Source organism: Aquarana catesbeiana, linkage group LG07 (assembly GCF_042186555.1).
Source record: "Aquarana catesbeiana isolate 2022-GZ linkage group LG07, ASM4218655v1, whole genome shotgun sequence".
Lineage (NCBI taxonomy): Eukaryota > Metazoa > Chordata > Amphibia > Anura > Ranidae > Aquarana > Aquarana catesbeiana.
The window spans coordinates 219,631,115-219,775,293 of record NC_133330.1 but is presented as its reverse complement, the minus strand read 5'-3'; the positions used below and the strand labels follow the sequence as shown (position 1 = coordinate 219,775,293).

General features: G+C 42.5%; 1 protein-coding gene across 1 annotated transcript; it reads right to left on the bottom strand.

Moving 5' to 3' along the window:
* Positions 1 to 35,840: 35,840 nt before the first annotated feature.
* LOC141103452 (uncharacterized) lies at positions 35,841 to 88,745 on the bottom strand. Its single transcript, XM_073593066.1, has 15 exons — positions 88,592 to 88,745; positions 85,946 to 86,001; positions 82,816 to 82,878; positions 75,722 to 75,778; positions 73,024 to 73,059; positions 69,126 to 69,191; positions 64,380 to 64,427; positions 62,196 to 62,222; positions 57,116 to 57,163; positions 52,800 to 52,835; positions 48,932 to 48,964; positions 43,988 to 44,035; positions 42,520 to 42,567; positions 38,890 to 38,913; positions 35,841 to 36,023 (listed from the first exon to the last, which is right to left on the bottom strand). The coding sequence occupies exons 1-14, from the start codon at positions 88,641 to 88,643 to the stop codon at positions 38,890 to 38,892; spliced, it is 642 nt and encodes a 213-aa protein (XP_073449167.1). The 5' UTR covers positions 88,644 to 88,745; the 3' UTR covers positions 35,841 to 36,023.
* Positions 88,746 to 144,179: the final 55,434 nt, after the last annotated feature.

Below are 144,179 nucleotides of genomic sequence, written 5' to 3'. Positions count from 1 at the left end.
GGTAACACTGTGGACCCATGCCCAAAAATTAAACTATATGAAAATAAAAATAATAGAATATTTCAAATATATGAAAAATAGAATATTTCAAATATGTATATATAAAAGAGAAGAGAAAAGGAGAATTCTGGGGTGTTATTTCTGGATATTTCCCATATTGTGAGCCCATCCTTTCATGTTGTAGTGTGTATTAAAGGGAGGTATTTTAAAATCTGTATTATACTATTCATGCGTGTACAATTTGTGCATATATATGTACTAATTAAGTGAGTGTGGAGGGTACCTCTATTTAAAAGGTGTACAGGACCTGTTAGGCACTTTTCATGTTTGTACCCTGCTTTTGGTACATATTCTGCTCATTTATAGGGAGAGAAAAAAAGATGGTTTGGTACCAACGTGTTTCTAAGATCAAGTGTGTAGGTGCTATATGTCTCCCAAGTTGCTACTAGTAATTGGTTAGGAAGCAATTGAGGTCAAGGTCTATATTCATACCCATAGGCTGTAGGGTATCCAATAGGAATATCCACTTGGTTTCGTTTTGTGAAACCTTAGTTTTTTTATTATCGCCTCTCCAGTGGCCCTTGATTTTGTCTATTGCGTAAAATGTCATATGCGCCGGGTCCCTAATGTGATAATCTCTGAAATGCCTAGAGACGCTATGCTTGTTAAACCCTTTCTTGATGTTTTTAATATGTTCTCTGACCCTGACATGTAGCTCTCTCGTTGTTCTTCCTACATACTGCTTCCGACATGGGCACTCTAACACATAGGTAACGTGAGTACTGTGGCAGGTGATGAGTTCTCGAATGTTGAACTCTTTTCCGTTGATAGTTGATCTGAATTTTGTTGTTTTCTTGTTGTTTTTTTTACTAGTTCTGCAAGGTAGACAATTGCCACATTTAAAAAACCCTTTTAGGCCTTTTCCTATTTTTATCTCCCTAGGTGGATCTATTGCATTATGTACCAATTTATTCCTCAGGGTTGGTGCTTTTTTGTAAATGAAGACAGGTTTCTTGGGCAGTATAGAGTTGAGGACCCTATCAGATTGTAAAATGGGCCAATGTTTTTTAATTATAGTTTCCGCATGTTTGTATTGTCTATTATACCCCGTTAGGAAGGCTACTTCTATTTTATCATTTTTTGTTCTTCTTTGTTGTGTTCCTGTTTCATCTAACATTTTATTTCTGTCCATTTTCCCGACTGTATGTTTCAGTGCCACCAGGTCCTTTCTTTTGTATCCCTTTTCCACAAACTTGTTTATTAAAGTGTCTGTTTCTCGTAATCGTGTTTGCTGGAGCAATTCCTATATAATCGCATGAACTGACCCTTGGGTATGTTTCCTAGCCATCGGGGGTGGTGACAGCTACTGGTTGGGATGTACCAGTTTCTATCCGTGGTTTTGAAATACGTTCTTGTTTTCAGCTGTCCATTATCTTTGTATATTTGTAGATCCAGATAATCCACTGCTTCTTTATTCCAATTTCCTGAAAAGGTGAGTCCATATGCATTGCCACTGATCTCGTCAAAGAAATTCTGTAGTTCCTCTGTCGTGCCCCCCCATACAATGACGATGTCGTCAATGTACCTCCTATATAATTTCAGATTTCTTCTTTCAGTACTATAAATCTGTTCCTCCTCCCATTTGTTGAGTAGTAGATTAGCTACACTGGGGGCATACTTAGCCCCCATGGCTACTCCTTTTATCTGGGAGTAGAAGTCGCCTTTATGCCAAAAGTAGTTATGGCTCATGGCCAATTTTAACCCCTCCAATATATAATTAATTTGTGTTATCCTTAAATCCGTTAGTGTGTGTAAAGCCCATTCCACACCACTCAGACCATCCTTCTGTACGATGTTGGTGTACAGGGAATTAATATCGACAGTTACTAGTATGTCGTTATCATTTATTTCAAAGTTGTTTAGTTCCCCAATTAGCTGTTTACTGTCTCTCAGGAACGATTTACCTTTTTTAACTAGGGGTTGTAAGTAGCCATCCAGATATGCTCCCAACCGGGAGAACAGTGAATCAATGCCACTGATTATCGGTCTGCCCGGGGGGTTCTTTTGGTCTTTGTGGATCTTGGGTACGTAGTATATAATTGGAGTTTTTGCTGTTTCAGGGGTTAGATATTTGGCTTCCTTTTTTGTTAGGATCCCCAATTCTTCTCCTTTTTTGACATAGGTCTTCAATTTTTTCTTATATTCTGTTCTTGGGTTACCCCTCAGTTTCTTATATGTGTTGGGTATCTCCAGCAACTTCTTCATTTCTGATTCATAGTCTTTTTTATTTAAAATAACCAGGCCCCCTCCCTTATCGGCTGGTCGGATGACTATGTTTTTCTTCCCCTCTATTTCTTTAATAGTATTCCATATGTTTGTTTTTATCTTTTTCGGTTTTAGTTTCCTAAGATCTTGTTCGACCATTTTTTTAAAAGTCATCAGGCTCTCATTTTGTTGAACGTTCGGGTTGAAGGTTGAATTGTTTCTTAGTCCTGACTGTTGGAATAGAGGGGGGTCATCATCTGTTCGGACGTTACTATTGTTGTTTCCTTTCATTAAATAAAATTTTTTTATGTTAAGTTTTCTTACGAATTTTTGGAGGTCTATATATACTTCGAAGGGGTCGAGATTTTTATCAGGGGCGTATTTTAGGCCTAGGTCCAACACCCTCAATTCTTCCTCATTAAAATTGGCTTCACTTAGGTTAAAAATTCCTGTACCTAATATTCTCTTCTTCTTTTTCTTCTTGATTCCTCCTCTCTTACCGCGTGCTCTTCTCCTCTTTCCCATCTCTGTGGTCTGTATATGTGATCTGTTCTCTCTTCCCGTTGGGTTTCTTCTTGTATTCTGTTCCTCGGGTCCATGTATGTGTTCCTGGTGGTCCTCATATTCCAGCTCCGTTGGGGGTCTCCATTGTTCCGGTTCCTGGTAGGGAACCTGAAGGGTTGTCCTCCCCTTTGTCTGCCGTGGATACCCCTGTAAGGGGACCGTCTGTCTCTGAAGGCTGGAGGTCTCCCTCTGTATTCCCTGGGAAAAAAACTCCGTCTATGTGATGGTTCTTCATAGGGGGTGTGGTGTTGCTCATTCCTCAGAGGGGAGTACCTATTGCTGTATCTTGGTGTCCTCAATATACTTGAGGTATTGTGCCATTGTTGTGGTCTATTTTCCTCTCTAGCTTGATCTCTGTAGTACCTGCGATCTGGGCTATATCCCTCTCTTCTGGTTCTTAAACTTGATAACTCTTCCGGTCTTATTCGTGGTGTCCTAATTTCTGTAGGTCTTGTTTCTTGCCATGTTGTTGTATCTTCTGTTACTGAACTTTCCCTGGATTCATCTATCATGGAGGTGTTGTGGATATCCTCTATGTAATTCTCATCTATTTGCCATTTATATACCTGCTGGTTTTTGTAGTCCAGCACGTCTCTTCTGAACTTTTTTTGTTTCTTCTGCTGTATTTCTTTGTCGTATTTTGCCATAGTTTCTTGTAGCTTATTTTCTTTTTCTTTGTATTCTCTGGATTGATGGAGGATTGGTATCGATTCTTTAATGATAGCGAAAACGCATTGCTTGGAATAATAGTAACGCGAAGACGACATAAATTAAAGAACATAGAAACAGAAATCTTACAAATAAGAGACCAACTCACACCCTTCTTGGAATCCAGAGAATACAAAGAAAAAGAAAATAAGCTACAAGAAACTATGGCAAAATACGACAAAGAAATACAGCAGAAGAAACAAAAAAAGTTCAGAAGAGACGTGCTGGACTACAAAAACCAGCAGGTATATAAATGGCAAATAGATGAGAATTACATAGAGGATATCCACAACACCTCCATGATAGATGAATCCAGGGAAAGTTCAGTAACAGAAGATACAACAACATGGCAAGAAACAAGACCTACAGAAATTAGGACACCACGAATAAGACCGGAAGAGTTATCAAGTTTAAGAACCAGAAGAGAGGGATATAGCCCGGATCGCAGGTACTACAGAGATCAAGCTAGAGAGGAAAATAGACCACAACAATGGCACAATACCTCAAGTATATTGAGGACACCAAGATACAGCAATAGGTACTCCCCTCTGAGGAATGAGCAACACCACACCCCCTATGAAGAACCATCACATAGACGGAGTTTTTTTCCCAGGGAATACAGAGGGAGACCTCCAGCCTTCAGAGACAGACGGTCCCCTTACAGGGGTATCCACGGCAGACAAAGGGGAGGACAACCCTTCAGGTTCCCTACCAGGAACCGGAACAATGGAGACCCCCAACGGAGCTGGAATATGAGGACCACCAGGAACACATACATGGACCCGAGGAACAGAATACAAGAAGAAACCCAACGGGAAGAGAGAACAGATCACATATACAGACCACAGAGATGGGAAAGAGGAGAAGAGCACGCGGTAAGAGAGGAGGAATCAAGAAGAAAAAGAAGAAGAGAATATTAGGTACAGGAATTTTTAACCTAAGTGAAGCCAATTTTAATGAGGAAGAATTGAGGGTGTTGGACCTAGGCCTAAAATACGCCCCTGATAAAAATCTCGACCCCTTCGAAGTATATATAGACCTCCAAAAATTCGTAAGAAAACTTAACATAAAAAAATTTTATTTAATGAAAGGAAACAACAATAGTAACGTCCGAACAGATGATGACCCCCCTCTATTCCAACATTCAGGACTAAGAAACAATTCAACCTTCAACCCGAACGTTCAACAAAATGAGAGCCTGATGACTTTTAAAAAAATGGTCGAACAAGATCTTAGGAAACTAAAACCGAAAAAGATAAAAACAAACATATGGAATACTATTAAAGAAATAGAGGGGAAGAAAAACATAGTCATCCGACCAGCCGATAAGGGAGGGGGCCTGGTTATTTTAAATAAAAAAGACTATGAATCAGAAATGAAGAAGTTGCTGGAGATACCCAACACATATAAGAAACTGAGGGGTAACCCAAGAACAGAATATAAGAAAAAATTGAAGACCTATGTCAAAAAAGGAGAAGAATTGGGGATCCTAACAAAAAAGGAAGCCAAATATCTAACCCCTGAAACAGCAAAAACTCCAATTTTATATACTACGTACCCAAGATCCACAAAGACCAAAAGAACCCCCCGGGCAGACCGATAATCAGTGGCATTGATTCACTGTTCTCCCGGTTGGGAGCATATCTGGATGGCTACTTACAACCCCTAGTTAAAAAAGGTAAATCGTTCCTGAGAGACAGTAAACAGCTAATTGGGGAACTAAACAACTTTGAAATAAATGATAACGACATACTAGTAACCGTCGATATTAATTCCCTGTACACCAACATCGTACAGAAGGATGGTCTGAGTGGTGTGGAATGGGCTTTACACACACTAACGGATTTAAGGATAACACAAATTAATTATATATTGGAGGGGTTAAAATTGGCCATGAGCCATAACTACTTTTGGCATAAAGGCGACTTCTACTCCCAGATAAAAGGAGTAGCCATGGGGGCTAAGTATGCCCCCAGTGTAGCTAATCTACTACTCAACAAATGGGAGGAGGAACAGATTTATAGTACTGAAAGAAGAAATCTGAAATTATATAGGAGGTACATTGACGACATCGTCATTGTATGGGGGGGCACGACAGAGGAACTACAGAATTTCTTTGACGAGATCAGTGGCAATGCATATGGACTCACCTTTTCAGGAAATTGGAATAAAGAAGCAGTGGATTATCTGGATCTACAAATATACAAAGATAATGGACAGCTGAAAACAAGAACGTATTTCAAAACCACGGATAGAAACGGGTACATCCCAACCAGTAGCTGTCACCACCCCCGATGGCTAGGAAACATACCCAAGGGTCAGTTCATGCGATTATATAGGAATTGCTCCAGCAAACACGATTACGAGAAGCAAACGGACACTTTAATAAACAAGTTTGTGGAAAAGGGATACAAAAGAAAGGACCTGGTGGCACTGAAACATACAGTCGGGAAAATGGACAGAAATAAAATGTTAGATGAAACAGGAACACAACAAAGAAGAACAAAAAATGATAAAATAGAAGTAGCCTTCCTAACGGGGTATAATAGACAATACAAACATGCGGAAACTATAATTAAAAAACATTGGCCCATTTTACAATCTGATAGGGTCCTCAACTCTATACTGCCCAAGAAACCTGTCTTCATTTACAAAAAAGCACCAACCCTGAGGAATAAATTGGTACATAATGCGATAGATCCACCTAGGGAGATAAAAATAGGAAAAGGCCTAAAAGGGTTTTTTAAATGTGGCAATTGTCTACCTTGCAGAACTAGTAAAAAAACCAACAAGAAAACAACAAAATTCAGATCAACTATCAACGGAAAAGAGTTCAACATTCGAGAACTCATCACCTGCCACAGTACTCACGTTACCTATGTGTTAGAGTGCCCATGTCGGAAGCAGTATGTAGGAAGAACAACGAGAGAGCTACATGTCAGGGTCAGAGAACATATTAAAAACATCAAGAAAGGGTTTAACAAGCATAGCGTCTCTAGGCATTTCAGAGATTATCACAATAGGGACCCGGCGCATATGACATTTTACGCAATAGACAAAATCAAGGGCCACTGGAGAGGCGATAATAAAAAAACTAAGGTTTCACAAAACGAAACCAAGTGGATATTCCTATTGGATACCCTACAGCCTATGGGTATGAATATAGACCTTGACCTCAATTGCTTCCTAACCAATTACTAGTAGCAACTTGGGAGACATATAGCACCTACACACTTGATCTTAGAAACACGTTGGTACCAAACCATCTTTTTTTCTCTCCCTATAAATGAGCAGAATATGTACCAAAAGCAGGGTACAAACATGAAAAGTGCCTAACAGGTCCTGTACACCTTTTAAATAGAGGTACCCTCCACACTCACTTAATTAGTACATATATATATGCACAAATTGTACACGCATGAATAGTATAATACAGATTTTAAAATACCTCCCTTTAATACACACTACAACATGAAAGGATGGGCTCACAATATGGGAAATATCCAGAAATAACACCCCAGAATTCTCCTTTTCTCTTCTCTTTTATATATACATATTTGAAATATTCCATTTTTCATATATTTGAAATATTCTATTATTTTTATTTTCATATAGTTTAATTTTTGGGCATGGGTCCACAGTGTTACCCAGAAAGAAACGTTTTAAAAAAGATACCTAATATATCTCCCCCACGTGCGCACTATAGAAGCAATACTCTCAGATAGTATTAAATGAGGATATATAATATATAAATATGGACAATCCACAAGCTCCCATAAAAACATGTCCTCCCTCTTTCCAGATACATAAAAAAATGTCACACAAAATACACATGAATTTTAACATCAAGCATTTTTATTTAATATAATTTATGTTTTTATAATAAATTTATTTTTTTATCTTATTCTTATTTTAGTAATGACATGTATGTGTTTTATATTGCAGGGGCTCATATACCGTTTTCTATGTATTCCTTATGGGTTTTAAATCATTTATTTTAAGGCTGAATTTAGCATAAATATTTTGAATTTTAGCGTCACATAAAGCAAATTGACTAATGTGCAAAGCTTTTTACAGTGTGCGGTAGACCTAACACTATATACTTGCATTTTAAGCAGAAACTGACACTAATAGAAAGAAAAACCTCCTATGGTCTCCTTTGTCCAAAAAAACACAGGCAAAATGGCCGCCGGACTTTGCAGGATAGGTATACAGAGACAGTGGATATGGGCTACTGTCTACAAAAATCCCAGGCAAAATGGCCACAAATCGCTCCTTAGAAACACTGTTACTTTCACAGGAAGTTGGACTTCGGTCTGCAAAATATAAACAAAATGGCCGCGGACGTACTTCCGGTCCGCGGAGCACAGGCAAAATGGATGCCAATTGAAAATTCAACAAGGGGACACCGCACACTATATAAGGGTGGGAAGACACAGCACAGGTCACGCTCCCGTAGACGTCCTAACGATGAAACGCGTAGGGCGTGGCCTAATCTGTGCTTCCCAAACATCATCTACTGTACCAGCGCTGAAGGATAATTGTGACGTTTTTTACTACCTCGCTTGAATTTCATTGTAAAATTGTGAGTACCTTTCTATTTTGTTTAATAAAACTCTCAAAAAAACAATTTTACGCTATGGGCACTCCCTCTCTCTTTACATATGACACACCACGATCCTGAGCCCGCCAGCGAATGCCGTACAGTGGCGCAAAACTGTAACTGCCTGATACCCCCGCAGGGGTGAAGTGATCTGGTGAGTGGCTGCACTTTCAGAGCAAGGATATAAAAATTGAAGGGTTATTACCACAACATCACAAGAAACTGCACAAGATATATGTTAAGAATCTGACAACAAGTGTATCAAACATAAGGACTTCCTTTGAATTTCACCAGCACGTTTGCACTTTACTAGGAGGGCTCCTGATATTGTTTATTTCCTTCACCAGGAGCAGATCTCCCATACCTCTTCTCTCCCTCCCCCCTGCCACTCCCCTCCCCCTCCCCCTCCCCTTGCACTGTATGTTTTTTGGAACACCTACCAGCAATACCATATATAGGATATGATATCTTAATTTTTTATATGTATCACTTATGATTGTACAATATTTACCAATATTTTAGTATATTATTAATCTGACACATGCACGGTACACCTAGGAATCTACATTTTAATTTGCACCTAGTAACCTATATATAGGTAGGGAATTATTCAATTAAAAGGAACAGCGCCAAACCCTTCTATCATTTTCAATTAATATACACACATACATACATATACGTATATATATATATATATATATATATATGTACGTACATACACACACACACACACACACACACACACACATATATATACACATACATAGTATGTGTATATATGTGTATATATATATATATGTGTATATATAAAGTATTGACTCAGGGGCTGAATACATATGCACGCCACACTTTTCAGTGGAAGGAAATTTGAAATAAAATACATTTACATTTTTGGTTAAAACGTGACAAAATGTGGAAATTTCAAGGGGTATGAATACTTTTTCAAGGTACTGTAATGTCGGTGATAGTAACCACATTCATTCCAGCATAGGCAGTGAAGATAAAAAGGGTATGAAGCAATCTGAGAGGCATGACTTTGATGAGTGGGGAATCCAAAAGAAGAAATGGGAAACATTGGGATGTAGAGGAAGTAGTTGGAATTACCTGCAGAATTTGATTGTTAGCCCAACATTTATCATATAGGAGGAAAGATCAGTCTAAATCCAAAGACAGGAAGTGGGTAGTTCAGGCATCCCAGATCCTTCCTTTTTTCTTCCTTTTTTTTTTTGATACATTTCTCTGTGGGGGAGCTTATCAGAGTTTCTTAGCGCAACACATTTTTCATTATTATTAATATGGATTCTTTATCAATATAAAGTGTATAAATTGAATCAAGGAAAAAAATTCATCAATATTAAAAACTTTTACGAAGAATGTGTTAAACATTCATAAATAATCCAGTAAAGTCCATCAGAAAAAAGAGGAAGAGAAGTGCTCTTGTGCAAAAAGTTCATGTATACTTGTGTATCAACAAAAATCCATATTTCAGTGTGGATAGCAAAATCTTCACACCCAGAAGTGCAGACCTAACTCTCAAGCCACTTACTAGCTACTCTGACCCCAAGATGGGGGTCTGGGCTTCACTTTATCCCAATATCCCCATGGGCTGGATGGATATCAGGAGCCAAGGTTCCAGGATGGGTTACCATACAACTAGGATGTTCAGCAGTGGGCTCAGCAAAAGGGATAGACAAAGGAGGAACTTCTAGTGTAGTACCATAATTAAAAATCCAGATTTTTATGAAGAAGGTTAAAACTACTTACAAGAAGGCAGGATTAAAATCGCCTATAAAGCAATCAATCACATGCAGACACCCTAGCGGGTGTGATAAAGTCAACACTGTAACTCCTCCTGACTAGTTTCATCCAAAAGAATATCAAGGGATAAAGGAGTAATCCAATGTATTAACTCCTTGAAGAGCACGTAAATCATAGATCTCTGAGATTCTAGCTGACCACTACTACTGGAATGAATGTGGTGATTTCCAACTCAGTAAAAAATACTAGTTTACCCCACGGCGTGGATAAAGACAAATATGGAGACATGATCTTGCTAGAATATTTTATATTACCCCACTTTTTTTAGGGAATGTTTAATAATGTGATTAGAGATATGACATCTATAATTTTGGTTGAAATCAGAAAATACTGGCAATGTTAATGTGATTCAAAACCCTTTTTTTTTTTTTAATAATCATAAACGTTATACTTGCTCTGTGCAATGGTTTTTTAGAGCAGCCCTGATCCTCCTCTTCTGGGTTCTCCTGGCTCCTCCCTCTTTGGCGGTTGCCCACCTTAGAAAGCCGCTTCCTTTGGGGCACGTGTGCATGCACAATCTTGAGCCCCATTGCCTTCATCTATAGGCTCATCATAGGATTTGATGGTTTTTACCTTGGTGCAGAGGATGCATTAAAATAGGAAAAAAAAGTAAGGCTTTAGATCTACCTTAAGTGGAGCAGTCATATAGACTTTAAGACTAACCCATAAAGGCACATAAGATGTGGCTTTGAGGAGGGTGCATTATGCAATTTGGTCTGCATGGTAATAACTCAGTAAGTGAGGACCACTTTTTTAAGTATTGATTTATACAACCCAAATTCCAAAAAAGTTGGGATGCTGTGTAAAATCTACATAACAGAAAACATTGATTTGCAAATCTTATAAACCCATATAGAGGAAATAGACACGCTATCAAATGTTTAAACTGAGAAAATTGTACCATTTTAGGAAATTTCTAAGATTTATGGCAGCAACACATTTTAAAAGTTGACAGTGCCATATTTACCATGGTGTGGCATCCCCTCTTCTAACAACACTCTGTAAATGACTCTGTAAATGTCTGGGACCCGAGGAGACCAGTTGTTGGAGTTTTGGCAAAGGAATGTTATCCCACAGTTGCCTTATATAGGACTCTTAACTGCTCAATAGTCCTGGTTTGTTTTTGTTGTATTTTTTGCTTCAAGATGCGCCAAATGTTTTTAATTAGTTAAAGGTCTGCACTGCAGGCAGGCCAGTTAAGTACCTAAGTACCTTCTACTATGAAGCCATGCTGTTGTCATATATGCAGTTTAGCATTGTCCTCCTGAAATATGCAAGGCCTTCCCTGAAAAAAATGACGTCTGGATGGGAGCATATGCTGCTCTAAAACCTGGATATATCTTTTAGCATTGATGGTGCCCTTGCAGTAGTGCAAGCTGCCCTATCTGTATGCACTAATGCACCCCATACCATCAGAGATGCAGGCTTTTAAACTGAGTGCTTCTAACATGCTGGAAGGTCCCTCTCATCTTTAGTCTGGAGGATGAGGTGCCCAGGGTTGCCATAATATATGAAATTTTGATTTGTCTGACCACAAAACAGTTTTCCACTTTGCAACAGACAATGAGCTTTGGCCCACAGAAGATGGCCGTATTTTTGGATCATGTTCAGATGTGGTTACTTCTTTGCACGGTAGAGCTTTACATTGCATTTTTGGATGGCACAGCGAAAAATGTACAGAGACTGATTTTTGGAAATACTCCTCCACCCATGCAGTGATGTCCATCACCGAATCTTGCCTGTTTTTAATGCAGTGCTGACCTGAGGGCCTGAAGATCATGGACTTCCATGGATTCTCTTCCATGGATTCTCTGAATCTTTTGATATTTATATACTTTAGATGATAAATTTAAGTGTTTTGCAATCTCATTTTATATTGAGAAACATTATTCTGAAATTGACCATTTCTAGATACAGCTTTTAATAGATTGGTGAACCTCTGCCCATCTTTACTTCTGAGACACTGACTCTCTCTAAGGGTCCTTTCACACGAGCGTTCGGTATGTCTGTTTTTCCTCCATCCTGTGGCGGATGAAAAAACGGACATGCATGTATGTCTATGGGCTAGCAGACATTATTAGATGATCATCCACTGACATCCGCCTCCGTTAAAGTGATTGTAAACCCACTCCACAAAAACGACCTGCAAGACAAAGGCTTAATGAGCTAGTATGCATAGCATACTAGCTCATTATAAAATACCTTAGATCGAAGTCCCCACAGCGGTACCCGTACACTGGCCCGGCCGGCGACATCGCTCCCAGCGCTGTGATTGGCCTGAGCCGCGATGACGTCACTCCCGCACATGTACACGGGAGCTGCCGGTAACGGCACATCAGCTGAAGCAACAGTACAAATGAGCCCTTGCTTCAGTGCGCATATGCCGATGACGTTGGCACATGCTGATACAGGGGATATCTCCTAAACCGTGCAGGTTTTTAGATAACCAGCGTAGCTACAGGTAAGCCTTATTATAGGTTTACCTGTAGTAAAAAGTGGATTGTAAGGGTTTACAACCACTTTAAGTTCTGTTTTTTGAGACGGAAGAAAACTCTATTTTTCTTCCGTTTTAAAAAATAAAACAATAAAAAAAAGGGACTGAACTTCAAACCTAGCTGGTTGCTAAGGAGGGGGCCAGGAAGCCAGATGCCGCATCCTTAACAACTGATGAGTCATCAGCGGTCAGCAGGATTCCCCACTGACAGCTAAATGCGTAAAAAAAAAAAACTGCATGGGATCCCCCCCCCCCAGGTCCATACCAAGCCCTTCAGGTCTAGTATGGATTTGGAGGGGAATCTGCACGCCCCCCTGCCCTAAAGTTGATGGGGACAAGGGCCTCTCCCCGACAACCGCTGTGGTTGTCAGGGTCTGCGGGTGTAGGGCTTATCAAAATCTGGAAGACACCTTTAAAAAGAGGGTGATCAGTTAAGTCCCTTTTTTTTATTGTTTTATTTTTTAAATGGATGTCAGCGGACATGAAAACGGATGTAAAAGTTGTCATCTGTATCTGTTTTTAAAAAGTTTTTTTTACAAAAAAAAAGGGACTGACCTGAACTAAAAAAATTGAATGCTCGTGTGAAAGGACCATTAGATGCTCTTTTTATACCCAATCATGTTACTGACCTGTTGCCAATTAACTTAATTAGCTGCAAAATATTCTTCCAGCTATTCCTTGTTAGTACCACTAAGGCTCCTTTCAGACAGAGTGGATCTGCCTGCTCAGCGGGGGATCTCTATAGGGCGGTCGGATGGAAACGGACTGTATGTTTGTTTCCATATGATTTGTTATCCAATCCGCCCGATGGATAGCAAACGTATACCCATCCGCCTTCTTTAGCGGACCAGATCTGATGCCGGCGGGTGTCGGCACCAGGTGTCTGCTGACATCCGTCGCCCCATAAAGATCAATGGGTGGTACGATCAGGTCCGCCTGAAAAATGGAGAGACGCACCTGATCAGTCCACTGGTATGAAACCCCCAAACATATATATATATCTAGCAGAGACCCTAGAGTATGTCACACAGTATTTGTGCAGCGGTCTTTCAAACGCAATTTTTTTGGGGAAAAGACACTTTCATGTTTTAAAAAAAAAACAAATAGTAAAGTTAGCCCAATTATTTTGCATAATGTGAAAGAGGATGTTATGCCAAGTAAATAGATACCTAACATTTAATGCTTTCAAATTGCGCACGCTTGTGGGATGGCGACAAACTACAGTACCTAAAAATCTCCATTGGCGACGCGTTAAAAAAATGTAAAGGTTACCAGGTTAGAGTTACAGAGGAGGTCTTTTTCTAGAATTATTGCTCTCACTCTGACAATTGTGGTGATACCTGTGTGATTTGAACTCCGTTTACATATGCGGGCGCAAGTTATGCATGCGTTTTCTTTGCTGTGCGGGGACGTGGGCGCTTTAACCACTTCAATACCGGGCACTTCCTGCCCAGGGCCATTTTCAGCTTTCAGTGCTGTCGCACTTTGACAATTGCACGGTCATTCGCTCCTTTTAGGATAACACCCGAGCGGCTTTTAGCCACATCGGTTGTTATCATTAAAGAGTCGACTGGGTTTATGCCTGCAACCTTCAAGCCGAGACCTCCAATGTAGCTGAATTAAAACAATTCTTCAACGAAGAGTGGGACATGTGAAAAACTCATTGCCAGCTTTTGCAAATGCTTGATTGCAGTTGTTGCCGTCAAGGGTGGCACAACTGGTTATTGCTTTTAGGGGCAGGTACTTTATCCCATATGGCCAGGCAGGTTTTGACAGCTTTTTTTCCCCTTAAAAGAAATCATCATTTTAAAAACTGCATTTTGTATTTATTTGGGTTATCTTTGTGTAATATTAAAAATTGTTTGATCTGCATCATTTAAGGGTGGCAAATAAAAAAAAAAAACAGGAAGGGGGCAAAGAGTTTTTTTGTTTCGTAAAATCCGTATGATGCGAGAGTGGATATAAACTGGGAGTACTCCAAAGTAGTACAACAACTTGGGCAGATAGGGAATTATGATTGAAATGCCCTGACCAAGAGATCAGATAGCATTCCCAGTCTGTTAACCACTTGTTCAGATTTCCAATGACATGGGGGTAATTAGTGAAAAAGATATACTAAAGCGCTGATATGAATATTCAAATAAAATTAAATAATAAAAGATAACCAAATGATAAAGCTGCAACCATTACAAAGGTGTTCTGACATCGTAAATGAGTGATCTGTGTTACAAACAATAGTGCGCTACAATCAACCTTCTATTAAAGCACAAAAATGATCTTCAAATAATACGTTCCAACCAATATTCTTAATAGTAGTGACAGGGGACTATTATCCCTCTACATGCTCAGTGCAATTATATTACAATTATGCAAATGCAATAAATGTGATGCAAAAAAAAATGATAAATAAATAAAGATGCATCATTGCACAATGATGCATCTATCTATCTTTCATGTGACTACACATACTAATGAGGAAACCGAGAGGAGCAGCAAGAGAATACCGCTGAATACTCTTAATGAACTGAAAGTTTGGCAGGAGTGGCTGTTGAGAGAAAATATTGGTGAACCATTGTACTTTTTATTTTGTCATCCCCTGAACTGGCTAATCAATCTTTCATCATTTGTAAATGTCCTTGTGCATTTTGGGGTGAAGCAGTCCCCCTTATCGGTGTTATGAAGACAATTATGTTTAATTTTTGCATCACATTTATTTGCATAATTTAATATAATTGCACTGAGCACGTAGAGGGATAATTGTCCCCTGTCACTACTATTAAGAATATTGGTTGGAACATATTATTTGAAGGTCATTTTTGTGCTTTAATAGAAGGTTGATTGTAGCGCACTATTGTTTGTAACACATGGGGGGGTAATTAGACTGATATAAATTGCTGTATGTTTTTGTGAGTGAGATCTCTCAGGTGGTCAGAAACACATTGGCAATCATAGGATTGTTGGAGGGTGCAGGCCAAGTTGGTGAGTGGGGAAATATCTAGGGCTTTAGACATCTATTTATGTGGAGATCTGAGATAGCTGCAAAGCTACATAATCAAACCATTTAGGAAGGGAGACCGTGGGATTAGTGATGACCATAACTTTGTCACCAATTTTGCAATGAATCTTGCAACAACTGTATATATATATCTGGGTGTTGTGCAACTAGCACCCTAAGTGACTCTATAGCTAATACAAATAGCAAGGATCAAAGGGGGTGACCCTGGCAGATGCCATTAAGCAGTAGTGTACCTGCGGGCAGGGGCAACCATCTCCAGGTACAGCCATGCTGTGATTTAAGACTGCAATTTTAGCCAGGCACATATTGCTGCTTTACTTGAGGCTCTGCAGGACGACCCCAGCCAGCCCTGGCAAACCTTGGATATAGAGTCTGCACTGAACAAAAGAAAGCTCTTCTCTAAGCTCCTTCCCACCTATGATCTGTCATATGACACAGCTGAGAGGAAGCATAGGAGGACTTCCTTCAAATTGTTGGGTGCTGCTGTGTGTGAGGTCTAGTAAGTGCTTTAATGACTAGAGGGGTTTTGCTGGGAAAAGAGCAATTTCTGGAAGAGGGGTTTGATGGTGGTGGAATTTTGCTAAAGGCATGTAAATTGCGTTGGCACTGGATCCTGTGTATAGCACAGGCGATTGCATCTGTGATCTTACTGGTGGGGTGCTTTACGGGTCAAAGGTCATAGCATGCCATGGCAGAGCCCAATCACAGAAGATACTACTGGGTATGTTATCCAGAAGAAGGTGAATAATAGGTGTTATGAGTCCACCTGTTTCCTGCCTCCAGGCGATTTGTGGGGCTAATTGTGAGGGGAGAGGTTCCCCTTTGTGCCTGGGAGTAGGAGATCCTGACTGGTTAGAGAGCTCTATGGGCATCCTTGTGCATGTCCTGTTCTGTTGCTAAATGGGTAATGATTCCTCTTATTGTCTGGTCCCAGTGCTTAGATGTGGATGACTGTAACAGGCACAGCTCAGCAAAGCCACTGCACAGGTACAGCCCACTCGCCTATGCTATTGATGCTGATGAATGAATGACCTCTTTTTCACAGGGGAGATAATTCTTAGCTCAACTAGTTTTTTTTTTTTATTTTGTTTCCTCTATTATTTCAATCATCTCCTCACTGTCATTCAATGCCACAAATGGCAGATCATGGGCCGCTAATTCTAATTACCACCAGCTAACCCACAGTTGCAAATGTCTGTTAAGTGAGTTCCACATGCAGGATCCAGTGCCAGTGTAGTTTATATGCCTTCCATGTACTTCAATCAGCATGAAACCCTAAGGCATGGCTCTTTTCTCAGCAAACCCCCTGCTTCTTCTCACACTCCCATTTCTCTGCCTGAGTTGTATCCCATTATGCCGGCCATGGACACGGCAGACACAGAAGGGAATTCAAACGAGATTAAGGCAGCATTAGAGGAAATTGGAGGCTTTTTCTTCCCTAGATTGCCACATTGTTGAAGACTTGCTAATGTGGAAAAGCTAACTGCTGCCATACACAAAATGCTTGGCATTGTGTAGATTCTTCTCCATTTTTCCATGCCTCTTTGGGTACAAAGAGACTTGTAAAACCCCCAAACATTCCCTGTTCGTGAACAGACAATCTCTGTCAATTAGATCACTCCAGAAAGATTTTTCTCTCCTCCCAAAATCTTGGCAGAATTCTATCCAGTGGAAAAAGAGTTTACTAAACAGTAGTCTATTCCTGTAGTTGATCCTGCTGTCTCAGCCTTAAACATCTTACTGCACCTGAAGATGTCCTTTCTTTCAAAGATTCTGCAGATAGAAAGTCTGAGACTCTCCTAAAATCTCTTTATTTCAGCAGGCCCAGCCCTGCAACCAGCTATTGCTACAATTTACAGCGGTATGTCAAACTACAGTTAAATGGATAGGGCAATTAATAACCAACATGATCTGTTTTTCCAGGATTTTGCTTTAACCACTAAAGAACCAGCTGCCACAGTTGTAATGCGTCAGGTTGGCTCCTCTGCGCGAATCGCCGTTGTATGTCGGCTCGTGTAGTTGCGGGTGCGTGCCGCTGTCGGCGTGCTCTCGCGCACGCTGTGGGAGCATGCCTGCCGGCGACCCACGATCGCCTAGTACAGAGGCAGAATGGGGATCTGCCTTTGTAAACAAGGCGGATCCCCATTCTGACAGATGACATGACAGGTCTACTGTTCCCAGTCATCGGGAACAGTAATCTCTGTCATGTACCAGGCAGCCCACCCCCCCTAAAGTTAGAACACACCTAGGGAACACAGTTAACCCCTTGATCACCCCTAGTGTTAACCCCTTCCCTGCCAGTTTAACTTTTACATTGATCATTCCTTTTTTATAGCACCGATCAATGTAATAATATCCCTGGTCCCCAAAAAATTTAATTTGGGGCAGATTTGTCCGCTGCAATGTTGCAGTCCCGCTAAAAATCACAGATCACTGCCATTACCAGTAAAAACAATAGAAAAAAATAAGTCACTAAATCTATCCCATAGTTTGTAGATGCGATAACTTTTGCACAAACCAATCCAATTTTTTTTTTTTTTTTTCACCAAGAATATGTAGAAGAATATATATCAGCCTAAACTGATGAATAAATTAGTTTTTTATATATATTTTTTTTCGTATTCAAAGTTTTTTATTGAAAAGCAGACATGAATTACAACAGGCAATATTTATATGACATGTAGTAGTAAGAATTATACAGGTTTCTGTTCTACGACATGTGTATTACAGTAGGTAACAAATACATATCAGAAATAAAATGTCCAGAGGATATTCCTCGCAGAGATATCTTTGGCCGTAACATATCTGTTTCTATTAATAACTAGAGGGGTATTGGAAAAATAACAAAAAAAAAAAATTTAAAGTTTTATTTGTTTGCTCGAGATGAGCATCTGCGAGTATATGCATATTCAAAATCTGGCAGTTGTTTCGTAAGTTGTAGAAAACATTACCAGTGATGTATCCGGAGGAGAAATATAAAGAAGAAAATGTAGAGTGAGAATAGTGACAGAGATAGGATAGTTAGAGGGAGATTAGGAATAAGGAGTGGAAGAGGGAGGGGTGGCCGGGGGGGCCGCACAGACCAAAGAAGCATCATTAAGTCTGTCTAATGTTGTTGTGACCTATCTATGGTTCAAGGAGTTGTTTGTCGAAGTCCGGGGGTAGGAAGTGTTCGGCCCAGGAGCTCCAGATTTTAAGATGTTGGGGGATTTTATCGAGGATTGTTGCTTCTATTTTACTGTGGATCATGGCTTGTGTGACCCTATTGGTGACTTCGGCTAGGGCGAGTTTTGGGGTTTTCCAGGCCCTGGCAATCGTTTGTTTGGCTGCCGTCATGAGCTGAAGGAGAAGACGGGTCTGGGATCTGGTGAGATCCGAGGGGATAAGATTCAGCAATGCAAGAGCCGGATCAGGGTCAATTGGATGTTGAAATAAGGTGGAAGCCATACGGAATATTGCAGCCCAAAATTCCTGTACTATTGGGCATGTCCACCATATGTGTACATGGGTACCCCTTTCGTTACAGCCACGGAAACAGGTATCAGGATAGCTTGGAAGAAATCTGGAGATCCTGGCCGGGACCAAGTACCATCTCATGAGTACTTTGTAGTTCGCTTCTTGAGCTATTATGTTGTGGGATGATATTTTCGTATTGGACCAGATATCAGACCAGTCCTCTGGATTAAGATCTAATGAGAGGTCTGTGGACCACTTTACAGCGTAAGAGGGAAGGTTGGTTGGGGGAGAGGTCAGGTAAGTATATAGGAGGGAAATCAGTCCCGGAGCATGAGGGTCAGAGTTGCAGATTCCTTCAAAAACAGACAGATCATCTAGTGAGGTATGTGTGCCTATAGTTGTACGAATAAAGTGGGTTATCTGTAAATATCTAAATATTTCTGTAGGGGGAATGTCAGCATTGTTTTGTAGCGAGGTAAATGTCTTAATGGTAGATCCAGTGGTAAGATCGCACACACGATATAGTCCCGCCCTAAGCCAGATTTGAAACGATCTTGGATTGGTTTGGGCCGGATAAAATTTTGGGTGGTCTAGGAACGAGAGTAACGGGGAGTGAGCGGATTGTAATTTAAATGGACCTCGGAGTTTGTCCCACAATTTAAGAGAGTGTCCTGTAATGGGGTTACTGACTGGGCCTCGCGTTGAAGGGGGCAGCCATAATATGTTAAACACTTTAAGGGGGTGAAGGTCAATGGCTTCCAAACTAACCCAGAGTGGAGTTTCACTTTTTGCATGATATAGAGTTATCTGGGCTAGCTGAGCTGCATGATAGTATCTCAAAAAGTTAGGTAGACCCAACCCTCCCTTGAGTTTACTACGAAGTAGTATAGCTTTAGCTACTCTAGGTCTAGTAGAGCCCCAGATATATTTGGACACTTTTGTCTGAATGATGCGGTGGTAGTATGAGGGAATAGGAATCGGGAGGACTCTATATAAATAAAGTAGTTTTGGTAGCATAGACATTTTTACAGCCGCAATCCGGCCTAACCATGAGATACATAGTGGGCGCCAAGATTCTAGTAAACTGGTTATGTGTTTTAACATAGGGAGGTAGTTGGCTCGGAACAGGTGGTTTGGGTCGCTAGCTAGCTTGATACCAAGGTAGGCAATTGTGGTCGTTGACCAGGTGAAAGGGAAGAGTTCTCGTAAATGTTCTAATTCTGAATGCGGTAGGGACACGTTGAGGGCCTTAGATTTAGATTGATTGACTTCCAATCCAGATATTAGCGCAAATTTATCTAGAAGGTGAATTAGATTCGGAAGTGTGGTTCGTGGGGATGTGACAAATAATAGTGCATCGTCGGCAAATAGGCATAATTTATGTGATGTAGAGGCTACCTCTAAGCCTTTAATATTTGGGTTTGCTCTAAGGAGAGCTGCTAGTGGTTCGATCGCTAATGCGAACACTAGAGGGGAGAGGGGGCACCCTTGTCTTGTGCCTCGTTGTATTTGAAAGTAGTCCGAACGGTATCCTGAATATTTAACATATGCTCGTGGTTGGTTGTAAAGGGAGTCTACCCATTGTAAAAAGTTAGGGCCAAATCCCCATCTTTGTAGTATATAGTGGAGGTAAGGCCAAGAAACAGTGTCGAATGCCTTACGAATGTCAAGAGAGAGGAGATGCATAGGGATTTGGCGTGTTCGAGCTAGGTGTTGGAGCAGGATGACACGACGGATATTATCACTGGCCTGACGTTTTGGAATGAAGCCTACTTGGTCTTTGTGTATAAGGCCACCTATAATTGGGTTGAGGCGTAATGCCATAATTTTGGCTAGAATCTTTATGTCTAGATTAAGTAGGGATATAGGCCTATAATTTGACCACAGAGAATTGTCTGAGTTAGGCTTAGGTATCATAGAGATAATGGCTGTCAACGTGTCCCGACCAAAGGAGTGTTGTTTAAGGAGAGCGTTAAAAGTGTTAGTGAGAAGGGGGGCTAGAATGGGAGCAAATTTTTTAAAATATGAAGCAGAAAGACCGTCGGGGCCCGGTCTTTTGTGTGGTTTAAGAGACTTTATAGCAATAAGAACTTCTTCGGACGTGATGGGACATTCCATAGACTCTTTATTGGCCTCCGACAACTTCGGGAATGTAATGTTTTGAAACAATACCTCAGCTTGTGTCGCCGAGAAGGTACGTGTTGGGGTGTATAGTTCAGCTAGCTTTCTGCGGAATTCAGAAAGCACCTTCACTGGATTGCTCGTGAAGTTATCTTTGGCCAATTTGAGCCTGATGGGATTGTGTATTCTTTCCGGTTGACGTAGTCTCAATGCGAGGAAAGTATCTGGCTTGTTGGCTTTATTATAGATTGTGTGGTTGGATCTGCGAATGGCTTTGTCTGCTGATTCTGCCAAGAGCAGGTCCAACTCTGTTTTCGTCCTTTCTAACAGAATTCTGTGAGGTTCAGTTGGAGTGGATTGGAATTGGAGGAAGAGGCGGTGAAAATCCGCCTCCAATTGCTGAATTCTAAGTTTTTTATCTCTTTTGAGGTGAGTAGATACAGATATGCAGGTCCCTCTAATTACGGGTTTGTGTGCCTCCCATAATAGGACTGGTGAGATATCAGGAGTGGAATTATGTTTTATGTATTCTTTAAGAGCCAGTTCTATATCGAAACAGTATGATTGGTTAGTTAAGTATGCCTCATTTATACACCATGTACGGTCTCTAGACTGAGGGATCAGGGCAGAGACAGTTGTGATCACTGCACAGTGGTCTGACCAAGTAATTGGAATAATGCTTGAGTGGAGTAGGGTTGGTGAGGATGCAACAGGTATAAAAATATGATCGATCCTTGAAAAGGATTTGTGTGGGTATGAATAAAAAGTAAAGTTTTTCTTGGCTGGGTTACATTCTCTCCATGTGTCTAATAAAGAGGCTTGCTGGAATATTTTGCGAAATAATATAGAAGGGGAATATTGTTCAGGGGTATAAGGAGATTTGTCAAGGTGTGGATGTAGCACTTGATTGGAATCACCGTATATAAAAAGGGAGCCCTTGCAATGTGTTCGTATTACTTGTAGGAGATGTTTGAAGAAGGGATTAGGATTGTTATTGGGGGCATAGTAAGAGACTATAGTGGACATCACGTCTTGTAAATGACCAACTAAAATAATATAGCGACCTTCAGGGTCTTTAATTTCTTTTGTTAGGGTGAATGGGAGGGTGCGGTGAAATGCAATGAGGACGCCACGTTGTTTAGTGGCAGCCGAGGCGGAGAACACTTGGGGATATTTAGAACTGAAGTATTTAGGGGTTGCCTGGATTGTAAAGTGTGTTTCCTGTAGGGCTACTACGCTGGCTTTCAGGTGTGCGAAGGTGCGAAAGGCCTTAACCCTTTTATTTGGGGAGTTGAGTCCCTTAACATTAAGGGAGAGTATGTTCAGAGGGGCCATTGATGTGGGTAGGGAAAAATACTAAGGGTAGATGTCTGAGGATCATGCGGCCCACCCGACCTAGTAGAGAATGGGGAAGGGAATGGAAAAAAAAGGTGTGAGGAAAAGAAAAAGGAGAGGAGAGAGGATAGAGCATGTTTTTTGTAAAGAAAGTAAGGAAGTGTAATAACACTTGGTGCGTTGGACATGTTAGCCCAACAGGTAGATGCCCATACTTCCAGACCAGCCAGCTGGCGAGGGAGCATGTGCATCCTATAGGGGGGTGCAGTGACAATTCCCCGCCGCAGGTCGGGAAAAGTTAAGGAACTGTAGTGCTCAAACAATACAAACAGTATACACTAAGACCGTGTTATTGTATTTAGTTGTGAGGTATCGGCAATAACCCCACTTTGGTGAGAAAGGTTTCAGTGCCAAACAAGTGGTACATCTGAATTCAGAATCACCAGAGGGGATGAGGGGATCTAAAAGTAATTGAAATCAACTTAACTATGCCTATATAAGTTGTATAGTTAGCATCTTTGAAACCTTAGGTTAAACAAGCAAGATTAAACCAAACAAAGCAAAAAGAAAATAAAAAAGAAAACAGAATATTCAGAACATTTACACCCTATAGTGGGAATAGGGGGATCATATATGTTGAGTCCCATAACAGTGAGAAATCTTACCAGGACACAAACGTCTGAGTCTCGGTGGTGTAAAATAATAAAAAGAATAGAAAAAATAAAAAGAAAAAAATATATAAAAGAAAAGAGAAAAAAAAAAGAAAAATTTTTTTCACAACTATCTCAGTTCATTGAGACATCAACCGTGAAACCAGGAGTTCTCCTGAAGTGTTGAATAAGAGTAATGGATGTTAGGTTCTTCAGCGAGACGTGTGTGCTTTAGGATCAAAAAGGCTTGCTTGACGAGACGGTGTTCCTTTTCGGATCGAGGAAGGACCAGCTTGGTTCCGTTTAGGAGTGGCGGTGTAAGGGTAGGGTGCAGAGCGGGCTGGAGTACGTGGTAGTGCAGTTTCGGATTGATGAACAGAGGGCGACAGGTGTAGTGATTCAAGAAGACGCTGCAGTGCTTCTGGGGATGTGGAGGAGTGTTGCTGCCCCTGGTACGTGAACTGAAGAGAAAAGGGGAAACGCCAGGTATACTTTATCTGATGCTGTATCAGGATTTGTAATTGCGGCTTCATGGCTCGCCGTTTAGCAATGGTAAGGGGTGCCAGGTCAGAAAAAAGTTGGTAGTTGTGGTCTTGGAACTGGAGAGCGTCTTTATTCCGGGCTGCTGCGAGTAGTTGTTCTTTAGTGCGGAAAAAGTGCAGCTTAATTATTATGTCCCGTGGAGGGCCGTCTTGTTGGCGACGGGTAAGCGCCCTGTGAATTCTGTCAAATTCTAGGCGTTCAATGGGTATGGAAGGACAAAGTTCCTGGAAAAGGGCTGTAGTGAAGGATTGTATATCCTCAACCACTTCTGGGATACCCCGGAGGCGTAAATTTGACCTGCGAGATCTGTTCTCGGCGTCCTCTAAACGTGAGAGCAATGTAGCATTTTCCTCACGGAGGGCTGCCTGTTCCTGAGCATGTTCTTGTATAGTGAGTTCTATATCATCTACTCTGGTTTCCAGGTCTGCTGTGCGCTGGCCTAGTTCTCGTATCTCCCGTGACAGTCTATTTGTTATTTGGTCAGATGTGGCTTTCAGAGCCTTGTTTAACATCTTCTCCATGTGTTTTAGAAAATCAGGCTGTGACATACCTTGTTGTGCAGGGATAGGAGAACCGCTGTATATAGAGTCTGCAGCATCATCCTCCTCACTGTCTGCCTGCTCCGTTCTGGCTGGAGATGCAGTTTGCTGTTTGGAGAGAGCTTTCGCCGCCATCTTGGATGAGGCGCGGGCTAAGGCCTCCTTGATCGGTTTGGTCTTTTGTTTACCCTTGTGACCCGTCAAAACCATCCCGGTTGTGGCTCGGGTGACGCTGGGGGTGATCGCCGGTATTCGGATGCGGTTAGGCGGTCTAAGGACGTTATACGGTCCCGATTCTGCGGCGGGAAGTGCGGAGCTCTAAGAGGTAACGTCCTCCATGTTGAGCCTCGCGCATGCGCCCCCCTTTATATATATTTTTTAATTGGTTTTGTATTATAGCAAAGAGTAAAAAAAAAATTTTTTTTTTTTCAAAATTGTCGCTCTGTTTGTTTATAGCGCAAAAAATAAAAACCGCAGAGGTGATCAAATACCACCAAAAGAAAGCTCTATTTCTGGGAGAAAAAAGGACGTCAATTTTAATTGGGTACATCATCGCACGACCGTGCAATTGTCAGTTAAAGCGACGCAGTGCCATATCGCAAAAAAATGGCCTGGTCATTAAGGGGGAAAATTCTTCCGGTCCTTAAGTAGTTAAGAGAACACTTGCACCCTAAATATGGGTGTAATGTGTAACATGATCTCAAACGTGAAGTTAGCCTTTAATTTCCTTTCACATGCATAGAATCTTGTGGCTAAAAGCCTGGACAGCTGAAGCTGGGCCTTGCAGGCATGGTGGATCTAGTACTAGGGGGATCAGGAACAAGTGGGCTAAACTCCCTCCGTTCAGGCGACCATCTTCTGCCCACAAACTCACTTATGGGGCTACAAACCAGATCTGGCTCTCAGGGAACATCTGGTTTCTTACCAACTCCTTTGTGCCCAAATTCATCTCCAAAGAAATTCTCGGCTTCTTTTTTCACTGTGCTGGAACAGCTGGCAGAAATCCATCAGGATCTTGAAGAGATTACCATAAATGGTTTAGGTCTCCGTCCCCAGTGGGTCAAACCTATGATTTTCCCTACCTCCCTTTCTGAGATGAAAAGTGTCTGAAGAGGATACCCAGATCTCTTATATATCTCCATCTCAATGGTCCACGATGATCCTTCTTGTAGAGCTGGTCCATAAAAACCTAAAACTGTGCCACCAGAACCTTGGGGGCCTAAGGTACCAGGATTGGGATCTTGGAATACAAATGCACACCACACTTTTCAGATATTTTATTTGTAGAAATTTTTGAAAGCCATTTATCATTTTCCTTCCACTTCACCATTGTGTGCCACTTTGTGTTGATCTATCACATAAAACCCCAATAAAACATATTTATGAAGACACATCCATTCAATACCAAAGGCCAAGTAACATCCTGTCAAAATGTCAGGTTGGTTTCACTGGACCCACTCAGCTGCATTAGAGGTAAGACTCAATAGGATGACTCGCCACGTTCCTTAAGAGGGTGTGTAGGAAGCTGTAGTCCCACCCCAGCTTCCTATGCCACAGCAAACGTCAACACAATGATGTCAACAATCATGGCATCTCCATGAAACTCTTCCTCTTAATGGGGAACCCAATGGCACAACAACAGCAATGTATACAAAACAGTAATACACAATAATAATAGAATGGGTCCTCTTCCCAAAATTGAGACAAAAATTGCAAGTTATATAACATACAGTATATAATAGAAAAAGTTTGTATATTTGCATCATATGTAATATATAATGTACCAAAATATGACATTATGCAATGTTTATAATGTTAAAAGTCTTAATCTCTATTATAACTGTCACATGAGAGGGAAGAAGGAGAAAAGAGGAACTCCTAGAAATTGCAATTTCAAAAGTATACTATCCATGCATAGAGCTACCCCCGTAGGGGCCTCTGTAAATTCATCAGTTCAGTGTAGGGGGAACCAGGCACCCAGCGACAATCCATTAGGCTCCATGCACACTATAAGATAAAAAAAATTGAAAAAAGTGGAAGATTCCCCATGGGGCTTTTTAGCAGCAAATATGAGTAAAAAATCACTAATTTTATTATCAGAAAACAGTTAGACATTGATCAAATACAAAAGTTAAAATATGAGCTCTGGTATATACAATGCGAGACAGTTTGAATTGGGAAAGAAAAAACGGTAATGCCCTATGGTATTATTTGAAAATGATTATCAATGGGTGTTTACCCACAGTATTTGATTATACCATCCGATGTTAAGAAAAGCCCCAATGCATTTCGACCTTAAAAGTTTTGGTCTTCTTCATGGGTTCTTACATTTCTATAAATACATCAAAAAGGCACATTCCAATATTTCATGACATGTAAACATGTTTCATTGTACATTATCATGTGTTCAACTTGACAACCACAGTATATTTACCCTTTCCACCAAATGGGCTCGCTTATCCAGAGACTTCTTTTTATTTAAAATAAGAGACAGAAGATTCCCCCCAGGATGATCCCCGGTCCCGCTAACATATATAGTATATATATCCACAAAGTAGGTCTCTGGAGTCCATTAAGGCCTTTGAGAGTCTCAAGGCTGTCTTTGTTTCTGCTCCTGTGTTGGTACATCCTGATCCTACGTTACCTTTTATCCTTGAGGTTGATGCTTCTGAGACTGGAGTTGGCGCCCTTCTGTCTCAACGTCCTACCTCTGAGAGCACACTGCACCCTTGTGGCTACTTTTCCAAGAAATTGTCACCTGCGGAGTGCAATTACGACATTGGTAACAGAGAGCTGTTAGCGATCATTTTAGCCCTGAAAGAATGGAGACATCTCCTCGAAGGTGCCATTGTGCCAGTTCTCATTCTTACTGACCATAAGAATCTCACATTCTTGTCTGAGTCTAAAAGCCTCTCTCCCAGAAGGGTGTGATGGGCTCTTTTCTTGTCTAGTTTCAATTACATTGTCTCATTCTTACCCGGTAATAAGAATGTAAGGGCTGACGCTTTGTCACGACAATTTTCCTCCACTTCCAAGATGGTGTCGGTTCCAGTTCCTGTGATTTCTTCTGATCGTATTCTGGCTATGGTTCGCACCAGTCTGACTTCTCCTTTGGGTGACAAAATTCCATGCTGCTCCTAAGAAACCTTGTGACCGCTGCTTTGTCCCAGAGAGTCTCCGTACTGCCATGCACCAGACTTACCATTCTCCCAAGGCTGCTGTCCACCCTGGGAAGAATCAACTCTTTTGGGCCATTTCCCAACAATTCTGGTGGCCTAGTCTACGTGCTGATGTAACCGCCTTTGTAGCTGCCTGTTCCGTGTGTGCTCAGAGTAAGACTCCACGACACCTTCCAGTGGACCTCCTACAACCCATACCCAATGGAGAGATGCCCTGGACCCACCTGTCTATGGATTTCATTGTGGAGTTACTCAACTCCCAGGGCAACACAGTTATCCTCATGGTGGTTGACCGGTTCTTGAAAATGTCCCATTGTATTCCACTTAAGAAGTTGCCCACTTCTAAGGAACTGGCTTCCATTTTTGCTCAGGAGAGTTTTCGCTTACATGGGCTACCCAAGAGGATTATCTCGGACAGGGGTAGTCGGTTTGTGTCCGGTTTTGGCGAGCCTTTTGTGCATAGTTGGGAATTCAGCTTGCTTTCTCCTCCTGGATATCACCCGCAGTCTAATGGGGCCGCAGAACGAGCCAACCAGTCCTTGGAGCAATTCCTACTTTGCTATATTTCTGACCATCATAACTAGTCAGACCTCCTTACCATGGGCGGAGTTTGCTCACAATAGTGTCTTGAATTCTGCTACCCGCTTGTTCCCATTTATGGCGAACTATGGTGTACAACCTTCCATGTTGCCTGACTCATTTGTTCCGCAGAGTATTCCTGCATTAAAGGAGCATCTACGTGGTATTCGTTCCACTTGGGCACAAGTCCAGGAGGCTTTGCAATATGCTAATGAAAGGTACAGACTCCATGCTGACCGCAAATGCCTGTCTGTGCCTTCCGACCAGGTTGGGGACAGGGTTACAACCTCTGGCTTTGTGCTCCCTCTCTGAAATTCGCACCTCAGTTTATTGGGCCTTTCCGTATTCTTCGCAGGATTAACCCAGTGGCTTACGCATTAGACCTTCCTTCTGATATGTATATCTCAAATGTATTTCATGTCTCCTTATTAAAACATTTGGTCTGCAACTGCTTTACCACCTCAGTGCCTCGTCCTCACACTGTATAGGTTGAGAACCATGAGGAGTATGAAGTACAGTCCATTGTTGACTCCCGTAGGTTCCGTGGGTGCATACAGTACCTGGTGCATTGTAAAGGGTACGGTCCGGAGGAACGATCTTGGGTCTCATCCTCCGGACGTGCATGCCCCTGTCCTCCTCCATGATTTCCATAGATGTTTTCCCCTCAAGCCTGGTGGTCCTCCGAGGGGGAGGGGTCATTGTGGAGGGGTACTGTCAGGGCTGGGCTCAGCCCTTCCTTCTCTAAGCTGGCCGCTCAGCTGTCGACTAATTGCCAGCTCCTATCTCTCCACAGTGACTCACCTGTTGATGATATCCTGCTCGTCAGTCCTGCCTACTTAAGCCATCCAGCCCAGATGATCTCCGCCCTCGCCCTGGTCCCATATCTAGAGACGCTCTCCTGTGTTCCTGTTAAAGACTTGCTTGGCTGACATTCCTTCTGGCTCCAGATCCTGTTTGCTGTTCTACTACGCTCATCTCTGACTCCCTGACGTTTTGGCTTGTCTGACTCTCTCTCTCTCTCTCTCTCTCTCTCTCTCTATATATATATATATATATATATATATATATATATACATGCATTTTATACCTTTCTGTCCAGCAGGTGGCACTGCAGTGTAATAATGTGTATTTTATGGTAATGTATTTAGAGGAAGTACCTTCGTTCCTAAGTGTGTGTAGTTGTATTCTCCTATTTCCTGTTAAATGATAAAGACATTCTTTGATATCCTCCATGAAAGTAAAGGTATACTCTGCATACAACAAGCTTCCAGCACAGGATTCAATAACCTGCTAATAATCTGAAGTCTGAAGATGCATGAATTGTGGCCAACCTGAGGCTTACTGTGCACTATTGTTCAGTGACATATCCTTTGTCTAATGCTTGTACATTGACACTTGATATGGAAAAGACTGCTGACCACTGCAATTAAACCCACAAACAGCGCAATATATAATGTTGTTTTAAATGTTGCTACAACTGTCCAGCACATAGTCCCTCCTTCATTGGCAGTTCATACGTGTATAAATTTGATGTCCTTTATAAATATTCACTCTCAGTATGATGGCTTAACCAGATTTTGGAAACAGCAAACTGGGGTCCAAAGACTGAGTTCAAAAGTTCTGGGATTAATTTGTGAAATTCAAATCTACATAGAGAATATGGGGTAGATTTACTAAAGACAAATAAGCTGTTCACTGTGCAAGTGAGGTTGCACTTTGCAAGGGGATTTATCCCAGATCTTAGAATGAGATGAAGCTCTGCTGGCTTCTATCATCCAGTCATGCTGCAGCTCTCGAGGACCAGCCAGGCAAGATAAGAAATATGCCTAAGAAGACTTCCGTATCCCCAGTGAAGATGCGTCTACACGACCTGTCAGATACAATGTTTCTGCAGGCGCACCACTGTTCTGGGGACTTCCTGGCTGCATAAACTCAGTAGATACTCCCAGTCAAAGGGTTTCCCGACCCGGCTCTTCCATGCTCTGACCAGGAAAAGCAGACAAAATCCCCTGTATCCCTGTAAATGGGTCATAATCAGTGGGTAGAAGGCTAGCCCATCTTCTCCTCCATCATATGCCCATTTTGCTGCAGCAATATAACAGACTGCACTTAAAGATTTCACATTTGAACACTTTGAGATTATAAGTGCCTGTGCACACCTGAGCATAGTGTTGCTTGAAGCTTTTAGCTTCAATAAGTACATGGGCTTCTTATGAACTACTAATGGATTCTATAAAATTTTGATTATTGATTTAAGTGTATCGCCCTGCTCCTGAAGAGCAGACGCTATTTTTTTTTTTTTCAAGTTTAAGTTAATTGAAGCTACAGTTCGGCTCAGTTTATTATTACCCAAATTTACTGGTTTCTGTACCAGTTTGGCTGGACTGTGCAAATTTCCAACCGACCATGGGTGGTGCTGTTACCATTGGTGGATGTTGTAAATACAGTCTGGTTGGACATATTGAATACTCTTTGCTCAGAGACAGTTCGGTGGGAGTGGTTCATCCGCTGTGCATTCTGGGTAGGGGTATTTAAGGGGCAGACACTATTGTTTTGGGGTCGACGGACCTTGGGGTCGACGGACCCGAGGCTCAGCTACTAGAAGAAGGCTACTAGAAGAAGGCCCAAAGTTTTAGTGGTCTATTGGTCCATTGGATGGTCTCTTTGTTGTCTGGCCTGCGGAAAGAAGAAAGGGATTGTAGTAACCAGGGGAGGACTCTTCAGGAGAGGACCAAGCATAAGGCTGGAGATCTGAGATCAATCACAGCAATCTGTTTATTCAGGATTGTCAGGTCTGTGGCAGAGACCATATCGAACACAATAATCTGTTCACTCAAGATTGTTAGGTCTGTGGCAGAGACCGTATTCGAGCATTGCATCGGTTGGTGAGAGAGACCTATCCGATGGTTGCTAAATCCAGCTGTGGAAGTGCTGCTCGCTGAACATAGAAATGACCTTTAACCGAAATATTTAAGGTACCTGAATCCCTTTCACCCTTTACCCTGCTATTGCATATGTTTTTTTTCTTCAATAAAACTTGCAAAAAGGACTAAGTGTTTGAGCCAGTGTTTTCAATGGAATATCTATTTTGGGACCCCCTACAACGAACACTGTGAAGATGGTAACGCTAAGCCCAAATTTATCCAGCAGCTCCTTCGGGGGTTAAGTGCTACATAAGTTACATTTGTGTACAACTATATTGGATAAGAACATGTGGGAGATTGGAGGTTATATATTATTATATTGATATGAACTTTATTTATTTTTTTTTTCATGTAAATTCAATAAGTTATCACTTTTATGGTTGTGTGGTTAATTGATTATGAGTTTTGATGTTTTCGGGGGTTTCACATTGGAGTGAATTGAGCGGCTCTTTCAGGGCACTTTGCAGGCGCTATTTTTAGCACTTTAGCGCCTGCAAAGCGCCTCAGTGTGACAGTAGCCTTATAGTGTTTTAGGGTTTTTTATTTGCAGCTGTGAGACTGTTGCCAGACTGTCTGGGGTGAGTATTCCCTGACTAATTAAGACTTGTCTAGGTGCCTAGCTGTTAGCTTACTGGTTAATAATTAGTTAGCTGTTAATTGGATTGCTGTTTGAAGTTTGCACTGTCATGTTTTTACTGGTTTTACATTTTACCTTTATCTATGCTAATATCCCCAAGAGGGGAATGTCCTCCTGGGGGGTATAAGTTTTAATAAAAAATTATTCCTTTGGTTATTACCTCAACATCCTGTCTGTGTATGATGCATGGGGTAAAGGGCTGCTATTATCTATCGGTCTGCTGGAAGGGTTTTGAGGGCCGTAGGCACTGTTTGGTGGATGCACCCGGGGGGGTGCCAGGTGGTCCGTCACAGAATCCCCATGTCTCTATTTAAAAAGCATATTTATTAAGAACTATTTATAAGCCCTAAAAGGAATGTTCTGTGTTTTAATATTTTCATAAAAATGTTTAAATGTTTGTCAGGTAAATACAAAATTTGGTGTTTAAAATATTTTAGATTTGCCTATGTCGTGGGTCCCCCGTCGTGCAGCAGCCTGCTATGGCTTTTAAAGGAGCCAACATACCAGTATGGCGATTTGCGGGAATGAGCCGACCTGCCACTGTAAAATGGCGGCCGGTCGGCAAGTGGTTAAAGATGTTAAGCTCTAGGCCAGGGGTATTGAATTAAAATTCACGGAGGTCCGATTAGTAATTTTCTTCAAGCAAAGGTCCGAATCGCATTTTTGTGAGATGACTCAGATTCTTTACATCACAGCCCAGATGTGCAAGCATGACAATCCATTGCTGGGAAAAGGTCCTGGCACCTTTTTAAAAATGCAGCCGCATGTAAACTGCATGGTGCGTTTTTACCATGCAATTTCCATGTGTGGGAAACAACACCTTGTATTTCAGTATGTTTAAGAGTCAATGGTACCATTGCCCCTTTCACATCCGCCCCCCCCTCCACAGCACTTTCTACCTTTACATCACCCCCTTCCCCCATATACACACAGCACTACCCCCTTCATATATCATCCCCACAGCACTGCCCCTTTCGCTTCCCCCCGCACAGCACTGTTCCCCTTTACATCACCACCCCACGCATATCACCCCCTCCCGCCATATACACACACACAGCACTGTCCCCTTCACATATCACCCCCAAAACACTGCCCCTTTCACATTACCTGCCCCCCCCACACACACACACATAAAGCACTGTCTCCCTTCACATGTTGCCCCGATAGCACTGCCCCCTTCATATATCACCCCCAAAGCACTGCCCCTTCACATCCCCCCACAGTATTGCTCCCCTTTACATGCCCCCACCCACACACAAAGCATTGCCCCCCTGTACCTCCGCTCCCCATCCTTTACAGTTCCATCTTTCCTCCCTTTACTCTCCTACCTTTGACAGAGCGGAGAGCAGGAGGCAGGACAATCCTAAACTGAAGGTGGAGGCACAGCAGCACTGGATGGGGCGCCCAAGCTGCCGGGTTAACTTTTCATATTAGCAAGCTGGTGATTGGCTGCTAGGAGCGCCTCCTTCCTAGCAGCCAATCACCTTCTGGTTAACGTGAAAAGTTAATTCAGATGTTGGTCCCGCCCCCAAGCCAGAATTGTCCCACCTCGTGCGGTTTGCTCTTCTAATGACAGCAGCAGAGGCTGGGGACAAAAGCGGCAGCTAAATGGTGTGATCGTGGCAGTCCAGATAGAGCAGTAGCTCGGACGCGGGCCGCCATTTAGTGATGCCCACTCTAGGCTTTTTTTTTGTGTTTCCCAGGCTAACCCTAACTGCATTACTCAACCTGTGGTTTAAAGTGTTTAATAAGCTCAAATTATTAACACACAGCGAAATGAGTCAGCTAAATGATGAATTCCTTTTCCTTCCATCTTCTCTGTCTGCTCTGTACAGCACTGTGTGGTCTTTAAATGAGAGACAGTCTGGCAGCAGCTTCTGATGTGCCCTCTGTTTAGAAATTCCACAACGCTTTATGTCATGGCTACATTCTATATTAATTACTAGAAAACGCTTATTAAACATGTAAAGTTAAAATATATAAACATCCAAAAAACCCTAATAACAAGCTATATGCAGCACAGTGATAATGCCACAGCTACTTTTACATAGTAATATCTGAGTTTGCAGAGGCATTTGGGGCACACAAAGTGGATTTATATTCTTCGTGGCTGTTTTGGGGATATGTTTACTTGACAGTTTTTGTGCATGGAGTTCACTTAAATAGTAAGTCCACCTTTTACAGAAAATCTCCAAGGTGACCCTACACTGGACCCCCTCCCCATACCCCTGGTTCCGCTGTACCAGACTGCTGCGATTTCCCCTCCCCGCTGTCAGACATAGAAAAGCCACTTCACCGGTCTGGGGTTTTGAAATCCTGGTGGCTTTCTCTCCTCTTGTTGCAGTGCTGACAGCATGGGCTAGACAGCTTCTGATTGGGCAGTGGCGTCCATGTGACAGTGCTGGCCAATTAGGCAGTACGGACTGCAGGGATTCTAAGCGATACGGACACGTGGTAGAGCCGCAGGGGTTTCAAATCCTCGGCTTTTCCTTGTCTGACAGCAGAGGATCGCATCAGTCTGGTGCAGCGTGACCGGGGGGAGGTTTAGGGGCAATTATTGGGGTCCAGTGTAAGGTCACCTTACAGATTTTCTGTAAAAGTGAATTTACACTTTAAAGATCACTTTTACTAGAAAGAAATTTAAAAAAAGAAAATATCACTTTTATACTTTTTTTCAATTTTTAACGGCTTTCCGACCAGCCGCCACAGTTCTACTTTGGCAACATGGCTCGGCTGCGCGAAACGCCGTGATGTTACGTCGCTTCTATTTGTGGCCACTAGGGGTGCGTGCCCGCCCCCGGAGCTGATGTGAGTGCCCGGCTCCCGTGACACGGCGAGAACCGGGATCTCTGTGTGTAAACACAGAGATCCCGGTTCTCTGAGGGGAGAGGAGACTGATCGTGTGTTCATACAAAGTATGAACACCGATCTATCTCCTCCCTTAGCTAGTCCTATCCCCCTTTTCAGTTAGAACACACACTAGGGAACACAGTTAACCCCTTAATCACCCCCTAGTGTTAACCCCTCCACTACCAGTGACATTTTTACAGTAATCAATGCATTTTTATAGCACTGATCGCTGTATAAATGCCAATGGTCCCAAAAATGTGTCAAAATTGTCCGATGCGTCCGCCATAATGTCGCAGTCACGATAAAAATCGCAAGTCGCCACCATTACTAGTAAAAAAAAATAAATAATAATAAAAATGCTATAAATCTATCCCCTATTTTGTAGACGCAATAACTTTTGCGCAAACCAATCAATATACACTTATTGAGATTTTTATTACCAAAAATATGTAGAAGAATACATATCGGCCTAAACTGAGAAAAAATTTGCTTTTTAAAAAAAAAAAAATGAGGATATTTATTATAGCAAAAAGTACAAAATAGTGTTTTTTTTTTCAAAATTGTCGCTCTTTTTTTGTTTATAGCGCAAAAGATAAAAACCGCAGAGGTGATCAATTACCACCAAAAGAAAGCTCTATTTGTGGGAAGAAAAAGGACGTCAATTTTGTTTGGGTACAGCGTCGCACGGCCGCGCAATTGTCAGTTAAAGCGACGCAGTGTCATATAACAAAAAATGCTCTGGTCATTCAGCAGCCAAATCTTCCGGGGCTGAAGTGATTAATGAAAGTAGTTGCATAGCTAAGATGTTTACCTGGGCTGTTTTATACCATATGCTGGAGACTCCTCTGTAACTTTCTAGTTGTTAATTGTAATTTAATGCCCTGACACAATACTTGGCAAGGATAATGGAGAATTTACAGGTGACATTTTCATGTAATAAGACATGTGGCTCTAAGTGGTTTATTTGTCAATGCTTTCACCCAAGAATCACGTGTGTTTCTAATACAATCCAATGTAAAAAGTGTATAAACTTTGGGTGAAAGTTGTCTGATAGCATATAGCAATTCTTCCCTGATGAATCGGCTTAGTCCGCGAAACTAGTTGGACTGTCACCTATGTTTTTAATTTACTATTGATTGATATTTTCTGTTGTGTTATGTATCAATAAACTTTTGTACTATTTTATACGATTGTTCATACATTTGAATTTATCCTCATAGTACTGTACTAAGATAGTCCATTTGCCCCCTATTCTTTTTGGTGAGACCTAACTGGGGACCAGACTTCCAACCCCTTTATTTCTAAAAAAAATGTGGATGATGGTGCAACCCTTTCTTGATCTTGTTAATTCATTAATATCAATTGTAGAGGCTATCCATAATTTTCCGTCTGATAGCATTGATGAATAGACCCCTAACTATAATATGTATAACTAATGCAGTAATAAATATAATATTACTAATAGGTCTGTGTTAATACTGGCTAACGTATGTTCTTTTACCCGAGATGTTCACATCACAAATGAAGAAAACTATGAGAAGAAATTAGTAACACATAGATTGATATGCAATGAATTTATTAATCAATTATTTGAAAAGCAGTAGAGACAACTTTCTAATATTAATTTAGAGAGACTTGATTTAGGAAAAAAAGGCAAATGAACAGAGAGAATTGATTGGATTTTCGGATTTGATTGCATCCATGTGAAGGATCTTCTTTCCATGTCACAAAGAGTGGAGCTCCTGTAAAAGAATAATGTGATATCAGTATTGTACATATTAAATCATATTTTATTATAAGTCTTTTATTTGGGGTATGTTCTTCAAATGTTAGAGGAGTTGTGATAAACTAAATACAATAATCAGATTTGTAATTGGGGGTCATTTATACCAGGTGCTAATGGGGGGACATACAGGAGTCCTGGCAGAGTTGGAAGTAGTTTCTATTGACTTTTAAGGCTGGGTTCACATTAGAGCGCTGTGCGACATTGCATTTAATTCACACCGCACTGCTATGTAAATCACATGCGATGTCTGTGCGATGCAAATTCAGCCATACAGATTGTATGGCTGAATTTGCATGGCATTCAGACCAAAGTCGTGCAGGACCCTTTTTTTGGTCTGCACCAGAATCGGATCGCATGGGTGTACACATCCATGCGATTTGATTCACATCCGAATTGACAGTTCGCACTGCGATATGCGAACCTATCTGGGGGTGTCAACTTCGGGGGTGTTAACTTCGTATTGACACTCCCAGCGGTTCGCATATGGCAGTGTGAACTGCCTGCAAGTCGGGAGCGATGTGGGAACCCACAGTGAATTCGCAGGGCTTCCCGCATCACACCAATGTGAACTGAGCCTTAATCACAGCCAAATAGTACAAAGTGTTGAATTATGCACTTAGTGAAGCAAACACGGGATTGGCAGAGTGTTTGTCATCCCACTGCACCTCACACACTGCTGGCTGCCTAATGTATGACTCACTTCTCTCCATAGGGTGCAATGATTTGCAATATCATCCCCCATAGCCTGGATACATACTAGTCTATACTCTAATACTGCAGAATTAATAGTGGGTAGGTAAGGCCCCTCTGCCAGCTTGTGATTGGTTGTTATCAGCCAGAAGCGGGGAGCAGGAGCACAAAACCTCCAGCTGTCATTTGAGCATCAGCAGAGTGGCCATTGTTTGGTACAGGGAGAGAAGAGTCAGGTACATGTGGGCTACACTGCATATGGGTAGATAACATTAGAGCTTGTCTATACAGACATTCAATTTTTTTGCTTTTGATCTGAATTTATGATTTATAAAACAAGTAAATTCTAAAATTTAAAAGATTATAAATGTCATTTAGTTATGAAAAAAAGGGTCTGAGACAAACATTGTTTTACTGGACCACAGCCATTCAGCTTTTAAATTTTTATTTTCTAGCTGGATAAAAAAAAAAAGAAAGATAGAAGCTGACTTGTTGCTATGGGCAAGGGCATCAGCTGAGATAGAACTTGTCTCAGACACTGTTTATCAATTCTCTCTCGCTGTCTTAGTTGCTCATTACTATTTCAAGAAAATCCAGGTACAAGCCCAGACCTTCCTTGAGTAATACATTTAATTCTATACACTAAAAGCTGGTGTTCTCGGGTGTTTGTTTTCTTCTGACAAATGTTGTAGCAGTTTGGGAGGATTTGGATTTTCAAGTGGGTTATAAGGAGCAGTGCTTACTTGGTTTAGTGAATTTAGCATATCCTTTAATATATAATCTGAACTGCTATTTTTCCCTTCTAAAAGTCAATTATGGATGCATTCAGAAGCTTCATAAAAGCAAGCTAATGGGAGGTATGAGGCAGGCCAGAAGAAACTTAAGTCTGGCCTCAAATGTAGACCATTTTTCCTGAATATTTTTGAAAGCGAACTTCATTTGAAGGATGGTGAAACTTAGAAACTTGGGGCCCTTGGTAGGTGCCCAGGTTGCACCCCTTACCACCAGCACTAATTTTCGTGATGCCTGATTTTATTCCTAAGTATGGAATAGACAACAAGATATTTGTAGAAATGTTATTAGGCCTCAAAAACTTTTCTTTGCTTACAGGTTGCACTTATTCTCTATTCTATCCAGATGGTTTTGATTTACTATAATGTGGAGGTCAACATCAAAAAATTCCTCAAAAAGGCAACTCTATTCTAACACATACTAAGGGCACCAACAGAGTAAGACTGGCCATAGATTATGCAATTTTCGATCTGCAACAATTGCTCCATTCCCCCATCAACACAGACTATATGCCTCCTGCAGAACTATTGTGTTCACAATGTATTGTGAAAACAATGATTATTGCTAGCGGCTATAGCCACTGGCAATAATCGTATGCTAAAGAATTTGTCATGCTGGTTGTAACTAAAGTTGATCAATGGATTGACTTGGCTACCTTCAGCCTGCCCATACATGGATCGAATCTTGACAGGTCCCTGCTGAACTGACTGAGATTCGATCTGTATAAAGCCAGCTTTAGTGTTTTGAGCCATAAGGTTCTAGCAAAGAATCTAAGGCTGGATTCACACTTATGCATTTTTAGTGCTTTTTGAATTTTGCAGATTTGTACTACAGTCCATGTACCATGGTTTCCTATGGAACACGTTCTGTAATGCAAATCTGCAAAATGCAAAAAGCACTAAAAAAGCATATATGTGAATCCAGCCTAATGGTCTGTATAAAATCTGTTGAAAAAAGTATTTGTGGCATTTTTGATGTGCTGATCTCCTCTACTTGTTAAACTACCTGTGTTAAAAGGCACAGATAGTGAACTCCGTTGCCCAGGCATTTATTGAAAAAACTTCATATTTGATGAACTGTTCACATATGTGTTTTTATTTCAATACTACTTTTAAATAGAATACTTGGATTTCTGTTCAATTCACTGTCCATCCAAATTTATGGCCATGGCATTGTAAAAAAAACATTTGTTTGATTTACTTAGTTATAAAATAGTAAAAACAGTCAATTATAAAAATACATTCATGTATCTTCAAGCAGTTAATAATTAAGTAAAATATTATTTGGATTTAAAAAACGAGGATCAATGGATATATTTCGCATCTCCAGATGGCACTTACCTAAGATTGGCTTTGCTCAGGCTTCTGGTTGAGGAAAAGAAAGCAAATCTATATTTAACTGCAGACAAAAAAATTGCAACCCAGCACTCTAAAAGTGCTAAAAACACTAAAAGCAGTGAAATGTCTAATATATAAATGTTGCAGCCAAATCTTCCACTGCCTGAGGATACCCGTGGTACATCCCAAAAAGACTAATGCGCGAAACACACATGAAGTGACAGGGAATAATAAATCAAACAGTGAGTTATTGAACATTGAAGAAACCATAGAACATCAATACTGATTATCATGTGTTGTGTCCAATTGTAACAATCTCAGTGAAGTCTGGATGGAACTTGACAGATCTGCTATAAATGTTCAAACGTGAAAAGACCAAGGTCACAGCTTGCGGATCATCCATATACTGTTTATTAGCAGAGAGTTTGCTTCAAAGATCCACTAGAGGAACATCTCACCGCACAAAAAGCACTCCATTCAGTAGTATAACCATAATTATATAAGATGTCTATCACCGTGCAGCAACTCAAACTTGCAGTAAATTAGAATCCCACATTTCTCCACACAAACAAACTTTTGATCAATTGCAAAAAACTTATGGTGCAGCGCTCCACAAGTATAAATCAGAAAAAAAAAAAACATATAAATAAATTAGTGTTAATAATAAGCAGTGAATAATGCATAAACTGCAAATAATTGTACCTGAATAAATTATAAATGCATCAATAACAAATAATTGTGCTCAATTAAAACAATGAGTGTACTGTATTGAATGTAAATAAAGCTCTATATTACAATGCTGTGTTAGAATTTTGTAGTCCTTTTTTGCAAATCACACCAAGAAAATGTGTGCAACATATATCAGTGCCACAATATACATCAATCAAAATGGTATGCTTATCACAGTCTCTTCTTGACCACAATTGTCACCTTGTTATCCTCCAAATATGTGCAAAGTTTGACACTTATCGTACCCTCTCTGGTAGACAGCTTCCCAGATTCTGAGGAAGTCCCTGTACATAACGCGTAAAGCAGGGTGCTGATTGTGAGGTCATTCCATGAGTGGGCATACTTATCCGAACAACCCGTCAGGAGGACAGGAGTGTTGTATATGTGAATGAGCCCCCTGAGGATGCCAGCTGCTTGGTATACATGCCTAGTCTGAGACTGCTACACTGTAAGCGCAATTGGATTTGTACAATAAATAGCATTTAAACAGAGAGCATTAAATCTTCCCTTTTTTTTATATGCTTCTATCGAGCATTGAGGAGATGGTGACATCGCAGAAGAGGATATTTGACCGGAAAGTTGTTTGCATTCCTTAACAAGGCAGCTCCATTGCTGGAGTGTGATGCTGTTCTGATCAGGCTTTTTTTGACCTCCTGTAGTTTAAGAGATCTACCAGATAGGGTAATCGTCTAACTTTGCACATATTTAGTGAAGGTGGAGGATAACAAGGGGGCTGTTATGGTCGAGAATAGACTGTGATATACATATTGTTCTGATTGATGTACAGTTGTGATTGATGAACATTATGGTTCTTTTTCTTGTGTGAAATATATAATACATACGTTTGCTTGGTGTGATATTCAACAAAGGACTAGAAATCCTAACACAACATTGTATATAGAGCTTTATTTACTTTGTATACACTCATTGATTTTCTTGAGTCTAACCATAAGGCTATGTGCACATCTAGTGTTTTGTAAACGCGCGTTTCTGAACACATTTTCTTGTTTTTGTGTGTTTTCACATGTTTTAGCGCTACACGCATAGAGCAGCCCATTAATTTTAATGGGCTGCCCTACATGCGATAAACACAGGCACTTTGATGTGTTTGTCACACATTTAAAGGCATACAAAATGAATGCCTGCTTGCCATGTCTGGGTTTCCATTAACAATGAATGGCACCACATATGGGACACACGCATTCTATGAACATGCATGTTCACTGAAAGCGTAGGTGTGAATGTAGCCTAAGTTATTTATTGAAACAAAGTATCCATTTATAACCCCAAAGCCAAAAAAGTTGGGATGCTGTGTAAAATCTACATAAAAACAGAATGCAATGATTTGCAAATTTTATAAACCCATAATAAACATTTATAAAGTGTTGTTAAAAGAAGAGGGGATGCTACACCATGGTAAACAGGGCCCTGTCCAAACTTTGTTAAGACGTGTTGCTGCCATCAATTTCAAAATTACCTTTTTTTTTTTTTTTTTTTTTTTTTTTTAATAAAGGCACATTTTCTCAGTTTAAACATTTGATATGTTTTCTATTTTCTACTGTGAATAAAATATGGGTTTATGAGATATGAAAAACATTGCATTGTGTTTTTATATAGATATTACAGTGTCCCAACTTGGAAATGTGGTTGTACATAAAATATGGAGACAGCTGCCTGGAAGCCAGCACCACGTCCCCAGCCCTTGGTGTGATCCTAGCTGTCATCTCCCATTGCACAGCACTCATGTACAGGCAGTTGGGAGGGGGCAGCACCGCTGAGAAGCAAGGAAGCTGCCTGTTGGCACATCTCCCTCTAGTGGCCATGGATCTCTAACACAAGCTCTCTGCCACTATATATGGAATGATCTGCAAGCTCTGAATCCGATCTTTTCATGTGTTTTCATGAAGAGATCTGTCAGGTTCCATCCAGATGTTGCTGCGACTGTTGCAAGTGAGCACAAGCAAAACACATTATAATCAGATGGTGTTCAGATTGCTGTTTCATGATTTCTTCATTGTTTGATAATTCACTGTTTAATTGAATATTCCCCATCACTGCATGTGTGTTTTGCACCTTAGTCTCTTTTTGTTTCGTGTTCTATATTTAACATACCAAAGACTTTAGTATTTTTTTTTTTTTACAGAGAACATAGCCTACCAGTCCAGACCCTCTGTTTGAAACATATCTGCAATGTATCAGGCCACCTAAGAAACCTAGTTCTTTTACTATATAATATGTGTCCGGGGAGGTGAGTGTTCCATTGGTTCTCTATCTGATTTCAACCCTGGATCTGCACTGTTTCTCCTTCTGTGCCACACTACTTCAAACCATTACACTACCCCTGATCCTGATTCTGATTCTGAAGCCGTTACTGGCCATTCTCTTTTTTTTTTTTTTTTTTTGCATGCCCTCCCCCAACAATGGTGTACTATACAATCTCTTCACAAAAATCTACATGTCTGACTATATGGTGCTTCCAAGAGAAAATGACATGGAAATTAATAAAACAATGGCAAAATCTGGCCTGCCTTAGGTAAAAAGCCATAAAAGTGAAGTGACTGCAGAAAGCAAATGGTATAAATTCCTAACTGACAGTACAAGATGAATAAATTCACCACCATGCAGATTCTTTATTTCGTTTGTATCATTATCATGAAACCTATGGCATCAAAGGCTGATAGGATATTTAGTAGCTCTATTTTGAAATATAACTAATGTTTCCTAAACTCCTGAAAGAATATTTAGTAAATAAATAAAGGAAACACTGTACTGTAGACTACTACTACTACTACAACAAAACAGTTTCAAGTATTTTATGCTTTTTCAAGATCTTACTGGTATTCATACCCACAAAAGAAAAATGCATATTTATTCAAATTAAACACAAAAAAATGTACTTCTTACCTTTGGACAAACGAAACTTTGCAATGCATCCTTAACCATATCATTTTTCTGTGAAAAATAAATATGCTATTAGGAAATATATATTATACATACATACTGTACATACATACACAAATAGATATACATATATTATATACACAAACAGTATATACTGCATTTGACAGACACCATAAAATCCAAGTTTACAAGAAGAATGTTAGCTATAGAGGCATGTCATCTGCATAAAATCTTCTTTATTTACCTTAAATCCATCCAGGTAGAGGCAACAATGAACAAACGTTGATGAGTTATGACTAAGGCCCACCCTAGCTGAAACACGTCAATGTTTGTGCATTGTTTCCCATATCTGGGTGGATTTAAAATAAATAAAGAAGATTTAATACAGATGACATGTCTTGTTGCCGACCTTCTTCTGGAAGATTGTTTGACAGTGCATGTGGCTGTGGTCTGAGCACAGTCAATTTCACAAGTTTGCAAGGCAATAGGGTGGCAGCATTACACATTAATTTTACAAATAAAGTCCAAGTCCAGATTTTATTGTTGTCTGTGACTCACTCCCCATCCCACTGTCAATGATTTCACCAGACAGGAAGTGAGGGAAAATCTACAACAGTGATACAGACAGCAATACAAAGCTTACAGGGGTACTTTCTTTCCCATACTCTACAAAAAAAACATTTTTTTGTTTTTGCTTGTGTTGCCATTGAAGATTGAATCACTGCCAGCAGAACACAAAGCAAGGGGGAAGCTTCTTCAACCCTTTCTAGTCGGCTGGAGCTGGCCCTTCAAAAGTTTGTAACACCGGTGGTGTTAGTAGTTTAGAGTGATAACTGGTAACTACAACAAACCGATCTGGGCAAAAAAAGGTGAAGCCATCACCTAATTTAACATAGAAATCTTCCCCCTATGGAAGTTTCAGTGCTGGGTGGGTAAACACAATGACTCTGAATGAGTGGCTTGTGTATAATATAGGTAGCTTGCTTATTTTTCAGCATTTTCTGGTATCAGGCAATGCATGGGAAGTGCTTGTCAATTTCTGCAGGCTGATTTTAGGAAACCTAGAGCTGGCTATACACTCGTAGAAGCTCATTTGAATTATTTTTCTTTTTTAGAGCGATCGTTTGATTTTCTAATCCTTAGTGGGGTCAAATTGATGTATATTGTCAACTGCAGTGATGAGAAAATTCAAAGAAACAGAATGGAAATTTTTTTTCACACAAACAATTTTGAAACCATGTTTGTGGATTTCGTTCAGTAAAGTCCATTTGTTCCAAAACCGAATGTTAAAAGCAAATTACATTTCAAACTACTTTAGAGCGACATTTGTCAAGCCATCAAATGTACTGGGATTTTCTGTCCAGATTTTTATACAAATTTTCATTCAAAAATCTTCTAGGTGTAGCTAGCTTTAGTTAAAAGCAGGAAAAAGAAAGATGCTATATAATATAATATTTTAGTAACAACGTACCATAATTTCGGCATTAATGAATGATACCGCTATACCAGCAATGTCACTCTGAAAAAAAACACATTTTTTTCACAATACTATTTGTAAATTCAAATTGCATTGTTTACATTTTTACATTACAGTATATTCCTCAAAAATGTTTTTTGCTTTTTTTTCCAAAGTTAAACCATCCCTCTCAGATATATATTACTAAGGTTTGCATGCCTGAGGACTTTGTGGGGAGAACTAATAAGTGGTCACATACAGCTATAAAAAATATAGAGATGAAAACTTTTTTCTTTTATGAAATTATGTGAATACAATTGTTTGTCTTCTGTTTTAGACAAATTTACCTTCTGATGAATACTTTAACAGTCTTTGAAAATAAAAGTTGTGATAAGCTGAGGCGGAGCTGACTTTTAATAATGAGGCACTTGTAGGCACAGGATCTGGAAAAATTGTATGGCCTGATTACTGAGCACCATTGGTGGATCCATATAGGGGCGGCTGGACCAAGCCTCCAGGCTCCTAAGAGTCCAATAACGACTCCATTGTTCGCAACTGTCTGTTAAATTGCGGAAAGTCAGTAAAAGCTGAAATCAAGGAAAACAAAAATGTATCCTTGCAGTGAACCTACCCTCTGCACTGCAAGGGTTAAATGCTTGTTTAGTCTAATTGTGCATGCATTATGTGTAATACTTACCTTATTCCTGGCTCAGTCAGGCTTCCTCCATCTATGCAGCTGCCTCCTCTGTGTACAATGCAGGGTTTATAGCTCTGCACTGTAAATGATGATGCTGAGGGACTGCTGGCAGCCCGCAGCTTTGAGTAGAAGAGAACGGTTCTGGAGCCTACCAGACTGAGGGATAGGGTAAGTAATTCACCCTTTCCTTGCGCCCCTAGACTAAACGAGTATTTAACCCTTCAGTGTGGGGACCCATACTGCAGGGGTAGATTTTGTCTTAGGGCCAATTCATACTAGGAACCGCGAATGAATGCACTGCATGTTCCTGTGCGATTCACATGGAGTTCACTGCAGTGCAATTTCAGCCCATTCATTTTGAATGGCTGACTCGTTATGCAATGAAAATAGTTTGTTTGGGTCAGCTTAACCCAAATGAACCATTAAAAGCAAAAATTAACCTGGATTTCCACTGGTAGTTCTTTTTTGTTCAGCCTGAAAAATAACTAACAGACTGTTATCCACGCCATACAGAGAAGATGGATGAATCTCCCACTGTGCCTATTGTGCCTGTTGTATTTTGACAATCTTTATCTACATGAGTATCTATGACCACAATTTATAAAGGAGGGGAAGGCTGCTGACTGATCTCTGCTTAAAATCCCTCATCCACCTAGGTGACTTTTTTTATTTCCTCTTATGGTGTACTGCTGGAGCTCAGTGTTTTTAGCCCCCCATTGGTTTTCTGCATTGATTCACAAAATGCCACAGGTCCTGAGTAAGGTGATCTATGAACAATTTACATAAAAACAAGTCCTTACCTTTTCTGTGGTACTGTAAGACACATCAGCTCTGTTTTGTGATTGCTATATATTTTTAAATTTTCATTTATATCTTAATAATTTTTTGTTCCCTATCACGTGATCACATGCCGGCTAGATAGATTTAATTGATAAAATAAGTTTTCCACCTGCAGTTTTCATTCATTGATATTGTATTCATCTGATATAATTACTGTATTAAAATTAAAATAGATTAAATTGTAAAAAAATATATATTTTTAAAAAATGTTTGTACATTGTCACCCTATGATAAAAAAACAGAACAGGTTTTTTATTATAACAGCATACCAAACACATGCATTATAAGACCCTAGAATCTAAATATAACATATTAAGTAGGCAAAAAATTCATATAGTTATTGTCAAGTTAACCAATGTATGTTAATGTTGCTAAATTTGGGCTGGGCATCTAGGTATAATTGACCCCTGGTCTTGGAAAGGTTAAAGTGAAGCTGTGGGGATTTGGAGCGCAAATTATAGTGCATGCAATTCTTCTTTAAGTTATTTAGTAGCTAGGAAGAACTAAATCTGTAACTACTATTATTGACTGTTTATGTTAAGAATACTATAACCACATAACTCCGAAGGACTAAACAGACAAATTATGAGACAGAATTGTTAGTTTCATAGTTTAAATCGAAACAACCCCCCCCGCTGTTTGAAAGTAGTACTGCATTTAATGTATATAAATCATGCCCATGACACTTCTTAAAGAAAACCCATCACAAGACCTAAATTTTAGCAGACCCTCTAGATCAGAGGGCTTCAACCCTTAGGCAGCTAACCAGTGCTGGTCCATGGCCTGCTGGGTGCCAGGCTGTATGGTGAGAGGTGGGCAGCAGGCGAGCAAACAAGCACAACCTATACTTCCACCCTCCAACCAACAGAGGGAGCTAGCTCCTCTTTTCCCTGCACCACTTTCTGTCTGGAAAAGTCATTTGCAGTGACCACAGTCGCCATCATAACACCGGGCACAGTCCCCGCCTACTGCACCTAGACCACCGCAGCTTAACAGATGCTCCCGCTCAGACTGCAAGAGTTCACATCATGTGTAATTATTCTCTGTCCAAGATTAACCCCCCCCCCCCCAGGTGACAAGCTGCACCCTCAATGATATTAGCTCACTAATTTATATTTCACTAATGATCTCTATGCTCCTATAAACTCATTACTGAATATAGAAACATTCACTGTAGGAATTAGCAAATACCTTATGTGTACTTAAGCTCCGTACAATATAAGCACTTTTCACTAATATAAAGAGACATATAGTCACTATTATAGGAATTGTGCCAGTTTCAGGGACACAGGAGTGGCATAGGAAAAGGGAGAGTGATCTTCATTCATGATAAGATTTTTACAGGAAACGTATGCTGGGAAGTGTTGGATTGAGCTGTGTGTTTTAATCTTGAGTGCTCTCTCTGTTGTGGATAGTTTTCCACCTTCCTCAGCTGCCCTCTTTGCCCTATAAAAATACTCTGTACTTTCAAGTATGTAACCCTTTCCCTTTCCTCCCATAATTCATTGCTTAATGCCTGAATGGCAAATCAGCAGGGGCTAGCACTGTCAAATAGAGGCACCAGGAAGGTCCTTAGCCCAGGTAAGTTCAAACACAGGCTGGCACTCATGGGTGCTAGGGTGTTAGGTGTACATTAGTTAGTTTGTCTGCTGCTAAATGGCTCTGTTCCAAGTATAGTATGGCAAAGGGAAGCTGTAATTAGGTGTTAGCTCCCCTTTTAGAGAAATACCTCCTTTTGTGCTGTAATGGGCAGGGTTAGTACCCATATAAATGCCAGTAAACGGAGCCCTAGTTGGACGGGGTATGGGAGTGAGATACCCCAGAGCTACTAAGATGTGGTTTCCTGCAGAATTTATCTAAAGGACCTTTGCAGGGCTGAAGTCCCAGGCAAGTTAGAAAAGACCACAGGAGACCTGGTTAGAATCCTTTTATGCGAGCAGTGGTGGAAGCCTGGGAATGAGTGTGCCATCTGGGAGCGTGCCCAGCTGAGCTATAGAAAGGACAAGGAGAGAGAGACGAAGGGATGGAAAAGAATGCTGTGGACTTAGTATACATAGGGAAGTGGTCCCAAATATGTGGTGCTCCCAAGGAGAGGAATGGAGGTGTAGCTGAAGATGGCATAAAGATATGTGCTTGTGTTCTGCCGTAAATGTTCACATCAAAGAATTCTCATAGTACGTCAAATGTGATGTCAGATGTCATGGAAATCTTCGTAAAGTTACAGTAAAGTGTGGAAAGTGCATTTTTTGTGAGGACATTCCTTTATTCTCAAATAGTAAAGCATCAGTCTAGGGATGTCATGAGTGGGCCTATGGCCAGGTGTATGACGCAATATGGTGGAAGGTGGTCCAACCCAACAGGTGGGTAGCTGTCCTATCCAAGAAAAAGCGGGGAGGGGACATGTACAGTTTGGTGCAAATACCTGCCCAATCATAGTTCCCCCTTACACACTTAGCTTACACAGGAGTTTTTACTTAGGGCCCTCCCAGGTGAATAAGGTGGTGGCAGGAAAAAGTAAGTAATTACAACAAAAGGGATGGAAGATGAAAGACACAATTACAATGTCAACTTCACCTCCGATCGGGTTGATGCACTAGACACAAATAGGCTGTTCACTTTGCAAAGGAAATTGCACTTCCAAGGGAATTTTCCCCAAAAATGCAGTATAATTTTACTTGCAAAGAATACCCTATCATATGCAAGGAAATTTTAAAAAAAGAGCAATTTTGCTTGCACATGATTGGATGAAGGAGGACAGTCGACTATAGTGAACAGTTTAGTTGCCTTTAGTTAATCCACCCCTAACTATTGACCCAGATGTTTGTCTTTTTCTTGGCTATAAGGGCCATATCATGTGCTGGTGATAATGTGCTAGTGACAGGATCACTAAATAGCCACTTCCTTTTTTCTATGGGGTCGTTCCATCACTGGCTGGACCAGTGAAAAGTCTATTTCATTAGGGACCATTAGTTAGGGCCCCTCCAGTGCTTACTGGAGTGCTGTGCTATGGAGGGGGTGAGAGTGTCTGGCTCCAACCCTCAGCAGTGTGTTTAGAGGCTGAGCCAGGTGCTGATCAGGCATCTGGGTGGATCCCAATAATATGGTCAGGATGCTTCCAGAGCCTGGAGCAGCTCTGTAATGTCAGCAGACAGTGGGCTTTAGCCTACTGTCTGCTGAATCTGGGTCACAGGAGAACAAATGTAAGCGCACTCCTGAGACCCTTTGAAAGCTTTGGCCATACTTTCTAAAAAAAAAGACATTTTCTGAAGACAGCTTCATAATACAATCTCATGAAAAGAATAACTATATATAATATACCAAAATGTACTTAATGTACTAAAAACATACATTTCACAATTGTGGAGTAAAATAAAATGTTTCAAATTTTATTAATAACTTGTTTAGATATAAATAAATCTTACCGGCAACGTTTTAGGCAAACACGTTTTAAAAATCTTGAAAAAATAACAAATACTTTATTTAGTAGAAATCATTTTTTATATCTAATCACTATAGGGGATATACAGAATAAACTTTTGTATACAACAAATAGCTACCACCTTTTCCTCCTGTTTACCAATAATTAAATCTATGCATTTAGTGTACAGTTATAGGTACTGACAGTAATAGAAACTACTGGAAATGTGGTCCAATAGCCCATGAAGTTCTGGTTGGCATCAAAGTGCAAACCTTTGTATGCATAGTCTCCAGTTATTAAAAGAAACCTGTGCTGAGAGATATTTAGGACTCTCAATGATGATCCATTTGTGCTACTTGGCCAAATGTATCTAGCTCAATTACAGAGAGCAGGCATTAATTATCTAAATTCAAAATGAAACCAGATCTCCTGTTTTGCATACTTGTTCAGAGTGAGTGATAAAAATTGAAGTCAAATGAACTGCCTGACAGCCAGGCAACTAGCATTTTCAGATGGAGGGCATAGTCAGTCTGTGTGTTTCTTTCAGCATAGGTTGCCTAGCAGGACTTATATTTGTATGTATGCAGAAGGTTCAGGACCTGATCCAAAGTGAGCTGGGGTGGGCTGCTCCCCCCAAGACCAGTGAGGTCAATTTTAGGAAGCAGAGAGGCCAGGGGGCATTGTGGCCCATACACACTCACACATGTCTGTGCATTAAATAACAGTGCAGTGCAGCTGAAAGACTTTGCAAGTACAATCCTCACTTGGCCACTTAGAGATATGTCCATACAGCTGACCTCCCGACACATGCAAGCTTACTCATAGTTGTCCATAGGAGCGGTGCCACCAAGGGGGCTGTGGAGCGGATCGGCTATTGTGAACCTGTCAGTATGGCTTACTTTGCTCTGATATGAGGTGAGAGGCTGGGGGAACTACTTTCCAAACACACTGGAGATTGGCTGAAAGGTGTCACTGGAATTCCTTGGATGAATTGCAAATTCACATTGAAGAAGATTGTCACAATCAGATTGCACTGTGTATGGGAACTTTTCTTCACCTTATATTTTTCTTATTTTTCTTTTTTTTTTTTTTTTCTTCTTTTTTGTGTTTTATTTCACCACTTGATGATTTCACTATTTAAGCATTAAGCACCTTGTTTGGACTATCAATATATAATCTACTTCATTGGTATTTTTTACACAAGTTTTGTACTTTTTTGCATAATTTGTAAATTTTTTGCGGTTTTGCACAGTCAGCCATTTAATATTTCATTCATTACATGTAAATAATTTTTGTCATTATTTTTCTGCCTTATTTGCACAGATTGCTTAATTTGCACATTTCTTGCATGCACCATTGTGTTGCACCTTTGCGATTTGTGCACACCTTCTTGCGATTTGCATAGATTGTCATATTTATTTTGGAGACACTTTATTAACTATTTTGTTGCACTGTTTATTTAGAAATTTTTTTATTTATAATTTTATTTTATTTATATTTTTTTGATTGCTCATCTCATCATGATTTAGGATTCCATTCAACTTGTAGGATTTTAGTCATTAAGTGTCTACCTAGCCATTCATTTATTTTCCGGCTTGTGGTATTTATTCATTTATTGTTATAGCATTGGTTTGCTAATCTCTGGCTATACAATTTAATGAGAGATCAATGTAAGGACACATTATCCCTCTGGATTTATCCCTTTGGAATTTTCAGAGATGGTTGTATTATTTAATAATTTTTTTAAGTAAGCGCCACATTAACTTTTTTGCCATTTGCTTTTTATCGGGTGTGAGAACACTCTTATGTTGGCAGCTACTTTGTCAGGTTTTAGAATATTTGTCTGGTCCCCTGTGGTTTGCGCATTAGTTCCCCCCTTTTTTTCATACTCATAGTTTTACTGTCCTGACGTCACTGGTGTTCGCTTTATCAGTATGTGGAATAAGATTTTCACTTCTAGGAAAAGTTATTTGATGTGATATATTATTTTACTTTAAGTCATTAAACAGTAAGATATTATCCTATATTGAAAGTGCATGGAACACTTTTAAAGTGTTAGCAGCAGTTTAATGAACAAAAATCACTTGGGGTGACATATAATTTTTGGATTGCGCAAGAGTTTTTTTTTTGGGAGGGGGCACTCTAATGTGATGGGGGCTGACTATGATGTGATGGGGATCTCTGATGTGATGGGGGTCTCTGATGTGATGGGGTCTCTGATGTGATCCAGGCTGACTACTCAGAAGTAATGTCAGACGTCACTTCCAGGTCACGATGATACAGAAGCTTGCCGAGTGAACAGGAAATAAAGGTTCCAAATATCTTTAACACTACGTGATAGACTGTCAGTGACTCACACACAGCCCACCAGCAGGGAACCTGGAGAGTAAAGACAGGCTTGGGCGTGTTTGAAACCCCACGTGCCCGATCCAGCCAGGAAGGCGACACTGCACATGGCAAATCACAGGCAGTGAGACATTTCCCGATCTGTGCAGCTGCGAACCGGGAAACGTCTCACTGCTTGTGATTAGTGTTGTACAATGTCGGCTTCCTGGCGGGATCGGGCACGTGGGGTTTCAAACACACTTGAGCCTATCTCTACTGGAGAGACTGAAACAGGGTGCACTACCTGGAGAAGATAAAATGAAGGTGTTTTGGCAGTATACCCCCAGTATCTGTCCCCCAGCGCCTCTGTACTGAGAACCAAGGGATCAATACACAGCCGATGACTCGATTCTCTCAGCTCCCTGAGCAGAGAGTTGTTGCCTGTCAGTCAGCAGCTCTCCGCTCTGCCACCCCCCCTCCCCCGCACTCACTGGAGCGCCGAGCTGTGGAGGGGGCGGAACGGCCGTCTCATTCTCTCAGTTGCTCGCTGAGACGGCTATCAGTCCAGGCACCTGGCAGATCCCGACTTTATTGTCGTGATGACCCGGTGCCTGGACTGATTCCAGTGACATCAGCAGAGAGTGGACTTCAGTGCGCTCTCTGCTGAAAACTGGTCACAGGAGTGCAAAACTGTGACCCATAGGAGAAGCCCAGCCAAATGAGCTCAGGCTGGACTTCTCCTTTAACCACTTGCCGACCAGCCTCCGCAGTTGTACTGCAGCAGAATGGTATGGCTGGGCGAAATGACGTTATGTAACGTCGCTTCGCCCCGTGGCCACTGGGTGTGGAGGGGTGGGGGTGTGGAGGGGTGTGGAGGGGTGTGGGGGGTGTGGGGGGGTGTGGAAGGGTGTGGAGGGGTGTGGGTGTTGAGGGGTGTGGAGGGGTGTGGAGCGGTGTGGAGGGGTGTGGAGGGGTGTGGAGGGGTGTGGAGGGGTGTGGAAGGGTGTGGGTGTAGAGGGGTATGGAGGGGTGTGGGTGTGGAGGGGTGTGGGTGTAGAGGGGTGTGGAGGGGTGTGGGTGTAGAGGGGTGTGGAGGGGTGTGGGTGTAGAGGGGTGTGGAGGGGTGTGGGTGTAGAGGGGTGTGGAGGGGTGTGGGTGTGGAGGGGTGTGGGTGTAGAGGGGTGTGGAGGGGTGTGGGTGTGGGTGTGGAGGGGTGTGGAAGGGTGTGGAGGGGTGTGGGTGTGGAGGGGTGTGGGTGTGGGTGTGGAGGGGTGTGGGTGTAGAGGTGTGTGGAGGGTGTGGAGGGGTGTGGAGGGGAGCTATAGGTCTGAATTAGTAGGGGGCGTGTCAGACCTCTGCATGGCTTACCCAGAGAGAGCAAGGGTCTCACTCTGCAACTGCTAAAAACGGCTGAAAACAAACTATAAGAAAATACACACATTTATTCTGCCATTCGCAAACTTCTCACAAACAGATTCACAGACTCAGAACGGCAATCTTAAACAAAAGATGATATATGAAAGTACTAGTCATGGTGTCGGTCTTACCAAATCGGTGACACTCTTTTCCTGATTTTCTCCCTTCTGCATAAAAAGCAAACAATGTTATTGGTTGCACAGAGAATCATAATGAATTATTACTGAATGCAATGCAGTGTTTTCAAAGGAAGCATGATCACAAATATATGACTGAACATTATAGAGATAATAAATAAATGCATGATTCACACTGAGCCCTTACATTTGATTGGTATCTGCTATTGGCTGCAGGATATTGATCAGATTTCTTGAACAGGCTCAAAATTAAAGGACATTTCTGGGACAATTGGGGCTGTGTTTGTCAATGAAGCAAATTCATGGGGAAAGATCTACTGTTTTGCATACTTGTTGAGAGAAAGATGTACAATTAACCACTTAAGGACCAGGCCTATTTTTCACATATATATATTCAGACACCCTAGAGAATAAAATAGTGGTCATTGCAGTACTTTCTGTCACACCATATTTGCGCAGCGGTCTTACAAGCGCACTTTTTTTGGAAAAAATACACGTTTTTTGAATTAAAAAATAAGACAACAGTAAAGTTAGTCCAATTTTTTTTATATTGTGAAAAATAATGTTACGCCGAGTAAATTGATACCCAACATGTCACGCTTCAAAATTGTGCCCGCTCGTGGAATGGCGACAAAGTTTTACCCTTAAAAATCTCCATAGGCGACGGTTAAAATTTTCTACAGGTTACCAGTTTTGAGGTACAGAGGAGGTCTAGGGCTAGAATTATTGCTTTCACTCCAACGGTTAAGGTGATACCTCACATGTGTGGTTTGAACACCGTTTTCATATGCGGGCGCGACTTACGTATGAGTTCGCTTCTGTGTGCGAGCTCGGCAGGACGGGGTGCTTTCATTTTTTTTTTCCTTATTTATTTTACTTTTTATTTTTTATTTTGACACTGTCCTTTTAAAAAAAAATTGGGTCACTTTTATTCCTATTACAAGAAATGTAAACATCTCTTGTAATAGAAAAAAAGCATGACAGGACCTCTTAAATATGAGATCTGGGGTTAAAAAGACCTCAGATCTCATATTTACACCAAAATGCAATAAAAAAAAATGTCATTTGAAAAAAAAAAAATCCTCTTCAAGAGCATTGGGCAGAAGGGACGTTTGACGTCACTTCCGCCCTCCAATGCTATGCAGCCAAGCGGGGGCCATCTTCCCCTCACTCTGCTATTTGATGCCATAACAATGATATTCCTCTTCAAAGAGCCGCCGTATATTGACGGCGGGCAGTCTGGAAGTGGTTAAACAGCATGGCAGATTTGATTGTATTGCATTGTTGCTTGTATGGCTATTTCATACCTGAGGTCATAACGGCAGATTTCACCCAACACTGTTTCTATAACAGCAGATTTTCTCATAACACCCATGCTATATTGCTGGTTTACTATCACCCTTCAAACACCCAGAAGGTAGGGGGCGGCAGTGCAGCTTCTTACATGCTAGTAAACACTCCATCTGATGTGTGTTGGTTTTTATGCTATGTATGTGTTGTTCTTTTCATTGCTGTCTATACCTTCTTCAGTGCTTGTTGTTATACAGTATTTATATACCAAATGAATAAAATATCTCATACCTATAAAAAAATATCCTACCGACCACAAATGAAAGAACCATAAAAGGAGAATGTAATATTCCATATAATACATATAGTGCATGTGCAACATAATCTATAGAGTACGTGTACCATTATGTTATGAGGGCACATATAACATTGAACACCAATGTTATGGAGGCATAAACCACTAAACACCAATATTACGGGGGCACAAACACAAATGAACATCAACATTTAAAATTTTGTTACCACAAGAAATGTAAGAGTGCACACACACACACCCCTAACCACCAAGTTTTTGAGGGAACACACCACTGATCACCAGTGTAAGAGGGAACATACCCCTAACCACTGCAAGTTGTGCATTTCCGGACCCGGCGGTCTCGGATGTTCCCAGGTGCGCGCCCCAGGGGGCGTGAGGAGCAAGATTCTGGGAGGATGTCCATGGACGCCCACCCAGAATAAGCCAACCGCGCTGTAGCCGTCTTTCGGCTATGGCCCGGTCGGCAAGTGGTTAAAGGAGCAGGATCTATATTTATTTTGTTTTTGGGTTAACAAACAATTTAAATGACTATTACATGAGAAGGAATATCCAGGTCAAACTTATTTGCTTATATGCTTTATGTGCTGTGAACAAGGCGTATCAGCTGATATGCGTGAGCCCATTTGTATCTTTTACATTTTTTTCACGTGTCAATAAAATGGATTAGGGACTATTGGAGTTGCTTCTGAATTTGTGTCAAACTTATACGATATTAAAGGAGAAGTACAGCCACTAAGAGCCTGAGCCGCCAGCTCCCTCCTGCCTCCTCCACAACCCTCAGTGGGGGGGGGGGGGGGGTCAGAGCAGAGACCCGGGGACTGAAGGACTGAAAGTTACTAGCTATCTGCTCATGATGCACTGAGAACCGAGCGATCGCCGGTGTTTGATCGCTTGGTTCTCAGTGTTAGAGCTAGCAGGGGACAGATGCAGCATTGGACCAATGTTGCATCCACCTAGGTAAGTATGATTCAAAAAAAAAAAAAAAAAAATCCCATACATCTTTTTTAGTTGAATTGAACATTTTGATGAATACATTATCATTAGATTGAACAATGAAGGCAACTGACATGCAATTAACAAGGGCAATTAACATGACAGATGCCACCTAACAAAAAGTGAAAGGGAAATCCCACTGTTAAACTTCACCAGAGCAGCAGGTGAGCGGAAGTCTCCAGGTAACAGATGTTACATATTTCTCCTTATAGGAAGGCAAAACTGAACTTTGGGCACAGCAACTCTAATTTAAATATATTCCTCAAATGCCCAAAGGGTTTAAATTCACTTTGTGTGCAAATGCCTTTACAAACACAGATATCTCCTTCTATAAGTAGAAGTGACATCATCACTGTGCAGAGAACAGAGCAATGGGAGGGATCCTGCAGGCTCCACTCAGTACAGGCTGCCTGACGAAAACTACAGAAGAGGGCGGAGACAAGAGGAGTCACCTTGCGCAAGGAGAGAGCACCGCTTTGATTGGCTGTCCCAGCCTGTAGGGGAGTGGAATGCAGAAGGCACAGCCTTCCAGAATGCACCATTTGGGGGACTTAATTCTCATCTGTGTATTACGTAATAAACTGCCCACCCCCTGCTATCCAGAAGAAGGTGTGAAATAAAGCAGGGCGGTCACATGACAGAATAATAACACAGACAATAAAAAAGATAGTAACTATTGTTTTTTTATGTAATGCCAATATGGCAGCTAAATAATATGTACTGTTTGAGCTGGTGATTTTGAATCTGTACAATCACAATTTAAATACCTTTTTTTCCCGCTCCCGTGTATTCTTCCTTGAATCCTAGTGTGCTTTGTGTATTTCTTCCAAATCTGGGCAGTAATTCAGTGTGAAACTTGCCTCTGTGCAGGAGCGTCCTGTAATAAAGACCAGTCTCTGCTGCTTTCTCTCTTTGTGCAGGGTGACTGGTCTTGTCTCCACCCATATTGTAGTTTTTTTGCAGGCAGCTTGTAGTGGGTTGGGCCTACTGGGCCCCTCCCACAGCTCTGTTTTCTGTGCAGGCATCACAGTGATAATGTCACTGCAAATTCTGCAGGGTAGTATCTGGGTTTGCAAAGACATTTCGGGCAAATGAAAGGGATTTATGTTTGTTGAATAAAACTTTTTGTGCCCGGAGTTACACCTTCTCCATTTATAAAAAATAAAAACTTTTTAGCTGGATGTACTCTTGAAACTAATGAAAACAAGCATTGCTGTGGACAAAAGAGAATGTTTAAAGCAGAACTTCACTCTCTCAGTCAACATTGACTATTTTTAATTCTTAATGCTGCTAGCATTAGTAAATAGATAGGAAACAATGTCATATTTCCTTGTTTTAAACTTTTTTTTTACATTTCTTTAGTTACTTCCTGGATTCCAGGCCTAGGTAAAGGATGTCTTAAATGCCAGGAGTCTTCAGGGAGGGAAGAGGGGCTTTCGTAGCTAAACACACCCTCCTGCCTGCATGTTTTTCAAAGTGATGTCTCGGCAAAATAAAGCATGGAGACATGATAGATGGGTGAGTTTGTTTTAAATATTAAAAATGAAATAAATAGTATATTTGGTTTGTGGTGCTCAGATGCAGTGTAGTTTCACTTTAAATACATACTTTTAATTATCCCTGAATTCTTACATTTCAAAGATGTTTATTATTATTGTTTATTATTATGCAACAACAACTAATGACATTTATATATATTAATGAACAATACCTTGCATTTAAAAAGGTCTAAGATGGTATTTTTTAGGGCTTTAAGTCCCTGCAATAAAAGATAAAATTATTCAAATCAACAGAACTCTAAAGCAAATGTACAATTTAGTTTTTTTAAGAAGTAAAATATGCCCCATGAGGTAAAAAAGTTGGTACCTTCATCATATTCAATGACCTGAAAGCCCCACAATCTGGTGCCCCTCTATACAAAATGGTCATTTCAAGCTAAAAAGTTGGAGTCTGGCTGCAGCCACATTTGAACAGAGGTTTATATTAGAAAACGATTTATGCCCTGTACACACGGTCTGACTTTCCGATGGAAAATGTGTGATAGGACATTGTTGTCGGAAATTCCGACCTTGTGTGGGCTCCATCACACATTTTCCATAGGAATTTCAGACACACAAAGTTTGAGAGCTTGCTATAAAATTTTCCGTCAACAAAATCCGTTATCGGAAATTCCGATCGTGTGTACACAAATCCGTCGCACAAAGTGTCACGCATGCTCAGAATTAATTAAGAGATGAAAGCTATTGACTACTGCCTCGTTTATAGTCCTGACGTACATGTTTTACGTCACCGCGTTCAGAATGATCGGATTTTCCAACAACTTTGTGTGACCGTGTGTATGCAAGACAAGTTTGAGCCAACACCCGTCGGAAAAAATCCATGGATTTTGTTGTCGGAATGTCCGATCAATGTCCGACCATGTGTACAGGGCATAATACTTCATGGATAGTTTCAATTAAACATAAGCTATAAAGGAACAGACCTTTTTTAACCACTTCAATACTAGGCACTTAGACACCTTCCCGCCCAGGCCAATTTTTAGCTTTCAACGCTGTCGCAATTTGAATGACAATTGCGCGGTCATACAACACTGTACCCAAAAATTTTTTATCATTTTGTTCCCACAAATAGAGCTTTCTTTTGGTGGTATTTGATCACCTGTGTGTTTTTTTTTATAATTTGTACAACAAATAAAAAAAGACTGAAAATTTTGAAAGAAAAACACAAGTTTTTCTTTGTTTCTGTTAAAATTTTTTGTAAATAAGTACGTTTTCTTCTTCAATGACGGGCACTGATATGGCTGCACTGACGAGCACTGATAAGGCGGCACTGATGGGCACAGATGAGGTGGCACCAATGAGGTGGCACTGATGGGCAGGGATGATGGGCACTGATAGGTGGCACTGATAGGTGGCACTGGTATGCAGCACTGATGGGCACTCATAGATGGCACTGATGGGCACTCATAGGCACTCCCAGATGTCATCCACGGCCAGATAATACATGCCTATTACCCCTGCAAGGGTGTAGGGAGCCGCTGAGTGGGGATCTTTGAGGGGGAGCACCGCAAGTCACTGGATTTAAAATTGATGTCATCACAAAAGTCACTATCCACAGGAATCCTATTCATGGTGGAACTTCATGCAATTCTATGCAATTATATCTATGTTGGAACTCTGTAATTTGGGACTTTTTCATATACGATAATTTTTATTCCTGATAATTTTTATTTTTAATTTTTATATTTTTAGAGGTGTTATTTTTTTCAAAATTTTTTTCAATATTTCACTAATATTGCACTTTCTAAATGTGGTAGTATTGAACTTTGATTACACTCTCCACCTGCTCAGGCATACGGGTGAGAGCACGGGGAGTTGCATGTAATATTGGGTGTCAAGATGCACTTTTAGATGAATGTTATTAATGCACAGGTATCATTATAAGAGGATAATTTGCATCTAGTAATTCATAGATATCTATTCCCCTTCACGCACTAGAGGGAATATTTATTGATTGTTTGATTTATTTAGTATATAATTTACTTGATTAATTCACATTTGGGTGGAAGGGTAACCATTTATACCCTAGGATTAGGAGGCACTGGTTTTGCATACAGTAGCATGGGTTATAAACCTACTGGGCACACACCCACTCTATATATTTATACATGAGCACGCATCTAGGTATTCAATACAGGTAGCGCCACTCGCCCCTATCTATAAGCTCTCGATACTGATGGGCACTCATAGGCGGCACTGATGGGCACTTGTAGGTGGCATTGATGGGTACTTAAGGGTGGCACTGATAGGTGGCATGGATGGGTACTGATGGGCACTGATAGGTGGGCACTGATGGGCGCTGATGGGCACTGACAGGTGGCAATGATGGACACTGATGGGTGGCACTGATGACACTGATTGGTGGCACTGATGACACTAATGGGTGGCATTGCTGGGCATCACTGATATATAATGGTGCCAGTCAGTGCCCATTTGTGGGCACTGATTGGCACAGATCTGGCATAATTTGCACATGTGGATGGCCATGGGGTACATACCTGGTCATCCACATGTTGCCCCCTTCCCTGGTGCTCCTTGCAGCTTCCCTGGTGGTCTGGTGTGGGCATCCGAGGGGGGGCTGCGCTGATAAACAATCAGTGCAGACCCCCCGTCAGAAGAGCCTCCGATCGATCAACGGCTTTTCCTATTGACATCGTGATCAGCCGTGATCGGACACGGCTGATCACGTGGTAAAGAGCCTCCGCCGGAGGCTCTTTACCAAGATCGGTGGAGCGGTGTGTCAGACTGACACACTGCTCCACCGATCGCCGCGATGCACGCCCCCACAGGCACGCCGCGGCTGTTATCCTGCTGGATGTCATATGATGCCCAGTCAGGATAACTGAACCACCGGACCGGCCGTCAATCTGCTATAGGCCGGGCAGGAAGTGGTTAACCACCTCAATACAGGGCACTTTCACCCCCCTTCCTGCCTAGGCCATTTTTCATCTTTCAGCACTGTCACACTTTGAATGACAATCATGCAGTCATGCAGCACCGTACCCATGAAATTTTTATAATTTTCTTCACACAAATAGAGCTTTCTTTTGGTGGTATGTAATCACTGCTGGGTTTTTTATGTTATAAGTAATTTTTGTCCTTCACTGATATGTGCTGATGACGCTGCACTGATGGGCATTGATAGGCTGCACTAATGGGCACTGATGAGGTGGCACTGATGAGGCGGCACTGAAGGGCATTAATTCGGAGGCACTAATATGTCGCACTAATGGGCACTGATAGGTGGCACTGATGAACACTGATAGGCAGCACTGGTGGGCACTAATAGATGGCACTGATAGGCAGCACCGATAGGCGGAACTGATGGGTGGCACTGATGGGCACTGCTGGGCATTGATGGGTGGTATTGATGGGCAGCACTGATGGACATTGATGGGCAGCACTGATAGACGGCACTGATGGCCACTGAAGGCCAGCACTGACTAGCATCACTAATGGGCACGGATTGCTGGCACTGGTGGTGCTTTAGTATAATCAGGGCACTGATGGTCAGTGCCCTGATTAGATGTCTTGTTGTCCCCTGTGAAGAGATGCCGCTGATCGGCTTGCCTTGCTACACACTCTGTCAGTGTGAGGCGAGGAGAGCCCATTACCGGCACTTCCTGTACTTACATGTGACCAGCTGTGATTGGACACAGCCGATCACATGGTTAAAGAGCCGCGTCAGTTGCTCTTTACAGAGATCGGGGTCGCGCCGTGTCCTAGCAACAAGGCCCAGCCGCAATCGCCGTGCTGCGTGCCCCCTGGGGGCGTGCGGGAGTGGCCGTTCGGTTGTGCCGTCGTATGACGTCCACCCAGAACAAAAGCCGCACCATTCTTCCATCATTTGACGAGGGGGCGGGCAGCAACTGGTTAAAGAGGACCTTACAGTAAACTGCAAGGCCAGTTTACACTGTTCCTTCTCCCCGACAGCCATTGTCCCATATAATATCAGCGCAGCTGTGTGGAGCTCCTTCCGCAGAGCCTTAGCATTTGTGAATGAATGTACTACAACTCCTGTCACCACTGTGGCAGACGGACTTGCTGTTCTTAATGAACTACAAGTGCTGGGGGCAGAACCTCTGGGGGAATCTAGGATGGAAAAGGACCTGGGGGTCCTAGTAGATGATAGGCTCAGCCATGCCATGCAATCCCAAGCCGCTGCTAACAAAGCAAGCAGAATATTGGCATGCATTAAAAAGGGGATCAACTCCAGAGATAAAACGATAATTCTCCCGCTCTACAAGACTCTAGTCCAGCAGCACCTGGAGTATGCTGTCCAGTTCTGAGCACCAGTCCTCAGGAAGGATGTGCTGGAAATGGAGCGAGTACAAAGAAGGGCAACAAAGCTAATAAAGGGTCTGGAGGATATTAGTCATGAAGAAAGGTTGCGAGCACTGAACTTATTCTCTCTGGAGAAGAGAAGCTTGAGAGGGGATATGATTTCAATATACAAATACCGTACTGGTGACCCCACAATAGGGATAAACTTTTTTTGCAGAAGGGAGGTTAACAAGACACGTGGCCACTCATTAAAATTAGAAGAGAAGAGGTTTAACCTTAAACTACGTAAAGGGTTCTTTACTGTAAGAGCGGCAAGGATGTGGAATTCCCTTCCACAGGCGGTGGTCTCAGCGGGGGGCATTGAGAGTTTTAAGAAACTATTAGATAAGCACCTGAATGATCACAACATACAGGGATATACAAAGTAATACTGACATATAATCACACACATAGGTTGGACTTGATGGACTTGTGTCTTTTTTCAACCTCACCTACTATGTAACTATGTAACACACTTGTAGTCCATTGACACTTCCTCCAGCTCTCCAACTGACAGCCCATAGAGAGGTATGGGCAAAGAGCTGGAAGAAGTATTTGCAGGAACCTGCCATTGCACCCACAAACCACTGATTGCAGGTGCAATGGTTTTCAGGATCTTCAACTACGGCCCTCCAGCTGTTGTGGAACTACACATCCCACGAGGCAATGTAAAACTCTGACATTCACAGACATGACTAGGCATGATGGGAATTGTAGTTCCTGAACAACTGGAGGGCCGTAGTTTGAAGACCCCTTCTCTAAGGTAACCAATTATCTGTGTAAAAACTCACAGATAGTGATAGCGGCCAATTAAACAGTTAACAGATTTTATATGCTTCAATTGGAATTTGAGTTGCTGCATTCATTAGGCAAACAAAAAACACTAATAAATTAAAAATGTATGCATACCTCAGCAACCTTTTTTGCACAGTCATCCTGTAAAATAAAGTAGTGTTAGTAAGGTTTAGAAATCATTATTTAAGTCTAAGTGAACCTTCAGTTTAAATTGGCAAAATACAATTCAGGTGCATGAACGTAAAAGGTATGCAAGTCTAATGCCCCGTACACACGGTCGGATTTTCCGATGGAAAATGTGTGATAGGACCTTGTTGTCGGAAATTCCGACCGTGTGTAGGCTCCATCACACATTTTGCATAGGAATTTCCGACACACAAAGTTTGAGAGCAGGATATAAAATTTTCTGACAACAAAATCCGTTGTCGGAAATTCCGATCGTGTGTACACAAATCCGATGCACAAAGTGCCACGCATGCTCAGAATAAATAAAGACATGAAAGCTATTGGCTACTGCCCCGTTTATAGTCCCGACGTACGTGTTTTACGTCACCGCGTTCAGAACGATCAGATTTTCCGACAACTTTGTGTGAGATGACAATTTTAGAAAAAGGAAATGCTAGTCTAGATAGTATATCGATTTTTAGATGGTTCCAATTCAGCTTTAAATATTCAAAGTAGTGTACACAAAAATTACAGTAATGTAAAACAAGCAATGACTGATCTGAAAAGGCTATTATATTTAAAGTTAATTGGTTGTTTAAACTTCTACATTTATGAATTGCAGTTATTAAAATGGAACATTAGCCTAAAAAAATTGTAAACAGGCAGGATTTTTAGAAAAGACATGCCATAGCTCTTCATTCCATTACCTGCCTGTATGCATGCACATGCTGAGATGACAGCAATGCTGAGATGACTGAACTTCTGCGCATTCGCAGGAGTTACAACCTCTCGGCCAATGGAAACAGCCAGAGGTCGATACCCAGAATCCTCCGGGCTGAAGATGACAGGAGGCTGGCGGGGAGCTCCAGAGATCACAGCGCTGGAGAACAGAGGATTATAGTTCTGCTATAAATCTGTTGTTTGAATGTGTTTCACAATGACTAATATTGAGACATTATAATTGGTCCATGCAATATCTTTGTAAATATGTAAATATAGCAGTAAAGAGGGACAGCAGTAGTACTACCACAGTAACTAATCAACGACACTGTGAATAGGAATAACAACGCTGATTTATTGCCTAATTATACATTTTTAGTCTTAAGAGAAGCATTAATTACAGGTGAAAATTAGAAAGATTTCTGATTTTGAAACACCACAAGATGGCAGTATGTCCACTTACCAGAACATCGCACGTATTTAGGCCCATATGTTTCTTTAAATTATTTATAATGTATTTGCACTTTTTAATTACTTATGAATTAACGCCCATTATTAATTTTGAGTCCGCACAGTATGCCAACATTTCAGTATTTCAATAGAACAGTACTTCCTGCGCTATGATATCACCCAGACTACACAAACATGGCGTCTAAACAATTTCCGGCTACTAACTATAAAATCACGGAGGTCTCGACCAATCAGAATCCCTGATGAAGTCACGAGGTCACGTGACGCAACGCGTAGGATCCCGTTAGCCATCGCATACGACACTACACACTGCTTTGACCCAGAAGTGCTGTCAGTGTGAACCGGAAGCTTTGCACCAGGTGACGGCGTTCCGCCGCCATCTTTGTCTGTCACCGCCCCACACTGTATCCACAGTGTGTATGTTTTTACCCACCGTTTGGAAAGTTATTCCTTTTTGATTTAATAAAATAATCTTTTAAACGAACTACACCATTGCGGAGCCCCCTTGTTCCTTTTTTTCCTTGCTCGGTTGGACTGGAGCCCATGACCCTAACCAGAAGCGGCTAAAGCATCTACTCACCAGGAACCACAACCAGTGGATACCTCCCAACTACTCCTAGACCATCACCTTTTATCTACACTAAGGCTTTATCTTAAGCCCTTCAAGGTAAGGGCAATGGGAGACCTTTTATAAAGGGAAGGAAGTTATTTGACCACTGAGTATAGTTGGAAGCTTATCATCCAGCTGATTTATCACTGAATTGTCTAACTGGAAATTAGAAGCCTTCACTTTTTATCACTATTGGACACTTTTATTATTGTTTTTATTGGTTGTACACCACTCATGTGATTTATCAGCCAACATTTATTAACTATTATTCACTATATGTGTTTGCGCGAAATCCTATTTACAACATTCAGATTTTAAGATACTGATCTTACCGGATTGCATAAAATCTGGATTAATTCGTTGGTAAATCCCAACTTATCCTAAAATAGAAAGGAGATAGAAAGGAGATAGACATTTTTTACTTTCTATTTTTAAATGAACAATGAGTCGATAAGCTTCAAACCTTTCAAGACCATTGCTGCTTAAAGTATGGAGAACAAGATCCTAAATACCTCTCTCCAGAACAGCTTGGAACACTTAAAGAATAACTAAAGGCATTTGTTTATTTATTTATTTTAGTTTTAGAGTGGAGAGGGATTAGAACACCTATTAGGTCTTTATTGCAATCTGTGCCCCCGTTAAAGAGATTCACCCTCTCTATTTGTCCTGTTTACAATTATCATCAAAAGAGAAAGTAAAGAAAGCCCCCAATTTTGGGTTGTCCCAAGAAAAGTAATAGAGGGGAATTTTTCCAATGGGGACCACCAAGGAGTTCCCTTAATTTGTGAGGATTATCTGTCACTTCCTGTTTTGGCTATGGGACAGGAAGTGAAGGTGAATCTCCCCAATGGGACACAGATGGTAAAAAATAAACTGACACGGATTATAACCTTCCCTTACGGCTTACGCTATCAAAAATGAGAAAAAAAGTTCTGCCTATAGTTCTACTTTAAAGAAAGCTTAAGTTGAAATGCTATGCATTACTTTATATACAATTGTTCAGTTTTCAGGTACATAATGTGTCACAGTGTAAAATGAATAAAGTGTTTTTCACTTTCGGTAAAAGGCAGACCAGTACATGAACCAGTAGTGTATTTAGGTTTTGTGCTGCCTTAGGCCTGACTAAGCTCGTGCACCCCCTAATTTAAATATGACCCACCCCTTCCTGTCAAGGCCACACCCCTTGCTGTTTAAGACCAGCCCTGACATTTTCAAGTGAGGACACTAGTTCTGAGGGCCTGGGGGGGCAATGGATTCCATTAATTTGCATAGATTTCCTCTCACTTCCTGTTTGGCTATGGGGCAGGAAGTGAAGGGAAATCTTTGCAATGAGACAGGGATGCTAAAAAATAAACTGACAGGGCTATAACCCCCCTTATTCTATCCAAAATGAAAAAAAAAAGCTTTGCCTATAGTTCTAGCACACATTTATGATAATTTTATGGAGAGGACTAAGAAGATATAACCATGCCAATGGTGCAGCAGAAAACATATAGCACAGTGAGGAAGGTTTGTGGTCCAGGATGATAGGATAGTCAAAATTAGAAGCGGTGCCCCCCCCACAGTTGCGGAATGCCGGCCGCCCGCATACCGAAAGCAGTGCGGCCGCTTTATGGGGGCGCTAGACTAATTTGCCTCTCAGCCCAGTCCGCCCCATAAGACTGGCACTACACTAACAGTGTAATACAAGCCGGCGGGGACTCTTTCTGTGCTGCCCCCCTGAAAAGTGCTGCCCTAGGCCTGGGCCTTGTCGGCCTAGGCCAGGATACATCGTTGACATGAACATGGAGGACTTTCTAAATATACTTCTGTTTAAAAGTGGACTGGGCACGAAAACACAGTGGGGTTGATTTACTAAAACTGGAGAGTGCAAAATCTGGTGCAGCTCTACATAGAAACCATTAACCTTCCAGGTTTTTTGTCAAAACATAATTGACCGAGCTGAAGTTTTAAGCTGATTGACTACCATGCACAGCTGCACCAGGTTTTCCACTCTACAGTTTTAGTAAAGCAGCCCCAATGTCTGCTTATGTGGCAGCCCTCATGACTTAATAACCAAAGGCTGGAGTGAAGTAAAAGTGTAAAAAAAAATACTCACCTTACTCCATTGGGTTTTTCCTGATGCTTACTACCTGTGGCTGATGTCAGTCACAAGAACAAGCTTTTAACTTTTCAGAAGCGCGTTCTTGCAGAATTTGGGATACTCACTTTTTCCAGGATTCTACAAAAACGTCCAGATATGTCACCCTCACCTAGGTGAGCCCCCCAGAAGCTGAAGAGTAAGGCATATACTGTCTTTTAATGCTATAGGCTTCATGCACACTGGTCTTCAAAGAAATGCCACTTTAACAGGCGTTTTGCTTTTTTTGTACCTGCAAAAGCACCTCTATGTTAGCCTCGGTGTCCATGCACACATAGGCATTTATAGGTGTATTAGAAGAGGAGGCTGAAAAAAAACAACTTCAAAAGCATGTTTGGGAGAGGAGCTGAAGGGCAGAAAAAAATGCTTGACGTGTCTAAACACATTTAAAGCGCCTAAACGCATGATGCATTTAGGAGCGTTTGAGAATTAATGCATTCCAATGGCCAGAATAAAATAATATTTATTCTGAATATTTATTCATTAGCAGTGCTATTGACCACATACTTGCACTTTATGGCAAGAGCCCACCCATCCAACTCAAATGTAATTCTATGTGATCCGCTGCACTTATTTGCATTACCTTCGGAGTCATAATACCAACTGAAATCACAGCTGAGGTTCTCAGAAGAATGAGACTGGCTGCGGAAATGATTTTTAAAATGAGTGCATCGGAGACGTCATTTATCCTAAAGAAAAAAGAGGTTATACTTACCTGCTCTGTGCAACAATATTGCACAGAAAGGTCCCTTACCTCCTCCTCTGGCAGTCCCCCATTTGGCACTGTCTGCTCCTCCCTCCTTCAGGTGCCACCTTAGCAAGCTAGGAGCTAAGGAGGCACCCATGCATGATCCAATCTGTGCTGTCTGCATCCATAGATACACACAGTACCGGTAAGCCACCCCCCTCTCCCTCCTCACAGGAGTTTGATTGACAGCAGCAGGAGCCTATGGCTCCCGCTGCCCTCAGTGTCTCCTGTGAGACAAGGAAGTAAGGGGAGTGGTGATGCAGGTGAGACAGTATTACAAAAGGTGACAGGTACCAGGTAAGTGTTTAGGAAAGAGGGTGAATAGAACAAGTAGTTGGAATGTTCTAAAGTAAAAAAACCTTTTGACTTTAGAACCAATTTAAGTGTCATACTTCCAAAGAATCAACATTTTCATTGGAATTTCCTAGCATACTTGGTGCCATCTAGTGGTATTTTGGAAGTATTTTCCATTTAAAATTGATGAAAAACATTTGGCCAGCACAGGAAATAGCCTAATAACATTTATTTTTTGCCCCATTCACACAAACCTTTTACTGGGCGAATTGCTTTGCAATCTTTCAACCAAACTCTTTATTATTGCATTTGTTATTTTACAAAACCAGTATACAGGAAAAACAGTGATAAAAAGTAGTGATAATCATTTTTTATATATAATAATACTTCATGGGCCGTGAAGCTGGGGTGGAAGGGTGTGTCCTTTGCAATGTAATTCATGCTAAAAGAAGTACCTCTTTACATTTAGGGAGATTGGGAGGTAGGCTCTGCTATCCACTTCCTTCATACCAACATTTTTTGCTTGGGCTTACTGAATAGTTGGTGGTTGAGACTATACAGTAGGCTCACACTGCACTAGTCAGAACTAAGAGAAGATTTTAGCCTGAAAGAGGTAAACAGTGATGGAGGCCATCATGCTGAAATACATAAACAGCATGGCGGGAAGTTTTTATGTTGGTTTAGGTTAGGGGATAGGGAAAGTGGGTTAATGTGGTTTTTGCAAAGTGAACCTGTCCTTTAAGTAGGGAACGTTTATTTTTTCCATTCCAGGCTATCCAAAATACTTAAACTGCTAGGCTTTTCAAGCCTCACAAGTCAAATTTACCGTTTGCCACTGTTAGTCCATCAGGTTGGGGTATAGTTATGATCATGTGGCATTATGCATTTTAAGCAGACCAGAGAAAGTTTTAATGTTTGACAGTACCATATTTTTGCCAATATTTCAAACCAATGACCTTGAAGTGGACCTGTAAGTGTTTCACCAAAATCTAGCATTATATTTGCATAATGCATGCTTGAAAAAAAGAAATTTTAAACACACTGATTAAAACCCACTGCTTGCTCACTACTCCTGTTTGACATAATGGGGTTCATTTATTAATGGCAAATAGACTGTTCATATAACAAGGGAATTTTCCCTTAACTTAATGAATGTGATAAAAATTCACTTTGCAAAGAATTCCCAATTACGTGCAAGAAAAATAAAGAAAACAGTATTTTAGTTTGCGCATGATTAGATAATGGAAGTCATCAGAGCTTTGCCTTATTCACTAAGGCTCGGTTCACACTAGGGGCAGCACGACTTGCAGGTCGCCTCACCGAGGCGACCTGCACACACCTGCCACGGCGACTTGCAAAACGACTTCTGTATAGAAGTCTATGCAAGTCGCCTCAAGTCGCCCCAAAAGAAGTACAGGAACCTTTTTCTAAGACTTGCATCGCTCCGATTAGAACGGTTCCATTGTACAGAACGGGAGGTGACTTGTCAGGCGACTAGGTCGTCTGACAAGTCGTCCCAGTGTGAACCGGCTCTAAGCAAAGAGAAAATCCCCTTGCAAAGTTAACAGTATACTTGCTTTTCAGTGCGTATGCTGGGACAGGCAACCTGCGCACATTATTCCTTTTACTCACAAGGTCCTAAGGTCCTGTCATTCTTTTGAAGCCAAAAAACAGTTTGGACCTTGTATAAGTCAGAGTGACGATTTTAATGTGAGCATGTTGAAAAGCAGGAAAGACTTCCCTTAGGTTAGTGTATATCCTGTATGACTGTCTTGCAGGCTGACCTTTTCATAGTGCTTTTGTTGCTCTTGTTTTTAGTATCACGATTATAGACAGGAAAGTGCTGTTAGCTTATATTAGATCCAATTAACACTCTTTTAATATCATTAAACTTACGGAAGCTTTGGAAAAAGCATCTACAATATCTGCTGCAAACTCAGCAGTGTTCATCAACATTTCTTTCTAGAATGAGAAATAAATCATATATTATATGCATTGTCATCGTTTTTACAAAAAAACTGTACTAATACATTCTGTTTGGATTCATGGTCTATTCATACCAGGTGTGGTAGGACTGCGTTAGGTGGCTATTTCAGTAAATTTTCACCACAAGACAAGGCAAAATGCATGGTTTCTTGCCTGGCCAGTTCACACAATGGGTGGTGTGGGCTGAAAAAAGTATGGCAGACCCTATTTTTTCCAGCACAACACTGTGCAAGGAAATCCACTGCCTCGCCCTGCATAGCGGCCAATAGAACTTAATAAAATGTCACAGTGTTACATTTCAGAAAGGTTCATTAAAAAAAAATAAAGACAGTTTTCATTGAACAGCGTGATGTGTCATGATTGGCGCATTGGTATCGCAGTCACCCCACTGCAGTTGCTGCACTGTAATGCAGTGGCTGGTGTGAATAGACCCTCAAACATACTAAGAATAGAACATTTTCTATCAGTCAAATCAGAAAGCAGAACCAGTTTAGTGCTCATTTATTTAAAGCTCATGTAGGTCTCAATAGCTGTAAACCTCCTTAATACAAATTGCAAATTTATGTTGTAGCTCAAAATGGGAAGAAATTATTACATTTTGCACCTTATCAGTCCTCATGTGTAGTGGCTACATTGGTTTCAGGTTGTCTTTTCCTTCATTTTTACCTAGCCTTACTCACTCAACTGTAGAACTTTATACATGAAGAGAGCCATGGTTGTCACTCTAGACCACTCACCTCATTTAGACTACTAACCTTCACTCCCCATATCAGTTACATACAGTAGGGAAGCGTTCTTTTGTAGGTCACAGAAGGGTAGCTGGGAAAACTGATTAGACTTGTTGGTATATCAGTTCAGCGCACAGGAAGGTAAAGTGATTGTAAAGGTAAATTAAAAAAGAAAAATAACAAGTATGTCAATACTTACCTGCTCTGTGCAAGCCACAAACCTCCTCTTTTTGAGTCCCTGCTGGAGCTCCTGGCCCCTCCCCTCTGTCCAGTGCTCCCATGGGAAGCCGCTTTCCATGGGGGCACTCGTGTTTGCTCGCACCCGAGCCTCGCCTGCTGTGTCCATTGAGAGACAGCAGGACTCGGCTCTGCTCCCCGCTTCCTAGTCATTGGCTTTGATTGCAAATCCAGCGAGACTCAGCAGTGAGGGGAGAGAACAGCTGCAGATGTACACGACGCTGGATCGAATGAGGTCTCAGGTAAGTAAAAGTGGGGATGCTGACACCTAAACATTTTTACCATAATGCAAGGAATGCATTAAGGTAAAAAATGTTTAGGCTTCACAACCACTTTAAATGAAACTGAAATTCTGGCAGGATAAACAGTTATTTTTCTGTACTTGCAGAATATGTGCTTTGCATAAAAAAAGAAAACGAACACAGCCACCACATCTAATCTGCAACATATTACATTTTTTATTTTTGGATTCAGATGCCTTTTCAGATATTTGGTAGCACTAAGGCTCAGTTAACACTGTCATGACCTGAAAGTCACGCTACTTTCAGTGTGCGTTTGCCAGACGACTTCAGTGTGACTTGATGCAACTTTGAAGGGACTTGAAGCAACTTTGACGGGACTTGAAGCAAATTAGAAGGGACTTGAAGCAGCTTTGAAGGGACTTGAAGCAACTTTGAAGCAACTTCAGGGAATGCCTGGGTAGTCTTCCTGTAATGTCGGTTCCAAATCATATCAATTAAGATGAGGATCCTACTTGCAGGCGACTTCCATTAAAGTCTATGGGTACAAATCGGATAGAAGTCACCTTGAAGTAGTACAGGACCCTTTTCGGAGCTACTGCAGTAGTGATAATTAATACAGCTCTCATTGACTAAAATGGGATTTCACATGTTGCGCGACTTGGGGTCTCCAAGTCGGATCCCAAGTCTTGGCAATGTGAACAGAGCCTTAGTGGGATTCAAATATGGGGAGTAATCATGAGAAGTGGTAATATTTTTTGATAAATTGGTATGTATAATGTGATGAATATTTTGAATTTATTGTTTAGTTTTTGACACTATTGTATAGATACTATTGCAGGTCTTCTTTTTGATATTTCAGAAAGGCATCCAATCATCCCTGAGGAAGATTAATTACTAAATCTAAAAACGCGTTGGAGGGATGATGGCCAAGCAAATTATCTGCTGAATATCAAACCCTCCAAAGCGATATGTAACATTGCCAAAGTATTAACTGTATATTGATGTGTACATTGGATCTTGGCCTAAATATGGCCATGTGTGTTTTTAACAAGGCTATGTCTTTTTAGAAAATTGTAATAAAAAGTGATTTGATATATAAATGGTTGTGCATTTTTCTTTTTTGGTTACCTTCAAAATACCATAAGAGGGTCTTTTTCCCATTTCTAGTGGGATTCAATTACTACAGTACAGTAGTAGATAGTGTTCACTTTGTAGAGTAGATTTAGCCCAGTTAAAGCGGAGTTCCATCCAAAAATTGAACTTCTGCTTTAAGGGAAGGTGACCCCCTGACATGCCACATTTGGCATGTCATTTTTTTTGGGGGGGGGGGGGGGACCCTCTTTTTAGAGGGTTCCAGCTCCCACTTCCTCCTGGCGCACCCGTGGCGCCAGAAGGAAGATCACCTCTCCCCCTCTCTCTCGGCAATCATCTGGGACACGTCACAGGTCCCAGATGATTGCCCGGCCAGTCACAACGTGAAGCGTGGCTTCGCGCATGCGCAGTGTGTGCCTGGTTGTAAAGCCACAGCCGGGTGCCCACAGTGACAATGCCGTCGCTGCAGAGAGGAGGAGGAGACAAGCGGGGCTGCATCGCTGGACCCTGGGACAGGTAAGAGTCCGATTATTAAAAGTCAGCAGCTGCAGTATTTGTAGCTGCTGACTTTTATTTATTTTTTTTTTCATTGGAACTCCGCTTTAATAGGGTGGAGTGATTCTATTCAATGTACCTTTACTCTATTCACTAAGCTGAACATTCTTTACTCCTTTAGTAAATCAATAAAATAGTTTTGTAGTCCAGCAGAGGAACATACAGGTAGAGCTGACAACACTGCTAGGGACATCAGAGGCAGTGTTGTCAGCTCAAACAAGGAGTTAGGAACTCCCTGGATTTCTGACAGACCAACAAGTATGTTCTTATATTGCACCATTTGTATAGGGTAAACATGTATTTATTGCAGAGATATACTAAATATGTTTGTTTTTTTTGCCCAGATATACACTTTCACTAGGCATATGTTTATCTCCAGACTATATTAAACAATAGCTGCAATTTATTTTTGCTCTACAGACTCAATGAGACGCTAAAACTGGTGCGGGTTGAAGATTGTTGTATAGGGGCAGTGCTTTGCATTGTTACAATGCAAGGCACTGTCCAAGCAACATAAGACCAACCAGCAGCAATAGATTCACCACCAGCAACGACAGACCCCCAGCGACAATAGATCCGCGAGTATCCAGCAACAACAGACCTCCCCGAACACTCCACCATCCCTTACCACCACATACATTCAGTGTTGGAGGTGCCGGAACTGCGTTCCTCATTGAAAAAACTTTGCTCCTATGTTATTAAGATAAGGCGATGTAGAGGTGCTCTGTAGTCTTATCCAGGGTGACAACACTGCTCCTCCATAGATGCACTACGTTGGGTGAGTGTTGTCAGCCTAGGACAGGAAGTGTGTTAATGGCAAGACACTAGGTGAAAATAAAGAGGAAAAAAGCCTAAAAAAAAGGCATACATCTATAATACATTAATCAGTATAGAAAACCACCTCTTATCTCTGATAAAAAATTTTCAATGCAAAGCGCTAGTGTGTAAACTTACGTTAAGCCAGAAGATTTTGAAGAAATCACAGTTACCCTGTTGGGTGATAAGAAATCAGATCACATTACTGTGGCTTAAACAAAAAGCTCCTTCTGATTATATACAGGACCTGATAGGGACAGTGGGCTGCATAGTTCACCTAAAGTATCACCTGCAGATGAAATGTAATATAGCCGTTTGATCAGATGTAATGCTGTGAGGGGCATTATGTGTAGTATAAAATATGAGTCTAATAAATGGTGACACACCAGTTTCCCTGTTATTTACAAAGATTCTTTGGACACGATTAGGACCAGCCAATAAATATTCTGATTTAGCTGAATCACCAATTTAATAGAAGATAATTTTATAGTAAATAAAGAAAGCATGTTTTGACAGCCATAATGGTAAATTAGGCTCTAAATGCTACAATTATTTCTTGTGATGATCAGAATGTATTATTGGACAGTGGACACATTTATATCCCGAGTATTAGCTAGTCTGGCTGCATATTCTAGGATACAACGAGCCTATACTGAGTGTCAGAGGGAAACTATAATGGTTATGGGTCAAATATATGTTATTTCTTTCTTTTTTAACCCCTTCACGCCGACCGTACGCAAATTTGCGTTCATGGTATGAAGGGGTTATACCGGGGTTATGCCTCCAGCTGCAGGCATCACCACAGTACTGTTTTTTTAGAGCGGGCAGTTGGCTCTTTAGTGATAACAACCGAAGCGACTGAAAGCCTCTCAGCTGTTATCCTAAAGGAGCGGGAGGGGATGTGTCCCCCCTCCTGCCGCCTTCCGGCACATTTCCTGGGCCTCCCGTCCCACCGGGAGATCCGAGCCACCAGCCAGCTAGGCGTCCGCCGACTAGGCTGAGACCCGTACGAAGCCGGATTTTGCTCCGATCGGGTCTCCGATGTACAATCCCGGAAGCGACGTCACAACGTCACTTCCGATTTACTCGCTGCCAATGGTGCAGATTTTAAAAAAATGACAGTTTTCAGAATTGCAGATTTTGGCGATCTGAATACTTTTAAGTGCAAAGGAGGGATTTGGGGACTTTTAAACCCCCGATCCCCCCATAAAGAGTACCTGTCACCACCCATTACTGTCACGAGGGATGTTTACATTCCTTGTGACAGCAATAAAAGTGATCAGATTTTTTTTTTTTTAAATGGACAAAGTAAAAAAAAGAAAAGAAAAAGCATACACAAGTCGTGCCCGCAAATGTAAATTTTGTTCAAATCACACATGTGAAGTAGCGCCGCGATCGAGTGAGAGCAATAATTCTAGCAAAAGACCTCCTCTGTAACTCTAACCTGGTAACCATTAAAAAAAATTTAAAGCGTTGCCTATGGAGATTTTTAGGTACTGTAATTTGTCGCCATGCCACGACTGTGCGCAATTACAAAGCATGACATGTTGGGTATCTATTTACTCGGCGTAACATCGACTTTCACATTATATAAAAAAAATTGGGCTAACTGTACTGTTTAGTTTTTTTTAATACATGAAACTGTCATTATTTCCAAAAAAATGTGCTTAACCTCTCTAGCGGTATGATTATTTCAGATTTTAGGTGCTGAAAGTGGTGCCTTTATTTTGCATGGAAATTTGGCGTTTTATATCGTAGGCCTGTAATTCTTAGAAATAACTCACTTAAATCTGTCCAAACAAGAGTCTAGTAGACATCCCGGGTATGATAAAGTTTGAAACACAAAATCATAAATTATAATATAATAAATAACTATAAATAATTATAACAAATAATATAATAATAATAAAAATTATTCAATAATGTAATCAAATCAAAAACACTGAAATTTACTCAGTTGCAGAATTGTCGCCGTTGTCACTTTTAGTGTTTGATGATGAATTTCCCCACAAATCACTATCGCTCAATTCTGCAAGTGATTCAAATTTATTATCGCTGTTTTCTAGCTGGTCTAAAAGCACTTTTGACATAAACGGACATTTTTTGGTTGCTATAGACAATCTCCAGTTTCCAGGCAGAAAGAATAGTATTTATAATATAAAACTGCATGCAGGCACTGGACAGACCACTAGGGACAAAGGGGATGTGTAATTATTTGATACAGTACTGTAATCTGTAAGATTACAGTATACTGTATCTATACTGTGTTTCTTACTTTTTGAATTTGGCACCGAACTCTGTCCCTGTGCGTCGCAACACTCGCAGGGAACGGAGCTCGGCACTGTGAATCGAGCGAGACACGGCGGCTCGCAGATCACAGCAGGGAGACATAGCAGGATCCAGGGGACAAGGTAAGTAAGCTCTTCCTGGATCCTGCGATGCGATCCCAAGTCTGGCTCGGGGTTACCGCTTTTGGTACTGAAATCTCACCCCGAGCCAGACTCAGGAATACCGCCAGGGGGGTTAAAAGACAGCTGGCAAATACCGTGTGACATAAAATATTGCAATGATCGCCACCATTTTATTCCCCAGGGTCTCTGCTAAAAAAAATATTTATAATGTTTGGGGGTTCTAAGTAATTTTCTAGCAAAAAATATGGATTTTAACTTGTAAGCAACAAATGTCAGAAATAGGCTTAGGCATGAAAGGGTTAAAGTGTACGTATCGATACAACTTTTGTTGTAATACCATAAAATAATATTAAAAATTAGGCATTAGGGTCAATGAAATGTCTAAAATATGCACCGTAGTTAAACAAAACACAGGCTTGTCTTACCAGCAGCTCTGAGTACTTGTTTGCGAAGTTTTTAATTTGTTCAGCCTTTTCCTCTTGCTGTGGAAGTAAAATGCAATCAGTTAAACATGCAGGAGAGGAATTCTGCATATGATGCAATCTTATTAGAAACTGTATATACTATAGCTTATAGCATCACAACACTGTAGTCCTTGTTTATTTCCATTTTGTCTTATCTAATATATTAAGGCAAATAAATATGTACTGGGAGAAATATGTGGACTATCATTGCTAAATCTTCCAAAAATGCCATGCCATGCTGATCTAGTGAATTGAATTCTGAATTCATTTTGACTTTACTTGCTGCATACTTGTTCTGGGTCATTAAAGTGGAGTTCCACCCAGAAATGGAACTTCCGCTGATCCGGTTCCTCCCCCCTCCGGTGTCACATTTGGCACCTTTCAGGGGGCGGGGGGGGGGGGGAGCAGATACCTGTCTAATACAGGTATTTGCTCCCACTTCCGGCGAAAGAGCGCTGCAGAATCCATGGCGAACTACGCCATGTCTGGTCCCTCCTCCATCCCCCCACTGTCTTCTAGGAGACACACAGGTCCCAGAAGACAGCAGGGACTATTCAGAACACGCAGCGCGACTCGCGCATGCGCAGTAGGGAACCAGGCTATGAAGCATCAAGACTTCACTTCCTGATTCTCTTACTAAAGATGCCGGAGCCTGCATCCGGAGCCGAGGGACGGGTCAGCTTCAGGTGAGGACATCGCGGGTACCCTGGACAGGTAAGTGTCCTTATTTTAAAAGTCAGCAGCTGCAGTATTTGTAGCTGCTGACTTTTAATTATTTTTTTCCCGGCGGAACTCTGCTTTAACTTGATGCAATAAAACAAGAGGTAAACAAGCAAGTAGGATATTTAGGATTGGTCAGCAATGACATCGTCATATTTTCCTCAGTATAGGCTTACTGTAATGCAGGCCATACATGGGTCAAGTTCCAAACGAAATTTATTTTGAAAATCAGAACTTTGGTGCGTTTTGTGATCCAATAGTGCCTCCATTGATTTCGAAATTCGGCCAACCAAGCCTCCAATTTCACCTTATGTTGCTACAGAAAATACATTTTGTGGCTGGAAATCTTCTTTTCTTTCCAGGAAACATTTCACGCTCATTTCTTTTTAGATTATATTTCTCACACGATTCTCCCATCAAAATTTAAACATGCCAATCACTCAAATTCGATGGGCACTTGAAAATCGGCTGTTGTTGTGGCCCACTAATTCTGCGAAATTCGAACGCAAACTTCTCAATTGCGATTTTTGAACGAAAATGAGTTCGGAATTTGACCCGTGTATGACCAGCATAAGACTGAACTCCAGCCAAACAGATGAAAACACTGTTAAAATACATATATGTGAGCTTTTTTACTGCCAAAGAATCTGCATTTCTCTCCATCCAAGTTCTGATGCAGATATGGAACATTGATGGGTCTTGCCCCTCCCCCAGCCTGTGACTCGAAGGTGAAGGAGACGCAGCAGACCAATGACCTCATCTCTCTGTCACTCAGCTCTTAAAACCTATCAATATGCTGATTGAGGACTGCAGGACAGAAGACAGGCTGGTTTATTGCTTCTCCCCTTCCAAGTCTTAGCTTTGCTGTACAGGGACTGCCAGAGACTAATACCAAGTCAACAGTGTGTAATATCTCTGCCTGGATTTTTAAAAATGTATCTAAAGCGGGCCTTCACCCCAGGAGACAATACCTTCTCCAACACATGGATATTTTTATTTTTTTAAAGTGCTATTTATTTTTTTGTGCTGCAGAGCTGCATTTCCTCCTTTCTTGCCTAGGTGAGAATGACGTTGAGCACACATGCACAGATGTGCTAAAGAACCCGGCCGGATTTTGGGACCCAGCAGAGACTTTTGGCACATCTGCACATGCGCATGTTTCCGTGTACACATGTGCAAGGAAAACGCAGTGAAAAAGGTCTGGAACTTCTTTTCCCACTCATGTGCCAGAACAGCACAGCTCAGCATGTGCTTATTTGTACCACAGGGCACTGCCAGGGCCTGAAGGCCAGGTAGAGCCCTTTGGCTCCTCTGCACATTCATCAATCAAAAATAACAGCACAGGTGGAGGGGAGGTGGTACTAAAGAGCTGCATTCATGTGTGTTTTTATATTTGCCTGGAGTTTAGCATGAAATATGTAATCTTGAATGCTAATAATCTAATCTTTAGGTATGTTCAGGTCCAAAAATAACTTATTCTTGTTCAGAAAATTTGCTCTGTGCTGGGGGTACATTAATAATCCCACCTTTTAGAGCCACATACTAATATTAAGACACTGAAAGCTCCAGTCCACACCGCCACTCAGGAAATAATCAGAGTGGTCTATGATCACGTGATCACCAACAGCTATAACATACAGCCTGGAGTCTTCATTGACAAAATATGCCTTTGGCCTGCAAATTCAACAAAGCCTGAATGTGGCAATGTTCATCTTTTTATACTGTAATTGTCAGAACAATCACAAAATAATACTAATAATAACAATATTAATAATAATAATATAAACATGCAATTATTATTTTCTCTCTTACATTTGTGCACTTTTTCAACTTAGACTAAAAATAGAGCAGAGCTTTTAATACATTTATTATAGCTCTACAATCAAACCCATATATTAAGAACAAACATATCCACTCCTTTTACAATAGGTGGGTGACTTACTAAACCAGGTAAATGTCCTATAACCATACAGAGTAGGTCTAAAGATGAATGGTTCAATGGTGTCATATGAATGTAGCACGGAAGGAACATCCATACAAACATATATTAAAAATATAAAGGCTTGTATGTTCCAATAGTATATAATATGGTATTGCCATCTAGATTAGTAACTGAATTTTCAAAGTTTGTAATTAGTATTATGTACAATTTGTGGAATAGATATCGGTGCTACAACATTCAATGGAGTAAAATGCACATTATACCCAAATAGTATTCCACAAGGTTATAGTGATATAGGGGAGATTTACTAAAACTGTGGCACTCAGAATCTGGTGCAGCTGTGCATTGCATAGCAGCCAATCAGCTTCTAACGTCAGGTTGTTCAATTAAGCTTTGACAATAAAACCTGGAAGCGGATTGGTTTATATGCAGACCTGCACCAGTTTTTAGCATGTTCCAGTATTATTAGATCCCCCCACAGTCTCCATTAATCGTGCTTCATAATGCAGTGCATGCAAATTATAGTCCATAGATTATGAGGAGGGTCTATATAGGATCAATGATAGTAAACCATTAATAATGCCTCTGTGTTCAAACAAACCAAGAAAGCTGCTGTGCATGCCTATCAAACATGGTGCCTATAAAATCTCTGAGAGTCGAATATGATTGAATATATATATATATAAACATCCAAATGGAGACAATTCAAGGCCCTAGGCAAAGTAATCAGCTCTGTACCCCTTTGCTTTACTCTCCAATTTGACATATTTGAAATAATGTACAATAACAAATCATCACCAATCATTTGCTTCTGGAATTTAAAGAATCATGAGGAATTGGAAATGTTTCTAACCTATAACTCATTTGCTTTCACACCGCTCTGGTGCACAAACACTGTAAACATTAATATACTTTTTTGCCCCATTTTTAATTTATTTCTGTTGTGTTTGCTTGGTGCCTATTACCCAGCATACACCTGTGAAACTGGGACACGTGACTCAAAAAACGCACTGTAAATGCAACCGCGGGTGTGTTATTGATAGATTTTCCATTCATTTCAATTGGGAGGTACGTTTTCGGTTTTTGATTTCGTTTTTTGGGTCCCTAAGCATTTTTTTCTGAACATTAAAGCGTAGTTCCACCCAAAAGTGGAACTTCCGCTCATTTGTCTCCTCCCCCCCTCCAGTGCCACAATTGTCACCTTTCGGGGGGGGGACAGTATACCTGTCTTTGACAAGTATCCTTTTCCCACTTCCGGGAGTCCGGGCCGCGGCCCGTGACATCACCGCGTGGCTCCCTCCTCCTCCCACTGTCACCAGGCCAGTAGGAGAGAGGAGCGGGGCCTCGCGCATGCGCAGTAGGGTTTCCGGCGTGAGGCCATAAGGCTACACTGCCGGGTACCCTTACCCGCAATGGCGGTGGCAGCACCGGACAGCTGATGGAAACATCAGCTGCGGTGCCGACATCTCGGGACTCCAGGACAGGTACGTGTCCTATTGTTAAAAGCTAGCAGCTGCAGTATATGTAGCTGCTGGTTTTTCATTTATTCTTTTTTTTTTTGGGGCGGAACACCGCTTTAAAGTGATATTGAAGTTTTGTGTTTTTTTGGGTAAAAATAATAAACATGTCATACCTGCTCTGTGCTATGGTCTTGTACAGAGCAGCCCTGATCCTCTTCTTCTGGAGTCCCCCGCAGATGCTCCTGGTTACTCTTCTTCAAGCCCCCCCCCTTAGAAAGCAGATTTCTATGGGGCACTTGTGTGGACTTGCTCCCGAGGCACCTTGTCTGTGCCCATTGACACAGACAGTGTGACTCGGCGCCGCTGCTATCAATCTGCTCAGTGAGGAGAGAGAAAGGTGAGAGAGCCGCTGCTCTCATGCACAATGCTGGACTGAAAGCGGGCTCAGGTAAGTAAAGAAGGGGCTGAAGGGAATCATGCAGCCCACAAGGTTTTTTTTACCTTAATGCATAGAATACATTAGGGTAAAAAAATGTTTTAGAACAGGGGTCAGCAACCTTTTTCCACTTAAGGGCCGGATTCAATGTATGTGAATGCATGGAAGACTGCATACAGAGGTGGCTGTGGATGGGGGGTACAGAGGTGGCTGTGGACTGGGGGGTACAGAGGTGGCTGTGCTGTGGATGGGGGGTACAGAGGTGGCTGTGGACTGGGGGGTACAGAGGTGGCTGTGCTGTGGATGGGGGGTACAGAGGTGGCTGTGGACTGGGGGGTACAGAGGTGGCTGTGGATGGGGGGTACAGAGGTGGCTGTGGATGGGGGGTACAGAGGTGGCTGTGGACTGGGGGGTACAGAGGTGGCTGTGGATGGAGGGTACAGAGGTGGCTGTGGATGGGGGTACAGAGGTGGCTGTGGACTGGGAGGTACAGAGGTGGCTGTGGATGGGGGGTACAGAGGTGGCTGTGGACTGGGGGGTACAGAGGTGGCTGTGGATGGGGGGTACAGAGGTGGCTGTGGACTCGGGGGTACAGAGGTGGCTGTGGACTGGGGGGTACAGAGGTGGCTGTGGACTGGGGGGTACAGAGGTGGCTGTGGACTGGGGGGTACAGAGGTGGCTGTGGATGGAGGGTACAGAGGTGGCTGTGGATGGGGGGTACAGAGGTGGCTGTGGACTGGGGGGTATACAGAGGTGGCTGTGGATGGGGGGTACAGAGGTGGCTGTGGATGGAGGGTACAGAGGTGGCTGTGGATGGGGGGTACAGAGGTGGCTGTGGACTGGGGGTACAGAGGTGGCTGTGGATGGAGGGTACAGAGGTGGCTGTGGATGGGGGGTACAGAGGTGGCTGTGGACTGGAGGGTACAGAGGTGGCTGTGGATGGGGGGTACAGAGGTGGCTGTGGACTGGGGGGTACAGAGGTGGCTGTGAATGGAGGGTACAGAGGTGGCTGTGAATGGGGGGTACAGAGGTGGCTGTGGACTGGGGGGTACAGAGGTGGCTGTGGATGGAGGGTACAGAGGTGGCTGTGGATGGGGGGTACAGAAGTGGCTGTGGACTGGGGGGTACAGAGGTGGCTGTGGACTGGGGGGTACAGAGGTGGCTGTGGATGGGGGGTACAGAGGTGGCTGTGAATAGGGGGTACAGAGGTGGCTGTGGACTGGGGGGTACAGAGGTGGATGTGGATGGAGGGTACAGAGGTGGCTGTGGATGGGGGGTACAGAGGTGGATGTGGATGGAGGGTACAGAGGTGGCTGTGGATGGGGGGTACAGAGGTGGCTGTGGACTGGGGGGTACAGAGGTGGCTGTGGACTGGGGGGTACAGAGGTGGCTGTGGACTGGGGGGTACAGAGGTGGCTGTGGACTGGGGGGTACAGAGGTGGCTGTGGACTGGGGGGTACAGAGGTGGCTGTGGATGGAGGGTACAGAGGTGGCTGTGGACTGGGGGGTACAGAGGTGGCTGTGGACTGGGGGGTACAGAGGTGGCTGTGGATGGGGGGGGATACAGAGTGCTCAGATTACGCGCCACCTTTCTCCTCCCCCCTCCTCCCCACCTCTTTCTTCTCCTTGTCTGACAATTCAGTGGGCGGGGCTGAGAATGACATCAGTCAGGAGGGGAGGAGAAAGGTGGCGTGTGATCTGAGCGCCGAGTGGTACTCTTAATGAGATAATATACCTGCAGTTTTGTTATATAACGCAGACAATCACTTCTCCACGGGTTGGGTGCCGTGAATTAATCACGGGCACTAACGGGACGGAGATTTAGCGGCGGCGGGCTGGGTTGCCGACCCCTGATTTAGAACCAATTTAAAATGGACTCTCCTTTCATACATATGGGCCAACTTCACCTGTGCCTATGCTATTTTTTTTTTGCTGTAATCTGACGTCCTGTTAGAGGGTAGTTCTGTACATTCTCCATGGTACCACTGTATGTAGGATCATAGCCAACCTTTCCCAAGATGGACTAGGGACTGTGGACTATGGGATTTGTAGGGTGCATAGAGCAGTATACATGGCTGCAACTAACATGCCCTGCTCATTCTAAACAACCAGAGGTGAGGGGGAAAAGGAGAGGCTCCGACACTCATGGAGGACATTATAAGGTGGAGGATAAACACAGTAAGAAACAATTTCATGCAAAATAGATTACAGGTCCCTTAAGCAGTGAATGTGTATGGGTTATTTGTAGAAAATAAGAATATCGTTTAGAGTCACTTTAAGCTCTTACTGAGTGAAACATGTCAGAGGAGTAGCGGGATTTGTTTAATACAGACATAATACTGATCTAGAGTGCGACTTCCTTTCTTTAATTGTTATTAGTTACCCTACGTACATTGTTAGTACAGAAATGAATAATGTACAAACTATCCTTATCCATTTTAGTGCATTCTAATATATGACTTTATAAAAGAAAAAGCATTTCATGTCTAATAATTACCGATATTTCGCTAGTTACTTTGCATAGTACTCCTTCAAAATCTACAAAAAATGTTGGAGCCGCCTGTTCAGAAAAAAAAGCATTAATAAGTCATTGATTTTGCAATACAAAGTATCTGCCAACATTTTACAGCAGAGATCCACATATTTGTTTAGTTTGGGGGGCCATTGAACAATGAAGGGAATTGTACTGGAGAAATATGGAGGCTGACAATGATAACCTCTCCTTCTATGGTACCAGTTCCCTGACTGTCATGGCCATCCAGTGGCTTCACTACTTTATAAATCCCTGACTCAGAGCAGTATACAGATAAGGGACCGGGCACAATACTTCCTAAAATTTCTACAGAATGGCAGAGAGAAATACTCACCTGTGATCAGTATCGCTCCCTCATGCAGAAGGAAGTTAGCTATGCAGCTTCTGTATTTATCTTAGTAGATTAGTTTACATTAGTAAATGGCAGCTATCCATATATGAAAGTATGCAAATTACTTAAAAATAGATTTTGGCTTTCATTGTACAAACAAATAAATAAATACATTTTGGCTAAAGCAGTATTAAACCCAGTTAAAATGAATTTTATTGCAGCTTACCACTTCTTAGATGTGACTGCAGTTTTATTTTTTAGCCTTTTTTCTCCTTTTTTTCATCTGGTTATTCAGCCAATAATTTTACTATTTTTCAACTTTCTTAAACAGACCAAGCTGTCCAGCAAAAGTGGAAGCTGGAAGGTTGAAACAAACCATTTAGCTCTGACAGGGGTGCTTACAATGGTCAGCTTTTATTTATGTATATAAAACCTTTTTCCAAAAGAAAAAAAAAAACTGTTGCTGTAACTGCTTATAAAGTATCAGCTTTAATTTGTTGATCAAAATTTTACTAATGCATCTAATGCTACCCTCTTCCCAGATTGACAAAGCTGATGTCCAAAGGCGCTCCATTGCTCCTCCATCCAGAGTGGAGATACCCAAAGACAGTGTGTTACATCATCAGGTGAAGAGCAGGGAAAAGGAAAACAAACAAAATCACTATATTTAGGCCTCTCCTGAACGATGGAACTAGACAGCTAGTAACCGACCGTTAAAAACTTGCGTTGTGCTGCGTTTACATGCCACGTTTAGCCGCGTTTGCGATTAGAAGCTTTTTTTGCATTGCAAATGGTCAGAAATGAATCTCCATTAAAAACGCCTATAAAGAAATGTATTTACACTTGAGTTACCACGTTTACACGCGTTTACAAGCTGTTACAGGCATTTAGCGTTCCAAATGCCTCTGAACATCCTTCCTGAACGTATTTTTTTGCTTTCCAAAAAATGCTTCTGACCTGAACTGCCTAGAAATGACTATAAACGCCCCTGTGTACATGTACTGATAAGATAACAAGGAGGAGAGTTCAGGGGCTGCTGAAAAAAACGCCCAACGTTTGTTTACCAGCAGAAGTGTACATGAGGCCTAAAGAATTGGTAAGCTGCGATACAATAATTTTGGTTTTTGAGTTTAATATTGCTTTCATTTATTACTAATAAACAATTTAAGGAGTGGATATAAAAAAAATAACTGATGAATTAATCCATAACTATAGAAGTTTAGTAAAAGAGAGGTACTGGACACCTGCTAAAGAGCTGCCACTATCAGCATTAAAGGATGATGTTGTGAGATACTCTATGAGCTCCGAGCAGGAAGCCTCCAATGTACTTCTTGTTCAGAGTTGTAAGAGAGCAGATAGAAATGTCTGCCATAGTGCTGGAAGGGGAAGTGTAATGGTGGCCATATATTGATCACTATACAGTTGAATATTTTACTGTCTGTGTGAACAATACAATCAGAAAATGGAAAAGATTGTATGAGGTGCCATACTCTGCATTGTATTGTTTATATCGTAATTGTCTGGTCATGCAATGCTGTACCCAAACAAAATGTGTGTCCTTTTTTTTTCCCCCACAAATAGAGCTTTCTTTTGGTGCTGTTTGATCACCTCTGTGGTTTTTATTTGTTGCGCTATAAACGAAAAAAAAAAACTAAAAAAAAACTATATTTGCTATAATAAATATCCCCAAAAATTTTTTTTAAAAACACATTTCTTCATCAGTTTAGGCCAATACATATTCTTCTACATATTTTTGGTAAACAAAAATCGCAAAAAGCGTATATTGATTGGTTTGCGCAAAAGTATATATGCAGTGGTGCCATTCTGCCCCATAAAAAGACGTGAGCCAGTTGGGAACTGGTTAAGCCAATAATAAAAATGGCCACGGCCAAATCTTTATCCAACAATGGGTGTTGTGTATTTATTGAGTGGATTTTAACTGCTGTCTGCTATCCCATAATTGTTCCATATGATCATTATAGTCACTATAAGAGCTTTCCAGCCAGGCATTGTCACTAGAATGGAGGTGTAATCTGTGTCAAGTCACTACTATGGGGGTGTGGTCCAGGGTTCTAGAAAGGGGGTTCAGTCTGTACAACTGTAACTATAATAAATATATATCACTAGGACAGTGGCAGGATTTGTGTCACTAGGATAGAGGCAGGATTTAAGTCACTAGGATTGTGGCATAGTCTGTGTCACTAGGATGGTGGCAGGGTCTGTGTCACTAGGATTGTAGCATAGTCTGTGTCACTAGGATGGCAGCAGGGTCTGTGTCACTAGGATGGTGGCAGAGTCTGTGTCCCTAGGATGGTGGCAGGGTCTGTGTCACTAGGATGGTGGCAGGGTCTGTGTCACTAGGATGGTGGCAGGGTCTGTGTCACTAGGATGGTGGCAGAGTCTGTGTCACCAGGATAGTGGCAGGGTCTGTGTCACTAGGATGGTGGCAGAGTCTGTGTCACTAGGATAGTGGCAGGGTCTGTGTCACTAGGATGGTGGCAGGGTCTGTGTCACTAGGATGGTGGCAGAGTCTGTGTCACTAGGATAGTGGCAGGGTCTGTGTCACTAGGATGGTGGCAGGCTCTGTGTCACTAGGATGGTGGCAGGCTCTCTGTCATTAGGATGGTGGCAGGGTCTGTGTCACTGACACCAGAATAATGGGGTAGAAAAGGCATATGCTGGAGGACTGAATCAAATATATGTGTATATAATGTTTTAAAATAAATATATACATGAATAAGACAATAAGACAAAAAAGCTTACCTTAACAAACTTCCAAAAACAATCACCAGAGTTTTCTGATGCTTGAGCTTTTGTTTCTACAATCAAAAGACAAATACATATTAGACGACAATCATCATCCATCATAGCAATACTTTCACCGTAGCTCTTGTTCTTGTTCACATATTGGTAAAGTCCATGTATAATAACTTACCAATTACTGAACCCATTGAAATAAAATACAATGTGTTTTTTACACCGCTGGTTTTTTATAAGTCCATTTACCTAATGAGGCAGCAAAGCTAGAAAAGGGACAGGAGGACCTCAGATTTGAGGACTGACTGCAAACATCAAAGCGGTTGGGTAATCAAAAACATTTTTTTATATAAATCTGTTCATTGTATATACAATATAAAACATACAAATACAGAGAAAAACAAGGTAAACATATTGGAGCAGACTCTGCCCAGCGGCAGAATGTACCCACGCAGGGGTCTCTGCAAGGATTGCAAAACAGGAGAACATACAAAAACACATGCCAGTCTTGGCAGGACCAAGTTATAGACTGGTTTCGACTTGTGCGCTAAGACCCCTTTCACACTGGAGCGGTGCGCTGGCAGGGTGTCAGAAAAAGTCCTGCCAGCAGCTTCTTTGGAGCGGTGAAGGAGCGGTGAACTCACCAGTCCTCCACTGCTGCTCCCCATTGATATCAATGGGGCAGCGCTGCGATACCGTCGGCAAAACGCCGGTCCGGCGGCATTTTGCGGGCGGATTTAGCCCCTTTTCGGCCTCTAGCGGGGGGTTAAAACCGCCCTGCTAGCGGCTGAATAACACAGCTAAAACGACGGTAAAGCGGCGCTAAAAATAGCTCCGCTTTACCGCTGACGCCGGTGGTAGCACAGCGTGAAAGGGGTCTAAGAGGATCAGAAGCAATTGACAATAACTTCTTCTGTTCAGTAATATTTCACTTAAGTGTGGGGCATCATATTAAGGAGGTAAAGTCAGTGGGGGAGGGGCAATGTAAGTTGTTATTGGGTGACATAGGGGGAACCATGCCCCCTCAGTCAGGTGGTGCTGTGGAGGGTTCTGCTAATCACTTGGCCCATACGCTGTCATATTTTTTAGGGCAGCCTCAATGATAATAGGTGTCCTTATACAAGGGTATGATAGCGTTAATATGTGACTTCTATAAGGGGAGGGAGGGTGGAGCCTGGTTTACACTTACCTGCTCTATATAATGGTATTGCACAGAGTGGTCTCTTACCACCTCTTCTGGGGTCCCCCACTGGCTCTGTCTGCCCCTATTCTGTGTGTGCCTTCATAGCAAGCCACGTGCTATGGGGGCCCACATGCCACCATGCTTACATGATAGGCTGTTTGCGTCCATAGACATGCACAGTATTGTTTGGCCCCGCCCAGCTCCCTCCTCACAGAATTTGACTGACAGCAGCAGGAGCCAGTGGTTCCTGGTGCTGCCTGATCCTCCTGTGAAAAGAGAAAGTGGGGTGACAAGAGCTGCACACAGTACTCACAGCACTCCATTGATGTAGGATTCAAGGAAGGGTTTAGGAAGGAGGGAGGAGCAGTTAGTAGAAGGTTTTTTTTTTGTTTTTTTTACCGTAATGCATTCTTTTGACCTTAGAACCGCTTTAAACGTATTCTCCCTGAAGAAGAGATACTTAAGAGGAGATATAATCACAATATACAAATATCTGAAAGGTTATTCCAGCTTAGGGAGAAAACGATTTAGCCTTAAGTTTCTTGAGAAGACTCACGGCCACTCAATGAAGTTGGACCAGAAATAGTTTATCCTTAAACTGTGTAGGGGGTTCTTTACTGTTCAAGTTGTAAGGATGTGGAGGTCCCTTCCAAAGTTGGTGGTGTCAGTGGGGAGTGTTGATAATTAAAAAAAACTTTTAGATGTGTTAATTAGCGAACACAATATACAGGGGTAACTATGTGATAGCATTTTGTGTTAGGAAAAAGAAAGTCACATTCATTAATGATAGGTTAACCCTTTATTATACCTTTTCATGGGCACAGATGAATGAGGCTGGCCTTTTGTATAGGCTTAACACTTGCTAAACCATGCTAATGCAAATGTAAAAAACTGTGCTATTAAACTGGGACTGATTTACTGAAGGTGTAGAGGATGTTAATGTTTCAAAATGTATGTAAATTGGGTGAACCTGTGTTCATTTTCAAAATGCAATGTAAAAAAAAAGGCTTTTGGCTAGCACATGATTGAGTGGTTGATTGAAGTGAACACTGATTCTTCCTATTTCCTATACCTGGTGAACATACACTAAGTAAACAGCCTCTATCCTTTATTAAAGCAACTCCATCGTTTGCATTCAAAATACAGCCTGCAGAGACAGGGGACATGTCTGCTTGGCTCTGAGCAGTAAGAAATCTTGATACATAAAGTATTAGCAGCAGCTTTCTTAATTTATTTGGCTGTTGTTGTAAAAATAAATAAATGTAATGTAATTGTAAAAGCTGTACTGAATGTTGCCTCCTACTACCCTGCTGTTCTAGCCTCAACCCATGAGTGTCTTGTGGAAAGTGAAGCTATGTTTATAGTGCCTCAGTATAACATGAGTAATGCATCACTAAAACACTTAGCACCAAGAAGAAGATCTATCCTTTCTATTTCACTTAAAGGACAAATAAAAGTGAATGGCTTACCCCAAAAGCTGTGACCAGCCAGCAGAACGAAGGTGAAGATGAAGGTCTTCATTATTCAGGTTTTTTGGTCAATCTCAAGGTACTACACCTAGGTGCAGCTCCTCTTTTTATACCATTGAAGATGCTGACATCATCAAAAATATGGAACAAAATCAAGGATTGCAAAGGTCTTCACATGCCAGTCATTTTTAATCCTAAAGGGTAAATGATTAAAATAAATATTGGATGTAGTTAAGAAAACAGTATGCGTTTGCCAATTTTTTCCTCATCAGAAACTGAGAATAATGTGCCAAAGTACCATTATGCAATTTTGGCACCAGGTCCTGCGTTTGGCTCTTTTCACACTGGGGCGGTTTGCAGACCAACCTAAAACTACCGCTGCTGTGTCTCCAGTGTGAAAGCAAGAGGGCTTTCACACTGGAGCGGTGCGCTGGCAGGAGGGAAAAAAAACTCCTGTAAATAGTATCTTTGGAGCGGTGAAGGAGCGGTGTATACACCGCTCCTTCACCGCTCCTGCCCATTGAAATCAATGGGGCAGCGCGGCTATACCGACGGCATAGCGCCGCTGTAGCAGCGCTTTGCGGGCAGTTTTAACCCTTTCTTGGCCGCTATCGGGGTTAAAACCGCCCCGCTAGCGGCCAAATACTGCCGCTAAAACGACGGTAAAGCGACGCTAAAAATAGCGCCGTTTTACCGCCAACGCCCCCCTGCCCCAGTGTGAAAGGGGTCTTAGTAACATGTCCAATAATGACCAACACTTGTTGAGCTTGTGATAGGGACATTATTTCTTGTACTACCAAATTTGAAGTTAACACAATGGACACATGCTTGCTTGGTGGATATGTCAGAAAAGTCAAAATAGCATAGAAACAAAGACCTTTAAAACTGGAACAGACAGATGTTACAAATGTTAGCATTTTATTAATTTGCAAAAATGTATAAATAAAAGCAAAAATGTTTGTTCTGTTTTGGAAAGAACAGAACTGGATTAGAAAACCTGTCAGGTTTTTGGTACTACCTCTGTAGAGTTTCCACCTCATCCCTTTAAACCTGAACATATGTTAATTACACAGGTTCTGAGGCTAATGTAATGCAGATAAGGCACCGAGTGAGTTTAATTACCACCTTAATCAGCCACAGAACCTGTGTAATTCTTATGTGTTCAGGTTTAAAGGGATGTGGTGGCAACCCTATACCTCTGGCACTGTTAGGGAGATTCACCCTCTCTATTTCTCCTGTTTACCATTATCATTGAAAGTGAAAGTAAAGAAAATCCCAAATTTTGGGTTGTACCAACAGTAATAGAGGGTAAATCTTCCAATGAGGACAGTAGTTCTAGTGACCTGGGGCCCAAGAGATTCCCTCAATTTTCAGGAATTTCCCCTCACTTGCTGTTTTGGTTATGGGACAGGAAGTGAGTGGAAATCTCCCCAATGGGACACAGATGGCAAAAACATGACAGGGGTTATAACCCACAATGAAAAAAGAGTTTTGCCTGTGGTTCTACTATAACATTTTGAGTTTCGCCAAAAATGCGTACTCATATACTTGATAAAGGTCTGTACCGCTGCTATAGTGGCGCTTTGGTGGTGCTTTTCGGCGGCAGCGGGAAGCTTTTAACCCCCAAGAAGGGGTTAAAAGTGCCCGTGTTGTGGCGCTTCCGAAGCACTTTTCATTCCAATGAGCAGGGGCGGTTTGGGAGCAGTGTATACACCGCTCCCAAACTGCCCCAAAGAAGCTGCTTCCAGGACTTTTTCTAACGTGCTGCAAGCGCACCGCCCCAGTATGAAAGCACTTGGGCTCTCACACTGGGGCTACAGGGGAGGCAGTTTTCAGGCTCTTTACAGGCGCTATTTTTAGTGCTAAAATGCCTGAAAACTGCCCCAGTGTGAAAGGGTCTAAGGGATACATAGTACCCCTACTAGTTCACAAACAAAGTGAAAAGTAAATAAACACATAGTTTTTAACAAGTTCTTTAATAAAATAAAAACCAGTCCCATAATGTACTTCCACCATCAATCGTGTCATCCAGTGATTCAATCACAATGAACAATGCCTGGGGACCTACTGAAAGAAAAAGCTAGCTGACCGAGTCGGGGGGTTAGAGGGCTATTTTCTTCCAATGGGCACCATTCCTCATTGTTGATGTAGATTGGCATCGCTGGACAACCTGATTGATGCTGGATTTACATCATGGGCCATTTTTTTGGCATGGTACTTCTCCTGGCATGGTATCCCCCCATGCTGAGGACATGTGGCCTGGTATGGTTGAGGAGGGAGAGGGGACAAGTGTTTATGCTATGGACAGCACCCATTTCTTTTTTCTTCGCGAAATAGTTACCTATATGTGCAGATTTTTAAATAACAAACATTCCAACACCAACCTGCTAACTTCAGTATCTATCTGGAAGGCTGTGGGGGCTGCGGGGCACTGGAGCTTGTCTACCTTGCCTCTAAGTACCCACTAATTCCCCACCAGTCCATACAATTTCAGCATAGTTGTTTATACTTATTACTGTGAACCTTGCTCTAACAAATCTAAGCATTCGGGGAAGGGACTGCAGATATGCAATATGTTTCATTTTTCACCCCATTAAGGTTTCCTCCCAGTGGGGTAATCCACTATAGTAAATAGTTGTCATGTACATAGATCACCCAGAGGGGAATGTTTTTCTCTTAACAGAAGTATGGTTACTCTTTAAATTGTTTTATTTCCAATTATTAATAGTCTAGTACTCTTATACATAATTTTACATATATTTTATTATATATTTCTTAAGTATATATTTTTTAAGCACATTTTTTTTATTATTTAAATTTGAAATTTTAGAAACTAGGTATATGTCTTGCTTCATATCTGTGTCTAATAGTGATTTAATAAATATAATAAGGGTTTATAATAGAGTTAAGCCAGTGCGCTACTATATAGGCATGTAGTAACAGTGATTAAAAGGTTAAATGGTTTGCCATTACTAACTAGTACCATCTAAGCTACATTATTATACCTGCAAGTGAAACAGTGACTATTGGCATACAGAAGGGTATATATGGCGATGAGTGGAGTATGATAGCTCCGCTCCTAATGATGTCACCTCAACAAAATGCATTGTCATGTCTGGTTACCTAATTTCTAGTCCATGGAATGCAGGAGCATCCTGGACACATATATATGCCTGTTAGCTTGTGGTTTGAGTAAATATCAAATGATTTGTGTGAAAGATGCATTAATACGCTACACCAATATCACATTTCATTTTTGTTATATACTCCTGACACAGGGATTATAAAGTAGGTATGTTAGCAGCTGCATTAAGATCACCTAATTTACCATAACCTTAGAGGAACTCAGTAAGGAAGTCACTGGGTCTCTTAATTGCAAGGCCACAGGTAAAGCTGGACTCCGGCCCGAAAGTTATAAGTCATATAGTGATGTTCTACTCCCTGAGCTATTGGTAGTCCTCAATGAGGCACTTGAATCATCCATGCTCCCAGCCTCCATGAAGGATGCTAGTATAATAGTCCTCCCGAAGTAAGAATCTAATGGGTATACTCTGGCAGAAGCCTTCTACTATAGTATTTGATACTTTTGGAAAGCAGTAGAAGTATGAAGAAACAATTTTAGTCCCTTGTACATCACTCTGCAAGATGAAACAGTTGCTGCTATTGTTTCCTATTATTACTGTGCCAATTGTACTTTTGAAAAACTGCTGATGGAAGTCTTCACAGACTTTGAATGAATAGTTTTTCTGTATTGTAAATTGAAAAACCTTAATAAAAAGTATTTGGAAAAAAAATGAAATAAAACATTTATTAAAAATGTTTTCATAGCACTGAACATAAAAAAATGAGGAATCATACATTACTGACCAGAAAAACCATTGTATTAAAAAGGCTGTTGTGTTATCAACTGGTTGCAATTCATCTAAACTGGGTTATGGTCAGAAACTTGGCCAGTGTTAGAAGCAGATTGTCTAAGCTCACTAAACTCTTCACCTGTACAGCATGTAGTTACTCTAACAAAAGATAGTTTATTCTGTCATATTGAATTCACATCTGTCAGAATATTATTTGTTCATTTCATGCAAATATGAATATGTGGATAAGACTTTTAAAGACTGATAAAATATCAGTACCTCCTTTGTTCAGGTGATATGAATGTGTAATGTATGAAAAGGTTAAAATCACTGAACGAGAAAATATGATGATATGGTTAGGAAACTGTCAAATACAAGGATCTGACAGCTAGAATGGTCATTGCTAAGACTTATTCTTCAAAATCAGTTATTAATAGTTTCTGTATCAAAATAATGTTCTAATTCATTAGGCAATACTAAATTATATTGTTATGTAAAATATATACTGTTAATACATAGTAAATATAAAGAGTTCACTATACAAATATCCCTTGGCCATTGTTCCCTACAGGGGCCCCTTCTGAGTGCTTCTTCTCATCCTGTTCGCATAATATAGAACATATGACTGCCCTTATGGACCAAATGTTGGTAATAATTATCATCATCATATCGATCATATAGATTTGTTTGGTAATTTGCCCAATATTCCCCCCTTTTTCGTCTTGCACAATATTTCAAATATTTTCTGCCTTTGCACTGGAAATATATATTATAAAGTGGTTACATAGTAAGTCAGGTTGAAAAAAGACACAAATCCATCCAGTTCAACCAATAAAAAAAAAAAGGAAAATAGGTTAAAAAACAAAAACCTGCATATACACTATCCTAAACCCACGGTTGATTCAGAGGAAGATGAAAAACAAACAAACAATAAAGCATCATCCAATTTGCTCCAGCGGGGGAAAAAATCTTTCCTGATTTCTCAGAACACAATTGGATATTCCCAGAGTTAATTACCACTGGTGTTATTAACTACAAATTGTAGTATCCAGTTATATTTCATGCATTTAGGAATGCATCCAGCTCTTTTTTAAAACAATCTATTGAGCTGGCCAGAACTAATTCTTGAGGGAGTCTAATCCACATTTTTACAGCTCTTACTTATAGAAGCTTTTCCATATGTGGAAGTTAAATCTCTTTTTCTTTTTCTGAAGTAAACGTTTTGACAATGGTGAGTTGTGGACCTTTGTTTATAATACAGGTTTAGCACTTTCATGGTAATTTTCTTAGCTTTAGTTTTTCTTCTATAAAAAAATAGAGAAAAAAATATATAACCAGCTTGTCACTCCAAGCATGCTGGCTAGTATCTACTTAGCAAGGCAATGCAAGTAGACATGTGCGTTTTGCTCCAAAATGAAATTTGAACACATTTTTTGATATTTGGAAATTTGGATGTATCCGAATTTCCAAATCACAAACGAATCCCAAATAAATTATAATGAAGCTAAATTTTGTTTTAAATCGAATTGAATATAAAATCGAATTAGAAATGTACACATATTGCTGACTATTGCTGATTTCTTTTAAAAACTGTGTGCGAGAATTAATGCTGTTTTGAAGCCAAAGGGTATTCAAATACTGATTTATTTAGATTTTTCTTCTGTTCGCTCACTCTTAAATTGATAAAGATAAACAAGTAAAATATATATTTTTAAAAGTTTTCTTACTTTACATTATTTCTTCACATGTGCCTAAAACTTTTGCAGAGTACTGTACATAGAGATAGCAAAATGTTGAAGCCAGATATTTCTTTTATACTGTAACTTAGAACACTTCACATATTCTGAATAAACCTTATTAATACAAAAAAGATTAACATGTCAAAGATCAAACTTTCAATATTTCTGGTGAATGAATAATTTTTGGCATAATTTCTGTTTCAATCCTTTTATTAAAGGTTTAAAAAGGAAGTAAACCTGTCAGGGTTTTACTTCCTCTTTGTTCCCCTGCAAAGTAAAAGTATAATGGGCTAGTATGCATCGCATGGCACTTACCTGCAAAAGAAGCCTGCGCTGTCCCCGCTGGTGGCTGCATCCATCTTCGTCCTCTTCCTTCCGGGGCTGCGGACTGACCAGAGCCACGTGTTGTCATTCCCGCACATGCGAGTGAAGAAATGACACGGAGGGCCATTCCTTCACAGCGCATGCACCCATGACATCATCGGCTCAGTGTACAGAAAATATCTCCTAAACGGCGCACATGGACGCAGTGGAGATATTTCCACTACATATAGGTAAGCCTTATTCTAGGCTTACCTATAGGTAAAAGTCACACTCAGAGGTTTACAACCACTTTAAGCCGGCCATAGATGGTGTGATTTTACATATTTTTATAAATTATTATTATAATGCCTATGATATTTACTTCATGGTTACGAATGGCTGCATGTTCTCCTGAGTTGTAATTTTATTTTTTTGTAATCATGTGCAATATTTCTCATATGATGTTTAATTGTACTGAACCAGTACACATTACATGAAAATTGTAAGTTCTGTTCAGTAACAAGAAAAATTGTGCAGTTTGTTCCTTCATTAATTTTCTTTTGAAAGATCTGAATTGTCTCTTGAAATGTGTGTATACACTATATGAAAATCTTATGATCATTACAAATATGGAATTTTCCCTTCGATTATCATTTAATGTGTAGGCCCCATTAGTAATGGCCAAACCTGTTATAGGGTAGACTTACCACTTACCCTTCAATAGATATGGTCATACACAGTTAGGACCAAAATTTGCACATGTGAGCCAAATGTGACATTTCCAACTTCATCAAAAAAGTTTTGTTCCCTTTTGGCAACAGAGGTGGAGACAATGTTAAGTGGCAGGGCTTCTTCAGATTTTGTATAATCACCAAAAACATTCTGTTTTGGGAACATATTGCAAGAACCAGTTATGATATACAAATAAAGCTACTATTATTCAAATGAATCAACTTGAAACAACCTTCTTTATTACAAAATAAATTTAAAAATAATTAACATTACTAAAAACATTTTCCATTCATGAATACCTGGGTGGTAATTGACACACTATCAATTACACCAATATCTTTATTTTGTATATGGGTCAGAAAAGCTATGCGACCGCCCAGCACCACGGGTCTGGCTGTCCCATCTGTGGTGGGTTGTCAGCCTGTGGTGCTTGGAGCCTTGTGGTCCCTGCTACATCCTGGACACCCGTCCTTCTTTACATAATCTGCAACTAATGAACTCCCATCTCGGTTAATACGATGTAAGCCTTTTTGTTTTACAATGAACAAAGTTTGAACACCTTTATTGGAATGCTACTCCATCTTGGGTGTATTTTCTCTCTATGGTCTATTTTATCTATATAGTTTATATACCATACATCTCTTTATTACCATTTTTTGTTTTTGTCAACAAATGTTGCATGTGTCCCCATGGTTGTGGTGTGCTTATCTCCTCTTGGGGGGCAGCAGGACAGGAGGGTCAGTGTCAAAGGAGGAGGCAGCATCCCGGGGGGGAGGCAGCATCCCGGGGGGAGGCAGTTTCGGCCCTTTGCATGCCGGCTGATGGTCAACCAGAAATTCGCACTCAATTATCTTATTATCTATGTATTATTATATGTGAAATTTATTGTTTTGTTTTCTATCCATGAAAAAAATATGCCTAAACTCCTGGAGAAACGTTCCGACGCGTAAAATGTAGAGCTGAGCCACATCACGCCAACACCACTTTACACCAAGCCTGTTGCAACTCTACTAATATGTTATATATCAGTGATGGTGAACCTTGACACCCCAGATGTTTTGGAACTACATTTCCCATGATGCTCATGCAGTGTAGTTGAGCATCATGGGAAATGTTGTTCCAAAACATCTGGAGTGCCAAGGTTCGCCATTACTGTTATATATAATGGTTTTCTGACCCATATACAGATTAACAGTATTGGTGTAATTGGTGGTGTGTCAATTACCACCCAGGCATTCATGAATGGAAAATGTTTTTAGCAATGTTAATTCTTTTTAAAATCATTTTTGCAATAAAGAAATTCAATTTTTAATATATATATTTTGTCATTGTGGTGCCTATAAAGTCCATCTTCAATATGTTTCTTTAGCATAACTAGGACATGGCACTTTCTTATCAATTTTGTATCCACAGTGCCACTCTGTGATGATACAAACACACTTTCTTCTTGAAATAGCCTTCAACTGATCTATCTCTTCTGAAAAATGAACGTAATGATTTGGTATGGGTTAGGATTACTATTACTGCACTATGTATGCTCATCTTAGCTCTTTCACTAATTCACCTAACAAAACTGCCACCTTTATATTTATAGATTACATGATTTACATTACTTGCAGGGCCGGTGCTTGACTATCGCATGCCCTAGGGCTGTCGTTAGTCTTGCCTAGGGCCGCACGGGTGACTACAACAGGGTCAGAGAGTGGACTCACCAGGGCAGCAGCTACATCTGGAGACATGGTGCCCGCCTCCCCAGCTGTCCTTGTGCAAACCTCCTCCGCCTCCCCAGCAGTCCTCGTGCCCATCTCCTCCGTCTCCCCAGCTGTCCTCGTGCCCATCTCCTCCGTCTCCCCAGCTGTCCTCGTGCCCACCTCCTCCGCCTCCCCAGCTGTCCTCGTGCCCATCTCCTCCGTCTCCCCAGCTGTCCTCGTGCCCACCTCCTCCGCCTCCCCAGCTGTCCTCGTGCCCATCTCCTCCGCCTCCCCAGCTCTCCTCGTGCCCTCCTCCTCCGCCTCCCCAGCTGTCCTCGTGTCCACCTCCTCTGCCTTCCCAGCTGTCTTTGAGCGTACCTCCATTCAGGGCCGTCTTTAATATTGATTGGACCCTGGGCAAAACTTTTCTTGGGCCCCCCCCCATGAAGTTTCGCTCTCCACCTGCTCTGAGACATACAATAAATAGCAGCTAGACTCAAAATCAGTTTACTGAATCAGATCAGGCAGCTATTGCGATTGGTTGCCAGAGGTTACAGTGTATCATTACCGCTCACTGACTGGTTGCTAGAGGTTACAACACACATTACGGCTCACTGATTAGTTGCTAGAGGTTACAGCACACGATTTCTGCTTGTTGATTGGCTGCTAGAGATTACTGTGGATATGACCTCAGGGGGGCATGATATACATATTAATGGTGCCGGCCACTGCTATTTACATATGAATGCAGCTGCTATTTACATAAGCATGTAAACACAGGGTCTGCAGGTGAGTCATCTTTACACAACAAAAGGGCAGAACTGGGCAGCATTAGTAGCAGCACTTCACACTGAGATATTGGAACACAGCACCGGACTAAAACCTCAAGGGATGAGGGAATTTAAACCAGGATAGTTGGCAAGTATGAGGCAGCTGCTTTGGGCCCCACAACAATGACAGGGCCCAGGGCAGCTGCCCCTTTTGCCCTGCCTTAAAAACGGCCCTGCCTCCATTGCCTCCCCAGCTGTCCTTGTGCCTGCCTCCTCTGCTGTCACCCTCCTCCCAGGCTAACCTGCTGCTGACCTCCTCTGCAGCAGCCGTGATGTCCTCCACAGCAGCTTCTTTCTCTGGAGAGTCAGTCAGTGCCCCAGCAATGTGTAGGGCCCCTCGTGTTCCCTAGCCAGGCTAGTGGGGAAGTCAGCAGCCATGGCTGTGCCCCCTAGGCAGCAGTGCCCCCTAGGTAGCTGCCTAGTTTGCCTAGCAGGAGTGCTATCCCTAAATACTTGATGATGAGAAGGTGAGCTGCTTTTAATTGCAGTGGAGCTGATATACTGTGCATAAATTGTACCAAATATAAAATAGGAATCTATTGTACAGTAGACATGTGCATTCGTTTTCGTCCGAATGCATTTTCGTCCGAATTTCAGGTATTTTCGTTATCGTTTTAACAAACGATAACGAAAGTGCAGAGTCCGAAAAACGGAAGATCCGACATAAACAAATGCTTTATTTTCAGTTTTCGTTGCTACAACAGTTCGATATAGATAGGAGATTCGACATGATGATGACAATAACAATCTGTGTCCATCAAACCTGTGGTCGAATGTGCCTAACCTTAGCTCTATTAGTCCAAGATTATTCTACATAGAGAGAAAAGATTCGACGTAGAGAGAAAAGATTCGACGTAGGGGAGAAAAGATTCGACATAGGGGAGGAAAGATTCGACGTAGGGGAGGAAAGATTTGACGTAGGGGAGGAAAGATAAATAAAAATAATGATGATGATGAATGTTATTGGCTGATTGTAACCAAAGAGGTAAAATAGCTAGAACTAAGTACACACGTACTTTGGCTTATGGTGTCTGTTGAAAGTTCTAAGAAGATTCGACGGAGCAGGTAAACTATACGGCATTGTACAGTTTAGCTGCTCCGTCGAATCTTCTTTGAACATTCGACAGACACCATAAGCCTTCAATGACAGATTCGACCTTAATTTGGATTTTCGGACGAATGCAATTTTTAACGAAAAACTAAATAAATAAAAACGAATTTCGGGAGTAACTAAATAAATTTATTTTTCAGACGAAAACGAAATTCCGAAACGGAATATTTCAGTGTGCACATGTCTATTGTACAGTACATATCCAATCCATTACCATTACCAGTATTTAACTCATTGGATCTTCTTAAATGGCATTGTAAATTTATAGGATCCTCATTTTCATGCGCCTTGTAATGACTATGCTCAACTTAATTGGTATGCATGTGTGTCTAAGGTATACAAAAAGATAGTACCTTCGATCACGTGAGTTTCATGTTATTTATTGTAATTAGACTTTTATACAATGCATAAAATTGCCGCCATAATTTCCAATAGAAGAATTTAGTGGTATATCATGAATAGCATCAAGGTGTTTGGGGTCCAGCACATGTTGATACTCTTGTAGTTCGACAATTTTTGTAGAATATAATGATGATAACTTACCTATAATTTCATGTCAAATATTCTGTTGGGCCCATAATGGAGGCATTTATGTTGTGAAAACTTGCTTTTATTGCTTTTGTTTGCAGTCTGTGAACTAGTAGTGCCTAACTCATTAAATCTGAATCTATATTAATTCAAGTAAAATTCGATTTGAATATGGCAAAAAAAATTTGAATGGAATAGAAAAGGAAAAAACTAAACAAATTATGAAAACAAATCATTCTAACATAACGTATTGAACCCATCCAAAACTAATCAAATTGTTTGTTCTGCACATGTCTACACCTTCCCTCTCTATCTGAGCCAAGACATACAATCATGGCTGGAAATGTACATATTTTAATTAAAGAAAGTGACCTACAGTTTTGAGACCAAGGAGACCAAAAAGGGGGGGGGGGGGGGAATTTCCATTAATGAAGTGACTGCTTTGGGCTTCAACAAAATGGCAACCTCCTGCAAGAAGAAACAGGAGCAATACTGGAGGCAATTTACAAGACACTCATTTTGGATATATAAAAAATATTAATGATGAATGTATGTTCTGTTGTTTAAGAACATTATTTGTTATCAAACTGTTATGGGTAACGTTCTGCTTTAAGGCTTTCTTAACATTTTTTGAATGGTCCTGATTTGGATAAGGGTAGACAGCCTATGAATGTAGGATAATACACTTAATTTTTTTCTGCTGCTTGCCCTACTCCTTGGCCCTAGGATTTGCCTCCTGACTATCATGAAATAAATAAAAATTGCAAAAAAGAATCCTGGCTGCTGAGTGTCTGGGTGAAGAAAGCTTATGCTGGCAAAGCAAATGAATTGCAAAAGTGCCTGGCCTTTGCTCTTTCAGAGCCCAACCACCACATCAATACCAATAATACAGAAAAAAAACAACGTTAAAAAAATATAAATAAAGTAAAAAAAGGAAATTGCAGATGGGAGCCCAGGTCAGAAAATGTATACTAGGTTTTATAGGTATAGGGGGGTGCAGTACAAACAGCTTGGTCAAAGTGGGGCTCAGATGGACCGGACTTAGGGATGGTTACATTATAGCTTTTTTTGCAACTCCAGATGGCAGCTAACATCCACTGCCATCTGGAGCTGCACTGTCCAGCCGCTGCACAATATTTGTGGCTATTGTCTCTTAACCACTTCCTGCCTGGCCTATAACAGATTGACGGCCAGGAAATGGTTCTGTTATCCTGACTGGGCATCATATGACGTCCAGCGGGATAACATGCCGGCGCTTGTCCGCGGGGGCGCGCAGCCCGGCGATCGCGAGTGCGGCGTGTTGGTCTGACACACCTCATCTCCGATCATAAGAAGCCTCTGACACGGCTGATCATTGTGTGAGCCAGGAAGTGCCGGTAAACGGCATTCCTCGGTTCGAGCTGATAGGGAGAGCTGATCGGCGGCTCTCCCTGTCAGAAGGGGAGGGGTCTGTGCTGATAATCAGCACACTGATTATCAGCACAGCCCCCTTTAAATGTACCAATAAGCTCCCAATCGGTGCCCAGTCAGTGCCCCACCATAACCCCCTGCCAGTGCCCAATAAAGTTCCGATCAGTGCCCACCACAGTGCAAATCAGTGCCCACCATAGTGCCAATCAGTGTCCATCACAGTGCCAATCAGTGCCCAGCATTAGCACCTGTCAGTACCTGCCCAATCTGTGCTGCCCATCAGTGCCATCTATTAGTGTCCATCAATGCCACCTGTCAGTGCCAAACAGTGCCACCTGTCAGTGCCCATCAGTGCCGCCTGTCAGTGCCCATCAGTGCTGGATATCAGTGTCACCTAACGGTGCCCATCAGTGCTGCATATCAGTGCCCATCAATTCTAGATATCAGTGCCTCCTCATCAGTGCCCGTCAGTGAAGGAGAAAACAAAATTTTATAACAGAAACGAAGAAAAAAATTTTTTTTTCAAAAATGTCGGTACTTTTTAGTTTGTTTAGCAAAAAAAAAAAATGCAGAGGTGATCAAATATCACCAAAAGAAAGCTCTATTTGTGGGAAGAAAATGATAAACATTTAGTTTAGGTACATTGTTACATGACCGCGTAATTGTCATTGAAAGTGTGACAGCGCTGAAAGCTCAAAATTGTCCTGGGCAGGAAGGGGCGAAAGTGCCTGGTATTGAAGTGGTTAAATAATGCACTCTAATATCTACTTTTTGATCAGATATCTCCCTCAGGTCTTATTTTGCTGCCTAACCCAGCTGCTTACATACTGTCCAGCCGCTGTACAATATTTGTGGTAATTGTCTTTCAAATGATACACTCTAATGCCCTGTACACACGGTCAGATTTTCCGACGGAAAATGTGTGATAGGACCTTGTTGTCGGAAATTCGAGCCTGTGTGTAGGCTCCATCACACATTTTCCATCGGAATTTCCGACACACAAAGTTTGAGAGCTTGCTATAAAATTTTCCGACATCAAAATCCGTTGTCGGAAATTCCGATCGTGTGTACACAAATCCGACGCACAAAGTGTCACGCATGCTCAGAATAAATTAAGAGACAAAAGCTATTGGCTACTGCTCCGTTTATAGTCCCGACGTACGTATTTTACGTCACCGCGTTTAGAACGATCGGATTTTCCGACAACTTTGTGTGACCGTGTGTATGCAAGACAAGTTTGAGCCAACATCCGTCGGAAAAAATCCTAGGATTTTGTTGTCGGAATGTTCGATCAATGTCCGACCGTGTGTACGGGGCATAATGTCCATTTCAGCATAAAACCTGTCCCATGTCTCTCGTTTTGGTTTACATTAGAGTAGAAAATGGTTAAAGTTCCTGTCAGTTTTTTTGGGGAGGTTTACATTCATTTTCTTTTCCGTAGACGCTATAAGAATGAAAGGAGAGCTCTCTCTTAGACAGTCATCATTGCAACAAGTGTCCCCATTGGAAAACGTCTTGCCTATTTCTGTTCTATTAAATCTGAAGCTTTGGGATTTTTGCCCCACTTTCAGTACTGGTAACACCAATCACTAGAACAAAAGAGAAAGTTAATCTCCCCAGTCCCCAGCAGGGACACAAACAGCAGTAAAAGTCTGATAATACATTTTTTGGCTTTAACCCTTAAGTGTTACATAACAGCAGGAGAGACAAATCACATTTCCTGCCCTGCCAAACTGGACTGCACTGTATGGCAGAGCTGTGTATTTTATGTGTGTATCTAGCTGTTTGCCTTTAGATCAGTAGCAAGGATAAATCTGCACTGGGGTCCAGTAGCAAAATCTGCACTGAAGTTCAGTGCCAAAATGAAATTATAGTGTTGATGTTAAAGTTTTGTTACCCTAAAAAAAAAAAAATAAGGATCCTGTTCCCTTAACCACTTAAGGACCGCCCCACATACATTTACTGCGGCAAGGTGGCCCTTAAGTGCAAAATCACGTACCTGTACGCAATCGTTGTTGTTGGCTCTGGGGCGCACGCGCCCCACCAGAGCCACACTCCTGCTGTGATTGGACATAGCGGGAGCCAATCAGCGGCCTCCGAGACCCGCCGATCGTTCAGAGGAGAGACAGAACGGCGGTCTGACTATGTAAACAAGGCAGACCGCCGTTCTGTGAGGGAGGAAAATGGAGATCTTGTGCAGATCTCTGTTTTCCTCCAGTCACAGCTTTCCCCCACAGTTAGAAAGCACTCCCTAGGAGAACACTTAACCCTTTGATTACCCCTGATGTTAACCCCTTCCCTGCCATTGTCGTTTATACAGTGACAGTGCTTTTTACACTGATCACTGTATTGGTGTCACTGGTCCCCAAAAAGTGTCACTTATGCCGCGTACACACGAGTGGACTTTACGGCAGACTTTGCCCGGCGGACTTTTTGACGGACTTTACAACGGACTTTCTGAATGAACGGACTTGCCTACACACGATCAACCAAAGTCCGTCGAATTCGTATGTGATGACGTACGACCGGACTAAAACAAGGAAGTTCATAGCCAGTAGCCACTAGCTGCCCTAGCGTGGTTTTTTGTCCGTCGAACTAGCATACAGACGGTGGACTTTTCGACCGGACTTGATTTTGATGGATTGATTTAAAACATGTTTCAAATCTAATTCCGTCCAACTTTTGAGAAAACAAAGTCCGCTGGAGCCCACACACGATCGAATTGTCTGACGAAATCCATTCCGCCGGGCAAAGTCTGCCGTAAAGTCCGCTCGTGTGTACGCGGCATTAGTGTCAGATTTTTCCGCCGCAATGTCACAGTCCCGCAAAAAATAGCTGATCTCCGCCATTACTAGTAAAAACAATTAAAAAAAATAAAAAGTCCATAAATCTATGCCAGTTTGTAGCCACTATAACTTTTGCGCAAACCAATCAATATACACTTATTTTTTTAACCAAAAATATGTAGCAGAATACATATTGGCCTAAATTGATGAAGCAATGTAATTTTTAAAATTTTTTTAATTGAATGTGTTTTATAGCAGAAATTAAAAAAAAGAATGTTTTTTTTTTTTCATAATTGTCGGTCTTTTTTTTTGTTTACAGGCGCAATAAATAAAAACCACAGAGGTGATCAAATACCATCAAAAGAAAGCTCTATTTGTGGGAAAATTTTTTTAATTTGGGTACAGCCTCACACGACCACGCAATTGTCAGTTAAAGCAACGCAGTGCCATACCGCACAAAATAGCCTGGTCAGGAAGGGGGTAAAACCTTCCAGGGGTTTAGTGCCAAAACTAAATTATAGTGTTGATGTTAAAGTGTTTGTTACCCTAAAAAAAAACATGGATCCTGTTCCCTTAAAGCACAGGTGTCAAACACAAGGCCCACCAGGCCTTTCTAAGTTTCCTGCACAGTGGCCTCTGGCTGACACCTGTTCGTTTCTCACTGCCTAGAGAAACAAACCCTCAGTCCTGCGAGCGGCGCCAGCTTGGGACAGCGAATGCGTGCTCATCAGTCTCCAAGGAAACAAGAATAAATAACTTCCTCTCTCTCCTCCTCAGTCCCTTCAGCAGCACCAGTGCCCGAGCTGCACTGTGCATGCGCTGTACAGAACTGCACAACTGATCGTGAAATCAGCTGTTGTGCAGCTCCGTGCGGCGCATGCGCTGTGCGGCTGGCACTGCCACTGACAGCTATGCCGGGCCAGCCGGATATGTTTTTTTTTTTTTTTTTTCCATCCAGCAGGCTGAATCCTGAGGCCGGGCTTTTTGAAGATTAATGAAGAGAAGCAGTGTTGTGCTGACAATTATTTTTTTTTAATCTTATATTTTATTGATTTTACAAAGGGAAAGTGCTGGTCCCAGATATCCATCTGTGACTATTCTTGAATACAGGTAAGGAATCTATTACATTTACTATCAGTGAGGGCACCACAATCATCATCACTTAGGCTACTTTCACACTGGGGCGCTGGGCGCTTTACCGACGTTTTTGCTGCGCTATTCGGCCTCTAGCGGGGCACTTTTAACCCCCGCAAGCGGCCAAAAAAAGGTTAAACCCGCCTGCAAAGCGCCTCTGCAGCGGTGCTTTTGCAGGCGGTTCGGCGGCGCTGCCCATTGATTTCAATGGGCAGGGCCGCTTTAGGAGCGGTGTATTTAGACCAGCTAGAAATCAGCGATAGTAAATTATAACACTTGCAGAAATGAGCGATAGTGAATCGTGGGGAAATTCATTTTATTATTATTATATTATTATTATTGTTTATAATTATTTATATTTATTTATTATATTATAATTTATGATTTTGTGTTTCAAACTTTATCTTACCCGGGATGTCTACTAGACTCTTGTTTGGACAGATATAAGTGTGTTCTTGCTAAGAATTACAGGCCTACAATATAAAACGCCAAATTTTTATGCAAAATAATAGTACCGCTTTGAGAAACAAAAATCTGACATAATCATACCGCCAGGGAGGCTACTGATTCTTGGGGATTCCTAGGTTTCAGTGAAACCCTGGCTTAAACAATCTTTGACAAGGACAGAAACTGTTTAAATCTCTAAGACAATTCTTTGAAAATATTTCACAGTAATTGGTTCAGGCAAATGTAACAGCAGACTATTAAAAATACATGAATGATACTGGATCACCCATTAAAAATAATAAATCCAGATTTTGGGTAAACAACAGAGAATGTGGTTCAGCTGGATAAATATATATAGATGGTAAATGTGTTATACAAATGCAGAAAATCTTCTGATTAGTTGCAGTGGCGAAAAAGCACATAAATCTGCCTCTAGTTTATGCATTGGCAGGTCAATGTTGTAATATGCAATGATCCCACTAGATGGCTCTCTTATACTACTTTTACATGTGGGATTTGTATCAAGCTTCTTTACTAAGGGGAACAGGGAGCCAAGTACTGGGAGTAGGAAGCAGGTGACAGGAGCAGGTCTCAGGGTCAGATTTAGGAGCAAGGATCAGCAACAAGGATCAGTATCAGGCACAGGCAGGGACAAGGGTGTGCTTATATAACCCCCAGCAGTTCACATCAGGTGCAGCCTAATTACTTGTATAGTCCAACTGCTGGGAGACACCCGCTGGTGGCCCCTGGAACTACACCCTTCGATTCCAGGAACAACAATGTCACCAGTAGGTGATGCAAGTAATGACACAGGTCTGACAGTCCTCGCCCCCCCCCCCCCCCCCCCTTTGAGGAGCGGCCTCCAGATGTGCTTTGACAAGGGTAAAAAGAGAAAGTGCTAAGTGAAGCATATGAATATTACTTTAATAAAAAATGGTTATAAAAGCTCACATGTTCTGTACACGTAAAAGCTCATCGGTATTCAACACTATAGCGTACATCCTGTCCCGCAAGAACCGCTGTGCCAGACAATGAAGCTGTAATACCAGGCAAGGGGAGCCGAGAATGCTGGATGGTATCCCGGGGCTGCCCCACACTGGTTTGGAGCAAATCTGGAATGCACTCGAATATGTACTAGGAAATATGTACCAAAGTAAAAAAAAGTTTTAAAAATTCTGTTTGGTGGGAGCATTAAGTTTTAATAAAGCTTTAAAGTGATTATAAAGTCTCCTTTAAAAAAAAACAAAAAACAAATATGTTATACTTACCTTCTCTGTGCAGCTGGTTTTGCACAGAGTAGCCCGGATCCTCCCCTTCTTGGGTCCCTCGTCAGTGCTCCTGGATCCTCCCTCCTGTCGAGTGCCCCCACAGCAAGCAGCTGGATATGGGGGCACCCGAGCCGAGTCACAGCTCTGTGTGTCCATTCAGACACAGAGCCCCACCCTGGCCCTGCCCCCTCTCTCCCCTGATTGGCTAACTGACTTTGATTGACAGCCGCAGGAGCCAGTGGCGCTGCTGCTGTGTCTCAGCCAATCAGGAGGAGAGTCCAGGACAGCTAAGACACTTGTGGACATCGCTGGAGAGAGATGGGGCTCAGGGAAGTAATTAGGGGGTGCTGGGGAGGCTGCCACACACAGAAGGCTTTTTATCTTAATGCATAGAATGCATTAAGATAAAAAAAGCGTTCTGCCTTTACAACCCCTTTAAGTACAACATTATAAATACAAAATACCTTTAAATTACCTGGGAAAACCCCTAACCTGCCTGTGAAGTGGCATGTTTGCACAATATATACAACCTACTGCATGAAAAGAATCATTACAAAGAAAAAAAAGCTGATTGAATTGCCAGCAAATGACAGCGTTGGACGCTTTACTTCTGTTTGTAAACATATAGCTGAGGATTCCCCTCATCCATATAAGACCCATTTCCAATGCTTTCATTGTGGCGACCTAGTGACATCAGGGTGGGTCCATACACCTTGGAGGGTTGGGTCTGGGTAGGTGGGAGTGGCTTTTTGTGGGCTGGTGCTGGCTGACACATGGTCATACGCATACACACATAAATGGAGGAGCTCTCACTTGTGAGGAGTTACCACCCGCTTAGGCTCTGAAGAGAGGGGTTCTCCCCAGAAACGCGTCAGCCATCGCCTCATCAATCTGATGTCCGGTCCCGATTACGTTCTGATGTCTGCTACTGCGCACCTGCAGCTATTGTTCATGCTTAACGTATACGCTCGTTTGTGAGTATCCATTTGCTGTTTTACCTTTTTTAATAAACGCTATTTGTGGTAATGCACTAGGTCGGTGCGCCCTCTTTTTCTTTTTCTTTTTTTGTAGCCCATTTCCTAGATCATGGTCTGATATATATTTTTATGAGGGCTTTTAAAAAAAAAAAAAAAAAACACATTGTGGGATTACTCCTAAAAATAGATACCAGACCCTTATCCTTGATGTCTGTTGTTGATGTCAAGGGTAACTTCTTAAAAAAATAAAATAAACAGTGTGGGGACCAAACAAACTGCACCTAAGGGGGACTGGTATAAATTTTAGGGGGAACCCCACCCAAAAGACATAAAAACAAAGTGTGCGGTCCTAAGAGTCCCCCAAACCATACCAAGCCACATGCCCTCGACATTGGGGATACCTTGTCAGAGTGGACTCTCCTGTCAAAGCACCTTGTCCTCATGTTGGTGAGGACAAGGGCCTCTTCCTCACAACCACGCCCTGTGGTTAATGGGGTCTGCAGGTGGGGGGATTATCTGGAAGCCCCCCCCCCTCCCAGATACCTCCCCCCACCCTACTTATTCACAAAAAAAATGAAAAGAAAATACACACAGTTTTTGACAAGTCCTTTAATGAATTCTGTGTGAATTTCGCATATGAATGAGGCCTAACAAATAGGAGGTATCTGTGATCGAGGGATAACAAAGAAAAAACACATAAGCAAACTTCTTGGAAGCTGGCTATGGCAGTCTGCAGTATTTTTTATTTTTATAATTTATTTTTATTTTATTTTGATACAATTTTATTTTCCAAAACAACAAAAAGAGAAAAAAATGCACATAGTACAATCACCTTCATATAAACAATCCCTAGAAAACAAAGAAAAGGAATTGATACCAATAAAAATTCATTCTTAGCTACAGCTCTGAGATTGACTTTGGCACTTTATCTTTTACATTATAGTATATATTGATAGGAAGGTTGGAGGAAAAAAAAAAGAGGTAGGGGGACCACCCCCCAAAGAAAAAACATAAATAAATAAATAAATAAATACCACTACTTTTTTTTATATAACCTTTATAAATAAACGTAAAGCATTTGTTACCCCAGCGCTTCATATTCCTGATATGTGCCTGCTATACCATGTACATGTATGAGAAAGTATCCTGTTCTCTTTGTATTGCTTCATTTTTGTGAAATCCCTGGATTTCCTGCTAGTCCCTTTGTTTTTCCTATTAAAAACCGAGCACAGCGTGGTCCGTTCTCTAGCTATGCTGGGAACTCAGTGTACTCTCCTCCAATGATCAGACTTGTTCTGACATGCCCCCACTGCACAGCCATTCACTGGGAAGCTCCGTGTGCTGCTGCTTCTCCTCCCAACTCATATGCAGCTGAGAACAGAGGGAATGTGATCACTTATAAAAAAGGGAAAAAGGTATTTATATTTTTTTTATACATTATCTATACACAAATGTTATGCCTTTCATTTCTACAGTGTTTTAAAATGAATGAGTTGTCTTACAAGGTGATCCTTTACAATCACTTTAGGATAATACCCATATTGTGAGATCATAAATACTCTCACAAATTTTTGTTAATGGTATCAAGAGAAAAGCAAAAAGGGAGAAATAATGATGTTTCCATATTCAGTTCACTTTGGTCATCATTTTATGCCCGTAACTAGGAAGTTCCAAGTCTTCATCCTAATACAGCCATCTATCATACTATCATATAGTCCCCTGCTACCTAAATCTGGGGAAATGGTAAAGCCACATATCCCATATTTTATGGTCTTTTTCCTCTTCTCCTTTACATTTATAAACCCACCATTCTGCTTTCCTGTTCCTTTCCACTTCTATCTTCCAATCTATTATAGTTGGGTATGTCTCCCTCTTCCAATAATGAGCTATAAGACCCTTGGCAGCATTTAAAAAATGGGGAGTAATACCATTCTCGTACATCTTAACAGAAACCTGGGTGTTATGAAAAAGAGTTTGCAAAGATTATTTCGTTATTGGAAAAGGAGATCATTTCTCCATCCACCTCAATATATCTTCCCAGAATTTTTGGATCCCTTGACATTGCCACCATATGTGTAAAAATGTTCCTGGTGGAGTGCAATCACTCCAGCAATTTGAATGTAGGGCTACCCTCATGGGAGCCACTGGTAGAATCTGTAGCCCACTGGTTGCCCCGACTCTGCAAATCCTCAGACACCCTGGGTTCAGTCATTATTATCAACTATCACTAAAAATAATAAACTTACACAATGCAGGTGAAGCAATTTAGATTTGTTTACAACTGCATCCGCAGGACCTTGGTTGACAGAACTTTGGACTCTGGCGGTAACTCCATGTCCCGTTTTTTCCTCCTGCCTCTTTGGAGGTCCCTTGGATGGGACAAATGGGACAGTTCCATCCTCTACAACTCCTTGGTATTACTTGGACACTTTCAAGTTTATTAAGGAGCTTGGGCTGCATAGCGTTAAGCCCGACTTGTGGAAGCTAAAAACTATCCGCAAGTTGATTAGAGCATCAAACATTGTTGAGACTGTTCCAGGCCTCCCTGTAGCCACTTGCAAAGTGGTCTGGATGAATGTTTCTTCAAAAAGACTCACCAACAGGCACAGAGATCTGGCATGGATGGCAATCCAAGGGGGGTTGGCGCTCAGGACATTCATACATGCCAGAAACCTGTGCAGATACAGGCACTGCCCTTTTTGTATCATCCAAGAGGAAACTGCTTTGCATGTTTTCTGGGAGTGCCCCTTTGCACAGGGCCTGTTGAGGGCCTTGGAACCTGAACTTAAAGACTTTGTACCACAGACTGCAATCACACACTTTGGTGTGTTGAACGGACTGTTCTGTGGAACCCATGCACAGGAGGACATTGACAGTGAGTGCCTGGAGGGTGCTGTGTTGCTTTAACGACGCTGTATGGTGCGCCAGTAAGTGCTTCATCCACCAGCGGGAGAGGATGTCCATCGTGGACTGTCGCAGACTGGTTCATAATCTGCTCAGAGACTATAACTTGATGGACCTTAAGGAGTAAGAGGAGGACTGAAGATTTCCCCTCCCCCCCTCTCCCCCCTGTGTATCCTTTGGCAGTTCAATAGAGCTTCGAGCCTGTGAACTCTCCCCCCCAACCCCCCATCACACATGTTGCCTATTGAAATGCAATTTGTCTGAAAAGTATATGACTTGCTAGTTATATGTTTTTAGTTAATGCTTTCAGGGTAATGGGGAGTCATGCATGATGTGATGGTTCAGGGTATTATTACTCTACACAACACAGGCATCATACCGCAGGATGAATGTAATTTACTTGTATGCTTGGAACTGTATTGTTATGTAGTGTATTTATGCGCTGTGTCGCAGTACAGAGTGGAATGTACCCTGTTGAAATTTGTTTTTTGTATATTTTTATGCAAAATAAAGTATACATTTTCAATCAAAAATGTAGATTTGTTTACTGAGGAAAAAGTGGCACATAGAAAAGCGTAACATAAGACTGTACATCATTCAGGCATTCAGTGCTCCTGGAGGTTTTGTGACAGATAAAAACGTGTCTGTACACAATTAATTTAATTACATTTTTTGGGCTTCTCTGGCTGGCTTTGCCCATATACCACTTGAAGGTTATTAACCAATAGTAAGCTTTCTTAAATAGAGGTGGAGTGCTTCCATTAAACAGTTGCTTGAATGACCAGAGAGTGGCCATGGGCTGATGAATTTGCCAGATATGGTCACCAATGAATATGGGTGTAGCAAGGTCTCCGGCCTCCTTCAGTCTAATGAGAACCTCCAGGGCCAGAGATAGCTGACATCCTTCTGTATATGGTGGGTTGTGAGGCATAGTGGGTGCAAGGCGGATACAGTTATTGGGCGCCAGACACTTCTTGAATGCAAAAGAGATGTTTATTTCTCTTACAAAATTTTATGGGGAAAAGAGGGTTAGGGCCAGGACACCCTTAAGTAGTTGCAAGTTCAACTAGCAGCCTTGCAGGGAAAGGCCTCCAGCAAGACGTCACATCTGCACGCGCAGGCAGGGGAGGATGCATGGGGGAAGTAACGGGGCAATCGCCCCCCCCCCCGAGAAATTAGTGATGGGCCAGCGGGTGAGTGGGCAGACCAGTCAGCGGATGAGTGAGCGGGTGGGCGAGTGTGCGGGCGGGTTAACGAATGGGCGGGCCAGTCAGCGGGGGTCGGCAGGTGAGTGAGTGCTTGAGCAGGCAGGTCGGCAGGTGAGTGAGGGGGGGGTCAGCAGGTGAGTGTGCGGGCAGGCAGGGCAGTCATCGGGTGAGTGAGTAGGGGGGCCGGCCGGCAGGTGAGCAGTGGTGCTGGCCATTCAGCGAGCTGGCAGGCGGGGAGCAGAGAGATGACATCATCTCTCACCGCCCGCCCTGCATCACTGCAGTTCCGCCCTCACTGTGCAGCCGCAGGCAGCAGAGAGATTACATCATCTCTCTGCTGCCTGTCTTCACCCTGGCAAGTGACAATCTGTACCTTAGCAGGCCAATGACAACCTGCAACATGTGGCAGGTGACGTGGCAAGTGACAATCCGCAACGTGTGGCAGGTGATGTGGCAAGTGACAATCTGCCATGTGGCAAGTGACAATCTGCAACTTGTGGCAGGGACATGGCAAGTGACAATCCGCATCTGAAGGCAGGTCGACGTGGAAAGTGACACGCTTGGGGCTCCCACTTATTCTGCATTATGGTGAGTTGAACCATTTAAATATATATTACAATGTAATAATAGAAATATTGTGTTTCAATCATCCTGACACCATAACAACCATGGTGCAATGATGATGAAAGCCCTAACACCAGCCATTGCCCCAATAAATTGCCCACAAAAAAACTGGATTTTTTTCTACTCACCGTAAAATCCCTTTTTCTGAGTTCAATGACGGACACAGCACTTCTAATCTTGACCTTAGGGTTATATCACCATCTTCAGGAGTAGGACTAGGCAGAAATAACAAAACAAGCACAGCACCGCCTAGGGGCGGTCCTTACTGATAGTAACCCCCCACTCTGCTACAGGCAGCTCAGTTCGTTACAAGCAGTAGAAACATAAACAGGAGAGGTGGGTGCTGTGTCCGTCAATGAACTCAGAGAAAGGGATTTTACGGTGAGTAGAAAAAAATCCAGTTTTCTCTTTCATTCATTGATGGACACAGCACTTCTAATCTTGACCTTACAAGGGGTGGGAACACAAACCAAGGAAAAATAACCTCCACCCAGAGTCCTCTGTAAAAGGGAGCCAAAACCTCAGGCGGCCGCCTGCAAAACTTTGCGGCCAAACATGCATCCGCAGATACACCAACATCCACCTTGTAAAACTAGGTGAAAGTGTGTACAGACGACCAGGTAGCCGCCTTACATACTTGAGAAACAGAAGGCCCAGGAAGCACTAACCGCCCTGGTAGAATGTGCAGTGCGGGAAAGGGGGGCACCCGCCCCTTAATGGCATATGTCTGGACAATAATCTGTCCTATCCACCGAGAAATAGTGGCCGAAGAGGCCGCCAGGCCCTTCCTCGGACCATCCACAGTTACAAACAGTGAATCCGACCTACGAAAAGGAGCCGTAACCGACAGATACACACGGAGAGCCCGAACCACATCCAAAGAGTGCAAAGCGACCTCCTTGGGGTGAGACAGTCGAGGACACAAGGAAGGAAGCACAATGTCCTCATTTAGATGAAAGGCAGACACCACCCTTAGGGAGAAATGAGGGATGAAGAAGCAGCACTGCCTTATCCTTGTGAAGAACCAAATAAGGAGACTTACACGACAAGGCCGCCAGCTCAGAAACTCGCTGAGCGGACGTAATAGCCACTAAAAAGACAACCTTCTGAGAGAGCGTGAGTAAGGGGATCACCTTAATGTCCTCGAACGGCGGCCTCTGAAGTACTGAGAGCACCAGGTTTAGATCCCATGGAGGCAGCGGTGGGCATACCAGGGGAGCCACATGTCGAACCCCCTGAATAAAAGTATGCACTGACCTGGACGTTTTCAAGACTCCTATCCTCATATTGATTAGTGGTTCCAAATTAATAATAACTACTGCAGTAGGGAACAGACACAAAAGATACACTCCGCATCTTTACAAATAACTGTTCTGCTTTATTATGACATAATTGACATAATTGAAGGTTTTTATACACATGTTTACGTAGGTATCACATTAATATTACAATTGTACGTTTATGGTAACAAGGGGCATATCACAGGCAGACTAATTCTAATCAAGACTTGAAAGAACGCAAACATGTTATGGAAACATTATTAGTGCTGTGTGCACAGTGAGGGCAGTGTGCAATACATACAAAATAGAATACAATTATATATAGAAACTTACAAATTTCCTTTACAGTCGCCTCTATTTTGATCAATATTTTGATCACTAACCATACCTGCTATCACCTTTAACCTGGAACCTCCACACGCTTAGGTGGAGGTAGTCCTGGCCAAAGAGGCAAAAACTCCATTGTGGAGAATATAATAGCTGAGCGGCTTTTCATTACAAAATTACATTTTCATTGTGAAAAACAAATGATTGATAAGACATATTTACAGAGTACTGGCTGTACAGTCCTGTGGCCAGAATGGCCTTCTAGCTTAATCACTTCAGCCCCGGAAGATTTGGCTGGCCAAAGACCAGAGCACTTTTTGCGATTCGGCACTGCGTCGCTTTAACTGACAACTGCGCGGTCATGCGACGTGGCTCCCAAACAAAATTGACGTCCTTTTTTTCCCACAAATAGAGCTTTCTTTTGGTGGTATTTGATCACTTCTGCGTTTTTTATTTTTTGCGCTATAAACAAAAAAAGAGCGTCAATTTTGAAAAAAAAAAAAATATCCCCCCAAAAAATATATAAAAACAAACATTTTTTCCTCAGTTTAGGCATAAACGTATTCATATACGTATTTTTCTACATATTTTTGGTAAAAAAAATCGCAATAAGCGTTTATTGATTGGTTTGCGCAAAAGTTATAGCGTCTCTAAAATATCTACAAAATATTTATGGCATTTTTATTAATCATTTTTTTTTTTTACTAATAATGGCGGCGATCATCGATTTTTATTGTGACTGTGACATTTAGGGACCATTCACATTTATACAGCGATCAATGCGATTAAAAATGCATTGACAGGGATATCCTGGACCAAAACCTTCTCCAGAGCGCTCAGGACCTTAGACTGGGCCGAAGGTTTACCTTCCAACAAGACAATGACCCTAAGCACTCAGCTAAAATAATGAAGGAGTGGCTTCACAACGACTCCGTGATTGTTCTTGAATGGCCCAGCCAGAGCCCTGACTTAAACCCAATTGAGCATCTCTGGAAAGACCTTAAAATGGCTGTCCACCAACGTTTACCATCCAACCTGACAGAACTGGAGAGGATCTGCAAGGAGGAATGGCAGAGGATCCCCAAATCCAGGTGTGAAAAACTTGTTGCATCTTTCCCAAAAAGACTCATGGCTGTATTAGATCAAAAGGGTGCTTCTACTAAATACTGAGCAATGGGTCTGAATACTTAGGACCATGTGATATTTCAGTTTTTCTTTTTTAATAAATCTGCAAAAATGTCAACAATTCTGTTGTTCTGATCAGTATAAGGTATATATTTACTGATCGTACTGTTGCTTTAATTTGGCATCCATTATTAACAGGAAGTGTAGTATATTACTCCCACTTCCTGTCCAGCAGATAATCTTTCTACAGTGAAGGAAGCATGATAAAGTCCTCCACTATTTCTTAATACTGGCCTTGGAAGCATAAGTCTGTAAGTAGGCTGTCATTAGTTTTCAATTAATTAGTATATGTTCTACTAATTCAAATACATTTCATCTGTTTGTTTGGTAGGATGTTTCTGTCAGGGAGTTCATTCAGCTAGGCCTCATTTGTGCTAGCTAGTGCCTTAACAGTATTGTAGCATGCCTGTTACTATTTGCATTTGTGATGTAATGTTAAATGCTAATGCATATTTTTATAATTTGTGTTTTGCAGTTTTACAAAAAACTTATTCTCAGTAAAGATTACAACTATTAGCCCTTCCTCCTGAGTCTTTATTGGGAAGCTGTTAGCTGTCTGCCAAGCCTTGTACTTTGAACACATTGTGAGGGCAGAACAGTAAAAAGACTTTTAACACAGCGGGCCTAGTCTAAAGAAGAGTGGATTCATTCTGCTCATCATCAGCTAACCTCTACAGCCACAGACATTACAAAGAAGTAATCTGTTTCATCATGCAGCACACAGACAAGGATACTACACCAGTCATCCCTCAGCATACACAAGCAGAGGAAAGCATACACAATATGCCAACCAACAGGTCACGCTGCGCAAGCTCCAGAGTCTCTAGTCAGTCGGATCAGACATCAGCTAGTGCTGAATCTGCCAGGTCCAAGCGCACTAGCTCTAGACATTCAAGCTGCTCTAACCTGTCATCCACCAGTGCTGCAGCTGCAAGGGCCCATGCAAAAGCAGAAGCCGCGCGTGCACTGGCTTCCTATGCAATACGTGAAGCTGAAATGATAAGAGAACAGGGCTGCATAGATGAAGAACATCATATGATTAAAGCTAAAAGTAAAGCTGAAGCACTTAGAAGAAAAGCAGAGGTGAAAGCATCTTTACATATTATCAAGCAAGAAAAAATAGCTTCAGCAGCCTTAGCTGAAGCCGAGGTGCTCATGAGAGCTGCCGAAGAACAGTACAGAGAGCCCTCTGTGATAGATACCCAGATGACACCACTCAGTGCAATCCAACGCACTTGTGAGTATGTACAATTGCACGCGAACATGGACACTGATCAACAGTCTAATGATGCATTAGAATCATCCAGGGTCCCGCTAGCAGCAGGCAACTTTGATATCGCTCGATGCTACAAGACTGAACCAGAACTTTACTATAACAAGCCAAGTAGTTACATACTCAGAGACCAATCTGTTGGTCCTTCAGGAAATCAAACGAATGGTGACATAATCCCTCCACGGGAAAATAAAAATCCGGCCTATAGCAGAAAGACTTGCAGTAAACGAGAACAACCACACGACTATAGTGGGTTTAACCAAGCATCCCAACTGTCTTACCAGCCACAGACATGCCCTGTGTTTGTTCCCAGAAAATGCCCACCTGAGGCAGCAGGAGTCACAGATGTGACAAAATACTTGATACGCCGTGAAATGGTGAGCTCTGGTCTCCTGAAGTTTGATGATCGTCCAGAAAACTATTGGGCCTGGAAGTCATCTTTTCTAAGCAGCACCCAAGAATTAAATATGAAAGACAGGGAAAAGCTTGATCTACTCTCCAAATGGCTCGGACCAGAGTCCACTGAGCAAGCCAAAAGAATCAGGTCAGTACATGTTCATGATGCGACAGCAGGGCTTACAATGTTATGGCAGAGATTGGAAGACTGCTATGGGTCACCTGAAGTAATTGAAGATGCACTTCTGAAGAAAATTGAAAATTATCCAAAAATAACAAACAAAGACAATCAGAAGCTGAGAGAGCTTGGGGACATACTTTTAGAGCTGGAGGCGGCAAAGGCTGGTGGATACCTGCCAGGCCTCTCATATTTGGATACAGCACGTGGAGTGAAACCGGTAATCGAGAAGCTTCCTTACAGCTTACAAGAAGGATGGATCACGCAAGCATCAAAATACAAGGAAGATCATCAGGTAGCATTTCCACCTTTCTCCTTCTTCGCCAAATTCATTGTGAATCAAGCTAAAATACGCAATGACCCAAGCTTCGCCTTTTTGAACATGGGAGGCTCCAGTTCTGTAAAGACAGAGAAACAACCTTCAGTGCACAATAAAGAACGCAGAGCAACAGTGTCTGCACGGAAGACAGAAGTACCGACTGAGTTTGAAGCCAACCAGGATAAAAGCTCAGGAATGCAAATTGAGGACCCAGATAAGCAGTGTCCACTACATAACAAGCCTCATCCACTGAGAAAATGTTTCAGATGCAAGACAATAGAGGAGCGCAAATCTTATCTTAAGGACAAGCGCATTTGTTTCAGATGCTGTGGTTCAACTCAACATGTTGCTAAAGACTGTATGAAGACAATTCGATGCAAAGAATGCAATAATGACAACCATCTGTCTGCTTTACACCCAGGACCAGCACCATGGAAAACAGAGAATCCGGTAACCCAAGAAAATCATGGTGGGGAGCAAAATGAGAGTGCATTACCAGCAATAACCTCAAAGTGCACTGAGATCTGCACAAACACATTTAGCTCTAGATCATGCTCCAAGATATGTTTAGTCAAGGTGTATCCTGCAGGCCTCAGAGAGAAGGCAATCAGAATGTATGCAGTCTTGGATGAACAAAGTAACAGATCTTTGGCAAGAACAGAGTTCTTTGACCTCTTCGGGGACAGAGGAAGTCCAACTCCGTATACTTTGAAGACATGTTCAGGAGTTGTGGAGACATCAGGGAGAAGAGCAAACAACTACATCATCGAGTCATTAGATGGGAAAACGCAGCTGACTCTGCCCACTCTCATAGAATGTGATATGATACCAGATGATAGATCAGAGATACCCACACCTGAAATTGCATGTTACTACCCTCATCTGATGCAAATATCAGACAAGATTCCAGTACTGGACCCAGGTGCTGCAATTATCCTTCTACTTGGAAGAGACATACTGAGAGTGCACAAGGTCAGAGAGCAATACAATGGGCCACACAATGCACCATTTGCACAGCGTCTTGACCTTGGATGGGTCATCATTGGTGATGTATGTCTGGATGGAGCTCACAAGCCGGCAAAAGTGAATGTCTACAAAACAAACATGTTGCAAAATGGCCGCACATCATGTCTTAGCCCCTGTACCAACAGGATACAGATTAAAGAGAGACTAGTCAACCCAATACAACAGCAGAAAGTTCAGAGTTACATGGAGGCCATAACCTCATCTAAAGATACAGATGAGCTTGGATGCAAGGTGTTTGAAAGAACACGAGATGATGACAAACCAGCACCATCTGTTGAAGATAGCCTCTTCCTTGAGATCATGGACAGAGAAGTCTTTATAGATGAGTCAAACAGCTGGGTAGCTCCACTACCTTTCCGTTCACCACGACGTCACCTTCCTAACAACAAAGGACAAGCAGTAAAGCGTCTCACCTCATTGCGACGCACTCTAGACAGAAAGACAGATATGAGGGAACACTTCCATGATTTCATGCAAAAGATCTTCGACAGTGGTCAAGCTGAAATAGCACCACCATTGGAAGAAAAACAAGAATGTTGGTACTTACCAATATTTGGAGTGTATCATCCTCAGAAACCAGGACAGATACGAGTAGTATTTGACTCCAGTGCAAAGTATGAAGGCCTTTCCCTAAACGATGTCCTCCTCAGTGGACCTGACCTGAATAATACACTCCTTGGAGTCCTCATCAGGTTCCGAAAAGAACGCGTTGCAGTAACAGCAGATGTACAACAAATGTTCTACTGTTTCCTTGTCCGCAAAGATCACAGAGACTACCTGAGGTTCCTGTGGTATGAAAACAATGACTTTAACAAAGATGTTACAGAATATAGGATGAAAGTACATGTGTTCGGGAACAGCCCCTCCCCAGCTGTAGCTATCTACAACCTAAGACGAGCAGCACAGGAAGGTGAAGAAGAGCATGGAACAGATGCTAAACAGTTTGTCATGACAAATTTTTATGTAGATGATGGACTCGCTTCTTTCTCCAGCAACGAAGAGGCTATCGACATCCTGAAAAGAACAAGAGAGATGTTAGCAGAATCTAACGTAAGGTTACACAAAATAGCGTCCAATAGCAGCAAAGTCATGGAAGCGTTTCCCTCAGAGGACCGTGCAAAAGACCTCAAGGACCTGGATCTAGGAACAGATTTACTGCCCCTTCAAAGAAGTTTAGGGCTCAGTTGGGATCTCAAAACCGACAGCTTTACATTTAGAGTATCCAGAGAAGAGAAGCCATTCACGAGAAGAGGTGTCTTGTCCACGGTCAACAGCCTTTATGACCCCCTAGGATTTGTAGCCCCCATAACCATGCAAGGCAAGGCTCTTATGAGAGAAATTACTACTGAACATGAACAAAGTGAATGGGATACGCCTCTACCTAAGGAGAAAGAAATGCAGTGGAAGTTGTGGAAGGACTCATTAATAGAGCTTGAACAACTTATCTTTCAAAGGTCATATGTCCCTGTTTCTTTGTCTGCCACGAAGCAAAGAGAATTGTGTGTATTCTCAGACGCATCCACTATGGCTATAGCAGCTGTAGCCTACCTTAGAGTAATGGACTTTGAAGGACAAAGTTATGCTGGGTTTATCATGGGAAAGTCCAAACTAGCTCCATGTCCTGCTCACACTGTTCCACGTTTGGAGCTTTGTGCTGCTGTCTTAGCAGTGGAGATGGCAGACTTGATCGTTGCAGAACTTGACATTGAAATTCATGCAGTGAAGTTTTACACAGACAGCAAGATTGTGTTAGGATATATTCACAATGCTTCAAGAAGATTCTACATGTACGTGTCAAACAGAGTGATACGCATCAGAAAGGCCACACAGCCAGAACAGTGGCACTACATCAGTACGGATAAAAATCCAGCCGAGCATGGGACTAGACCGGTTCTAGCGGCTGCCCTTAAGCACACTAACTGGTTTTCAGGACCATCTTTTTTGACTAGATCAGAAATTGAAGAGACTACTCAGTTTGAGACATTTGAACTTGTAGAACCAGATAACGATAAAGAAGTACGTGCACAAGTAACAGCGTTTAGTACCATAAGAGGTAACCTTGGCGCACACAGGTTTGAAAGATTCTCCAGCTGGAAGTCACTCATTCGAGCTATAAGGAAGCTTATTCACCTAGCCAAATCCTTCTGTAGAGCTACAAACACTGACAAGTGTAATAGCAGTCATCTTATGCAAGCCAAAATCATCATCATTAGATATGTTCAGCAAGAAGTTTTCAAAGAAGACATCAAGTGCCTTCTTAAAGGAGAAGGGATCTCCAAACACAGTCACGCAGAAAATGGCAAGTTGACAAGCCTAACCTACAAATTGAAATGTACTACTAAAAGACGCTCAGGTCCACCGAAACGAATGGCCAGTTGGACTCATTGTTGACACTGTACCTAGTAATTATAGTAAGGTTAGAAAGGTCAAAGTTAAAGTCATGAGACAGGGCACCCCTAAGGTGTACTTTAGACCTATCTCTGAAGTTGTTTTACTTCTTAAAAATGAAACATAGTGGTATAATGTTCATTATGCCAGGTGGGGAGTGTTCTGATCAGTATAAGGTATATATTTACTGATCGTACTGTTGCTTTAATTTGGCATCCATTATTAACAGGAAGTGTAGTATATTACTCCCACTTCCTGTCCAGCAGATAATCTTTCTACAGTGAAGGAAGCATGATAAAGTCCTCCACTATTTCTTAATACTGGCCTTGGAAGCATAAGTCTGTAAGTAGGCTGTCATTAGTTTTCAATTAATTAGTATATGTTCTACTAATTCAAATACATTTCATCTGTTTGTTTGGTAGGATGTTTCTGTCAGGGAGTTCATTCAGCTAGGCCTCATTTGTGCTAGCTAGTGCCTTAACAGTATTGTAGCATGCCTGTTACTATTTGCATTTGTGATGTAATGTTAAATGCTAATGCATATTTTTATAATTTGTGTTTTGCAGTTTTACAAAAAACTTATTCTCAGTAAAGATTACAACTATTAGCCCTTCCTCCTGAGTCTTTATTGGGAAGCTGTTAGCTATCTGCCAAGCCTTGTACTTTGAACACATTGTGAGGGCAGAACATCTGTGTTTTTCTGTCAATATGGGGTGCTGTGTGTACATTAATGAGGAAAAAAATGAACTTAAATGATTTTAGCAAATGACTGCAATATAACAAAGAGTGAAAAATTTAAGGGGGTCTGAATACTTTCCGTCCCCACTGTGTGTATATATATATATATATATATATATATATATTTAGCACTTACCCCCAAAGGAGCTGCTGTTTTAAATTGGGTCCTACTGCCCCTGTACTGTTTCACCATATCCGTCATAGGGGTCCCATTAAAGAGTTCTTTTTAGTAATTTCAGCTCCGACACACAGTCTCTTTCTTGAATGCTTTACTTAAGAAAGATTCTTGCAATAGAGGGATAGAGGGTTTAGGGAGAATTCAGGAACCTTGAAATTGCAGATCAGGAACACTCTCTTTGAGTCAGAGGGCAACAACATCCACAACTGGATTCAGCAACCACCAGACAGGTCTCTCTCACTGACCTAGCAGCCGATGTGATGCTCGGTCATAGTCTCTGCCTCAGACTTTAAGATTCGGTGTAACTGTTACACAATCCTCTGCCACAGGATTGGGTAAATAGCGACTTGTTGCAATATCAAAGGCTTGATCACACAATACCAGTTCCCTTCTTCCGAACTTACAGTACTGTGTGGTATGTGACCCGGGATGCATCCTCCAACTGAGACTCCAGGCTCTTCTAGAGGCACCGGCCTTACCGCGTAGTCCTCTCCTGAAAAGTCCTCCCCTGGATTCTCCAGTCGCTTGGCTTCTTCCCGCAGTCAAGACAGCACATGACATATGTAAGACTTAAGCCCAGTCTCCTGATACCTTTTTGTCCCCAACAACTTCCCCCCCCCTCCAAACCCTTCACAAATGACTTGACAAGGTTTTGGAGTAAATGGCCTTGACGGCCTATTTATTAACCAATTATAACATTAATTAAATAACATCTTCATAAATAACCATTAAACTTTAATATATACTTTTTAGTGTCATAGAGGGAAACAACATAGATTGGTCACTGCGAACAACCTCTTTTCCTGGTGCCTCCATGGCAGCATACAGGTGATAGAGCTCCGCCTCGACTCCTCCCTCAGGACTATTGAATAGCATAAATTAAAGACATAGTCCCTCCCCCAACATTCTCCTTTTTTTCCTCATACCTCTTGTGCTGTTGAAGAGTAGCAGTATGTCCATACCTCTGCCTTTGGCAGCGTCCGCCGGGTTTAGCCTTTCCCGTGCGCAGTCCCTGTTCTTGGGCCGCTCACAGCGCTGATAAGACTGGGAACCCCTCTGTGGATCTGTTGGGGTCTTTTTTGCAGAGTTTCCTCACAGGAACGCAGTCTGCCACCATATCCTATGATGAAGGCAAAAGGAGTCGCAAAAGGATCAGCTTCCATTCTCCCAGGCTTGTGATTTTTTTCATTTCCATTTCTCTTTTAAAAAAAAAAAAGAAAGATGCATATGTTTTTTCCTTCCCCTCTTCCCTTCTGTACCCTTCCCTTTCTCCCCTTTGAGGGAAAATATAAGTAAGTTCCTTTTGTTTGGTACCTGTCATGCTTCTCATACTGCTGCCTTTAGGATCAACATTCTGTTGCCCTGCTACTGTGGGGATCCTGCGGCGTTCTGTGTACTCTCTACAGCGCGGTTCGGCGTCTCCTCTGCCGTTCTGCGCATGCGCGATCCGGGGAGCTTAAACAGCTGTCGTTGGCAGCTGTTTTTTCTCAGCTCCACGGCTTCGGCTCTACTGCGCATGCGCTGGCGCATGCGCGGTCTCTCGGCGGCCATCTTTGTTACTGGAAAAAGGGCCAGTTTTTGCCCTTTTCTCCAAAAAAAAAAAAAAAAAGAAAGAAAGAATTTGGGTTCATGGGATTTCCCCACCCACCTCTAGGGTATTTAAGGTCAGCTTTGGGGGCCTATCAGTCAGAAGTCTCCTCAGCTGTGCCCTGCTAGGCTTCTTTAAAGCTGCTCTGTGGTAAGTATTAAAAAAAAAAAAAAAACAAGACGGATAATGTATCTCTTAAAAAAAAAAAAAAAAAAAAAAAAAAAAAAACTTCTGTTTCTTTCCTTACCTTTCTTGCTATTTTTTTCCGCAGCTGATCCTTATGCCCAACTCCGCAATGAGCCATTCATCTCGCAGCAAAGATCCTCACACTTCAGTCAGGTATTGGACCACCGATACGTGAGTATAAAAAAAAAAAAGTGCGCTCGCTGGCCTGACATGATTTTTCTTAAAATCATAGCCCTGCCCACTACAAGAGGACCGAAAAATCCTCAAGGCACCACGATGATGACAGTCCAAGTCGCAGATCTCGTTCTTCACGCCACCGGTCCCGCTCATCAAGACGTGAGTCCCATTCTTCTCGACACAGATCAAGATCCAGAAGACGGGATCGGTCCCCCTCTCCTGGATCCTATAAGGAGAAGAAGTGCTGGACCTGTGGGGGTACTCCGCTGCCGAACAAAGTAGTTTGCAAGGACTGTTTTGCGGAATATGCGTCCAGCCGCGAGTTAGAAAACCAACAGGTGGTGGACCTGCTCAAAAGAACTATGAAGGACTCCTTCTCTGAGCTGGCGGCTTTGGTCCCCGCTCAACCAGTCCCGCAGACGTCCCAGACTCAGGATGTTGAACTTAATCTTCCCGGTCCTTCTGCAGCCAGTACTCCTCTACCTCCATCAGGCCTGCCGGTCAGAGATTCCCCACCTGAAGACTCGGGTGATTCGTCAGATGAGTCAGATCCTTCTGGCTTCAGCCATTCATTGGTGAAACTATTCATCCAGGCAGTCAGAGCTGCAATAGCCTGGGAGGATGCTGAAGAACCTCCCCAGGAAGCAAGAAGCTACTTCCCATTCCTTAAAAGGAAACAGGCTTTCTTCCCTTTGATGGCAGAAATCAGTCAAATCATTCAAGATGAGTGGTCAAGGACTGATAAAAAACTTTCATTGGGCCGTTTCAAAAAACTGTATCCCTTACCAGAGTTGGGAACACAGTCATTAAACTCCATGCCGGTGGTAGACGCATCAGTGGTGCGACTCGCAAAGAATATCACCTTACCTATGGAAGATTCCGCTTCTTTCAAGGACCCTCTTGACAGACGAATCGACCTGGACCTCAAGAGGAGTTATTTAGCTGCAGGAGCAGCATGTAAGCCAGCGATCGCCCTCACCTCCGTGTCTAATGCCATTAGAGCTTGGACAGATAACATTGAAACGGCTCTGCGCCAGAACGTCCCCAAGGAGGACATAATTAAAGCATTGGAGGAAATTAGGTTGTCAGCAGACTTCGTCGGAGTAGTAGCTATAGACACAATTAGGTGTTCAGCAAGATCTATGCTGCACTCTGTAATGGCAAAAAGGGCTTTGTGGCTAAAACCCTGGAAGGCAGATTTAGCTTCCAAGCAAAATTGGTGCAAGATCCCATTCGACGGGAAGGCATTATTTGGAGACAAGATGGACAAAGCCATCTCCAGGGTGTCAGGAGGAAAGTCTGGTATGCTTCCCCAAGACAGAAGAATGCGGAGATCCAGAGCGGGTTCTTCTAGATTCCGCCAATCAAATCCTAGAGATTTTAGACAAACAAGGCAGTCCAGAGACAGCAGAAAACCCTGGAGGGGCACTCAGGCATCCTTTTTGGGCAGAAAGTTGAAGACCCCTCCGACTCCACATGAGCAGAAGCAGTCCTTTTGACGCCAGATTAGCCCAGACACTCCCGGTGGGAGCCAGGCTTAAGTTCTTTTTTCCAGTCTGGGCCAACAAATGTCAGGATCCCTGGGTCCTGTCAACAATCCGATGGGGACACTTTTGGACTTTCTCTCAATCTCCAACTCAAAATTCTTTCAAGAGAACAGAAATTCCATCCTCTCCGCTGAAGGCTCAAGCCTTAAGACATTTCGTAGCGTCACTCCAGCTTCAGGGAGCAGCTGTGCCGGTTCCCTTGGCAGAGCGCTTCGCAGGCTTCTATTCCACTCTGTTTCTGGTTCCAAAGAGAACGGGGAGATGGAGACCTGTGATAGATCTGAAAAGGCTCAACAGGCACATACACCCCGAAAGCTTCAAGATGGAGTCTCTACAAACAATTATTCAGGCAGTGCAGCCAACAGATTGGATGATTTCAGTCGACCTGCAGGATGCATACCTACACGTGCCAATCTTACCTGCCTTTCAGAAGTATCTCAGGTTTGCAGTAGGACAGACCCACCTGCAGTTTCAAGCTCTGCCCTTCGGTCTGTGCACTTCCCCCAGGGTATTCACCAAGATCCTAATATCCGCCCTGGTTCCCCTGCGGGAGAGGGGTTTGAGGATATACCACCATTTAGACGACATCCTCCTCCTAGCAGATCAGTTGGTATATCACCGAGACTTTCTTCTCCAGTCCCTGAGGGAACTAGGATGGTTGATAAACTCAGAAAAGAGTCAGCTTGCACCTACACAGCGGATGATCTATCTAGGTGCATGTTCAACACCCAGGAGGGGACAGTATCATTACCATCTTCGAAGAGGAGGATTATGATCCAGAGGATGGTCAAAACCATCGCAAGCCGGTACCTAACGGCATCGCAATGCCTGAGCCTCATTGGCACAATGTCTGCCTGTATACCAATGATTCCTTGGGCCCATTGGCATTTGAGGTACTTCCAGATGGGTTTCTTGGCGCAGTGGAAGAAACAACAACTCTCTCAGACAATTCTGCTGACGGGGTCAATGCGCAGGAGTCTTCATTGGTGGACTCGCCCGGAAAACCTCTCCAAACCTCGTCATCTGGGTCCCCTCTCCTGGATCACAGTTACGTCCGACGCGAGTGGACAAGGCTGGGGAGCCCATTGCGGGGAAACCAGAATACAGGGAAGATGGTCCTGTTCCACCCAGGGAGTAGTATCCAACATCCTGGAGATGAGAGCAGCATTTTTGGCACTGACGTCATTGGCATCTCGGATCAGAGGCCAGAGAGTACTTTTACGCCTGGACAACAGGGCAGCTGTCGCGTATCTGCAGAAGCAGGGGGGCACTCGCAGCATATCACTCCTCAGGGAAGTAGAGCCGATTATGCTCTGGGCAGAAAGGAACATCTTAGACCTCAGGGCGATGTATCTCCCTGGAAGGCTGAACACGGAAGCAGACACACTGTCAAGGAACTTCTTGGACAACAACGAGTGGGCTCTCCATCCCCAGGTCTTCCGTCAGATTGCCAACCTCTGGGATCCTCCTCAGATAGACCTATTTGCCACTCCGGAGAATGCCAAGCTGACCAGATTCTTCTCTCGCCTGCAGTATGCGCAAGCCGAGGAAGTAGATGCCCTGTCATGTCCCTGGAGGTTCTCCACTGCATATGCCTTTCCCCCCCGGCCGTTAATATTCAAGTTCCTCCTGAGGCTTCTCAGAGAGACAGTCCAGGTACTGGCAGTACTTCCATATTGGCCGAAGAGACCCTGGTTTCCTCTAGCCATGCGCCTCAGTGTGAGCTCTCCAATCAGGATCCCTCCTTTCCCTCAACTTCTGATGCAGGGCAGTTTAGTTCATCCAAACCCTCAGAAGCTAAATCTTCGAGTCTGGAAATTGAGAGGCGAAGGTTCGAGTCCTTAGGATGTTCCCCAGGGGTCATAACAACCCTCCTAGGAGCTAGGAAGCCGGCAACCAATGCTGTGTATTCAAAAATATGGGACAAGTTCTTGTCATTTGCTACCTCAAATGAGTTTGATCCAATCCTTCCTTCTACATCAGACGTTCTCAGTTTCCTCCAGACAGGACTTGATCTGGGTCTGGGCCTAAGTTCCCTCAAAGTGCAGGTAGCAGCAATTTCTGCAGCAACAAATAAAAAATGGGCAGAGGAGCCTTTAGTAGTCACTTTCCTCAGAGGAGTATTAAAGATTCGCCCACCTGTCAGACAGTCTTTTCCGAAATGGGATTTATCCCTGGTCCTTGAAGTCCTATCTGAACATCCCTTTGCCCCAGTGGAACAAGTGGCAATTTGGAACCTAACACTAAAGACAGTTTTCCTAATAGCCATTACTTCTGGCAGAAGGATCTCAGAACTCCACTCTTTAGGAACAGGTGATGACCACATCTCTTTCTTCCACGACAGAGTGGAACTTCGCCCCCTTCGGGGGTTCACTCCTAAGGTCACTACTCCAAGCCACCTTCTGGAGCCCTGGGCACTACCAGTATTTACTGAAGCAGATTCGGAATCTTGTCACGAGTTGGACATATCCAGAGTGCTCAGAGCCTACCTAGAGGCCACCAGATCCTTCAGGAACTCAGAAAGACTCTTTATTGTACCATTCGGTAAATACAGGGGCAAAGAAGCCTCCATCAGAACTCTGGCATCTTGGGTGGTAAAATTAATCCAGAAGGCCTACAGGATCAAGGATATGGAACCTCCATCCCGAGTGAATGCTCATTCTACAAGGGCAGTCTCAAACTCCTGGGCAGCAAGGGCTAACATTTCATTGGAGACGGTGTGCAGGGCCGCCACCTGGTCTTCTCACAATACTTTCCTCAGACACTACCATATTGATCCAGGAGCTCTCACGACGGTTGAGTTCGGAAGGAGGGCAGTTCAGGCTGCGATTTCCCATTCTAATTAAACATTCATTGTTAAGCATTATCCCACCCGTGTCAGCTAGTTATTTATCATGGAGGCACCAGGAAAACGGAAAATTGTATCATACTTACCGTAATTTTCCTTTCCTGGTGCCTATCCATGGCAGCATACGCTCCCACCCTCGGTATTCTATGTCACAGAGAATGTTGGGGGAGGGACTATGTCTTTAATTTATGCTATTCAGTCCTGAGGGAGGAGTCGAGGCGGAGCTCTATCACCTGTATGCTGCCATGGATAGGCACCAGGAAAGGAAAATTACGGTAAGTATGATACAATTTTCCGTTTTAACTTTAGGCCTCCAGTCGGAAACCCCTGACTCGGAGGCGGTACCCAACCTTCGCAGTGACCTACCCTTTTTAACCCTTCCATGTTAACCCCCTCGTAACCTGAAAGTACCATAAACAACCCCCATCCTTTCATGGATGGGTACCAACAACAACCCCCATCCTTTCATGGATGGGTACCAGACACAACCCCCATCCTTTCATGGATGGGTACCAAAAACAACCCCCATTTTTTCATGGATGGGTACCAGAAACAACCCCCATCCTTTTATGGATGGGTACCAGAAACAACCCCCATCCTTTCATGGATGGGTACCAGAAACCACCCCCATCCCATGGATGGGTACAACATGTTTCATACATGTAACCTCTATCTTCTCCTTCTCCATCGACCCAACACTGCCGATCATCCTGACTTGTCCTTTACCCCCTTTCCAACCAACTCCAGGGCGGTTGGGTGGGAATCACTTCCTCCTCCTCTCTACGATTGACGTCACTTCCCCCTCTCCTTTCGTTTCTCAAGCTCTGGGTGCCGCCCTCACCCAGCCCCCCCCTTTTCTAAAGGGGGAAACCTGATCTTAAAGCGGCAACTGTGCCGTCCAGCCATGTCATGCTGTCCCTACGCCTATTTCGCTCCTTTCTTTGGCTCCGGGACTCTCTTGACATATGTAGGACTTAAGCCCAGTCTCCTGATACCTTTTTGTCCCCAACAACTCCCCCCCCCCTCCAAACCCTTCACAAATGACTTGACAAGGTTTTGGAGTAAATGGCCTTGACGGCCTATTTATTAACCAATTATAACATTAATTAAATAACATCTTCATAAATAACCATTAAACTTTAATATATACTTTTTAGTGTCATAGAGGGAAACAACATAGATTGGTCACTGCGAACAACCTCTTTTATCTTTAAGCCTCCAGTCGGAAACCCCTGACTCGGAGGCGGTACCCAACCTTCGCAGTGACCTACCCTTTTTAACCCTTCCATGTTAACCCCCTCGTAACCTGAAAGTACCATAAACAACCGCCATCCTTTCATGGATGGGTACCAACAACAACCCCCATCCTTTCATGGATGGGTACCAGACACAACCCCCATCCTTTCATGGATGGGTACCAAAAACAACCCCCATTCTTTCATGGATGGGTACCAGAAACAACCCCCATCCCTTCATGGATGGGTACCAGAAACAACCCCCATCCTTTTATGGATGGGTACCAGAAACAACCCCCATCCCATGGATGGGTACAACATGTTCCATACATGTAACCTCTATCTTCTCCTTCTCCATCAACCCAACACTGCCACAGCACGAAAGGGGTAACACCTTACCCTTGCGTGCGCCCCCACACCCTCAGCCCTTGCTGAATGCCTTCCTGAAGGTACATTGCCTACAAAACAATACCAACAACATGAAGATGTACCCCAACCCTACTCGGATACCTCCATGTATCCAGCACCAGCTCTCAGAGGCGTATGACCAACCCCCGTCCTTTATGAAAAAACCTGCACACCTCCTTAAGAGGGTCCACCTTCTTACTAGACTGAGCCCACTGCAATGACATCCAGCCCCACCATATTAAACCATATTATACTCATACCTGGGTAAGCCACTAATAAACATAAAAACATTGCATTATTACGTCACGAATGATGTCCCTCAGAAGTCTGGCTCCCATACCGATTACCCCACGTGTAACCGCAAACATACAGGGACAAGTACAAACGGGAGAGACTGTGTACATCCCCCAACCCTGTCCCACCACCTGCCAGGGCCACGCTGCACCTGACCTAAGCCTACAGCCAGAGGATACTGGACTGCCTGCCGTTCTGCCGAACCTCAGCTCTTCTGAACCCTCCATAACATAGGAGTGACAAGTATACCAACTGGCCTGCCTCGCGACCCGTGAACAATTATAAATGACAGCGCAAACCACATAAAAACAGCAATCACCAACGCCGTCTGCCAATAGCACACCGGAATGTGAAACATATTACCGCATACAATGAGGGCGAATGTACCCCTTACATCTGAGTCCCATGCACCAATGCGCCAAGCTGCTTCCTATAGCAGACCCGCCCGGACTACTCTGTGGCTGCCCCATCCGAAAGGGATGAGAAAAGAAAAACTCTTTTGTGGGTCATACCCAGCTGCTGACCCCCTATTCTGACCGCTCCACTCTTGAACCTCGATAAGGACACACCTGTCCACATGTGTACAAAAGGACTCCAAGACCACAGGCCGCATGTCCCAACAAAAGAAGCTAGTGCAACTGCTGCCCCATAAAGCCCTTGCATAAAGAGAGCTGTAAACCTTTAGCAAACCAAAATACGAAACCTATAATATCTCAAAGGCGACCGGGCGCCTCCCATCCCTCTTCTTATCCCCAACCTGTACCCATACACCGTTTGTTTTATACCTAAAAAACCCTTTGGTGTGATACCGTTGCCCAAGCCACTTAAAAGAAAGGACAACCTAACAACCTGCAGTCCATGGCAGCTGCCGAGATCCCCTGCTAATACCATATTAATACCATAGAGAATCGCATGTGCTACACAATGACCTGCTGGGGACATACCAATCCTGTTAAGCAAGCAAACCAGTCCTGCATACCGTTTAAGTAATCATAACAAATAGCCTTACCAATAGGTTTTCAATCCACCTTAATACAGTCCCAAAGTAGGCCCGCTTATGGCGACAAACCCCAAAACCTATTCCACTGAAAAAACGAGACAAGCAACAGCCAAAGTGTTATCAATCCCTAATAAGTGCACAACGTAAATGAATGTATCCCTTGTAAGCAGCGCAGTATCCAATGGCACAACACGCCTGACCCCCGCCACGTATGCCGTTGTCAGCAGAAAAACCACCTGTACCACTCCCCCGATAGTCCTAGTTACAACAGACCTGTTGGCTGCAAAAGGAATACCCCCAAATTTTTAAGGTCACTACAATTTGAACACTTCCACCCGAAACCAGGTTCTGCAAAAAACCCGGTCTCGAAACAAGCTGATGGCCACAGAGCAGCGCTCCATGGTCCCCTGAAAAGGCTACAACCCCGTGGACCATGCAGCCTCCGCGACTAGTTCCCAAGTCACCATCGCTGACGGGACATGACATCCCAAACCCGCCCGCTGAGCGAGTGTAGAAAATACTGCCGCACCCGCCAGTCCTTTCAGTAACCTTAGTAATGTTCCAAAAGTGAGTGGAAGCCCCTAATCCTGCGGTTGCTGCCGCCAGTACAATAAAAACCTTACCCATGGGGATTATGCTGTGGAAAACAACATACAGTTTCCCCCAGCACCTATTGTAGTTGACGATAATTGCACCGTGCGTACTCTAAAAAGCCCCTAGCGCCTCGTCCTATAGCCTCTCTAGGTTGTCCCTAGGCAGGACGCATTACATACCCATAGAATCCATTGCGATTTCCAGGAAATAAATGTTTTCCGAGGGGCCCTCTGTTCTCCCCCATAGCTAAAGAAACCCTGAAACATACCTCCAGATGTTATAACGTCCCCCACAAGACGGCACAGATATTGGAACCCGCCGGGCAAAACATACAAACTAATCCAGGTAAAGCATGCCCGCTTAGATACCCAAAAGATCCCGTACTTCCCTTTCTAAGAAAGAACTGAACATACCGAAAACGGCCCCTAGCTGGAGCAACCCATCAGCAGTCAAAGATCCGCATACTGTGCCCCTACCCTGTGTCTCCCACCAGCCTAAAGCTGACCATATGTACCAGCAATATCCTAAAAGCCAAAGAATTGCCTGACGTGGCCACCTAAGACCCTTACCTATACCGTCGCACGCATGCCACCGCTGCATAAAAGAAGTGTACTTTACCCTCCCCCTCTTCAGGGGCAATGGAATCACTGACCGACCCCCTTTTGTAAAGGCCCGGTGTTGAATAAATTCAAACTTGTTGGGCTCTCTCTGGGGAAACCACTTCCAGTGGAAAGACCACCCTTCCCGGAAGAGGCCTGTTAAAGGTGCCCTGGGCCCTATAGCAGCCTCCTTCCTAGTTTTTCCAAAACCAATTCTGTATGACCAAGGCGGCCTAGAAATTCACCGCCTAGGTTAGGACCCTCGTGAACGCCCGAGGTATTATAAACCGTTAGGACAAAAACCTGTCCCCTAAAATGTACCGCTGCTCGGTCCGGGCATATACTGAGGAAAGAAAGCATCCTACTCCCCTGCACCGGCGTAGACCCTCTTAATACCGGACCCCCCGGCACTTACCGTTCTTACCTCCAAAAACCCCTCGGACCGTGAATGGGATAGACATCGCCTGAACCCATGTCTTGGACTAGACAGTTTGTCCAAAATTTACCCTTGCCTAAAAAAACGATTAGTAGCCCGCGATTGTAGGGACAGTTGGACGACCATCCGTCACTGAAACTATGCATAATGCCTCAGCCAAGCCACACCGCCATAAGTCTTGTGTGCATCACTAAAAGCCTGCAAGTAAACCAACCGAGCCCAACATTGTTCGGGGGTCTTTTACTTAGTACTCTCGCCCCTATGGCAAACGCTTGTAGCCACGCGGCCAGGCACGAGGACTCAACCGATATCCCCGTTGTCCAACTTGCTTTCTTCTGGCTGCAACCTCCCCTGTCTTACCCTGGCTATCCTGAGCCTGTCCAATAAACCGGAAGACTCACCCACCGCCGTGGCCGTCCCCGTTGCTGTCGCAGCTGTAACTCCTGCACCCTGAGGGCGCCCCCTACCGTAGGAGTGTCATGTGTTGCTGTCACATGCCTGCCCCAGACAACTTCATATGCCCAGCTAAAAGCGCTTCACCAACTCCTTTGCCACTAACCCACCTAGCCCAGATGGTACCTGTCCGGAGTCCTGTCTCTTGTCAGTACGGGAATAGACGTGTTCCTCCCAGCTCCCGCAATTACCCCTAAACCTAACAGCCCAGGTAGACTAACCCCAACCCCAACAGACTAATCAGAAAAGTAGAAATAAAGTAAAGAATCACCCTCACCAGGCTGCCCAGGCTAGGGCCCACCAGCCATCACTCCTGGAACCACCGCTGCTGGATGTCCTTGACCATCGTCACACTCCGACCCGGACCTTTTACCCTCCGATCCACTGCTGTCCCTCCGTCCTACCGACCGTAGGCTGTATCCCCGCAGGACCGCTCTGTTTTCTGAGTGTTCGTTGTCCCCCGTGACGGGCCCCTGCGATTACTGCTTGGCTGGGTCCTTGATGCCCGACCTCCGACGTCGCTCCCCAACAACCCTGTGCTCCTCTCGAACCCTCAGCTGTGCTGCGTGGAACTGTGGGCCGGCTGACTGCCCAGATCTGCCCCCCGCAGCCCTGGCCGCCTGCTCTGTGTGTCTGCGATGAGCCAGGGGGAGCAGAGCCGTGCGCTGTACTGGGCTCCTCCCGCCGCGCCCTTGCCCCTTGGACAGGTCCCGCTCCACCACCCGTACCTTGTCCTCCGGCTCCATAGTATGCGCTGTGTCGGGGGTTCACTCCCTTCTGGTGGTAGCTGCCACCTCCGAGATCCACCATCGCCTGTTTCCTTGCTGAACACTTCCGGCGGCCGAGACCGCCGCGCATGTGGTGCCGCCGCCCCCCGTCTATTGCCGCTCCTCCGGCCGCCTCCATGGCTGCCATATGGGCTTACAGCCAGTCTGCACGGAGACCGCTGCTCTGCACTGGGCTAGCAGCCCTCCACCGTAGCTACAGCACTGTTAATGAGAGGATGATAGGAGAGGAGGATACAGAGCTGTGAGGGTGAGGCGTCTAATCGCTTCCTCCTCCGCTCTACGATTGACATCACTTCCCCCTCTCCTTTCCTTTCTCAAGCTCTGAGCGCCGCCCTCACCCAGCCCCCTCCCCTTTTCTAAAAGGGGAAACCTGATCTTAAAGCGGCAACTGTGCCGTCCAGCCATGTCATGCTGTCCCTACGCCTATTTCTCTCCTTTCTTTGGCTCCGGGACTCTCTGGACCATCCCTGGATCGGTAGGCCCCAAGACTTTTGGGCCTACCTTCAGTAGCTACGCCTCCGGCCAGCCGGCCCCGAGACTAGCTTGACAGCAACAACACACCTTAGGCCAGGAGGGCCATCAGGTCAGAACTCCTCTGTGTCACGGGGTCTGTTCTTAAGTACCCTCTCCCAGAATGCACGGCGGGCAGACCACAACCACTGACTGTTTTCCGGGCAAGTAGGCACTCAATACACCCAGCTTGCTGCAACTTTCAACCTTGGTAGAAACAATAGGGCACCATCTCCAGGCCAAGGGGAAAACCACACAACCAGCCAAGCTGAAATCGAATCAGAATTTATAATAATCGCAGTCTGAGTTAAACTACAGCCTCTGACAACTACATTTTTACTTATAGCGTCTGTATTAAAAATACCAGCGCTACATATATATATATATATATATATATATATATATATATATATGTATGTATATATATATATATATATATACAGTGGGGCAAAAAAGTATTTAGTCAGCCACTAATTGTGCAAGTTCTCCCACTTGAAAAGATGAGAGAGACCTGTAATTGTCATCATAGGTATACCTCAACTATAAGAGACAAAATGTGGAAACAAATCCAGACAATCACATTGTCTGATTTTTGAAAGAATTTATTTGCAAATTATGGTGGAAAATAAGTATTTGGTCACCTACAAATAAGCAAGATTTCTGGCTCTCACAGACCTGTATCTTCTTCTTTAAGAGGCTCCTCTGTCCTCCACTCATTACCTGTATTAATGGCATCTGTTTGAACTTGTTATTGGTATAAAAGACACCTGTCCACAACCTCAAACAATCACACTCCAAACTCCACTATGGTGAAGACCAAAGAGCTGTCGAGGGACACCAGAAACAAAATTGTAGACCTGCACCAGGCTGGGAAGGCTAAATCTGCAATAGGCAAGCAGCTTGGTGTGAAGAAATCAACTGTGGGAGCAATAATTAGAAAATGGAAGACATACAAGACCACTGATAATGATCTCACCCCGTGGGGTCAAAATGATCACAAGAACGGTGAGCAAAAATCCCAGAACCACACAGGGGGGACCTAGTGAATGACCTGCAGAGAGCGGGGACCAACGTAACAAAGGCTACCATCAGTAACACACTATGCCGCCAGGGACTCAGATCCTGCAGTGCCAGACGTGTCCCCCTGCTTAAGCCAGTACATGTCTGGGCCTGTCTGAGGTTTGCTAGAGAGCATTTGGATGATCCAGAAGAGGATTGGGAGAATGTCATATGGTCAGATGAAACCAAAGTAGAACTGTTTGGTAGAAACACAACTCATCGTGTTTGGAGGAGAGAGAATGCTGAGTTGCAACCAAAGAATACTATACCTACTGTGAAGCATGGGGGTGGCAACATCATGCTTTGGGGCTGTTTCTCTGCAAAGGGAACAGGATGACTGATCCGTGCACATGAAAGAATTAATGGGGCCATGTATCGTGAGATTTTGAGTGAAAACCTCCTCCCATCAGCAAGGGCATTGAGGATAAAACGTGGCTGGGTCTTTCAGCATGACAATGATCCCAAACACACTACCCGGGCAACAAAGGAGTGGCTTCGTAAGAAGCATTTCAAGGTCCTGGAGTGGCCTAGCCAGTCTCCAGATCTCAACCCCATAGAAAACCTTTGGAGGGAGTTGAAAGTCCGTGTTGCCCAGCGACAGCCCCAAAACATCACTGCTCTAGAGGAGATCTGCATGGAGGAATCGGCCAAAATACCAGCAACAGCGTATGACAACCTTGTGAAGACTTACAGAAAACGTTTGACCTCTGTCATTGTCAACAAAGGATATATAACAAAGTATTGTGATGAATGTTTGATATTGACAAAATACTTATTTTCCACCATAATTTGCAAATAAATTCTTTCAAAAATCAGACAATGTGATCGTCTGTATTTGTTTCCACATTTTGTCTCTCATAGTTGAGGTATACCTATGATGACAATTACAGGCCTCTCTCATCTTTTTAAGTGGGAGAACTTGCACAATTAGTGGCTGACGAAATACTTTTTTGCCCCACTGTATATATATATATATATATATATATATATATATATATATATATATATATATATATATATATATATATCCCTTACAATTAAAGTAATTGAATCAAAAAGTACCCTAGAGGGAAACAAATCAAACACAGAGATTTCTTTCATTTAGTCATTTTTGCAGATCCTTCCAAAATTTTAGGATCTGGAATTGGGGCAAAAACACGTAAATTAGTTTGTCAAAAACCTTAAAAGATCAGCAACATTCTCTGTGAGATTCACATGGAGGACTTCAGCTGCTGAGACAAAATATAAGCAAGTGAGCAACACTCTCCCAAACCAAATCCCATAGGTAGAGAGTCCAACATCCCCTTAGGGCAAAAGTTTTCTAGTTTCTTACTCTACTTTTTCCGCTACATTGTAGACAGTAGGGGGTGTAAAAATAAAACCTCAAAACTTCTAGTAAGGACTCTCCTATAAAAATGATTTCCTCTGTTACTCTCTGTAGATTCTGCACTCTGTACTTACAAACTACTTCTGATAACTGTGGCCTTTGCAGTAGCATTTGCCACTGGACATCCTGAAAACATGTCCATACAGACAATATGCATACTCATAAGATCCTGACTTCCATGAGCATCTGGATATATCTTTTTGTCATCTCTGCCAGAGCAGATATTCCCCCCTTGATAGTGCTCAAAGCAAGCTTCTGATCAACCCCATGCTGCAGAAACACAGGAATCTTAGACACCGAATAGGAACGCGGATGCCACCCCACAGCCTCGCGTAACGAGATGTAAGCCTTCCAGGTGCAATGATAAATTTTCCATGAAGTGGACTTACGTGCCCTCAACATAGTGAGAATCACAGAAGCTGACTTTCTGACTTTCAGCACCTGGCTTTCAATACGACTCCTTGCCTTTTTTGGACTGTGGGAGGAAAGTACTTTTCCCCCCAGTAATGTCCTTAATAATGTCGTCCAGAGAGGCTCCAAATAGCCTCCCACCCTAGAAAGGCAAATCCGCCAAAGCTCCCTGGACAGATCCACTACCCGCCTAGACGGAGTGACTGTTGGCCATGGCGACACTGTGACCCAGACGTCAGGTGCCTGGTCATATGTGTCCCTGTGAGGCATCTTAGCCCGCCGGACGCCCCAGTCCAGAGTGGGGCTTGTCGCAGCTGACCCAGCGCGGAGCTCAGGTCTGCGTGCGCTCGGTGGCTGGGCTGGGGAGACTAACAGGATCTATAATATCCAGCCTGTCACATAGCCCAGCGGTTGATTGCCAAGAAATGAAAATATATGCTGAAGCATAGGGGCAATCCGCTCCTATGTCCACCCCTTCCCCTATGCTTCGGCATATATGCTCTTTTTTTTAACTGTGATGGTGAAATCACCTCCTACAGAGCTGGAGTCATGGATTTACGTATCGTAAGAGCAAACCCTGTTGCTGTCAAAATAAATAAATTAGTGCTGCAGCTGAATGGTGTCCCTGCAAAGCAAATAAATGTTAACAATAAGGCTAGGTTCACACTGCTGCGAATTTTCTTGTGAATTTGAGCAATTGCGATGTCTCAAATTCGCAAGTCATGTAAATTACATAGATTAACATCAGTGTCATTCTCATCAATGCATTGCAAATATAACCTTCAGGAAAAAAAGGTTCTGTGCGAGTTTGATCCGTGTGCGATGCTAATTCAGCTCCATAGACTTCAATTGAATTTGCAATGAAAACGCAATAGGACGTTCACATAACTGCTATAACTGCTATATTCTTTTTTTTTTTGCCTCCCCCTCCAACTCCTCCCATCCGTTTCCCCTCACAGCCCCACCCTTCCCCTCACTAACTCACTTCCTTCCCCTCACAGCCCCACCCTTCCCCTCACTAACTCACTAACTCACTTTCTCCATGTGCTGTGCTGTTCAGTCATATTTCATGCCAAAATGGCCAACAGGCGCACAAAGACTGGCATAGAGAATGAAGATCTTATAAGGCTGGTCCAACAAAGGAAATACCAGAGTGGGACAGCCTGACACCTAATGTCCAGAAAGACCTGCGTAAGTACAATTGCCCCCTGCACTCTGTGCTTAGCTTGCTTACAAATGGTGTTAGGGTTCATATTAGGGTTGATATTAGGGTAAGGGCTAGCCTGGTTACAATTAGTGTTAGGGTTAGGGTTCGGATTAGGGTTGAGATTAGAGTTAGGGTTAGCTTGGTTACAAATGGTGTTAGGGTTCCTATTAGGGTTGAGATTAGGGTTAGGGTTAGCCTGGTTACAATTAGTGTTAGGGTTAGGCTTTGGATTTGGGTTGAGATTAGGGTTAGCCTGGTTACAATTAGTGTTAGGGTTCAGATTAGGGTTGAGATTATGGTTAGCTTGGTTACAATTAATGTTAGGGTTAGAGTTTGGATTAGGGTTAGGGTTAGCTTGGTTAGTGTTAGGGTTAGGGTTCGGATTAGGGTTGAGATTAGGGTTAGGGTTAGCCTGGTTACAATAAGTGTTAGGGTTAGGCTTTGGATTAGGGTTGAGATTAGGGTTAGGGTTAGCCTGGTTACAATTAGTGTTAGGGTTCAGATTAGGGTTGAGATTACGGTTAGCTTGGTTACAATTAATGTTAGGGTTAGAGTTCGGATTAGGGTTAGGGTTAGCTTGGTTAGGGTTAGTGTTAGGGTTAGGGTTCGGATTAGGGTTGAGATTAGGGTTAGGGTTAGCCTGGTTACAATAAGTGTTAGGGTTAGGCTTTGGATTAGGGTTGAGATTAGGGTTAGGGTTAGCCTGGTTACAATTAGTGTTAGGGTTCTGATTAGGGTTGAGATTAGGGTTAGCTTGGTTACAATTAATGTTAGGGTTAGGGTTCGGGTTAGGGTTAGCTTGGTTAGGGTTAGTGTTAGGGTTAGCGTTCGGATCAGGGTTGAGATTAGGGTTAGGGTTAGCCTGGTTACAATTAGTGTTAGGGTTAGGGTTTGGATTAGGGTTGAGATTAGGGTTAGCTTGGTTACAATTAGTGTTAGGGTTCGGATTAGGGTTAGCTTGGTTACAATTAGTGTTAGGGTTAGGGTTCAGATTAGGGTTAGCTTGGTTAGGGTTAGTGTTAGGGTTAGGGTTTGGATTAGGGTTGAAATTAGGGTTAGGGATAGCCTGGTTATAATTAGTGTTAGGGTTAGGGTTCGGATTAGGGTTGAGATTATGGTTAGCCTGGTTACAATTAGGGTTAGGTTTAGGGTTTGGATTAGGGTTGAGATTATGGTTAGCCTGGTTAAAATTTAGGGTTAGGGTTAGGGTTTGGATTAGGGTTGAGATTAAGGTTAGGGTTAGCTTGGTTACAATTAGTGTTAGGGTTCGGATTAGGGTTAGGGTTAGCTTGGTTACAATTAGTGTTAGGGTTAGGGTTTGGATTAGGGTTAGTTTGGTTAGGGTTAGTGTTGGGGTTAGGGTTCAGATTAGGGTTGAGATTAGGGTTAGGGTTAGCCTGGTTACAATTAGTGTTATGGTTAAGGGTTTGGATTAGGGTTGAGATTAGGGTTAGGGTTAGCTTGGTTACAATTAGTGTTAGGGTTAGGGTTCGGATTAGGGTTAGGATTAGCTTGGTTTCAATTAGTGTTAGGGTTTGGATTAGGGTTAGCTTGGTTAGAGTTAGGGTTAGGGTTCGGATTAGGGTTGAGATTAGGGTTAGGGTTAGCTTGGTTACAATTAGTGTTAGGGTTAGGCTTTGGATTAGGGTTGAGATTAGGGTTAGGGTTAGCTTGGTTACAATTAGTGTTATGGTTAGGGTTCGGATTAGGGTTAGTGTTAGCTTGGTTACAATTAGTGTTAGGGTTCAGATTAGGGTTAGGGTTAGCTTGGTTAGGGTTAGAGTTAGGGTTAGGGTTCGGATTAGGGTTGAGATTAGGGTTAGGGTTAGCTTGGTTACAATTAGTGTTAGGGTTAGAGTTCGGATTAGGGTTAGAGTTAACTTGGTTAGGGTTAGCGTTCGGATTAGGGTTGAGATTAGGGTTAGCCAGGTTACAATTAGTGTTAGGGTTCGGATTAGGGTTGAGATTAGGGTTAGCTTGGTTACAATTAATGTTAGGGTTAGGGTTCAGATTAGGGTTAGGGTTAGCTTGGTTAGGGTTAGTGTTAGAGTTAGGGTTTGGATTAGGGTTGAGATTAGGGTTAGGGTTAGCCTGGTTACAATTAGTGTTAGGGTTAGGGTTTGGATTAGGGTTGAGATTAGGGTTAGGTTTAGCTTGGTTACAATTAGTGTTAGGGTTTGGATTAGGGTTGAGATTAGGGTTAGCTTGGTTACAATTAGTGTTAGGGTTAGGGTTCAGATTAGGGTTGGGGTTAGCTTGGTTACAATTAGTGTTAGGGTTAGGGTTCAGATTAGGGTTAGGGTTAGTGTTAGGGTTAGGGTTCGGATTAGGGTTGAGATTAGGGTTAGGGTTAGCCTGGTTACAATTAGTGTTAGGGTTAGGGTTCAGATTAGGTTTGAGATTAGGGTTAGGTTTAGCTTGGTTACAATTAGTGTTAGGGTTTGGATTAGGGTTGAGATTAGGGTTAGGGTTAGCTTGGTTATAATTAGTGTTAGGGTTAGGGTTTGGATTAGGATTGAGGTTAGCTTGGTTACAATTAGTGTTAGGGTTCAGATTAGGGTTAGCCTGGTTACAATTAGTGTTAGGGTTAGGCTTCGGATTAGGATTGAGATTAGGGTTAGCCTGGTTACAATTAGTGTTAGGGTTAGGGTTTGGATTAGGATTGAGATTAGGGTTAGGGTTAGCTTGGTTACAATTAGTGTTAGGGTTAGGGTTCGGATTAGGGTTAGGGTTAGCTTGGTTACAATTAGTGTTAGGGTTAAGGTTTGGATAAGGGTTAGGGTTAGCTTGGTTAGGGTTAGTGTTAGGGTTAGGGTTCAGATTAGGGTTAAGATTGGGGTTAGGGTTAGCCTGGTTACAATTAGTGTTAGGGTTCAGATTAGGGTTGAGATTAGGGTTAGCTTGGTTACAATTAGGGTTCTGGTTAGCTTGATTACAATTAGTGTTAGGGTTGGGCTTCGGATTAGGGTTGAGATTAGGGTTAGCTTGGTTACAATTAGTGTTAGGGTTCAGATTAGGGTTAGGGTTAGCTTGGTTACAATTAGTGTTAGGGTTAGCTTGGTTACAATTAATGTTAGGATTCGGATTAGGGTTAGCTTGGTTAGGGTTAGTGTTAGGGTTATGGTTCAGATTAGGGTTGAGATTAATGGTTAGCTTGGTTACAATTAGTGTTAGGGTTAGGGTTCAGATTAGGGTTAACTTGGTTAGGGTTAGTGTTAGGGTTTGGATTAGGGTTGAGATTAGGGTTAGCCTGGTTACAATTAGGGTTACGGTTGGGATTAGGGTTGAGATTAGGGTTAGGGTTAGCTTGGTTACAATTAGTGTTAGGGTTAGGGTTGAGATCAGGGTTAGGGTTAGCTTGGTTACAATTAGTGTTAGGGTTAGGGTTTCGGATTAGGGTTAGCTTGGTTACAATTAGTGTTAGGGTAGGGTTCGGATTAGGGTTAGTGTTAGGGTTCAGATTAGGGTTGAGATTAGGGTTAGAGTTAGCCTGGTTACAATTAGTGTTAGGTTTAGGCTTTGGATTAGGGTTGAGATTAGGGTTAGGGTTAGCTTGGTTACAATTAGTGTTAGGGTTAGGGTTCGGATTAGGGTTGAGATTAGGGTTAGCTTGGTTACAATTAGTGTTAGGGTTAGGGTTCGGATTAGGGTTGAGATTAGGGTTAGCTTGGTTACAATTAGTGTTAGGGTTAGCTTGGTTATTGTTAGGGTTATCTGTATTAGTGATATGGTATTTGAAGATATATATGTACACAAATACACACACACACTGTAAAATAATGACAAGACACACATGTGAACTGTAGCTAATGTAATATTTTATTTTACTGAAATGTAATTTAATACCATGTAGTATGTTCATCAGAGTACAGTGTTTTAAATTTTTAAGCCTCAATTGCATCTAGCTGCCATGATAGCTGCCCATTTTCTGACATAAAGTACTCTGTGAAGTGCTGGCGAACATTTTCCCCACTGTAGTTGCCACGGGTTCCAATCCACGTTGGCTCTTCGAGGTCATGCATCAAAGTATCCTCAAATATGTATCCATCTCGAGCACGAACAAAATTGTGCAATGCACAGGCTGCTTGCACTGCACTGATGGCATGCTCCATACTCAGGCAGATAGATGAGTGCAAGAAACGCCACTTATTAGCAAGTATGCCAAAAGCACACTCCACTACACGTCTTGCTCTCGTCAGTCGGTAATTAAATACCCTCTTTTCAATGGTAAGTCCTCTTTTGGCATATGGCCGTAGAAGTCGCCTCATCCCCAACAAAGACATAAGGCTCCAGAGGTTGATTGGTTCCAGGAAGTGGTTGACTATCAGGAAGGTTCAATGTGTTTTCACAAAGCATCTTGCCAAAGGATGAATGAGAGAAGATGCTTGAGTCAGAGCTACTTCCATATGAACCTATATCCACATAGGTTAAAGAATAATTGGCATTGGCCACCGCCATTAAAACGAATCAGAAATACTTTTTATAATTAAAGTATTTTGAGCCACTACGAATTGGGCTGATTATTCTGATGTGCTTTCTATCTACTGCACCCACACAATTTGGGAAATTGCACCACTGCCAAAAAACTTCGGCTATTTTAGCCCAGTCTTCCCTAGTCGGCTTCTTCATCACCAACTCTTTTAACACTTGCCAGATAGCTGCACATGTTTCATGCGCAATCAAACTCACTGTTGATTTTCCCAGCTTGTATTCAAATTGTAAACTAGCAAATGAATTGCCCGTAGCTAGATACCTGAAAGGAAAGAGAAGCATAATTAATAGTGTTCCTACTTTTTTCACAGTTTTCGCTCTCAAGACGAGATGGCGGAGTCTACGTGACACGTATACAAAGTATGTGAGAAATCTGCGGGAGACCAAGAGTGGCTCAGCTGCCTCAAGAAAAAAGCCCTATGCCTTTGCTGGCTACCTGGCTTTTCTAAAACCAGTCCTGGGACTGCGGAAGTAAGCAATTATTAACTATCCCTCCCTCCCCCCTCCTTCTCACCCCTTCCTTCCTTATACCGCCTCAATCTACCTCATTTCCATTTTAGTTTGTTGTGTCTAACATATAAATTACCCTCTTTTTACACAATAAGTTATTAGTAAACTTTTATATTTTATAGCACCGAATCCAGTTGGCAGGAGGAGGAAGTTATGGTTCCTGAGACCAAGTCAAAGCTCCTGCTGAAGAGGAGGAAAGTGTGGGCTGCAGCCCTTTGCTCCAGTCTCCAATGGAGCAGTTTGGTTAGGAGGAGCCCTTTGCTGCTGAAGCTTCAATGGCTCCCATCCAATCACAGTCCGAACAGTATACTAATAACCCTGTACTGCAAAGATCTAATAGGCGCTCCCAAATAAACAGGAGAGCTCCATTGCAAGAGGAGGATGGTGGCACTGGGCAGCTGTTAAGCATTGTGTCTGGAATTTCACAACAAATGGAGGCACAGCGCTGCCCTCACACTCTATTCATAATGAGTTTACTTCCTCTTGTACAACAGGTCCCAGAGGATAGATATTTTGCAATGCGAATGGCTGTCCAGCAGTGCATATACTCATTCACTGTACCCAGACAGTCGTCCTCATTATCCAACCATCCTCCTCCACCCCAAAAAGTACCAAACCCTTACCCTTCAAGTTTTGAAAATGTAAGAAGTATTTATGACATCAATACTTTGGACATCCCACATCCCATTCCGTCACCTATTCCTACTGTGATCCCCCCCCCCCCGTCTGCCCTCTAAATATCACAACACCAATGCCCCCCACCAATTCTGAAATCTCCATAAACATCAGACCACCCAATCTACCCATTGTACAGCCTTCTATATCAAGAGAAGCACATAGCAGCAACTATTACACCACATTACCTCCCGTGTCCTCCAATAATCCTCCAGTGGCCTCTACCATCCCTTGAATGGCCTTCAGGGAGCCTCTTATTGATTCACAATATGGCAACCAATCCAGACAGCAAACATACTGTAATTATTTGAGTGCACCTTACCTAAATACTCTGAGGTCCCTGGGCCAAGT

What these genes read in the sequence shown, in the direction of transcription:
- LOC141103452 (XM_073593066.1), bottom strand. Translation starts at nt 88,643, where the DNA reads ATGAAGACCTTCATCTTCACCTTCGTTCTGCTGGCTGGTCACAGCTTT. An exon ending in GGCTGGTCACAGCTTTTGGG is followed by an intron (nt 86,002 to 88,591) that starts GTAAGCCATTCA and finishes TTTTGATTGTAG; the next exon opens with AAACAAAAGCTCAAGCATCA. An exon ending in GTGCAAAAAAGGTTGCTGAG is followed by an intron (nt 57,164 to 62,195) that starts GTATGCATACAT and finishes CTTTTATTGCAG; the next exon opens with GGACTTAAAGCCCTAAAAAA.